The sequence below is a fragment of the Talpa europaea genome (assembly GCF_964194135.1).
Source record: "Talpa europaea genome assembly, chromosome: 7".
Taxonomy (NCBI): Eukaryota; Metazoa; Chordata; class Mammalia; order Eulipotyphla; family Talpidae; genus Talpa; species Talpa europaea.
The window spans coordinates 134929669-135066145 of NC_140074.1; the positions used below are offsets into that span (position 1 = coordinate 134929669).

The window sequence follows — 136477 nt, forward strand, 5'->3', positions numbered from 1 at the left end:
TAAAAAACAAACCAAAAAAATAAAAAAAACAGAAAAAAAAAAAAAAAAACCACCCCAACACACAGCTGCCCCGTCCAGCCCAATACCTGACACAGAAAACTTTGTGTTGGTTTAGTTTTCCCCAAAAAAGAACAGTTCCAGGTAATTCCATTGCTGCTACATTCCTGTAAGTTCTCACTGGTGGTGGCAGAGTGGGAGCAGCTGGGGGGGGGCAGGGCCCCGGCCTCTGGGTGACTTCCTGGCTGCACCCCCAAACCCCCAGCTGTCGTGGGAGGGCCCTGCAAGGCCTGGGGAGGGGGCGCTGGGGCCTGGGTGCTCTGCTCTGGCCAAAGTCCAGGCCCCGAGAGGCACCTGTGACAGCCCACGGCCACCAGGCCTGCTCGCCCGGGACTGGAAGGCCTGGGCCTCCGCCCCCCACCCACGCCGGGTGAGTGGCTGGCCGTGGGCCCTCCCAGAACCCCTCGGCTCTGGCCCGGATTGGCTGAGTGTGTGGCTTCTCGTGTGCCAGGCCCTATCCATGGGACAGGGTACGTTTAAGGCAAATCTCCTCGCCAGAGGTGGTCAGGAGGCACAAAGAAGAATCCCCCGTCTGCTCTGTGATGACCCGGACCGGGGTCCAGGATGGCTGTCTCCTCCCCCCACTGCCCACACCCCCAGGCGGCGGGAGGTGTAACCAGGGGGAGAGAAAGAACAGGGGGCCTGCCTTATCACCCCCTTCCAAAATGCCACTTCCCCCTTAAAACGGGGGATGGGCCCTGGGCTCCCCGGCACCAAATGGACTCTGGGACCCCAAATTCCTGGTGGCCGTCCCAAAGGGGGGGCCTCGCCCCTCGTCCCTTCCAGCACCAGGGGAGGAGCAGGGAGCGGCCATCTCCCCGCAGCCCTGGGCCCCTGGGGTCCACCCTTCCCCAGCCCCAGCTGCGTTTTAAACCAGATCAAAGAGCAAACAGGTTCGGCTGGGAAGTCGGAGATCCCCGATCCCAGATCCCATCCCTGGCAGTTCTCCGTGTCCAGCACTCCCGCCCTGGCCCCGGCTGGGCGCAGGGGGGCGTCGAGGAAGCAGAGCGGAGAATCCGCCAGTCTTTGCTCGGTCCCCCGCGCGCGCCGGAGCGGGGGGCGGCTCCCGGGGCGCTCCGCCTTCCCCCAAACGCATTCCAGGTCCCCGGGCCCCATTCCGCGGGGGGCGCAGGGCCGGAGGGAGGCGCCTGTCCGCGGCTCCCCCGCCGCAGGGCTCTCCCCGTGGCTCTTGTGCTGCGCCTTGTGCCTCGAGGGCAGGAGAGCCGGGCCCTCCCCGCCCGGCCCGGCCTCAGAGCGGGGCGTCGTACTGGTCCAGGAACTCCCGGATGGGCCCGGGCAGCTGGGTGACCTTCCCGTAGGAGTCCAGGTGGCCGTTGACCGTCTTCCGACAGAGATGCTGGAGGGTGGCCACGTTGGAGGAGAGCGGCCGGCTCAGGACCAGGGGGATCTTCTCGCCCCCCGAGTAGATGTAATAGGCCCTCCGGGGCGCGCCGCCCGGGGGCGGCTGCTCGGGCACCTCGGAGGCGGGTTCGGCGGGGGGCGCGGGGCAGGGGGGCGCGCCGGGGGGCGGCATGTAGTGATGCACCAGCTTGAGCACGCAGTCGAAGCGGGGCACGGGCTGCGTGCTCCGGGGGTCGCTCTGCAGCGAGAAGCTGCCCCCCTCGCACTGGATGCGCAGGTTCTTGGTCCCCGACTGGGTCTTGACGCTGAGCGTGAAGAAGTGGCGCTGGTCCGAGCTGTCGCGGATGAGGAAGGTGCCGGCCGGCTCGGCGCTGAGCAGCAGGTTGGCCTCGCCGCCGGTCACCGCGCTCCAGTAGAAGCCGCTCTCCTGCAGCTTGCGCACCGCGTTCACCACCAGCTGGTACTCGCTCTTGGAGCTGAAGGTCTTGAGGCGCAGGCTGGTGTCCAGAGGGCGGCTCATCCCGGCGGCGGGAAACTTGCTGTGGGTGACCATGGCGCACGGAGCCAGCGCGGGTCTGCGCGGCGGCGGCTGCAGCTGCTCGGCGGCCTCCGCTCGGCGGCCGCTACCGCATCCCGGGGGGCTGCGGAGAGGAAGGCGCGCGCCGCGTGAGTGCCCGGGGCCCTCCAGCGCGCCCGGCCCGCCCGCCCGCCCGGCTGTGCCCTCCGCCCCGAGGCCCGAGCCCCGGCGCGCGCCCCGACCCGACCCGAGCCCCCGGCGCGCCCGCGCGCCCTCGCCCCCGCCGGCGGTGGCCCCGGACGGCCCCGCTCCCGCGCGCCCGGGCGGCGCCGAGGGGGAAAGTCGGGCGCGGAAGTTGGGTCCCCCGAGCGCGGCCGGGCCGGGGCGCGGGAGGAGGGACCCCGGACGCGCCGGGCGCCGCGCAATCCGGCGGCCCCGAGCGCGGGGACAGAGAGCGAAACCCGAGGCGCGGGGCGGGGAGGGACGGGAGGGACGGGAGGGACGGGAGGGCCCCCGCCCGGGCATTCCGGGAACCCGGGATCTCGGCGCCCATCCGCTCCGCCCGGCCGCGTCCCTGCCCTGCCGGGAATGGCCCGGGAAGGGGAGGGGAAACCGGGAAGGGCTCCCGGGACCAGCGCCCCCCCGCGCTCGCTCCGCCTTCCTACCTGGTCCCCAGCCGGAGTCCCCGGCCTCGGGCTGCGCCGCCCACGGTGCCCGGGCCGGCGGCGGCCGCGCTGCGCGCCGGGGCGGGCGGCGGCGGGTCCACAAAGGGGCCTGGGCGGCCCCGCGGCGCGGGCTCGGCCGAGCGCGCCTGCCCTGCCCTGCGCGCCGGGTGCCCGGCGGGGCCGGGAGGCGGCGGGACGCGCCGGCGGGGAGCGCGGGCCGGAGTCGGGCGGGCGCGGGAGCCGGAGTCGGAGCCGCCGCGGAGGCCGGGCTCGCGGGTATATACGCGGCCGCCGCGCCCCGCGCCCCGCCCCCCTGTTCCTGGAACTGCGCGCCGGCCTTTCTTGTAATGTTTAGTCACGACTCGCCGGCGAGGGCCGCGCAGGCGGGAGGGGCGCGGGGCGGGCCGAGGGCCGGGCCGGCGGCCCCGCCGCGCGCGCAGACAAAGCGCGATCCGGGCGGCCCGGGCCGCGGCGGGCGCGGCGCCAGGCTCGGCGGCGCGTTCCTGGCAGCGGCCCCTCCCCCGGCGCTCCGCCCCCGGCTTCTCATTCACACTTTCCCCCGCCCTTCTAGGAAGGCGGCCGGCCGGCCGGGGCGGGGGCGCCCTCCCGGCGCGCGGCGCTTCCAGGAGGCCGCGCGGAGAGGCTCCCGGCGCCCCGGCCTGCTCGCGGGGACGCCCCCTGCCCCCCCGGGCCGGCGGGAGGTGCGGGTCGCGGCCCCAGGAGGCCCGGGCCCGCGGGAGGGAGCTGGGGATACCCCAGGAGCCGGGCCCGAAACCGGGGTCGGAGCCGGGGAGGGGAGGGGAGGCGCGACCGTCCCCTGTGGGCGCGCTGGGGGCAAGGCGGGAGCCCCGGGGTGGCGGGGACCCGCCGCGTGGCGGGCCTCAGCCCCCCGCCCGCCGCCGGGCTCTCTGCGGGCGCGGGGCCGCCCCCCGCCTGCGGACACACCGCGCCCCGGGCCCCCGCCGCGTGCGCCCGCGGTGCGCTCAGGTGCCCGGCCCGGAGACGCGCCCCGGGGCGCCGGCGGCTCCGCCCCGCGCCCGGCCCGCTAGAGGGCGCCCGGGGTGTCCGAGCGCCGGGACTCGAGCGGCTCCCCGGTCCCGGCGTGGGACCCCGAGGATTCGGGGGTGCCGGCCCGGGAGCCCGCGTTCAGGCTGGAGCTCGATCTGGCAACGGAAGCCCAGCAGGGAGGGCGCTCCGGAGAGCCGCGGTCGGCCGTCCAGCACCTCTCCGCATGGCCCAGCTCAGCCGGGAAGGGCTACCTTACACCTGAATGCGGGGGGCCGACCCCCCCTCTTGAGACAGCAGTTCATTGGGGTGAAGACTGGACTTTCGTGTAGCCACGTGGTCCGGCCTGCCAGGGCCGGCCCTAGGAGGGGTGGCAAGTTCTGCAAACTCTCCCCCAAGCTGGCAGGGAGGTCCCCGAGCCCCCAGGGAGCCTGCTGGCGCGCACAGGCCCCCACAGGGGCTGCACCCCGCAAACTCTGCTTCTGGTCAGCAGAGAGGGCCTGAGCCTCCCATCAGCCCTTGGCCCTCCCACTGCCACCGATGTCTCAAGGACTGAGGCGTGGGCAGGACACCCAAGCTCTCCGGGACTCGGGTTGACCATCTGTAAGCCAGGACTAATGACCCTTCCCATCAGGGATCTGAGATTAAAAAAAAAAAGATTCTGCTCGTAAAAGTGTGATGTAATTTGGGCCAATTCTCCCTTCGGATTCTTCTAGGCAAGCAAGAGCAAGGAGGAAGCCTGCTAGTCACTTCTGCAGAAGGGGAAATTGAGTTATTCAACACATTTCGCAAATGTTGGGCTCCACAGAGCCGGCCGTGTGCCGGGCGCCCGACGCAGGGTGATGAGCACCCCCGGGGCCTTGCGCGCAAGATGCTCCAGAGCAAGGACGGGGAGCCTCCTCTGGTGACCAGGAGCTCATGCTTCCCCTCGCCCATTGATTATTAGGAGAGTGCACCGCCACCGTGCGCGTCTGCGCTGAGCCCGAGGAGGACAAGGAAGACTCCCAAGGAATCGCCCTCGAGTTAATGGATGAGAAAGTGCTTTGTAAATTACAGTGCTCTGACACAGGGAGGCTCATCCAGCCATTCCGCAGCCTCGCTGAGTGCCTGCTTCTGCCAGGCACTGGGCAAAGTGCTGGGAAGACACGAGTTGCCGGGAGAATCCTGAGGGAAGACAGGAGAGGCAAGAGACCTGGGGCGACCCTCCCCAGCCCCCCAGGGGATCAACTGGGTGGTCGTGACACCCATGTGAGCGCGGGCTCTGTGCCTGGCCGGCAGCAAAGGCTGCGTGGACAGCAGAAGCTTAGTGTGAGCCCAAGAGTGCACAGAGGGCGTGAAGAGCGGAGAAGAGGGCAGGGGCGCAGGGGCACCCTGAGAGCGGCCACCCCTGCCGGGAAGGGGGCTGGGCTTCTGCATCTGGCCCAGGAGGCTGAGCTGCTGTCCGGACTCTACCACCCAGTAGCCCCGGGGCCTTGGGCACCCGACATCCCTAGCTGTGACCAGACCTCGTCTGGTCGTCGTGGGGAACGGATGAGCAAATGCATGCACAATGCGTGGAATGGCGGCTTCTATGCTCAGTGCAGGTCAGCATTATTTTGGAAGCACTAGGGGGCCTTTGGGGAGAGAGAGGCCTGGAGAGCTGAGCTACTGCAGTTTGGGCTGCTGGGTGAGGACAGGGGCAGGAGGGGCTCTGTTCTGGAGAACGGTGTACCTGCTAGAGGAGACGCATTCCCAAAACTGCTCGTCCTCAAACGGTGGCGAAGGCCGCTGACTTTCCCTTCAGCTTTCTACGATCTCCAGGGGGTTCCCATTGCCTTTGGGATGACTCAAACACCCCGTGTGTGTCTGAGACGCTGCTCCCTCTCAGCTTCATCAGCCGCCTCTGGGCTGCTGGCATCTTGTGCTTCAGCTCCAGGGAGCCCCAGGGTATCCAACAGCTCCCACCCCCCCCAACACCCCCCACCCCGTGTTTGCATAGTTGGTGAGTCCACCTTCCACATCTTGGGCTAATTTTGACTTTTCCTTAAAACGAGGCAAAGACTCGGTCTTAACTTCTCGGGCCGCTTTGCCCCGTTGACAACACGCTCTGCCCACGTGCCCAGTGAGAAACTTGCAGGAACCGTGTTGGATTCACTTGAAATGTGTTGCATGGAAAAGTGCTCAGTGGATTGTGTGCATCATTCTAGGCCCCCCCCCCCGCCCCAGGCTGTGTTCTTCTAGAGCTGCCTTGGTTTCTTCCTGCAGGGCTGGGGGGCCCGTTGAGAAGGGAGGACACGGAGCCCATGCAGGCCCTGGTGGACATTACCGGGCTTGCTGACAAAGGGAGGGAGGACTCAAACTTTGCTGGAAAAGCAGGGGAAGAGATGCCAGGCCAACACCGGGCACAATTCCAGAATGCCCACACCAGGGCAGACCTAAGGCACTGCCCTTCCTTACCTTCCCTCGCTGCTGGGGGCTCGAGGGGGGACGCATTCTCTAGGTCTGGCTCTTCTGTCCACCCTGCTGTCTTTCCGGTTAAGACTCTAGGAGATTCCCACTTTTTCCTAATCTCTCCCTTTGCAGAATTTCTATGAAGTCAGAATCCCATTTCCAGGCAAAGGTGCTTGGTCATAAAGATAATAAGATATTCATTCATGGCGGAGGGGAAGTCCGCAGTGGTTTCAGCTGCCTGTGGGCTCCACTTACTCATGGTTTGTGACAGATGACAAGTTCTTTTTCCCCAAAACCTCACAAATGGGAACCCTGGCGCCCAAGGGTGGTCGCGGGGTGCATGGCGCGGCTTGGGGAGCCCAGACCCCTGTGGCACAGACGGCCTCCTTGCCCGCTAGCTCCGGGGCGGGTGTTAAGGGCACCATTGTTCCGAGGCTGTGCTGGCAGCCACAAGGGCAAGGGGAGGGGTCTCAGCCCACAGAGTTGCTAAGCACAGAGCCCAACCTCCAGCCCCCCACCTTCCCGAGCGGTGGGCTTTCCCGGGCGCTGGGGGTCCCGCACGGCTTATCCCACCCACATTGCGCGTCTCCTCCCTGCCAGGGTGCAGAGGTGAGGTGGGAGGGGGCTTACTCCTTCCCTCCGCAGGGCCAGAGTCCTGGTGAGTGGTGACCCTCCCCGCCAAGCCCCTGTTCTGAGGATTCTGAGAAGATGCCAGGACCCGCCTCTCCGCTGACCTCTTGGGAGCCCTGCCCCTGCTGCCCGGTGTGGCAGCCCAGACCAAAGTCACCTTAGTTCCTCTCAGCCAAGCCCCTGCCCACCCGAGCTGGTGGGGGTGCAGGGGTGAGGTGGGGGGGCCTTGCAGGAGGCAAAGCTGTGGCTGAGATGACCTTCCAGAAAAGGGGGAAAGGTGCAGGGGCACAAACCAGTGTGACCCAGAGCCCTGCTCTTTCCTGCAGCCGACAGTCCTAGGGGCGGGCCGGGGAGGCCGGGACAATGGCCTGTGGCCGGGAAGCAGTGGCATTCCAGCCTCGGCCTTTGTTCCTGCCGGGAGGGGCCCCAGCGCTAATGAAAAGGTTTGTGGCTCGGATGTCGGAGCGTGGTGGAGGATTCTTTCAAGCCTGACATTCCAGGCCCTGCGGCCTCTGGCATTTCCCAGAAAAAGAGCAGAGGGGAGGGGAGACAAAACCCTTCACCCACCCACCCACCCTGCCTTCCCAGATTCCTGCCTCTGGGGATTGGGCCGGCCTGAGCCCGACCCTGCCCTGGGGGCCCATTCCTCCATCCACAGAGGGGGCTGGGCTGGGCGAGTGGGTTTGGCACTGGGGGGCAGGGTATGAAGTGTGTGGGGTGCAGGGGCTGTGGCGAGGAGAGGGAGGGGGCTTCCCACCGTCTCTAAGAGGAATCCACATCTGTTCCAAGTTCTGACTTGGAGGCCAGGGAAGCAGGGAGAGTTGGCTCCCAGCCAGCTCACCCCCTGACCCCAAACCAGCAAACCCTGCTCTGTCCCGGCTGGGATGGGAAGTCTCTGCCCTAAAGTGGTGGCCGCTGTGCCCAGCCTGCGCCTGCGCTCGGCACGGACTCCAGGGTACCCTGACGGTTCTGGGAAGCCAGGCCATGGTGAACCATCTGGGCTGCGAAGCAAATGAGGCCTGGCCCGGTGCCTGGAGCTAAAGTGGCAATGCTCAGGGGACTCAGAGCCGCAAGGGGGTGAGGAGCAAGGCCAGCTCCTGGGAGACCTGGGCCCCAGACACACTCCAAGACCCAAGGCCTTGGGGGGGCCGGGTGGACACAAAGGGCCAGATTGATTCATTGCAGGATCTAGCAGCCGGGGGGCCTGGCTCACGGGCTCCTGGGTCAGCGGCTGCTCAGCCCCTTTCTCGGTGCCCGGAGGTCTGGGCCGCACAGGGCCTGCATGAAGACCTCGGGAGTCCCCGTGCAGGTGAGACACCATCCGGCAGATGCCAGGCTCCCCAAACCCCACATATTGGCAGGCGCCGATTCTTTGGCAAGTTCAAAGGAAAACAGCTCCCAAGGTCCAAACCAGCGCCCAGGGCAGAGAGGGGGTTGGGAAGGAGTGGGAGGTGGGGGCTCCATGGGGGCAGAGGTGGGATTCCAAGGTGTGGTTCTGAGCGGCTCCCCCCTGCCAACCCCCACTCCTGCCCCTACCTGTCCTCCTCACTCCGCCTCCTACAGGGACCACAAGGAGTTCCACAATTTCATCAGCCCCTATAATTGTAAACAAAATGCTGTTGCAGGCCAAGTTTCTGGGATAGGTGAACTCACCCCAAGTCACCCCTTGCTCCTGAAACAGCTTTTACAAAGCCATTTGTTCATTCACACCTTTAAGCCATTGTCAGGGAGCACCTGCCACGTGTCTGAGATGGGGGCAGTGGCTGCAGTCAACGGGGCTGGAGCCCCTGAGCGTGGGTTCTTTCTGGAAGGACAAGCTTCTCTCACATTTGATGTCATCTGTCCACTTCGACAGCGCTAAGTACTATGAAAGAGAAGTCCTGGGAGGGGGCATGTTATGGGGAGACCTGATCTATTGTGGGGTGTCTGAGTGGATTCCTTGTGGAAGCGACGCCACAGCCCGATGGGAAGCTGCGGTCACCAGCCCCGGCTCTCAGCTCGTGGGCGCTGCTGTGGGTGGGTGCCCGTCCGCCCTCCTGCTTCCAAGCTGAACCTGAGATGCCACCAGCTAAGAAGAGAATATTCTGCCGGCTCCAGGATGGGAGCAGGGGCAGGCGTGCCCTCAGCTTCTGCAGAGCATGAACCTCGGAGACTGGGAGCACGCGACCCAGCCCACCGTCCGGCCCCGGGAAGGCACGAGCCGCCAAGCGCGGGCTTCCAGTACTGCCCCCGTGGCCCTGGCACGTATTTTTATGAGTGCAAAGAAGATGCAAAGGGGAGCGTCCGGACCCACCCACGGCCACCACAGGAGCCCTGGTGTGGGATGCAAACTTTTTTTTTGAGACCATGATAAAAATATGGAAATTTCACATTCACGTCTGAATTTACGGGTTCCCTTGGAAAAACTGAATGATTTGGCAGCAGGCACCCCGCATTCTGGCAGGTCCCCCTCGCCCTCCGATGCCACAGGGGTTCTCCAGCTCAGCAATAACCTCCCCCACCCCCTAGCGCCTCCCCCGCCCACTCCCTGCTTGGAACTGCAGGCTTTAGGGCAGCACCCCCATCTGGCCTCTGGCCTCCTACTAGGCTAGTGGGCAAGAAGGGCGATTGACTTGGGGGGTTTGAATTTCTTTGCTAAATTCCAGGAGACCAGAAGTAGACGGAGCCTGGCTAAGCTGTCCGGAGCGCCGGCTACCGCCTGCTCAGCCTGGCCTGACTTGGCCTCATCTCCGCCAAGACTTGTCCTAAGTGGCCTCGATGCCAGCCTGGGGCACATGCAGCCTCTCTGGGGGAAGCAGGGGAGGCTTGGGTAGGACGGGCTCCTGCCAGGGAGCCCCCAGTGGAGCCCTGGGAACCCAGGCTTCCCCGGGACAGAACCGGGCACAGCCACCAAGGTCCCCCACCGCCGGGCTGCAGGATCATGGCAGGCAGGCAGGCAGCTCCCCGCCAGGGTGGCGCTGGCCGCCCGCCACACCACAAGAGGCTGAGATTCCCCTGAAACCCAGAGCTGCATTTATCTCTCACCGGAGACAGAGAAACAAACCAGCCTCCTCTGCCCAGGAGGCATTTCCAGAAATTTGGGCTCTGGCTTCTTGTTGACGAAATGCCAGATGATCCCGGCCTCTTTGTGGTGAGGGAGCCATTGAGCAATAGGTGTTTTGTTCTGTGGATGACAAGATTTTCGACATTGAAAAGTTGAGAGGATAAACACAAGAACCTTGACCGGCTCCCACCCCGAGCTGCGAGCCTGCTGACTCCGGTGCTTGGCAAATTTGTTCTTCCCGCCTTCCAAGCCACTCAGCCCCGCAAAGACCTCCTCGCTCCTGTCTTTGGGGCCACCTGGGCCCGGCAGGGCCCGGGCTCAGAAAGCTGCTTTAAGCAGAGGCCACAGCCTCTCCTGCCCCTGGGGCTGTTAGTGCACATAGGGGCTTTGTTTTTTATCTTCACATTTGATATACTAAATGCAACAGCAAAGACACCTTCAGTGCATTATCAGTGTCAACAGTTTATCTTTTGTCTTTCATTTATATCTGAGATTAAATAGCACCTTTCTGGACAATTCTGGTTGAACAACCCGCCAGGCAGGGCATCTCACCATAAGGCTCTTTCTTCTGACCACCACCCCCTGCACTCTCTTTGATGCTCCTCCCCCCGCCCCTTAACTTCTGACAACTCACTTCAGACCCCTGTTCTGCAGTGGGTGGGGTAGAAACCTTAGGCCAGGGAAGGTTGGGGTTAGGTCTGAGTTTGGGGGCATGGGTATCAGAGTAATAGGTTAGGGGGCAGGGGAAGAACAAACCCCGGGAGAGGATGAAGGCAGGGGAGGCTAGAGGCCAGAGGGAGACGGAGGGCTCCACTAAGCCAGCCGGAAAGGTAGGCCTGAGCTGCCAGGTGTCCAGGCTGATGTGTGGCTGCAGATCAGTAAACTCCCAGGAGGCCTGGCCACTGCCTGGCTCCACCCGTGAGCAGGAGCACAGTCTGGGGCCAGCCTGTGCCTGAGGCTGGGCGCTTGGCACCTTGTGCCAGGGGCACATTTGTGAAACCCCTGCCAGGTCCTGCTGGGGTGGGGGCCAGGGAGACAAAACAATAACAACGAGGCAATAAGACTGGATGACAGTAAGGGGAAGAAGACATTTCCAAGGGAAGGACAAAGCCGGGGAAAATGAGAGGCGGGGAGACAGCCGCCAGCAGAGAACAGCTAACGCCAGCGTGGGGAGCCTGAGGGCCTGGCAGAGGCCAGGCTGGGGAGGCCCTGCAGCGACCCAGCGGAAGAGTGAAGGCAGAGCAGGTGGTGGTCCCAAGGCTGGTTCCTCCGTCCTCAGCACCTAGGCCACGCTCCCTAGAGAGCAGGAAGACGCTCTTGGGAAGCAGCTGATCGGCCCCTAAGTGGCATTGACTAGGAGTGTCTCCTTGCTGAAGGCAGGAGAGGGGCCAGCCAGCCCCTTCTCTGGAATTTGCTAGCAGCCCGGGGACCCTGCCCCAAGCCACGTGGGTAAGGAGGGCCCTTGTCCTGCATGGCATGATGGTGGCTTTAGGGCGTGAATCACAGACAGTGCAGCCTGGCCCCTGGCTCAGGATTTCCTGGTGTTTCCTGCCTGGGCCAGCAGCCTGCTGTCGGGGGCACTGGCCCACCGCTCCCTGACGTCAACTGCCCTTCCAGTGAATGGATTTCCTTTTCCTTTTGGGAAGATATGGTATCTGTCATCAGTCCCACCGACCCTGTCAGCCTAAGCCTGGCACCTCCTGTTTGGGAAGGACCGGGGGAGACTAACAAGTGGTGGGGGCAGGGAGGGAACTCAGGGTGGGCTTCTGAGCTGCCAGGTCTCTGGGGACTGAGGCCTTCTTGTCCAGGACCAGCAGGTGAGAATGGAGTAGCCCCAGCAGCAGTGGTCGCGTCCACCCGAATGCCCACCCTCCAGACTAATTGGGGTGCTCCCAGGGGGATGTGGGTACCTACGTTTTTCTTCTTCCTCACTCACTACTCCAGATGAGACCTCCTGGCAGAAAGTGTTTGTGTTGTCATGATGTAAGCGCAACCCTTCAAAAATTACTCAATCTCTGAAAACCATTATTTAAAATTTTTGCAACCTCTTAACGCACGTGTCCTGGGGCAAAGTCGTGGTTGCCTCACTCTGCTCGTAGCTCTGACGGTTTCAAACTAGCCATGAAGGCCAGAGGCTCTGGGTGTGTGGTTCCGAAGGGGCCCGGCCATGGCCTGCTATGTATACTTATCACGCTATCAATTTCAACATGTGTCCCTACAATTTATTTTAGATGAGACATGTCCAGTGGGGTGGGACGCCGGTTGTTTTCCCCCTTGATACTTCACACAGCAAAGCAGCACATGCAAAATGAAGTGGCCAGAAGAGATGACCAGGATGCTCCCCAGGTCCACGGGGCACTTGGGGCTCAGCAGGACAGCGTGGCCATTCAGCAGCTACTGCCCTGCACCCCACCCCCTCCGGGGCCAGCCCTGTGCAAAAGTGGAACCTCGCATGGATGGTCTCATTCTAGTTACTGGAAGTTAGGAAATGTGATGATTCACCACTTCTGACTTAGAAGCACTGAATCAAATTTCGCCTGTATTTGTCAAGTTGTCGAAGCTTAAAGAAAAATTCAAAATTCATCTGAAATCCTCACTGGTTGTAAACACGTGGGACAATCGTCGAAGAGCGCCAAGTAACCCATGTTAACACTCGTGTGTGCTTACTCTGCCTGTGCACACGCTCTCTCTGCAATTTTTAACAACAGGAGATAAACTCTGTCCCCTCTGTGGGAATGTGGACTTTACACTGAATGGCATTAAACATCCCCCCAGAACATCACTTTTTTAATGGATCGTGTCCTCCCCCCGGGTGATGTGCCCTTGCTCGCTTGCCCGGCTCCCCCGCGGCGGAGTGTTTCCACACTTCTGCTGTCCCGGCACCGGGGGATGAGCCGGGTTTCTGGAAGGGCGTGTGTCACGACTTCCTCGGGATTATTCAGCGGCCGCGAACCGGGCGGTTTTGCGTCCAGCGTGTCCGCTTCCTCCCACCCTCACAACACCCCGGGGCCTGCGGGCCTGATGCCCTCCTGGGTGTCCGGCCTCAGTCCCCGGCGGGGCGCTGGGCTTGCAGGTTACGGGGTGCGGGTTTGGGGCACGGGCTACGGAGGCGGGGGACAGTGGGACCCCTCCCCTGCCGCTCAGGACGTTGCAAAATTTCCTTTTTAAACTGGCCACAAGCCGCGGAGGGCCACGTTCCCAGGGCGTGCGGCAGCCTGGGTATTTGGGGGTGCGGGGCTGCGCGGCGACGGGGGGGGGGGCTGCGCGGTGACGGGGGTCCGCTCGGTCGGCGGGGTTCCTCCGAGCCGGGGCCCGCCAGGGCTCCCCCACGCCTCGGGGGGCTCCCCCACGCCTCGGGGGGCGCCCGCGCCGCCGAGTCCGCTGCGGGGGCGGGAGAGCCCGGCCCCCCACGAGGCTCCCCGCCACGCCCCCGGCCCCCCGCGCCGCCGCGAGCCGGGCCGGGGGTCCCCGCCACCCGGGCGTGCGCGCGCCCCCGCGGACCCCGAGGCCGCGGCCGGGCGCCCCGAGCGTGCGCGCCGCCGTGTCCGCGCGCCGCCGTGTCAATAAAGTTCTCGCGCGCCGCCGTCCGTGTCCGCGCGCCGCCGTGTCAATAAAGTTCTCGCGCGCCGCCGTCCGTGTCCGCGCGCCGCCGTGTCAATAAAGTTCTCGCGCGCCGGAAGCGGAAGCGGCGAGTCTCCATGGCGGCGGCGGCGGCGGCGGCGGGGCCGGTGTTCTGGCGGCGGCTGCTGGGCCTCCTGCCGGGCCGCCCCGGCCTGGCCGCGCTCCTGGGGCGCCTGTCCGACCGCCTGGGCAGGAACCGGGACCGCCGGCGCAGGAGGTGAGCGAGCGGCCCCCGCGCCCGGCCCGCCCGGCCCGCCCGGCCCGCTGCCCCGGGGCCGGCCGGCCGCGCCGGCGGGGGGCGGCGGCGTGAGTGCGGGCCGGGCGCGAGGGCCGGGCCGCCGGGGGCCCGGGCGCCGTCCGCGTGCGGGGGGCCCCGCGTGCTCCCGGGCAGCGGGGCGCGAGGCCGCCGGGACTCAGCCCCGGGGGGCGCGCCGGCCCCCCGCGCCCGGGGCTGTGAGGCAACCCCGAGGCCGTCCCGCCTCAGCCCCCCTCAGCCGGGAGGAGGCGGCGCTCGAACCCCCCGCCGGCTCCCCGGAGGGGCCGGGCTGAGAAGCGCTGAAGTGGGTTGTGCAAGCGGCGGCGGCGGCCTCAGAGTAAACACTGGCCGGGCGCTCGCCGGCCAAGAGGCCGCTGCTGGCGCGGGTGTTAACATGAAGGGCTTTCTCAAGAGCTTTCTTTCTAAAGAAGGAAACTTTGGCTGGTTTTCGTGGTAGTGGCTTCAGGCGCAGCTCTGGATGGCGGCGGCCTGCGGTGCGTTGGCCTTCATCCTAGGTGTCATCCTAGGTGTCATCCTAGGTGTCATTCGCGCGCCCGGGTGAGCTGCCCTCGCGGCCCTCCTGCGGCATCTGGCCGAGGTGCCGAGTCCAGCGGAGGGAGGAGCCGCTTCAGGTCGCGTCAGGGTGGGAGATTTGCAGCCCGTGTTCAAGTGTGTTTAGGGGAACTTTGAAGTGCTAGAATGAGGGCAGGACGGAACTCCTGGAAGCCTGCTGATCAGAAGAGCTCAGTTTCACAGGGGAGGGCGGGAGGGCGGGGAAGCACGGCCTCTCCACTTGCTGTAATCGGTGCTCAACAGAGACCAGCTCCGGCCCGCGGTGGCCTGGGAAGTCAGGTGACTTCTGCATCCTGGCGTCAGAGCCCTGAGAAATTCGGTTAAAAGTTTCAAAAAAATGTTCTCAGAGATGAGATGTTTAGGTGGATTCGTCATTTCCCTTGATGTGTTTAAACAGCACGAAAAACACTTCCTTATTAATCATTGTTTAGCAGTAGAATTAATTACTGAAGGATGTTGAGGCAATCTGCACAAATCCTCAAACAAAAACATCTCTCGGGTGCTTTGGGAGCCGGGGCAGCGGGCACCGCAGCAGTGGGGGTGGGCTAGATGGACTTCGCAGTGTGCGTGCTGTGAAGAGGGTCAGCGAGGCTCGCGCTCTTTCTCTCTTTCAAGATTTGTGTATTTATGCATACAAGAGCTGGGGTGCAGGACAGAGGTGGGGGCAGGGGGGGGTGAGAGGACTCACCAGAGACAGAGTGGGGAGCAGAACAGGCGGATCTACTGAAATCCACTGCTGAGGGGAGCAGCGGGGAGACAGGTGAGGTCTGCTGTGTCCTGTGGGTTGAACCCGTGCTGCAGAGGCCGCGGACAGCTTCATAGTGCTGAGGCTCGACCGCTTTTGCTACCAGGGAGGCCCCATGGCTCCTTACTTCGTCATTAGGCTGAGAGAGTTGTTTTCTCTGAGTCAACCGTTAAGTCAGAAACTCAGGTAAATCGGACACAGACATCAGACGTTTGTGTTTTGTCGTCCTTGGAAATAATGTGTCTGCTGGGACCCAGGAGGAGAGTGTGGGCCGCCTCTGTTACCGAACGCCAGCCTCAGTTTCCCTCAGCCGATAAAGGAAACAGAGTTTGAGGAAAAGGAAAGTGGTTTAATTGTCGACGCACGAGGAGGGCCGCAGGCTCATGTCTGAAAGGCAGCCGTCCTGCTCTTGGGCAGAGGGCAGGGTGTTTATACAAAAGGGAAGAAAGTGGAGATGGGCGAGGGTCTCCCCAGGGGAGCGGGAGGGGTCGGCACCAAGACCCACGCGGGCGCCAGCTGGTTTCTCTTCATAGCTGGTGTTTAGCTTTCTCTTCCTTGGAATGCAGGATGCTCCTCTGGGAGACGGGCTGTAAAGATAAACCTGTCAAACAAGGGGGAAATTGCAGCCTGTCAGGAAAGAGGGGAAAGACACATTTGTCAATGCCTCTCTAAGAGACCGGTCATTCGTAACTCACCTGCACCCGGCAGGTGGGTTTCTGGCCCTTGCCTTGCCTTACTGGGCTCGCAGTCATTCTTTGGCCTTCAGGTCGCTCTTGGCTGCTGACTGCTCACGTCCGTCTCTTCTCCATTGTTCAGTCTCCCAAGGCCTCCTTCCCTTAATGATGTGGTTTCTTGTAACTCGGATCATTGATTCATTGATAACAGTGCTGTGTAGTCATGAACTTAAATTAGTGTGCCTCTGGCTTGCCGCTGACTCACCTGATGGAGTGGTGGGGAGTCCACATGCCTAGCTCAGGCAGCGGTGGGAGGGGACCATTCTTTTCCTGCAGTGGTTTCCTTTTAGGTGTAGAAACAGCCATAGTGGGCCTCCCTGGTGGCGCAAAGGGTTAAGCGTCAGCACACTGAAGCAATCCGCACCTACTGCAGCACGAGTTCGATCCCCGGCTACCCACAGGGCGCAGCAGACCTCTCCTGTCTCCCCGCCGCTCCCCTCAGCAGTGGGTTTCAGTCAGTCCGCCTGTTCTGCTCCCCACTCTGTCTCTGGTGAGTCCTCTCACCCCCCACACCTCTGCCCTGCACCCCAGCTCTTGTGTGCATAAATAAATAAATCTTTTTTTAAAAAAAGAACCGTAGTGACAGAGAACGCCATCCAGCATCTAAATGGTGATCTAGAAATACTGCTGCTTGCTGTCCTGCGGCGTCTGCCTCCTCTCCATGGGCTGCTGGCTCTTTCTCTAATCAACGTGCATGTGTGGGGCACGTTGTGCTGTGCTTGGTGCCCAGGAAGAGACACGCCCTCACCTTCATGAAGCTCAGACCCATAAACCAGCAGTTCTAGTGAAGTAAGGTAGGGGCCTAGGCAGCACCGTGGGGCACCCCTGGAGGTCACACCAGGCTTCCTGGGGGTGGTGATCTGGGGCCTGTGCTTTGGAGGGGGGTGTAGGAGTCAGCTAGGTGCAGAAGGGGGCCGGTGGCCTAAAAGCACGGCTGAGGGTTGTAGGCCGAGGACTGTAGGCGGCAGCAGAAGGCGGTTCTGAGGTCCCCCAGGCACTCAAGCCCTTGCTGGAGCTGGCTGGGGGAGGGGGAGGGAGGAGCTAGGGGCAAGCTAGTCTTCCAGCCGGAGACCCAGGGAGCCAGGCCTTGCGATTCCACATACAGTGTCTTGGGCTCTGGTCTCGGCTTGAACTGGTGGTGCTGATATGACGTCAGGGATAGTGGGGTGGGTAGGGGATGGTTGGAGGAGAGTTTGTTCTGATGGGGGTTGCTGGGGGGTGGTGATGCGCCTGCTGTGGCTGACCTCTTGGGCTGTGGCACACACGTCACTAGAGCAGGAGTAAGCAGGGGGATGATGGTGGGGGAGTCGGGCCTGTGCGTGGGAGTCAGCGGGCCGGTGGAGAGCTGAGCAGCGGTGGATGGGCGGCGCCCCCAGGTGCAGGGAGTGGACCTGTCTGGGCCGGGGCCTGGCCGCGGTGTCCCAGTCTTCAGCTTGGGGCGTGTCAGGAAATGCTTTTTCTCTGTCCCCGTTTTTGTTTTAATTATTTTCAGTTTGTGCTGATGTGCATTAAAGTCTTTGTTTCGGAAATTCAAGTCCCGTTTCCTCTGTTCGAGGTGCGTGAGGATGTGTGTTGGAGGGGGTGGGAGTCCTGCTTCCCTGCGTTAACTAGGGGCACACACGTAGGAGTTAGTTCCCCTCCCCTTGCAGAGTGCGTCGATGCCCTCCTGTCAACCGGCAGGGGCTTCTACCAAAGCCCGCGGTGACTTTGAACTCCGTGCTGGGACCCGGGTCCTGGACCCAGGAGAGCGCAGCCGAGCCCTGTCTGGGTCTCTGGAGCAGCTGGTGGGAAGTGGAGACCTTGGACCCGAGCCCAGTTCCCCGCGTGCCTCAGAACCAAGGTCGCGGGGGACGACAGCGGCGGGCTGTGTGGACTCTGGCCTCCCCAAGTCAGGATCGCCCCAGGCCCCGCACGTCGCTGCGGGCTAGGCGGCCGGTCAGCCGGTGGGTGGGTTGTGTGCTGTCCCCTGGCAGAGCCGGCCCGGCTTAGCCGGCTCATGGTGACGCCTCTTGGCAACGTGTGATTCCAAGTGTCCGCGTTGATTCCGGCTGCTGGGCGTCGGGCTGGGGCCTCTGGATCGCAGGACGGGGAGTGGTGCTCGGGCCTGGAGGTGCCGGTGGAGCCTGTGGGTCCTTCTGTCTTTTTGGGCTCTGGTCCTTCCACGCTGCTGCCGTCCTCCAGCTGGCATGAGGCGAGCCCCCTGGCCAGCGGGGCGGGGTGGGGAGCGGGCCGGGGCCGAGGGCTGCAGCCACCTCCGGGAACTGATGCTCGTCCATCCCCCCCGGAGCTCCGCTCCCCGTTAGTCAGGGCGCGCCCCGCAGCTGCAGGAAACGCGGCCCCTGCGAGTCGCCGCGAGTCCTTCCCAGGAAGTGTTGTGACTGTTCCTCAGCTTCACGTTTTTACGCTGAAATGCGCGTGGGGGCGGCGCCGAAGGGGTTTTCTTGCACCATAGTTCTGAAAACCATGCAGCGGGCGAGCGCAGTTTCTTCTAAAACCTTCTGCCGTCATTCTGCACACGTTGGTGGGCTCCAGGCCACAGCGCGTGTCCCGCGAATCTCACTGCCCGGTTCCAGGAGCCCCGGGACCCTGCGCCCCGGCTCCGGGCCTGCGGGGCGGGAGGCCCCCCGTGCACCCCGCGGGGCTCGCGGTCAGGCCCGGGCCTGGCGGGTTGTGGGTGCTGGAGGCGCCCTCAGCATTGCTGGATCCCTCCTTGGGAGCCCTCGGTGACGAGTGTCACAAGTGCCGGCAGCCCTGTGTCCCGTGAGCGGGCGGGGAGGGGGAGGGCCGCGGAGGTGCCCGCCTCTGCTGCCTCCCCCCCGGGCCGGGGCCCCCCAGCCCCGTGTGGGCAGCGGGCAGGGGAGCACAGCTTCATAGTGGCAGGTGGATGGCATCTGCCCCCCATACATACCCCCTTGTCCTGTGTTCCTGCTGCCTTTTAAGTCTGCGCCGCCGTAGCCTCTCGCAGCCGCCTGCTCGCCGGGTCTCTGAGCCCCGTTCCCGCGCTCAGGCTGGCCTGGCTGGCTCCTGCCCACCGGCCACTGGTCCCCGCCCAGGGTGCAGGAGCTCGGGGACCAGCACGGCAGAGCCCGCTCTCCTCAGTCACACGTGCGGTCCCCTTAGAGACGGTGGGAAGACGCTCCCCTCCCCTGCCCGCTGCACCCCACTCCACACTCACTGCTCGTCCGGTCACCCCGCTCTCTGTGGCGGGACGGGCCCCCGGGCGGGCGTCCTCCATGTTCATGCCCAGCCCACTCCCCGGTACAGGGAGTTGGCTGCTGGCTCCGCGGGGGAGCCAGCCCAAGTTGGGGGTGTGGGGGTGGCTGGGGGTGCCCCTCCCACTTGCCTCTGGAGTCGCCGGCTGAGGACGGCCACTTGTCGCGGCCCCTGCCAGCGGCGAGGTCTGCCCCCAGGGGCTGTGCTTGCTGGGGTCCCGGGTGCCCTGCTCTGGCCTGAGTCTCCCCTCCACCTTCCCGACGGGGCCGGAGGCGGCCGCCATGGCCTGCGCCCCTAGCTCGAGATGGCGCTGACCCGGAGCCCAGGGCCGAGGGGGGTTTAGTTTCCTGGGCGGTGGGGACCCCCCCACCGCCTGCCTCCACGGGTCTGGGGCCTGCTTGCCAGCCGGCGCGTGCATCTCAGGGGCCCTCCCGGAGGAGGTGGAGGAGGAGGAGGGCAGCTGCGTGCAGGGGTCACCCCGGGGCTGGGCACAGGCCGCTGCTGGCCCGGGGAGAGAGCTTTCCGGGAGGAGTCCCAGGCCTTTGGGGTGGGAAGCGGGAACTCCCTCCCCTGGGGTTCCGCCTGCAGGGAGAGGGGAAGAATGGCGCCCTGAGCAGGCTCCCCGGAAGCACGGCGGGAGCCCCCCGTGTGAGGTCACGCGTGGCCAGCCGTGCTGTCGCGTGGGGCCGCGTGGGGCGCTTGTTCCCAGGCCCCACAGAGACGCGGCCGCCTGGGGCTCGGGCTCCTTCCCCAGGATCCCCGAGACCTAACTGGCTCCCTGGCGCCTTCCCCTCCGACAGAGGCAGCCCTGTCAGGACACAGACGGAGCAGGGAGCCGGCGTAAAAGCCCGCGCCAAGTCTTGGAACGATCCCCGGCGGACTGTTCCCAGGGAGAGCTGCCCGGCGGGGATGGGGCCCTCCCGGGAGCGCGGGGTGACGGGGGCCCCGCACCCGAGACCGCCCTGGGCTTCGTGGGTGCTTCTGCTTTTGGCATCTTCACCCCTCCCTGCTGGACCCCCGCCCCCCTTGGCCTGAGTCCTGCCCGGGTTGGAGACGGAACGGGCGGGCCAGGCCACCCCTGTTCCCAGAGGCGCGTGCTCTGCCTCTGCCCTCGTCACCGCGCCCGGCCCCCTCTCGGGTGCTGTTCTCCGCGGCTGTGGGGCGCCGCCGGGGCACCTGGACCGGGCCTGGCTCTTCCTGTTCCCTCCGCGGCGCGTCGTAGGTGCCCACGCCGTGGCGGGGATGGAGGCCTGGCGGGCTTGCCCTCTGCTGGGCGCCGTGTGCCAGGGAGGCGTTTCCTCACGCGCCTTCCGGGAGCTGACGTGAGCCTCGGCCTGTCGGCGGCGCGGGGGGGCCCGGTTCTTTCTCCTGAGGCCTGGGGGAGAGCTGGGGGTGGAGAGCTGGGAGCGGAGAGAGCTCGCCGCTGCGTGCTCGGGCTGCCACCTCACCCCGGCCGCGCCTGGTCGCGAGCAGCCGGCTTCAGGCCCCCGTGGGGCTGCGGCTTGACGGGCTTCGTGTGACTCCCCGGCCGCGCCACGCAGCGGCATCCCTGTCCTCCGGGAGGCCGGCGTGAGCGCAGCAGGCGTGCGCCTCCGGCTGGGGGGCGAGGCGGCACCCTCTCCTTTCCACACGGGGCCTCCCGTCAGCCGCAGCTGGGGACCCGGAAGTCACAGGAACGCCGCCCACGGGTGCCGGGGAGGGAGACCCCACCTCGGGTGGCCGGCAGCTTCCCACCTACCCTGGGGCGCCCGAGGCGAGTCCCTGACCTTCCAGGACCCAGAGCCGGTCCCTCCGCCCTTGACTCGGGTCGGGGTCGTGCTGCCCGCGGGCTTGCCGGGAAGCGCAGCCGCGGGCCGCCTGGCGCGGGAGCACGTGTCGTGGGCCAGCTGATGAGGTCATCTTCCTGGCTGTGGCCCTCAGGCCCTGGGGTGTCTAAGTGCCCTCCCCAGAGTCCCGATCAGGCGGTGCTAGTCTGTCATGCACTGAAGAGGGGTTCCTGCTGCTCTTTGCTGGAGTTGGGGGTGCGGTTGCTGGGCCGCCGTGGGTGGCTGTGTGGAGTGACCTGAGGAGGTGTCCAGTGGCGCAGGGGTGGGCCTGGTCACACCAGCACCTCCTGGTGCTGATGCGGTTCCCTGCTTCGGCTTTACTCTCTGTATCACAGCATTAGAGAACGTTTTATTTTTCTGGAAACTTCCCTGTATATCTCATCAGGCACATTGTGATGGTCATGAGACTTACACGCGGCTTGCCCTCTTCCTAACACTCTTAGGTGGCTGTCGGCGGGCGCTGTTGGGGTGCAGCACCTGGCACGGCAGCAGTGATGGTGAGTGGCTGCAGCTGCTCCCCACATAATGTTTGGAACAGATCCAGGGTCAGGGTCACCGCAGGCCTTAGCATGTCTCACGTTGCTCAGCTAGTAGTGCTGAGGGAAAACCCGTCTGCAGGGTTTGACTTGGACTTACTGAAAATGGTCTTGAATCTGAAATTGGCCCCCCCGAAACCCTCCTGTTCCCCAGGAGCTGAGAGAGCCCTCTGAGGGAATGTTGAGAACCATAACCCTGTGTGTCTTTGTGTCTCTGACCAGGTCACCATGGCTGCTGTTGGCGCCCCTGCTGTCCCCCACGGTCCCCCAGGTCACCTCCCCACCTTGCTGCCTGTGCCCCGAGGGCATGCACCGGTTCCAGTGGATCCGAAACCTGGTTCCGGAGTTTGGGGTGTCCAGTTCGCACGTGAGGGTGCTTTCTTCTCCTGCAGAGTTTTTTGAGCTCATGAAGGTAAGTCATGTCAAACGGGGAGGAGCGGGTGTTAGGGTTAGAGGGTTGAAGGCATAGGACTGGGCAAGTCCTGGGCAGAGGTGCCTGCTGTTCTGGAAGCTTTGATGACTGTTCCCCTCACCCCCGCCGCTATGGCTGGTGCACTGTCAGGAGCTGCATGCTGTCGTCACCAGGGCAGAACGGCAGGGACGCGGCGGGTACTAGATTTTCTTCTTCTTTTTTTTTTTTTTAAAGATTTATTTATTATTTATGCATACAGGAGTTTGGGTATAGGCCAGAGATGCGGGGGGTGAGAGGATTCACCAGAGACAGAGTGGGGAGCAGAGCAGGCAGATCCACTGAAATCCACTGCTGAGGGGAGCTGTGGGGAGACAGGAGAGGTCTGCTGTGCCATGGGGGTTGCTTCCTGGCCGGCCAGGGATCGAACTCGTGCTGCAGAGGCTGCGGACAGCTTCATAGGTGACATCTTAACCCTTGCGTCACCAGGGAGGCCCTAGATTTTTTTTTTTTTTTTTTGTGGGACCCTCGCTGGTGGCCAGGGATCGAGCTGGTGCTGCAGCACTCAACCACTGCGCCACCAGGGGAGGCCCCTAGATTTTCTTTTTGAGGCAGGTTGACGCTGTGGTGTTGAAGATGTGGTTGCTTGGAAGGAGGTCAGGGAGGGCATGCCCTGCTGAGGATGTCCAGAAGGATGGAGCTTGCTCTGGTCAGGGCATGTCGGCTCCCTGCCTGGGCACCGCTCCAGAACACGCGAGAGTCGTCTTGGTAGACGTCACACCGAGGAAGGGCAGACCCCGCGGCCACGGGGTGGCGAGAGCACTCCCCACCGCAGGGGCCCGGGCAGCGGGTTCTCGGCCTCATAGTCCTGAGGCACATCCTCCAAGCAGAGACGTGTTGGGGCTGCAGTTTTCAACATGTGGCCCAGGTGTTGGCCAGGTGTTCGTGCCGGGTCTGGTTGCTCCAGGCCAGCTGCTAATTGGGGTGAAGTCATTCGGTGCTAACTAACCTTTATTAGCACCAACTCCCTGGGTTCACGTGAGGGCGGCAGAGCTGGGGGGGCCGGGCTGCGCAGTGGTGGCTTCTCTGCTGCGGCTCTCCTGACTGGGGTTTGCACCTCTGCTCTGTGGGTCCATGCTCGGCCTAAGCTCTGGCTGGCGCGTTCCAGATGCGATCCTGGAGCGTGGGACTGTGTGTGCCCCTCACTCCCACGTCCCGCGCCGCTGTCTGGCCCCCGTGTCCTTGTCTGGGGGTTATTGACGCTCCCGCCGGGTGCTCTCCGCCTGGCGCACACGGTGTTGGGAGGAGGCTGAGTGTGTGCAGGCTTCCCAGCTGTGCAGACCCCCCCCCCCCACCAGGGCGGCTCTTGGAAGGCCAGGGAGAAGCCCCGCCCCCTCTCCGTCTCTCCTGAGCCTACCCTGGGAGGTTTGCGAGTCCCGCCGAAGGGCTGTGTTCTCCCTGAGGAGGGCCACGCTGGCTTCTGCCTCGTGCCCGGGCTGCCGTGTGCTGAGGCCACACCAGGGGCGGTGGACAGTCCCCGCCCCCTCAGCAAGCCCCTTCGCTGCTTGCTTTTGTTTCTTCACAGTCCCCTGCCCCACGAGCATCTACCGTGGTCAGTCATGACAAGGCAGGAAAGAGCCCGGGAAATTCCTCTGTTTCTTTCTCGCTTAGAAGCCTCTCCCCAGTGGTGTGGCATGTCCAGGAGTCTGTCGTGCGTGCCTCCCTCTCCCTGTGTCCTGCTAGAACTTCACCTTCTCTCTGCCCTGGCCCCTCCCCTGGGTGGGCCGCTTAGGCGGACCTGCAGAAGGGGTCAGCGGCCAGGGTTGGAGAGGCCCGGGGAGGCATCATCTGCCGCGTGTCCCCAGCCTGCCTGTCTGCATTCAGCAGCAGCCCCGCTGAGAGTGAGACTCACGCCGCCCACCCCGCCCACCCCGCCCCCTCTCTGCCGTCAGGGACAGCCTTGGCAGCGGGGCTGTGTTCTGGAGCCCTGCATCTGCACACGTCAGGGTGCCTTCTGCTCCCGGGGTGCGCGCGGCGGCCTTCAGGCACTGCATGTGGCCCACACTTGCTCCTCAGCTGCTCTGTCGGGCCCTGTGGTCTGGCAGCCCCAGGTTTGCTTTTATTTTAGGCTGAGTATCTCGGAACCGTGGGTCCTTATTCGTAGGTTACTGTGCACCTTTTGGGCCTTAATTATGAATTGGTGGAGATGTAGGAGTGCCTTGTACCTAATTTGTTGGTGAACTGGAACATGATTGTGAATTTTGAATTGTTTCCTCTTTCAGGGCCAGATAAGAGTAGCCAAGAGGCGGGTTGTGATGGCCTCCCTCTACCTGGGGACAGGTCCTTTGGAACAAGAACTGGTAAGGTTTGTCTGAACGACAGCTGGGAACAACCCCCCACCCCCACCCTACTGCCCCCTCCCCACGCTCAGTGCCCTGGAGCCGCCTGGGGGGTCTGCCTGTCAGACAGTGAGAGGCACAGCTCAGAGGGCCGGCGAGACCAGGGGGGACAGTGCAGGGAGGTCTTATCCTGGCCTCGACCTTGCTGGGCCTCGGCTTTGCCTCTGTGCCGGTCTAGGCTTGGGCACATGGCCAGGGTGGTGTCTCCGCGGCCTATGAGCTGAAGATGGTTTTGCATTTTCAAATGATTGGGAAAAACCGGAAGAACATATATGACACATAACGAGCATGGAAGATTCAGATCCATGCGTGCACAGCTTCGCTGGCCAGTGCGCTCGCTCACGTCTTATCTGCGGCTGCGTCTCACCCTGGTGGGGCAGTGATGGCAGAGACCATCACCCGCAAGGCCCCACACAAGCATGGCCTGTCTCTGGACGGATAAGGTTTTCTGACCTGGAGTTGGGCCGGGCTGAGGGCTGGTGCCCGATGCCAGGTTGGCAGGCAGCCTTGCTCCAGCCGAACTGGCTGTCACGCCATGCTTGTCACAGTGAGCCAGCAGGGTAGGGAGGGGCAGCAAGGCCAGGTTGTATCTGGTGGAGGCAGAGTCTGCAGCTGAGCTGCACTGAGTCTGTGCATGAGACCCCTGAGGGGCTCTCTGCTCTGAGCTAGGGAGACGCCTGTGGCCCGGGGAAAGTGTTGCTTCTCGGTTCTTCCTTGTTTACACATGCGCAGGGGGTTGGCATGAGAGGCGGGGAAGGTGGTCCCCATGACATGCCCTCACTGCGAGCACGGTGCTCTTGGCTCTTCCTGCCCAGACGCTGGCCGACAGCAGCTGTGTCTTGGGCTCACACACTCCCCTGCGTTTGCAGTGCTCTGCGTGCGGGGGCTGCCGGCGGGGCCAGTGAGGCTCAGCTGTGGAGGTGCCTGTGGGCGCTGGTGTCTGGCGAGGTCCAGGTTGAGCTGTGGCCTCCCCCCGGCTGGTGACCTCGTGCCCTGGGCCTGAGCACCAAGGGCCCATGTGTGCAGAGATTGGTGCATTGGCTGACAAGGCGACCCCCCCCCCTTTTTTTTTTTAGTACGTAATGAACTTTTTGGAACTTAACTTCTGTTCTTTTGGCGTTTTCTTGAAAGGTGGATTGCCTGGAAAGCACTCTGGAAAAGTCACTCCAAGCCAAATTCCCTTCAGACCTCAAGGTCTCCATTCTCTTGGACTTCACGCGGGGCTCAAGAGGTAGGTCAGAGCCCCTCACCCCACCCCCGAGCTTCGGCATAACTCTCGGTCCCCCACCCTCTCAGCCCGGGCAAGACCCAGGCCCCTCGACAGCCCAAGTTGGGCCTCCTCCTGCAACAAGTGACTGAGGGTGGAGTGAAAACAACTGAGGCCAGAAGGAGAGCATGTCCACTCCCGCGTCTGCCCTGCGTCTCAAGGGCCTGCTCTGGGGTTCAGCTGCGTCATGGGCACCCACCTCCCCACGCTGCCCCACTCCAGTGGTGCATGGTGACCTCTGGCAGCCCCAGGCTGGTCTTGCCATGGCACCTTGTCCATTGAAGAGTGTTGCTTTCCTGCTCTTTAGAGCGCCCCGCCCCGGGCATGTGCCAGGCAGGACTCCCATGTGCTCATCATCCCAGCGCAGGCCTGTGCACTCTGACGCTGCAGTGAGGGCCGAGGGGGGGGGGGCGTCATCCCCTGGAGTTGAACTGCTGAGGGGGTGAGGGAGCAGTACCCCAGGAGGAGGGGGAATGGGTGCCGGTGGCAAAAGCAGCGGTGTCTCCTGCCCAGACCGCCCAGCTCCGCAGCCGGTGTCTGGAGTGGGGCTGCGCCGAGTGCCTTGCAGAAATGGCAGCCGGGGCCCGGCCTGGGTGGACGGGCCCCGCAGGGAGCAGCCTGGGTGCTTTTGCCGGCGTGACTCACCATGCTTTCTGCTCGCCCCGCGCCCAGGGAGGAAGAACTCCCGCACGATGCTGCTCCCGCTCCTGCGGCGGTTCCCGGAGCGGGTCCGCGTCTCCCTCTTCCACACGCCCCACCTCCGGGGGCTTCTCCGCCTCCTGATCCCCGAGCGCTTCAACGAGACCATCGGCCTCCAGCACATCAAAGTGTACCTCTTTGACAACAGCGTCATCTTGAGCGGGTGGGTGTCCTGCGCTCCCTGCCTGGGCTGGGGCCGGGCTGCCCGTCCGTCTCCTTACCTGAGCCGCCCTGCTCCGGCCTGCCTTTGCTCCGGTGGCTTCGCTCCCCCACATCTGTGGCGCGCGTGTGCTGCGGAAGCTGGAAGCCCTCAAAGGGTGGTACAAGTAGCGAGGGTTTGCTGAACACCTGCTGTGTGCTGCCACCCTGCGCGCGCTCTCGTTTGGTTCTCACAGTGACCCGTGCGGCGGCTTCCTCGCCTGAGACCCGAGAGGCAGAGACCGAGAGAGAGAAGGGCTTTGTCCGGGCCCCTTTGGTTCTCCCCCCAGGCCTGGTGACTGTCCGGGCCATCGTTGGCCTCGTGAGCGTCAGCGAGGCTGTCCACTCTCTGAGGGGCAGGGCTCTGCTGCTCACCGTCCATGTCCCCCGGTGCCACTCTGGCCCATCCCTGGGGACTGTCATGCCCGGGGTGGTTTGTAAGTTGGCCGTTGCTCTGGCTCCTGCTCCATCGTGGTCCTGTCCTGCTCCTTCTGTGTGGCCCACGCCCCGCCACGGCCCTGCTGCCGCGCTCGGCCTGAGTCCCCTGCTTCTTTCCCTGCAGTGCGAACCTGAGCGACTCCTACTTCACCAACCGCCAGGACCGCTACGTGTTCTTGCAGGACTGCCCGGAGATCGCCGACTTCTTCACGGAGCTGGTGGACGCGGTGGGGGACGTGTCCCTGCAGCTGCAGGGGGACGACACGGTGCAGGTGGTGGAGGGCATGGTGCATCCTTACAAAGGTACGGCCCCGGGCCCTGCTGCCCTCGAGCCTGTGGGCGGTGGGGTGAGGGCCCCGAGAGCACACCGCGGCTGGCCTTGCAGGCTTGGCAGTCACCGGTGGCAGAGCTGGCTCTGCTCTTGTTTCTGAAGCCAGACAGGCCTGACTTGTCGGACTGCTGTCAGCTCTTCGGGCAGGTGGGGGGCGGGCTTTGGTCTCAGTGCTAAGGGTGGGTCTGGGACCGGCCCTCACATCCAGGAGGCCACTTGCTGACTGGCTGTGCTTGATGGGGTCCCGGCTCGTACTCCCTCCCCCTCAGCCTAAGGCTCTGTGGCTCCCAGCCCCTTGAGGTCTGTGGCCTCCCGCCTGGAAAACGAAATGGGAGAGCCCTCAGCCCTCGGCTCTGCTCGCTGGAAACAGGCAACTCCTGGCAGCTGGTATTCTGGGGGCACTTGCATTCCTGGGATGCCTGTGGCTGTGGCCTTTAGGAAGGGCTGCTGCTGAATCTGCAACAGTGTGAGCATGTGGGGGCAGGGGCAAACCCGCGTTCTCTGAGGAGAGGCTCCGAGGTGTGTGACCTGACGGAGCATCTGAGGAGTGCGCCCATGGGAGCGTGGACCCTGGGCCGGGGTGCTGAGGGCACCAGGGGCGCACAGCCAGGGTGCAGACTGTGCCCGCCCTGCCCGCCGCCAGCCCGCCCACTCCCTGGTTACTGGTGTAATTTGGATTCCATCAAGATATTTGTGGATGTCTCTGCCCGGGCCTGCAGAGAGGGGAGAGAACCTGAGCGGGCAGGGGTGAGGACCACCCAGCCCGTGCAGATGGGGGCACCCGCCATCCAGAACACCCTCCTTCTCCTGCACCACCTTCTTCAGAGGCGCTGGAGTCCCTGAGCCGGACCCCAGCACAGGCCACCCCTTCTCGACCTGTAGCCAGCCCAGCCCCCGCAGGTGCAAGGGCCCTCCCGCTCGGATGCCGCGGGCCTGTCATCCTCCCGTTTCCCTTCCGGCCTCTCAGCCCGGCCAGCGCAGTTCCAGAAAACCAGCTTGTGACGGTGTTGATGCTCTCTGTTATTTTGTTGTTTTTCTGCCCTTAAACTATGTTTTTGGTTTTATTGTAGCCCCCCCACTTCTTGAGTTGGGTACTTGGTTCATTAATTCTTAGTCCTTCCTAATCAAATAACCGCATTCCCAGCCATTTCCTTACTTGTCTGAGCTGCCACCTGCTACCAGTCTTGTGCAAATAGGAAAGACCCTGGACCTGTTCTCTGGGTCCTGCCCACCCCCACTTGCGGGGCCGGTGGTTGCTGCATTGCCTGCAGCCCTGTGCCCCGCTGGTGCCTGCACGTGTCTTCATGGGATGGATGTGCTTTGCAGTGTAAGATGCATACCATGTGCCAGACCCCTCCTGCCCCCAGCCCAGGTCCCCAGCCCAGCATTGCCCCAGAGGTGCCCACGGCCCTCACTTCTGTCCCCCTCAGTCCATGTGGCCTGTTTTTTTTTTTTTTTTTTTAAAGGTTGGGTTTTGTTTCTTTTCTTTTTTTTTAAGATTTTTTTATTTATTCATACAAGCACTGGGTACAGTCAGAAGCGCGGGAGGGCGAGAGAATTCACCAGAGTCAGAGCGGAGAGCAGAGCATGCAGGAAGTACACTGCTGAGGGGAGCAGCGGGCGGCAGGAGAGGTCTGCGCACCATGTGGGACCCTCACCCGGTGGCCGGGGATCGAACTGGCGCTGCAGAGGCTGTGGGCAGCTTCACAACCCAGCGCTCAACCGCTGTACCACTGGGGAGGCCCTCATGTGGCCTGTTTTTGACCTTTGTATATAGAATTGGTCAAGGCCGGTTCCCGTCCCCCGAACTCCTTGTGGACAGGGCCCCTTGTGACATTTCTACCCGAGAGCAGCCTTGCGCCAGCCTGCTGCCCTGTGCCCAGTAAATGGCCAGCGGTGGCCTCGATCTTGTCTGCCACGTGTGTGTCCCCTGGGCCACGCCTCTTTCCTTTACTCCTCCCCCCGTCTCCCTCCAGGTGACCGGGCTGCGTATTGCAAGGCGGCCAACAAGAGGGTGATGGACGTGATCAACTCGGCCAGGGCCCGCCAGCAGATGCTGCATGCCCAGACCTTCCACAGCGACTCCCTTTTGGCCCAGGAAGATGCAGCTGCTGCCGGTGATCGGAGGCCAGCCCCGGACACCTGGATTTACCCTCTGATCCAGATGAAGCCCTTTGACATCCAGATTGACGAGATCGTCACCGAGACCCTGCTGACAGAGGCCGAGCGAGGGGCCAAGGTCTACCTCACCACCGGCTACTTCAACCTGACCCAGGCCTACATGGACCTGGTCTTGGGCACGCGGGCTGAGTACCAGATCCTGCTGGCCTCCCCGGAGGTGAATGGCTTCTTCGGGGCCAAGGGGGTGGCGGGCGCCATCCCGGCAGCCTACGTGCACATCGAGCAGCAGTTCTACGGCGAGGTGTGCAGCCTGGGGCAGCAGGAGCGCGTGCAGCTGCGGGAGTACTGGCGGAGGGGCTGGACCTTTCATGCCAAAGGTACGTGGCTGGCCGGGCTGCCCAGCGTGGGGTGGCGGGAGACAGGCGGGAAGGTACCCCGTTCTCCTGGCAGGCTGTTAGCTCCCTGGTGCCCCACACCTGCCTGTGTTGCCCCATTCAGTTGCCCCCCAGGCACATCGCATCTACCCTGTTGGTGTCATCCTGGTGGTGCAGAATCTCCCTTTTGTGCACCCAAACCCATGTGGATGCGAAGTGTTGTGCTGTTCTCAGAAAACAAGAACATGATTTCTCTCCTCAGTCGATGGAGCACCCGGGGTTTGGGCTCCCTGTGCGTTGCGTGTGGCCCTGCCTCTCCCTGGGACAGTGGACACACCAAGGTCATGTACCTGGAGTGGACCGCCCAGCTGCTGTCTTCCCTGCCCCCAGACCTCCACTTTATTAGCTGAGGAAATCGAAGCCGTGCACCAGGACCCCTAAGGTCCTCTTGCTGCTGGAGCAGCCTGCAGGTGGCAAAACCCCAGGTGCATGACCCTGATGTGCGCAGGCGGGTTTAGGAGCTGGTATGTCACTGCAGGGTGATCCCCGTGCTCCGTGCTGTGGGAGTGCTCTGCCTCTAGCATGTGACTGCCTTTCTGGCATCCGAGGGAACGAGGTGCAGAGGCCCTGGCCACCCATCCAGCACGTGGCTCTGTGAAGTCGGGTGGTGCTGGTCCTGGGCCCTCAGAAAGAGCTGATACTCCGGCTCCTCCTCTGTGGTGCTGAGACTAGGTCAGCTTTGGGCCCTCAGCTTGAACTGTTTCTGAAGCTGGTTTTTTCATTTGGGGAGATGTTGCAAGAAATGCCAAAGCCCACGCCATCCTAGACCCCCCAAGTCCAGGGCTCTGGGGGTTGAACCTGATGTGGCTTCCTGAGACATCCTGATGCCCTAAGAGCCAGTTATGGCTCAGAAGGGGGATGCTTCTGGCTTCTTGGGTGGCGTCCACTTGCTGCTGGGCAGGCCATGGGCCTGCTTGGGCAGGTGCTTTGTTTGGCGCGGGAGGCTAGCTGCCCGCGCTCTTCCATGGAGGGAGGGAGGCTGGTGGTCCGTGTCCCAGTCAGGTGGCGGCAGCGGGGGGCATGGGAAATATGTGGGACTGGCCCTGGCCCTTCTGGGAGCAGCAAGAGGGGCTGGGCAGTGGGGGACGCCTTGAGCCACGAAGGGGACCTGCACCCAGCTGAGTGTATAACTGGCGCAGAGCCACATGGGGAGTCCGCTGGCCCCAGGGCTTCGGTGACAGGCCCCAGCTCAGCACCCCCCCTCCCCCCCCCCCCCCCGCGGCCACTTCCCTGAAGCTGTGTGGATCGGCGTGGTGACTCCCTGGTTACCGTTGAAACAGAAGCACCAACAGGCTTTTCCAGTGAGTCCCGCCTTTTCCCGGATGGGCCTCTCCCACCTCGCTGCTCCGCCCGCCTGGCTGCCCGATGGGGTGGGGCCCTGGCCTGGAGTCCCAGGGCTTGAGCCTGTGAGGGCCGGGCGGGGGCGGGGTGCTTGTCAGGGGCCTCTGGTAAAGCTGGCACAGGTAACTCTGGGAGTTGGGAGCTGGGGTCCCTCCCAGTAAGTGTCTGTGACCCTTGGGGGTATTGGTGAGCCCCCTGTCCAGGTCATCTTTCGGTGGTCCCTGCCCCCAAGCCACTGAGGGGAGACGGCTTGCGCGGGATGAGCAGGCCGCCCGGGTGGAGGCAGGCAGGGGCGGCGTGGTGGGTGCGGGGACGTGGTCTGTGCACCCTCCGCCGACCCCACTGGTAAAGCTGCCTGTCTGCTCTTGTGTGTCTGCTTGTGTGCTCCAGAAAATTCTTGCCAGCGGCTCTAGAGCCAGTAATGGATTCCTTTCTCCCCCCACACGCTGGTCAGGCCTGGGCTGGTCTGACTTCTGCTCCCAGTAGCCCTCAGGTGAGCAGGGCGAGCCGGGATGCTGTTCCCGCCTGCACGGTGTTCCCTGCCAGCCCCACACAGCCTTGGCATCAGCAGCGGGCGGCACTGCGGGCTGACTGTGAGGGGCGTGCTGCTGGCCCCGTGAGTGGGTGATGTGAGAAAGCCCCGTGGGGTCCCTGTGTCAGTGGGGACAGCAGCCTCCTCTCGGAAGTGAGTGCCCGAGTCGTCAGGGCCAGCACCTTGCAGTTCAGCCATGACAGGAAGTCCAAGGTGCATTCCTGCCGTTTCTGCCTCAGGAGCGTTGCTGGGATGTCAGGCAGCAGCCCAGAAGCCTGCAGAGCTTGTGTGCGCTGGCTGTTCGCCGAAGCAGGGCTCTCTGCAGCGTGCTGGTTTCCAGCAGCCTTGGCTGCAGGTCACGTTTTAATCAGCAGAGCTTCTGTGAGGCATGTTTCGAAGGCATGTTCTACCTTTTTTTTTTTTTTTTTTAAAGATTTATTTATTTATTTTTACAAGCACTGGGCACAGTCAGAAGTGCGGGAGGGTGAGAGAATTCACCAGAGCCAGAGCGGGGAGCAGAGCAGGCAGAAGGACCGAAGGACACTGCTGAGGGGAGCAGCGGGCGGCAGGAGAGGTCTGCGTGCCATGCAGGGCCCTCGCCGGCGGTCGGGGATCGAACCAGCGCTGCAGAGGCTGCGGGCAGCTTCGCAGCCCAGCGCTCAACCGCTGCGCCACCAGGGGAGGCCCTAGAGACTTATTTTGTAATAAGATTTTTCTGTTTCGTTTTCACTTGGATTTTTATAAAGGATGCCCGATCAGAGCTCTGTGGACACCCCCATCAGGTGGCTTGTGTGGGGATGACCAGACATGGGGCCTGGAAGCCTGGTTCTCAGGCCAATTTTACCTGTAGCTCACGCCGGGCGGCGGGGGGTGCTTCTGTGTGAAATGGGGCAGTGGCACTGGGTCACCTCAGGAGGACAGTGACATGGCTGGGCAGTTCATGCGCCCAGGGGGTGGACACTGCACCAGAGGGTGGTGCTGGCCCCGTGGGCAGAAGTCTTGGAGCATGGGCAAGGCTTCTCTGGCCTGGTCTCCTGCCGCTCGGCCGCCGCTGTCCCTGGGGCCCCTGAAGGCCCACACTGAAGCTACAGGTCTCACCTGCGCCCTCTCGGCCTCAAGGGGGCTGGTGGGTCTGCAGGCTGGTGGGGCCTTATGTTGGATGGCAGCCAGCGGGCGACCCCCAGGTCCCAGCTTGTGCATTTCCTGCTGCCTGGCCCTCTCCCTGCCTGGTCTGGAGGCAGGAAGGGCCCTGAGGAGGGCTGCACCAGAGGGCGGGCTCCTGGTGCTTTCCTCGCCTGCACCTGGCATGTGGCCGTTTTGTTACTTTTTGTAACACAGTTTGTGGCCGTGATTCATATCTTTAAAAGGCTTATTTCTTTATATATATTTTGAGCAGCATCAGCTTCACAGCAGCACTGAGAGGAAGGCACGAGACTTCCCATCTGCCCTGCCCCCACATGCATATCTCCCCACAGTGGCCCCCCAGCAAGGTGGAGCTTGTAGCAGATGAGGGCTGCCGCACCCCCATACCTGGGGCTCGTGCTGGCTCGGCAGTCTGGATTTCACGTGGCCCCACGATGTAGTTTCAGGTAGCGTTTCATGGCCCTGGGAACCCTCTGTGTTCCGTCTCCTCCCATGTCCTGGCAGCCACTGACGGTTTTGCTGTTTCTAGCTTTGCCTTTCGGCATTTTCCAGAATGGCCAGCACTGCCGGGTGTCCCTCGTGTAGGGTGCCACCGTTTGTGTATCACCTGCTTAGTGAGGGCACTGTGGTGGCTTCTGGGGAGTCTATTCCTTTTTTTTTTTTTTTTTAATAGAGGCACGTTTTATTTATTTGTTTGTTTGTTTGTTTATTTATTTATACAAGCACTGGGTACAGTCAGAAGCGCGGGAGGGTGAGAGGATTCACCAGAGCCAGAGCGGGGAGCAGAGCAGGCAGAAGGACCGAAGGACACTGCTGAGGGGAGCAGCGGGCGGCAGGAGAGGTCTGCGCGCCATGCGGGACCCTCCTCTGGTGGCCGGGGAGCTGCCGGGGATTGAACCGGCGCCGCAGAGGCCGCGGGCAGCTTCGCAACCCAGCGCTCAACCGCTGTGCCACCGGCGAGGCCCTCTTTTTTTTTTTTTAAGATTTATTTCTTTATGCATACAAGAGCTGGGGTACAGGCCAGAGATGTTGGGGGCATGATGAGAAGATTCACCAGAGACAGAGTGGGGAGCAGAACATGCAGATCTACTGAAATACACTGCTAAGGGGAGCAGCAGGCAAGTCAGGAGAGGTCTGCTGTGCCCTGTGGGTAGCTCCCTGGCCGGGGATTGAACTCGTGCTGCAGAGGCTGCGGATGGCTTCATAGGTTGTGTCTTAACACCTTGCGTCACCAGGGAGGCCCGGATTCTACTCTTAAAACCTGGTCCTGGGCCTTCCTGGTGGCACAAGGGGTTAAGCACCGCACTGTGAAGCAATCCGCGGCCTCTGCAGCACGAGTTTGATCCCTGTCAGCCAGGGAGATACCCACATGGCGCAGCAGACCTCTCCTACCTTGCCCGCTGCACCCTCAGCAGTGTGTTTCAGTCAGTCTACCTGTTCTGCTCCCCACTCTGTCTCTGGTGAATCCTCTCACCCCCCACATCTCTGCCTGTACCCCAGCTCTTGTACGCATAAATAAACAAATATTAAAACAAAACAAAACAAAACCTGATCCTGCTTGGGGTGCGGGGGGGGGGGGGGTCAGGGCCGGGAGCTGAGGGCTTCGTTGGCAGCTGACAGTGCTGTGTCTGCTGTGGCCTGTAGCCTGCATTGAGGCAGCAGCATCAGGACCTGCGTGAGTGCAAAGCGCGTCCCACCCTGGGGGGCGAGGTCTGGGGGCCATGCTCCTCCTTGTGGCCTTACTGCGGGGAGCACGGAGCTTGCAGCTGTGGGCCGGCCAGGCTCCCCTGACAGCCCTCTGGCAGGGGACACAGGTATGCCTCAGGCAGCTTTCTGGGAGGGGCTTGAGGTCGCTGGCTGGGCCTCCCCTGGGTGGAACATGCTACTCACTGCTCACTGCAGAACGTGTGTGGCAAGGGCGGGGCCAAGCCTTCGGATTAAGTGATTTCTGGCTCTTGCTGACAGGAATCTGTTAATGATTGTGTGAATTGTCACTATTCTTACTGCCTTCCCAGTAGGCTGCTTGGCATAGCACCCAAAGGTGAACTTCGTCTGCGAGTGGGCAGCCCCACCCTGTGTACCTGGCACACACATGGGGTGGCTCTCCCTGGGAACCTGGCAGGTGCGCTCTGGTGCCGGTGCCCTGCACCGCTGTCAGAAGTGTCTCCACCTGAGGACAGGGCCTGGTGTCTTCTGTCCCCTCTGTTTCTACAGGGGCCCAGAACCCTCTGGAATTCATGACAAAGCATTGTGGGTGAGAATGAGGACGGCCGCATAACTCTGAAAGTTTCTTTGAGAGACTTTCAAAGAAGGTCTGCACCCGAGATGTTCTACTTCTGTGGCCCCGCAGAGCTTTTTTTTTTTACGCTTTATTTGAATCCCCTTGTTAGAATGGGCATTGCCACACATTTTATTCAAATAAACACTCGCCGTGCCTGCTTGCACCTGGCACTGTTCAGGGCACTGGGACAGATGGCGCAGGCCAAGACATTCTGCCTCTCTGCCCACCCCAGCGCGTGGTTTCGTGGGGATAGATAATGAGTAGGCGGCCTTATTCAGTGCAAAGGGCTGTGGAGAAGACCAAAGCAGGGGACCCAGCTGATCGTGTTGTTAGAGGGGGGCCAGGGAGGACCCTTGAAGAGGTGGATTCAAGCAGGGGCTGGTGAAAGGTGGACCGTACCAGGCTCCCAGGCCTGCACCGCCTGTGTGGACCGAGCTGACAAGGGTGCTGGTGGGAGGTGGGAAGACGGTCAGGGCCGTGCAAAGGCTCAGATGCCTTGGGGGGGCCGCTGTGTGGGGCCTTCGGGGTCACTCGGCCCGCCCTTCAGAAGGTCATGAGCACGAACTGGCCGGAAGCAGGCAGGCGCCTTTCCAGAGGCGGCCCTGAGCCTGGAATGGGCTCTCATCTGGGGACCCAGAATGCAGCTGTCTTGTGTCCTCGGCATGCTCACTGGGCGAGTGTGCCCGCTCCTGCCCGCAGCTGCCCATTGCTGTCCCTTCCTGGGCTGCCACTCCCACCGCCCGTCTCCTGGCCCGGTGGTTCCTGGAAAGGCAGGGGTGCTGGACCCAAAGGTCAAGGCTGAGGCGAGGAGTCGGCCTGATAGCAGGTTTATGGTGCCGGGCTGGGAAGTGACGTTTCCCGGCAGGGAGCCTGCGGCCTGTCCGCCTGTGAGCTCGTCCTGGCACTGATGAGGGCCCCTCGCTCTCCCCTCCCCACGGGAACATCCCCAGCTGAGCTCAGACTGGTCGATGGCTGAGAGCCCCGAACCGTGACTGGGGCTGCCACTCCAGTGGCCTGGCCCCTGGCACGCACTGCCTGCAGCCTTGGGGGCTCCCGCTCTGGGGGCGGTGTCCCCACTGGCACACTCTCTCTTCAGAGGGAGGTTGCTGGGCAAATGAGGCTGTCAGGGAAGTGAGCAGGTGCCTCACGCCTGCCTCAAGTGCTGCCGCCAATGCTTGCCGGAAGCCCAACCTGGGCCAGACGGGAAGGTGGCTGCCGGGGGATGGGGGGGCAGGGGAGAAAGATGAGACCTGAAATAGGTGTGTCTCGCATGCCCTAGGGTGGGGCCGGGGACACTGCTCCTCGGGAGGGTGCCGCGAAGCGTTAGGCTTGCACGAGGCTGGAGACCAGGCATCGGCTGGCCCGCAGGATGGCAGCATTTCCCTTGGTGGCATCTAGGGAAGCTGGGCCTAAGCCAGGCTCCTTTGGGGTCAGGAGTGAAGGTGGCTGGAGCGGCAGCGCCTGGGGGACGGCCCCGGGCTGGCCCCTGACCGCCACGGTGCTCAGGAAGGACCAGGCCCTTCCAGTCTTCCTCGCCCGACCCCTGAGGTGGACAGTCAGGGTGATGTCCCCCCGGGAGTGGTGGGGATCATGCCACGCCTCGTCTCGCCTGCCCACTCTCTGAGTGCGCTTGGGGGCACCGACGGAGTTAGAACCTGTGGGGGGCGCCGAGGTGCTTGCCTTTCTGCCTCGCAGCTGGTGGCGTGTCCCTCCCGGCTGCCGGCGTGTGGGGTGATGGGCAGGGGCCGAAACCAGGGGCGGTGTGGACAGAGCCAGTGACCGCAGGAGACGGCCCCGGCTGTTTTGCTCCCTCGGCGGGGAGAAGAGAGTGCAGGGCAGCGAAGGGGGCCGGCCTCCTCCCACCCTGGAGAAGGTGGGGTACAGGGCTACCTGCGGGCTGCGGCCCAGCGGGGTGGTGCATCTGATGGAATCATGTGCCCAGGCAAGCTGGAGCTCTGAGGTGGCCCCTGCGGGGGGGCGGGGGGGGCAGGACATTACAGGAACAGGCCACAGCGCCGTCATCGCTTACCCAAGATGTTCTTGGAAGTGTCCTTGCTCTGAGTGAGAATTAGGAAACGGCCTGCTATTTTCGGAGCTGGTGCGCGTTGCGTGTTGTTGATTGGCGTGTGCTGGCCGTGTGCTGTCTGCCGGCCCTCCGCAAGGGGCAGCTTGGCCGGGGGGCCCGGGGGCGGCGGGCGTGGGGCGGGCCCGAGCCAGGAGCCCCGCGCAGGCCAGCTGCTTGTGACGGGCACGTCGGGCCGGGTGTTCTGGGCTGAGCTGGGGGCCAGGGAGGGCAGCGCGAGGGCAGACCCGAGCCCGGCTCCGGGAGGAGGAAGGAAGTGTCGGGCAGCTGTCCTTGGGAGGCGAGGCTTGGGGAGAAGTAGCTCCGAGGGGGCTGGGCTGTGAAAGCCGGCGGGCCGTGGAGCCTGGGGAGGGCCCTGAATGGGGGACGGAATGCGTGCATGCGTGTGTGCGCGTGCGTGTGTGAAGCGAGGCTCTCCTGTTCAGGGGACATTTCCGGCCCTGGGAGGACCCGCGCCCTTCACTGCGGTGGGCCGAGGGGCAGAGACGGCAGTTCCCCGGCGGGCCGAGGCCGGGCCCGCCCCCATGGCTGCTCAGGCTGTCCTGCCTTTCCGTGACTGTCGTGCCCGCTGGCTCTTTCTGCGAAAAGGGGAGCGGTATTCTCTGGGGGAGAGGAGCTCACGGGGCCCCTCGTGGCCTTCTCCGTGGGCTCTTGGCCGCCCCGAGGCCCCTGCGCAGCCCGCACGGCGTCGGCGGCCAGAGGGAGAGTGCCGAGCCCAGGCAGGCCCGCCTGCGCATCTCGAGGTGGACGTGGAGGGCGAGTGTGTGTGCCCGTGCTGCTGTCTCCTGTGGGCAGCGCAGCCCGCCGCCTAGTGCAGAGGGCGCTGCTCCCACTGCTGCGGCCACACGGCCATTGCCCTTCCCCCGGGGCTCGTGGGAGGACCGTGTAGCCTCTGGCCAGTGCCGACGTCCAGCCTGTCAGCCCAGACGTGTCTGTGGCAGCTCAGGGAGCCGGGGGTCCCTTAGCCTGGGTGGGGGGGGTGAGAACAGAACCTGGGCAGGGCATCCCTGGGCTTCTGTGGAACCCCAGGCCCCTCCAGCTGCATCTGCCCCAGACCCAGGGATGCCGGGAGGCTGGGATCATGGGGGTGGGGGTGCTGGCGCTCCAGGATGCAGCCCTGGCTCTGCCCTGGTGCGCCGTGGCCTCTCCTGGAGGGCGCCCCTCGCCCTTGGTGGGCTGCCCTTCTCTAGGGTGACTGTGGCACGGGCGCCTCCACAGACACTGCGCTCACCTCCTGTCTGCACGTTTCCTTTTCCCTGCAGGCCTCTGGCTGTACCTGGCAGGGAGCAGCCTGCCCTGTCTCACGCTGATTGGCTCTCCTAATTTTGGGTACAGGTCGGTTCACCGGGACCTGGAGGCCCAGATCGCCATAGTGACGGAGAGCCGGGCCCTGCAGCAGCAGCTTCACCAGGTGGGTTGGGCGCGCAGGGTCTTGTGGGGTGAGGGGGTGTGGCTGGATCTCAGCCTGGCCCCTGTCTCCAGGCCTCCCGAGGACCGTCTCCTGCCGTCCTCTCCCGCTGGGGGAAGGAGTGGACCCCTGCCGGTCTGCCCTGGCCGGATAGCTGGTCTCGTGAGGACCCCGGCGGGACCCTTTCAAAGCAGCGTCTCTGCTGCTGCGGCCCCTGTCCAGTGCGGCCCTTCCTCCCCGCTGGGCGGCTGCTGGACACAAGTCACACATCCGGGCCTCTCATTCCCCAGTGCCATGTGAGCGCAGCGGTGGTTCCCAACCTCCCCTGGGAGTGTGGCCTAGCTCTGGTGGGGTCAGGGGTCGGGACCTGCGCCCTATAGTGAAAGGCGTGGGGCCGGACCTTTCCTGGGGTGGCACAGGGTGGGGAGCAGAGGCAGAAAGGGTCCTGGAAGCCAGGTCTAGGGTGGGGAGACGCCGAGTCCCGGTGTGGGGAGAGTTCTGGGGCGCCCGTCTGTCGGGGCTGCTCATCCCGGCCCCAGTCTCTGCCTTTTGCCCACGTGTTCAGTCACATTGCTGGACTCGCCACGGAGTCTGTCTTCTCTTACGAAGTACCCCCCGCGGCGTGGCCTGCTTTGTGATTGAGGGGACGGTGACGGTGGTCCAGGGTGCGCCCAGCCAGGCGCTCTGTGCTGGCAGAGCCCGGGTGGGCGGTCCGGCCACTGCTCGAGCAGGTCCTCTGCTGGCAGGGGCCTGGCAGGCGGCTCCGCTGGGCTGGGCACGTGGCGGGCCTTGGCGTTTCTCTGCTGTTCTCCGCTCAGAGTTGTTCCTGACAGCGCGAACAGGCAGGCCCTCTTCCTGAGAGAAGTGGACCTAACCGGCTGTGGCATGGCATCAGGCGCAGGCGGCTCCTTGGAAGAGGCCTTCCGGGGTGTCTGTGGGGCTGTGCTTGGCCATGCATGTCGGGGGGTGCCCTTCTCCCCCACGGGGCCTTGCCTCACACTGCTGGCCGGCTCGGCGCTCCCATTGGCTCTGAAGCCCTGCTGTGCCCAGAGAGGTGGGGTGACGAGAACCCAGTGGGCGGGGGACCCAGTGCTGGCCTCGCTCCCCTCCCATAATGGTGGTTTTGGCTCTGAAGTTGAGAGCAGCAGGGCCTGGGGCGGTGCCTTCACGGCACATCTTGGTCTTTGGTTGCCTTGCGGCGGTGCCGCTGGCTCGGGATGCAGCCTTGCGTCCGTGTGCTCCAGGCTTTGGGCCCCTGACTCGCTGCCTTCACAGCCCAGCTTCTGAGGAGGGCGCCAGCCTCCCCAGCTGCAGGGCACAGATGATGCCCCCGAAGGTGGGCCCTCAGGCGCCCCAGCGGTGGACTTTGTTCAGCCTTCATCCTCCAGTGTGTGGGAAATGCTGTTGCGAAATTGCTGAGGCCTTTGTTGATGGACGAGGAAACTGCCTTGCCCCCTGGATCTGGGAATCTAGGCGGTGATGAGTGGGGCCGGGTGCCGGGAAGGCCTTGCAACCAGGGGCAAGAGGAAGTGGTGGCGGTCATGCCCTGGGTGGCCAGCGGGAACCCCAGCCGCGCGCAGGTTTCTTGCTGGAGTGGCTTCCAGTGAAGGCCTGGGGAGGCCCCGCAGCTGAGGGCCTGGGAGGGTCAGCTGGCCTTGGAGCGGGGGGTGCAGTGGGGCCGCTGTCTCGGTTGCAGAGAAAGGCCTGCCCCTGTGAGCGGGGAGTTGTTAGGTGGCCGTGGCCTGGAGCCAGGGCAAGGGTTCTGTGGATCTGGGCTGATGTGGGCAGCTAGTCCCCCAGGCCTGTGTCTAGGACCCCGGTGCTGGCTGCTCTCCCCACTTCCCGAGTAAGGGTCTGAACCCACATCCTGCATCTTGAGAAGAGCTGGCAGTTGCGGTCAGAGTTGCTTTCCCAAATGACATGCTTGGCATATTTTCTTTTTCTTCCCAAACCTGAATCCCAGGGTCTTTTGATCGTGGGATGAGGTGGGGGGCAGTCCATGCTGCCGCAGCCCTTCCACCTCCGGAGGCGCATCGATGTCTGGCCTTGGAAATGCAAAAAAACGCGCTTCTAGATGATTCCACCTCTATACGCGTCCCCTGGGGCTGTGGCACCCTCCGGGAGGCCTGAGCCTCCATCCCGGGACTGCCCACCACACAGCCTTGCCACAGCCCTGAAAGTCCCTAAAACCCCACGGCTGGGCCCCTGCTCCCAGAGGCCGCCTCTGGGGTCCCCGGGGCGCAGGGAGGGCCTGGGCCTATCCCACCGGCGCAGGGAGTGGGGAGATACTGTTATCACGATCCGAAGCCCCTCCCTCCACTTAGCGCGCACAATAAAAGCAGCAAGCTTCCTGGTTCTGTTCAGGGAGCGTGGTTCACCACCGTGACCCCAGAAAGGACTCCCTGCAGCGGCCCCTCCCTCAGCTGACTTCCTACTCTCCCGCGGCGGGGCTGTGAGGAAACCTAAGTGTTTCTGGTAATTTAATTGAAATCTTGGCTGCGTGTTCATCTGAAAACATGAAGCAGGAGCTGGGTCTGTGGAGACTTCGGCAAAGCAGCCCCGGGAGACCGGAGCTGGCTGCTTGGCCAGGCACCCCCAGCAGGCGCAGCTGGGGCCGAGGACCGGGGTCCGGGACACAGCCCTGTCGGCACGTTTCTTAAAAGAGAAGCGGGTTTGTCCTCGCAGAGCTCCTCCCACGGCCCAGGACGTGCGTCGGCAGCGCGCACCTGGAAGCAGCCCGCGGGGGCAGTGGCGGGAGTGAGACGTGGGCATCGCCGGAACTGCCCCGGCCCTGCCTGCCCCTTCCCGCGTGCCTGTGGCCGGGCCCCGTGGGTCTCAGGCTGGCCCCATGTCGCTGCCCACCCGCTTCTCTTGCCCGCCGGGCTCTGCCCTGTCCCTGTGGTCAGGTCGGGTTCTGCTCTCACGTGGGGCCTTGTGGCGAGGCCGCCTGTCACCTGGCCGCGCACTTCGGGCTGTCGTGGCTCCCGGTTGCTGCTGCAGGCGTGGCCGAGGAAGAGGCCGGCGCGCAGCTCAACGCCTCAGCGCGTGGCTGTTTGTTTGGTGTGACCCCGGCAAGTGGAGCTTCGAAAGGCTCGCCTTTGCCACGCTGCCCTCGAGAGAGACTGTTTGATCCTTCTGTCCCGTGGTGCGTGGGGCCGCTGTTGCCTAGGCCTTCTCCCGCCCAGGGCGGTGACGTCGTACATGTGTTTCCTCGGAAAAGCCTCCTGTTGCAAGAATTGACTTCTCGGCGCCTTCGCCAGCCGCGTTTAAACTTTGCCCGTCCCACGCGCTGCTCCCCCGCCCGAGCATAGGTGCAGGGCGGGGCGTGTCTGGGGAGGGCACAGCCGGGCCAGGGAAGGCCTCCTAGCAGGTCCCTGGTGCTGGAGAGGACCCCGACCCCTGTCTTCCTCTTCCTCAGGAGCAAGAGCAGCTCTACCTGAGGTCAGGTGTGGTGTCCGCCACCACCTTCGAGCAGCCGAGTCGGCAGGTGAAACTGTGGGTGAAGATGGTGACCCCGCTGATCAAGAACTTCTTCTAGCAGACAGGTGCTGACCCCGCAGCCCCGCCTCACAGGCAGGGGCCATTCGCCCTCCTTGGGGGGTGACGGGCACCAGGTCCAAAACCATGCCCAGCAGCCGTTCCCCTCCCGGCAGACACTGCTTCTCCCCGGTCCCAGCGCCTCTGAGGGCGCCCTGCTTGTCCCTGGGCAGACCCAGGGGCTGAGGGCAGAGAGGTGGGCGCTGCCCCGCCGTCCTCAAGCTCAGTGGTTCCAAGGCAGCTGGGGGCGGGACGACGATACCGGACGCTTTCAGGCCTGGCTGGCGCCCTGACCAGCTGCAGCCTCCAGGAGGGGCTTGCTGTGGAGCAGACCTTGCGGCTGCTGCCTGTCCCCCGTCCTTGTGCCCCGCGCTCAGAGACGTGTGTTCTCCATGCGGCGGCTGGTAACGCAGGCTGGGCCCTGCAGTCAGCGCAGAGGCTGGGCCCACGGCGGCGGCAGGTCAGCCTGACCCAGTCCCCCGGCTGTCCCCACCCGTGGAGGTGGGTCCCTCCCGAGTTGCCCTTGGGATCCAGATCCCTCGAAACCCTGACCTCGCCCCCGGATGGCCCCGGATGGGCTCTGTTTCCCAGGACGCGGGAATGTGTCTGGCTGCCCCGGGTGGGTGGCGGGAATGGTTGGGCCTGTGGCATCTGGGGAAGGGAGAGTGGAGTTGACCAGCATGGAGGGGTGAAGGGAAGGGGGTGCTCGCTGCCCACTGTCCTCTGGATCCCGGTCCACAGATCTGTCAGACAAGTTATTTCATCATTCAGCTTTTCATTATTTTAGTTAATCTTAATTTTATTCCAATAATGTATAAATAGAGTAAAACTATACTAACAAGCAAAGAATTATCTGCTTCCTGCCCCTTAGCAGTGGTCTCGCCAGGCGGGCTCACGGCCCGTGTTCCTGTGTGTGCCGCTGCCCCCGAAGAGTCAGACACGCAGAGCTGCCCGTCGCCCAGCGGCCTCCCTCCTAAAACACTCGCAGAGACGCCTCAGTGTCGCCAGCCTCCCAGAGGCCGTTACGGTTCCAGGCACCTTACACTCACCCTTTTTACTTTTATTGTCATTCTGGATGTTTCTGGGACTTCAGGCCGTGTCAGGTCGTGCTTTGTGACCGACCGGGTGCCTGGTCGGTGAGGTCTCTGAATCTGTGGGTGCCTCGTTGCCCTTCGCAGTGTGGCCTTCCACAGTGGGTGTCCTGAGAGCACGCGCTCGCGTGTCCGCAGAGGGCCGGCGCCCATCCGCCTGCTCTGAGGCGCTTGAGCCTTGCACAGACACGGCCGGGCAGGGCGGCCGACGGAGGGGCAGACTGGGGCCTCCCGAAGGCAGAGCGGCAGCTCCCACCAGCCCTTCGTGGGTCCCGGGTCTCACGGCCAGTCACCGCGGCCTCGCGCCCGCCTTCCACCAGGCACATCTGCACCCGGCCTGCGGCTCTGCGGGCTCCGCGGGGGCGGGAGTCTGTCAGGCTGTGGCCGCGCCGTCCTGGGGCCCGGCACGTCAGTTAACACTGCCCGCCTGCAAACTAGTCATTAAGTTGTCCTGTGGGACAATTAGATCAGAGAAGCCAGAAGAATGTGCCAGGGCACCGGGTTTCTGTTTGGAGAGAGGCTTTCGGTAAACAGAGCTGCATTCCTGCAGGTCCCGCGGGGCCCGTGCACACGGGCGGTGGCTCGAGCAGGCCGCGGCCTGGCCCGCGCGCCCCGATGCTCGTCGGGGCAGGTGCTGCCCCCGCTGCTCTGACCCCCTCCGTGGCGCCCCGGCCTCCCGTCAGTCAGGGGCTGGACCTGGGGGTGCCCCCGCCTCCCAGCGTTCCGGCCGCAGAGCAGCGAGTCCGTGCTGTTTCCCCGTCGCCGCAGGGCGGCCTGGGGGGACTCATCTCTTGGAAAGCTGGGAGGTGCTTTTGTCGGCTGCCCTCAAGATGTCCATGTGGAATCAGTGACTGTTTCATTTCAGACTCCGCAGGCCACGCTGGACAGCCTCCGATGGGCCGTCCGCCCCGACGCGCTCGCTGCGGAGGCCGGGAGCCTCCTGTCCTCCAGGAGCGGCTGCGGCCCGCGGCGCGGACTCCAGGGCTGCAGTGACCCCTCGTGGCCAGCAGGGCGCTTGCCCTGCGGTTGGGCTCCTTGGCCAGAAGCCTGCCCTCCTCGCTGCCGCCCCACCGCGGGCCGGCCGGGTGGCCAGGAGGGAGGATTTGAGGGACGTTTTTCCTTTTCCCTCTTCCCAACCCAGCAGCCCGGGATGGCTGCCCTGAAATTAGGGCTCCGGGCCCTCCTTTTCACAGGTTTGCGTGACTCCTCCTGAGGAGGTTTCCAGGAAAGCTCGGGACTAGGTTGCGCATAGGACGAGGCTGCGTCTCCTCTCTTCTTCAGCCTGAAAGTATCAAGGGTGCCAGCCTTGGGCTCCCCTGGGGTCCCCTGGCCCTGCAAACTGCCCATGTTCCAGTCACAGAGAGGGTCCCCTCTCCTCCCGCCTCCACTCTGCCACGCCAGCCAACACGGCTGTGGCATCAGGCGGGCCCCGGCCGGCCGTCGCTGACGCCGTCCTGCTCGTGCACGGGGCGCCCCGGGCCGAGGTCTCAGCCAGGTCTGTCCTGGGGTGGCCCCCGCCACCGCCTGCGTGGGCTGTGGCTTCCTGGGCCGCCTTCCTCGCAGGCCGGGAGGGTAGTTGACCTCGGCCCCCCTCCCTGGACAGGTTCAGAGACCTGAGACAGCAGACCAGGCACTTGCCCACGGGCCGAGGAGGAGCCCGCTGGTTGGCAGCAGGGTCGCTGGGCGACCTCCCCCTGCTGCTGGTGGGTGCTGGGCTCTGCAGCTTCCGCGCCTGGGTGGCTCTCCCAGGCCCCCAGGGGGACTTAGCCCCGGGAACAGACCCCTCGAGCGCAGGGATGAGAACACCTGGTGTGGCGGGGGGGCTCGGAGGACACGGTGCCTCACTGTCCTGGCAACCTGCGGCCTCCAACACCCTCGTTCGAGGAAGCCCCCGGGTCCTTGTTCTCTGTGTCTGTTCCCCAAGTGGGGGTGAGGGGAAACCTCGCCACGGGACACAGCATCTCTGGAATAGGCTGTGTGTTCTTCAGAATTCTGGGGTGGGCGGAGGGAAAGGTTTTCTCGTCGGGGAGCGAAGGGAGCAGTGCTTTAGGGGACCGAGTGGCGGTGGTGGCGGCCTGCTGCCCATTGGCCTGCCCCTCTGCGTGCTGGGTGTGGGAAAATGAACCCAGCCACCCTCTGGGAAGCCAGGATTTTGGGGGGGCTTTTGGTTGCTGGGATGCTTGCCCTCGCTGCTGGGAAACGGGGTCTCACCTGCTGCCTTCCCAAAGCAAAGCAGACAGACAATGGGGCGACTTCATTGTTTTTATCCAGCCACACCCACCCCACCCCCACCCCCCGCGCCCAGGTGCTTCTGCTTTTGCTTATGAAGCGCCGGACGAGTTAGCGGAGCACGAGGTGGACGCGTCCTGCAGGAACGGGTAGTGGCCACGAGACGGTCCCTCTGGGCGCGGGGGCCGGCCGTGGGCGGCTAGACCTGGAGGAGCAGGGCCACGGCGGCCAGGATCCACTTGGCGGCCTTCTCTTTGGTCTTCAGGTTAAAGGTCCAGACGTAGGTGGGGCCGCGGATGCGCGTCTTGTACACGGGGCACTCATAGATGTTCTTGGTGTCCATGCGGTCCACAGGAATGGCCTTGATGAAGATGACGGGCATGACCGGCGTCAGCTCCTTCAGCCGCGCTTCACTGATGACCCCGGTCTGCGTGTCCCAGCGAGCGCCTGCGGAGACACGGCTGAGGCGGGGCCCGGGCGCTGCTGGGTCCTGTCTGGGGCAGCTGGGGGCCCCTCCGGGAGCCGGGCCCCACCCATCGCACAGACACGGCTGGGCTGCGCCCCAGCATCCAGGCAGGGGCAGGGCGGCCCGGCTCGGGGGAAGGCTGGACGCGGCGCTGGAGACGGGCCCGCCGGGCGACAGCCGCGTGACCCCAGGGAGCGGCCCGGCTCCGGCCGTCTGCTCCCCGCGCCCGTCCCTGCGCACGCGCTGTGCCGCGCTGTGGCCTGTCTGCTGCCGTTTCCGCTCCCTGTTGAATGATGTTTCTACTCCTGTCTGGTTCCGGAATAAACGGGGAGAACGGCCGCTGCCGTGCTTGTCTGCTGCTGTGGGAACTGGGGAGCCTTGCTGCCGGCGGGGGGCGGCCCCGGCGGGGAGGACGCAGGTGAGCACGCCTGTGCCCGGGCGGGAGGTGGGGGGCACTAGCGCAGGGGCCCCCACACTCGCAACCCCATCTGCAAGACGCACTCCTGTCCCGGCCCTGCTGCGGGCGTGAAGACGCTGTGCCTGTGCCTGTGCCTGTGCCTGTGCCTGTGCCTGTGCCTGTGCCTGTGCCTGGGCGGGGCGGCCCGTCGTCCCCCCCCCCACCTCCTGACTGAGCCCCTTCAGCCCTCCCTCGGGGCGCCCCTGCCCCCAGCCCCCGGGGCTGGCACACACAGCGCCCAGTCAGAGCCAGCGCCCCCGGCCAGAAGGCCCGCGTGTGGGAGCCCTGCGTGCGCGCGCTCCTTGCCTTCCATGAAGAGCCCGTACACGTAGGAGCCCTCTCGGGGGGGTGCGGTCATGTCCTCCCGGTTCTTCTTGGTCACTTCCACAGACAGACACATCTTGTCCAGGGGCCACTCGTTCTTCCTGGCCGTGGACTGCATGATGGCGGTGAGGAAGGACTGGGGGTTGAAGAAGCCGGCCAGCCACACGGTGGTGGGCAGGGCGAAGTCTGTCGTCCAGGCCTCCAGCTCCTGGAAGGCACGAGGGCGGCTGGGGGAGGACAGGCCGGGCCGGCAGAGGCCTCGGCGCGGGGGCCGCTCCCTTTGCCAGCCCTGGCTGCGGGCTCAGGGCAGGTCTGTGGGGTCTTTGCCCTCGCCCCGCGGGGTGCTGGCCTCACCCTGATGCGGAGCAGCAGGTCAGCGTACCAGGCCGCCAGCCCCATCATGGAGGGATAGGCCCGGGCCTCCCACGTGCTGGGCACGGTGTCGTAGAACAGAGCCGCAGACAGGTCCTCCATGTCGGTGGTGATGGTCAGCTCCCCCTACGGGACACGCACGGCCGTGCTGCTCGCCCGCACAGAGGGCCGCGGCCACGCCAGCCTCAGTGGGCCGGTGGACAGGCTCCGGGCCGGGGGGTGCTGCGGCCTCACCTTCAGCCCCAGGCTCAGCTCCTTCAGCGAGCGGCGCATCTCGCTGGTGAGGATGTTCATCCTCTCGCACTCCTGGAAGGCCACGACCACGAAGGGCGTCTTCTCGGCGGCCTTCGCCATGATCTCGGCCATGTTGAAGGCCTCCGGGATCTTGTCCAGGATCTCGTCCAGCACGGCCTTCACCTGGGATCGGTCCCCGGAGCCCCCGTCACTGCACGCCACCCCCGTCCTGCCTCCCCCCGGGCCACCGCTTGGACCCGGGGGCAGAGGGAGGTGGCGCTGCCCGAGAAACGGGCTCTCGGGTGCAGCCGTGAGGGGCCATCAGGTCACCTGGCCTGGTGTCTGTGACCTCCCCGTATGCACGGGCTCCCTCCATGGGCACGGTCCCCAGGACCGTCCCCCACACAACTGTCCGTCAGGCAAGGGAAGGCCTTGGGGCGCAGCAGCAGCGAGGGCCTTCCGGGCAGGAACGCGCCTCTCCTGGGAGCCAGACTGGAGACAGCGGGGTGCCAGCATCCGGTCCTCCCCCGCCGACACCCTGCCCCTTCCTGCTACCCAGGGCCCTATCTGCCCCATGATCACGAGCTTCCCTAGAAGCTCATGGGGTGCATCTGCGCCACCCCGGGAGCCGCATCCGCTCCTGGGAGTCTGGCTGCTGCCCCCTGTGCTGGTGGGCGGCGTGCGCCGCAGCCCGCGGCCAAGTGACCGTTGGCGGTGCAGGGGGAGGCCGGCCGAGCCTGCTCCTGTCCCGCAGCCGCCCCTGCTTCTCCAGCCCCTGAGGGCCTGTCAGGGGCCTGGGCGCCCTCGGGGTCTCTGGGCCCCAGGCTGGGTGGTGCCGCCCTCCCGGGATCAGGCGCCGAGGACCTGCCTTCTCCTCCCGGGAGACGCCCGTGCCGGCGCCCGAGTCGGACTCCTTGGGCTGCATCTCCAGGACGGTGCGGAAGAGCTTCTCCGAGGTCACTGTAAGGAAGCCGATCTCGGCATTGGGGTGCAGCCCATACAGGTAGGGACTCTCGGGCGGCAGGTTCTCGTTGATGTATTCGTGGTAACCCTGAAAGCAGGCGGGTGGGCTGCCGTGGGGCACGCCGTCCTCACCAGGATGTTCTGCCCATGTCCTGCCCTTGGTACAAACCCCTCTGCTTCCCTGCTCTGTTGGGGACGCCCCCCAGCTCCACGCCGGCTCCCACGCTCTCTCTCCAGGGGCTGCGTCCCCAGCTTCTTGCTCGGGCACCGACGCTCCCTGTGCCGAGGTGGGAGCAGCCACTGGCCTTGGCTGTTTTGCCCCGAGGGCTGAGCTCCCCGCGCTGCCGTGGGCCATCCCGACCAAGGGCCCTCCTCACCTTGTAGTCCAAGTTGGGGGGGATCAGGAAGCCGGGGGCCAGCAGGGTCTCCCCCTCCAGCATCTCTGCCCGGATGTACTCCCCCAGGTAGGTCCTGCAGAGCCGCCGGTCCCAGTCGTCGGTGATGTGGCCGCCGTACATGATCTCACCGAACAGGTAGCGGAGGTCATCCCAGGGCACCTGGGGGCAGGTGCAGGCGTCACCAGAGCGTCCTGCCGCTTTCTGTCACCGCACGGTCAGGCTTAGGGGGTCCACTGGGGGGTCCCTCATGTCCAGTCGCTTGCATCTTCCTCAGCCCCAGGTCTGCAGCCGTTGCCGCTGTGACGGGGCCCTGCACTGCTGACGCGGGGGCGGGGGGCAGGGGTTGGCGGCCCCTGCTGCACCCTCGCCTCCTGGACCCCCAGCTCCACCGCCCTCCCTGCCTGCTGCTCCCCTGGGCGCCGTGCTCAGCCACACGCGTCCCCTCCGCCCCGTCCACGGTCAGCCAAAGCAGCTTAGTTCTGCGTCGGCCACGAAGGCCAGCTAGAGGGTCTGCAGGGTGTTCAGGGGGGTCTTCTTTGCTCCCAGGGAGTGACCTGGGCTCAGCCCGTCCTCGCCCGCAACGCTGTCCCCGCAGCTCTAGCCCGGGCCCCGCCGGCTCCCCATGGGACGCAGTCCCCCGAGGCTGGGCTGCCCGGACGCAGGAGCAAAGACCCTCGGTGGCCACGGCGTCCACCTGCCCCCAACCCCCACCGCCCAGCGCTGGGAGGCCACCTGCCCCCTCTGAGGCCGCCTCCATGAGCAGGCTCCTCCCCGCAGCCTCCAGGCCCCACGTCACAGCGCCCAGGCCCCCGCTTGGAGGACCCCCCGAGGCGCGCCCCCCCCCCCCCCCCCCCGCTGCTGTCCAGCACAGCTGCAGCGGCAGCCACCTGTGACTGTCAGTTTTCTAGCAGCACTTAATAGCCCGGAAGGGTCACTCCGACAGACAGCTCGGAAGCCACCCGGGAGGCGTTTCACGTTCTCTCCTCGACACCAAGCTTTGAGGCGCCCGCCGTCCGCCCGGGCAGGACCCTGGGGCCGGCCTCCCGTCCCGCGTGCGCTGTGTTGTCCGAGGGGGCGGCTCACGGGCACGGCGGGCAGCTGGGAAGCCACGGGGCCTGCCCAGCCGCTCCGTGCCGGACGCGGGTGAATTAAAGTGCGCGGAGACCATCACTCGGCGGAGCGCAGGCTCAGGACCCTCACTCCTGAGGCTCAGCGTAGGCTCCCGCCCGCCCCTCCTGTCTTGAAGCGCCTTCCTCTGCGCGGTCGTCTCCGGGTGTACCACTCCGGGGGTACCACTCAGGTGTACCCGCTCCGGGTGTACCCACTCCAGGGGTACCACACCGGGTGTACCCAGCTGCTTTTCCTGCGTTTTGCTTCCTGGGGACGGTCCCTCCGGGGGCAGGGGCTCATGGAGCCAGCCCTCTGTGTCCCACAGCCGCAGGCGGCGGGTCCCGGGCGCCCCTCTGACACACACTCGGGGTGCCCAAGAAGTTGGCCTGTGTTTCGGGGCCTGACTTTTGTCTTCGTGCGAGGGAGCAGCACTGACCCCTGCTCCCCAGGTGGGATGTGGACACGACCTCACGGCAGTGGCCTGGCCAGCGGCCCGGGGGACGGCGGAGCAGGTGGCCCCCAGCGGGGCCTGCTGCCCTGGCTCCGGTGCGTGCCATGCGGCGAGTGCCCAGGAAGGGTCCGCAGAGGCCTCGGCAGCCTGTCCTCCCGCCTCCCGAGACAGCGCTGACGAAACCGCGGTGATGGAAGCCTCGTGCCCCTGCTCAGGGCCCGGACGAGGGTGATGGCTGTAAGGTAAGCTTGGGGCGCCAGTCGGACCCCCAGCCCCACCCGCCTGCGCTCAGGACACCCCCGTCCCTGGAAGGGAGCCGGCCGGAGCCTCGTGGCCGCCGCAGGGGGTGCGGGGAGCTGCCCCGCTGCTGTCGGACCGTCCTCTGAGGTCGGGTGTTTCTCCAGGTAACTAGGCAAACAAACGACATTCCAGGTGCGGGCCTGGAGGTTGGCTTCCTCCTCCGTCCCCGTCGGGCTGCGGGAGGCCAGCGCGGGGGCCCAGGGGCAAGGTGGGCCTTTGACACAGCGCCCTCAGGGGTCGGCCTCTCGGGCTGCCCATGGTGAGGGCGGTCTCGGCCCTGACCTGTGTGGCTGGTGTTAAGAGGGTGGAAGACGAGGTGCTCCCCGGGCCAGCGCCCCAGCCTCCCGGCCAGGTGCGCACCTCGCCTCCTGGCTCGACCCCAAGCTCCAGAGCTTGGCCGCACCCCAGGCCCTGAGCAGTTGCCCCGTGGGGCAGGGCAGAGCGGGGCACAGACCATGTCTGCAGCTCGGGCGCTGGGTCTCCCACTGCCATGGGGGGGGCACCCAGGAGGGGCCCCACCAGGCCCACCAGGGCAGGCCCGAGCAGCCCCCGGCCGGCGAGCGCTGCCTTTGCCCCGCACGTTCTGTGTAGAGGTGCTGGGCCTGGCTCTCCCAGGAACCAGAGTTCTCATTGCTACTGATTTTGGGGGAGAGCAAAGAGGACCCCAAGGATTACAGGGGTGCACAGACAGCCCTCTGCCTCTGCCTGGGGGTCACAGAGGAGGCTTTACATGAGGAAAATCCTGGGGAGAGCCCAGTAGGTTCTGGATGGGGTGGCCAAGTCCTTGGACATGGCCGCGTGGCCACTGTGGGGGCTGCTGGCGCCCCCTGCTGGACAGTTTCTGGAGTGCGGGCTCTTGCCCACTCTGCCTGCTCACACGCCCTGGGCCCTTGGATTTTCAGGCGGAACGGAAGGAAGCGTCCGTCTGTCCAGGGAGGGTTCTTTCCACCCCCCGTCCTGCTCTGCACACCCTGGCCGGTCCGGCTCATGCCGCCGGGTGCTGGATTTCAGGGGACATCCCTGTGCGGGTGCAGCCTGGCAGGCGCACAGAGGCCTCTGGCGCGGATGCCGTCCCGGCAGACAAGGGCCGGTGCGGGAGGTGGTGGCCGGGCCCAGGGTGCCGCTGGCCCACGCTCTTGCACAAGAGCCTCTCGTGGCGGCGCCGAGCCCCCCGCCTCCCTCACCTTGGGGTTGGCCTCCAGGTAGTTGTAGAGCACATTGATGGAGATGGTGAGGTCCCCGTTGTTAAAGGGGTACGACCTGTTCCAGCCCTGCGCCCCGAACTTGCGCCTCTCGGCCACCACGGCGTGGAAGTAGCACAGGGCGAAGAGGATGCACTTGAACTCGATCTCCTTGCTGCACATCTCCAGGGTGTCCTGCGGGGGCCGGGGCCAGGCAGATCCAGCAGAGCCCCACCGCCCGCACTGCGGGGCCGGGGGTGAGGCGGGGTTGGGAGCGGGGTAAAGCCCCCCTCGGGCCAGCTGGTGCTTGAGCCTCCCGCCCCGCAGAGGCTGGGTTGAGAACACGTCCTTGACCTTGTTTCAGAAATGCGACTTCACCGCCACCGGGTCACTGAAACTGCCCCCTGTAAAGTGGCCCCGACACGGGGCTCTCTGGGCTCCTTCCCGGGGCTGCACCCTCGCCATCGGGGGGTGTGTGGGCGGGGTGGGGCGGGCAGGTGCGCGTCAGGTCCTGGGGGCTCAGATCTGACCCCGCTCTCAGCTCCTGCGGGACCCGGGGGCGGCCGGCGGCGCTGCCCACCTGCGTGAAGAGGTCCAGGGCCTTGTGCAGGTTGGCGTGCATGCCCGTGGGCGGCTCGTTGGTGATCTTGATGGCATTTTCCAGGATGCCCTGGGGGATGATGTGGGACTCGGGGCTGGGCGCGGGCTCGGCGCTCATGAACACGCGGTAGTCCTCGTGGCTGCCGCTGCTGTACCGCTCCACCTTCTTGTCCAGCGTGCTCAGCCACCGGGCCACCAGGTGGATGTTCTGCAGCCAAGACCAGGGCTTAGCGTCGGCCCCTCAGGACAGGCCCCTGGGCGGTGTCCCGGCTGGGACAGCCCCTCCCGACAGCACCCGCGTCCACCTCTTGGGTGCTGAGCGTGTGGACGGCGTCAGCCCAGCCACCAAGGCCCCAGCCCCTGGAGTCCCTCCACCTCTGCTGGCCCCAGCCAGATGATGGTCTCAGTCCCTGCTGAGAAGTTTGGGTCAAAAACAAATGCCTGGAAGCTGAGGTCCCCACAGTGGGGCCTGGCGAGGCCCTGGGGACGGGACCAGTGCCTGCTGTGGGGTCTGGGAGTCAGGCAGGCCTGGAGGGGCCGGCAGGGCAGTCGGGGGTCTGGGAGAGGCTGGGCTTGTGCCGGGTTTCACGGAAACACGGAGACACCCCTTCCCCCAGGCGCGAGGAGGGCTTTTTGCCATTTAGGTGGGGTGCCTGGCCTGTAGCTCCCCCTGGGGAGCTGCCAGACGCCCACACGGCCCCGGGCCCGCCGCAGGCTCTCCGCACCTGCAGGATGACCCAGTGCCCTTTGCTGGCGGCCTCGTCCAGGGCGTTCTCGGCCACCACCTCCTGCCCCTGCCCCAGGGACACGTTGTGGAGCTTCCCATTGTCGATGGTGAAGTCCAGTTTTTTCCCTGTGGGAAAGGAAGACGGGGGAGTCGGGGCGCTCAGGTGATAGGGCCGAGGCTCTGGCCCCCCACAGCCTCGCTTCCTAATTCTGGCAGAGCACACGCACATTCCAGTCAGCTTTAAAAAAATTAACATCAGGGCCTCCCTGGGGGCGCAGGGGTTGAAGACACAGCACTATGAAGCCATCAGCAGCCCCTGCAGCCTGAGTCCATCCCCGGCCAGGGAGCAGCCCACGGGGCGCGGCAGACCCCTCCTGCCTCCCCGCTGCTCCCCTCCGCAGTGGATTTCAGTGGATCCGCCTGTGCTGCTCCCCACCCTGTCTCTGGGGAGTCCTCTCACCTCCCACACCTCTGGCCTGCACCCCAGCTCTTGTGTGCATAAAGAAATCTTTAAAAAAAATTGAATTTAATGACATTCGATGCAATCACCCCATCCTCGCTTGTGCCGTTGGTGCCCGGGGGCCGCTTCTCCCCGCCCCCCACCTCATCCTCTCCTGCCTCTGCGACCGCGGCCGCCTGTTCCCGCAGCCACGTGGGGCCACGTAGGGCCGAGTCGCGTTTCCGGGTGTCCGGACGCCCCCGCTGGCCACACTCACCCAGCGCCTCCACGTCCTTCAGGGGGTCCACGCCCGGGGAGAGGATGAAGAAGATGGGCGTGGAGGGGCTGCTCTCCTCGTAGGACTTGGAGAACTCCACGCTCCGGCCCTCCACGAACTTGCTGCCCATCTTCTCCTCCACGAAGTTCCTGGGGAGACGGGCGGGTGAGCCGGGCTGGGCCGGGGCGGGGCGGGAGCCGCTGCCGCTGGCAGCACCAGGCCAAAGGCCGCTCCCTGGGGACACATCCGTGCCCCGGAATCCTGGGTCCGGCGGGGCGGTGCGCGGGGGCGTCCCGGCCACAGAAGCTGGCGGGGCGGCCCCCGGCTGGTTTTCGGGGAGCTGGTTTCCCGGCCCATCCCCTCCCCGGGCCCGTGCACTGGAGGACACTGTGCCGGGCCCCAGGAGTATGGGGGCGCTGGTCACCACCAAGGCACAGCCCAGCCCCCTGAATATTATCCACCCCCGATCTGAGTTCCTTCCTTGGAAGCTGCGCCTGCGGCCCCCACTGCCCGGGAAGGTGGCCCTGCTGGCCTTGGCTCCAGGGCACGACCTGAGGCTCCTGGTGAGCGGGGTGCCTCTCTAGGCAGAGCGCCCTGGGGCCCGCGCACCCTGCAGGTGCCTTTCTCAGGTCACCCGAGCTGCACAAGCGTTGACCCAGGCGAGTCTCAGGAGCCCTCTGGGTGGCTGGGCTGGACGCCGAAGGTGCCGCTGCAGCGGGCGGGGCCCTCACCTTGGCCTAGCCCTGGACCCCGCTCCTGCCCTGGCTCCTGCCCCGCTCTCCCCGGGGTCGGCCCCCGCCCCGCACCCTTCCTGGCCCCGTTCCTCTTCACCCCAGAAAAACAGCCAAACAGACTCCCAAGGTGTCTGTGAACCCCCCGAGGTATGAGTCAGGCTTCTGCTGCCCCGACGGGGCTGCCGCCAGTGGCGGGAAATCTGCCCGGGCTGCCGGGACAAATGTGGGGCACATTTATCCCTGGCCAGGGAGCTGACACACACGGCGCAGCAGGCCTCTCCTGTCTCCCCGCTGCTCCCCTCAAGGGCTCCCCTGAGCCTGGCCCAGGTCGGCCTCCTTCCCGAGGGGCTGTCTCCCGGGGAGGCTCCTTGCGCCCAGAAGCCACAGCTGTTCCTGGGCCCTTCTGGGACCCGGTAGGCCTGGTGGGTGGGGGGGCAGGATGGCTCTCCCAGGCCTGGAGGGGTTTCTGGTCCTCCAGGGAAGTGGTTGGGGGGATGAGACCAGTTCTTTGCCAAGGAGCCGAAGCTCGAGGACAGACCCCCATACACCGGAGCCCTTGGGGCGGGCGTCCTGGGGAGCCAGCGGCTTTGTCGGTTCCCCCCGCCGGACCCCACAAGCACTCTGCCTGCGTGGCCCACCCCGTCCTCACTCAGGACATCGGGTCGGTGGCCCCGAGACCCAGACAGCCAAGGCCCAGGAGTGGAGGCTGCGCGGGGCGCAATGGCCCCTCGGTGCCGGGGAAGCAGGGCTGCTTTGGCCCGGGGCGCGGGCCTCCCCTGGGCCGGGTGCGGGTGGGCGGGCACCAGCATGGGCGGGGGCGGCCGGCGGGGGGCTCACTTGACCGCGTAGGTCATGCGGTCGGGCCGCATGCACCGGACCATGCAGAGCTTCTGCAGGGCCGTCTTGTTCTTCCACTCCTTGGGGAAAACCTCCTTCTCCGGGGCTTCCGACTCCACCAGCTTCTTCCACCGCTTGGCCGACCCCTCGATGTCGCTGTCCAGGTTTTTGAACTCGTCCATCTCCGAGAGGGCCTGGGGGGCACACAGCACCCATGACCCTGCGGAGCCCAGGCCCCAGCCCCCGGGGGGGAGGAGGGAGCCAGCTCTGGCCAAAACACAACCACAGCGGCCGCGCCCCAGCAGACCAGGGGCCGGTCCGGGTGGCGGGTCTATCTGGGGACGCGGGGCTGCTTCTCTGGGGGGTCTGGCTCCTCTCCAGGGACCACCTTCTTGGGTCATCTTGAACGGAGATGTTGAAACCCAGGGTCACGGGCCCCGCTGGTGGCCTGGGGGTCAGTCTCAGGCTCTCCATGCTGAGGCCCGAGTTCAATCCCCGGCCAGGGAGTGACCCACAGGGCACAGCAGACCTCTCCTGTCTCCCCGCTGCTCCCCTCAGCTGTGGATCTCAGTGGATCCACTTGTTCTGCTCCCCGCTCTGTCTCTGGTGAATCCTCTCACCCTCGCACCTCTGGCCTGCACCCCAGTTCTTCTGCATAAAAGGAAACGGGGTCGTTGGGGCCCTGAGTGTGGGTGTCTGGGCACCCGAGGGGTGGTCTTTCACTCTGTACTTTTTAGGGGACAAGGGTGGGGGAAAGACCCTAGACACCCCCAGCCTTTTGCCAAGTGAGGGTCCTGGGGTTGTAATTGGATGGGAAAGCGGGACAGGGCTTCCCTGTGGGCGCAGGGCATGCACCCCATTTGGGGACATGCCTGAGTGTCCCGCCTCCTGCAGGGCCCCCTGGTTTCCAGAATACCAGTGGCAGCAGCGTCTTGCCAGTGTCCCCAGCCCCAGCAGGGAGCACAGGGGACCGCGCACCCACCTTGATGCCGCCCCAGCCCTGGTGCTGCAGGAAGTCCACCGGGGACACTAGCCCCGCCTTGAAGGGGAACCGCAGCAGGAAGTCCAGCTCCATGGGGTTCAGCTCCTTTTTCGTGGACAAGACCTGCAGGAGGCAGGTGCTCAGACCTGTCCCAGAGCAGGGTTCACGCCCCGCACCCACCAGACCCACTGTCCTGCGCGGGCCAGGCAGGAGCTGGCCCCGGCAAGGTGATCCACGCACAGAGGTCCGTCCACTCCCATGTGCGGCCACCCCACGTCCAGGCCTCGCCTCCCCCGATAGCAGCCCCTGGCAGTCACGGTCAGGATCTGCCTGGACGCCCCACGGGGGGTCGCACATCAGGTAACGTGCGTGCTAGAGCCCCACTGGTCGTGCTTTCAGGGGTCACCCTGTTGTCACGCTTGGTGCTTCCTTCCTGCCTGGGGCCGAGTCCACCATGTGGACGCGCTTCAGGGGGCCCCTCCGCTGAGGACAGGGCAGCCCCCTGGGCCGTGGACGCCCCAGCGTGAGCACCTGTGGGCAGGGCGTGGGTGCCCAGGGCGGGTTTCCAGGGGCACGTGTGTGGGTCGCGGGCGCCACGTGGCTTCTGGAGGTTGGCTGACGGGTGGACTGCGGGGGTGCGGCCCACCCACCTGCCAGGGGCTGCGCAGCCGCCTGCGCCACTCCCCTCCCCGCCCCTCGGGGTCGGACTCCGTCTCTCTTTGGGGAGAGGAAGGAGGGTGTCAACCCAAAAGTTCCGTGGACATGCTGGGCCCCGCAAAGTGAAGGGGGTCCCCACAGAGCCGCACCCGGAGCCGTCTAAGGGGGCGGAGTGCGTCTCAAGCCGAGACCGGGTCGGCAGGGGAGAGACTCCGTGTGACGCAGTTGTCCAGGTTTGAGTCTGCGCCGAAAACCGGGTTCCCATGGACACCCCAGCTCTGCGTGAAGGCCTTGGCATCACCCGCACCAGCAGGTCACGGGGCTTGCCCGTGTCGTGGGACGGAGAGCGCAGGAGGGACATTCTTCCCTCGTTGCTGTGTTTCCTTAAACTCCCTTCGGCTCCAAGCGGGCTGACCAGGGCCGCTGCGGGCTGGCGCCGCGGGGCCTTTCTCTGGGCACTGCCAGCTGGAGCTGGTCGCGGCCCCCGCTCCCCAGCCAGGCCCGTCAGCCACCCAGACCTCACCCCCAGGCAGGCTCGGATCTCCGGGGTCTGGGCCGGGGCCCCACCCGCCTTCCCAGCCCCTCCCCGGTTGCGGGCCCGTTGCCGCCAGTGGGCCGGGCCCAGGTTTTACCTGAAAGGCCATCTGGGCCAGAAAGATGAGCTTGTCTCGCTCGAAGAGCCCGCGGGCCGTGTACATGTACACCGAGTAGGTGATCTCGTCCGTCAGGTTGATCACCCGCTGTTTGATCTCGTCGGCGGGCGCCGTCCGCTGGATGGCCTTCTCGAACACCACGTTGAAGGCCTGGGCAGCAGCCACAGCTCGGGGAGGCTGCCAGGGTGGACCCCCGGGTACGGGCGCGCCCCTCCTGCAGCCTGGCCCGCCGCCCTGGGGGTGTCCCGGTGCCCCCACGGCCCAGCCCCAGGCCCAGCGCACCTTGAGCGAGAACTGGTAGATGGGGTTGATCTTGTTGAGGTCGTTCAGGATGAAGTAGAGCAGGGACGCCCTCTCGGCGGCCGGCCGGTAGCTCTCTCTTGCCTCGTTGATTTTTGCTTCTGTGATTTCTGCCTCTTTCACCTGAAAACAGAGCGCAGGGGCTTGAGCGCGGCAGCGGGAGGGTGACCCGGCGAGCAGAGGTGCCCCAAGCCCTGGGCGGCCTGGGCAGTCAGCCTGGGCCCCACCTTCTCCCCAATCTCGTTGGCCGTGTGCTTGGTGGTCTCCAGGTTCTCCACCAGCGCCGTGTCTCCCAGGAAGTTCCCCGAGGCGGCAGACAGGCGGGCCAGCAGCGAGTCCTCCAGCTCCTTCAGAACGATCTTGAACTCATTTTGAGACTTGGTGAGGTTGGCCTGCAGGAGGGGCAGAAAGGAGGGTCGCGGCCTCTGGCCCCGGCTCGGCGAGCAGCTGGTGGGATGGGTCGCTGCCTCTGCAGGAGGGAGGCAAGAAGGGGAAGGCGAGGACTCGGCCGCGGCAGGAGATGGGTCTGGCTGAGCAGCTGGGGGTCCGTGGGCCCCGGGGGGCTCGGCCTCACCTTCAGCTGCTCCAGGTCTGGGCGCTCCTTGGCCACCACGGCCGCCAGGAGCTGGTCCTCGAGCCCGTCCCTGGTGACCAGGAAGTTGATGAGGGTGCACTGGGCTTGCATCTCAGGCTTGTAGTGGGGGTTGAAGTACTTGGTGTGCAGGATCAGGCGGAACTTGGGGTTGTACTCCACCTCCTTGTCCCCGATCTTGATGAACCTGCGGGCGGTGAGTGAGTGTGAGGCTCCCGGGGCCAGCGATGGCCACACACAGACGCCCTCAGAGCGCCGGAGAGGCTGCGCCCTCGGGGTCCCGGCACTTCAAAGAGACAGATGTTCCCATCTCTGCCGGGGTCTCCAAGGCTGATGGCCTGTCCTGCCCACCTGCAGCCTTGGGGGTACGGGTGCTCTTCCTGCCACGCCCCATGGCCCTCACCTCAGAGGCACTGACATCCCCACTAGAGCAGCAGCATGAACCGGGGCGCCTCTCCCTGGGGGACCGCCCTTGGCCTCTACCCTGCTGTTTCCTGTCAAGCTCACTTTTTAGGGGTCTCCAACCAGGCCCATCTCAGAGCCGGGGACACCTGCAAGCCCACTTGCCACCTCTGTGCGGCCTCTGCGTGGCCCCGACAGGGAGGGGGCTCACAGCAGCTCAGGCAGTTCCAGCCATTAAAGTTGATTTAATTTCTCCGACACTATAAAGAAACACCAGCTCGACACCTCAACCATTGAATGGACAGGCAGGACACGGCTGTCCGTGCAGCCAATACTGCCCAGTCCTCGGAAAGCGCCAGGCCCTAAAATTGCCAGGACAGCACGGACCTTGGGAACACAACGGAGGGCAGGAGGCAGCCCCTGGCCAGACCTGCCCCACCGACAGCAGCGTCCACACCGCTTAGCCACAGGTAGCAGACGGGGTTATAGGCTTGCGGGGGTGGGTGGCGGCGGGTTTCCTTGTGGGGAGATGGAAACGCTTTGAACTAGTTAGAAGTGGTGAGTGGGCTGCGGGCCCTCGACAGATCACTTTAAAAGGGTTTGTCTCAAGAAAATATAGGTAAAACACTACAAGACATACATCTCAGTAACATCTTTGAAGATTCATCACCCAAAGCAAAGAAAGTCAAGGAAAACATAAACAGCTGGGACAACATCAAACTGAAAAGCTTCTGCACAGCAAAAGAGACATTAACAAAAGCAGAGTGACACCCCACTGATGGGGAAAAATCTTTGCACCCCAGTCAATTGATAAGGGACTGATCACAAACATATACAAAGAACTCACATGACTCACCAAAAACAAAATATACAATCCAGTCAAGAAATGGGCAGAAGAACTTGAAAGACATTTCTTCAAAGAGGAAACGCAAATGGCCAACAGGCATACGGAAAAAAAGTTCAATATCCCTGATAATGACGGAAATGCAAATCAAAACCACACTGAGATACCACCTTACACCAGTGAGGATGGCACAGATCAAAAAAACAAGCAACAACAAATGCTGGCGAGGATGTGGTGAAAAAGGAGCTCCCCTGCACTGCTGGTGGGAGTGCAGACTGGTGCAACCACTGTGGAGAGCTGTGTGGAGGTTCCTCAGTGTACTGAAAATGGAGCTACCATACGACCCAGCAATTCCACTCCTGGGGATCTCCCCAAAGGACACAAAAACATTGAGTCAAAAGCGCGCCTGTGCCCCTATGTTTACTGCAGCACTAGTTACAATAGGTAAACCCTGGAAACAACCCAAATGCCCCAGAATAGATGACTGGATCAAGAAGATGTGGTCTATATACCAATGGAATATTATTCAGCAATCAAAAAAGAGAAACTCATGCCATTCGCAGCAACGTGGATGGAGCTAGAAGGGATTATGTTCAGTGAAAGAAGCCAGAAGGAAAAAGAAAAATATTGGATGGTTTCACTTAGCAGGAATATAGGGAAACCCAATAAGACATCAGTGTAAAAAAAAATAATAACGGTACAAAACACAACAAAGCAAAAGGAGACAATTATAAACCAGAGACATCCTGCAGGGGAGGAGGCGGGAGAGGGATCAGAGGGAGGGAGGGCGGAGCACAGGGGGCTGTGGTGATGGTGCGGGGGTGCCTTGGCTAAGGAAACTCTATGGGGCCTACACCTGAGGGGGCGGGGGGAGTAAATACTGTTTAAAAATGAACAACAATGTGAAAAAGAACAAAAAATAAAATAAAATAAATAAAAAAAGGGTTCGTCTCATGTTATGTGGATTTCATTTCACTTGAATTAAAAAAAAAGTGACGCAGGCTCAAGCTTTGCAAAACGCACGGAGGTGGGAAGAGGAAAGCAGAGCGGCGGAGGGTCCCACCTGCAGGGAGGGCTGCCCCCCAAGGGCGTGGCCTGCCACCCCACCCCCTTTCAGCAGCTGGGAGTTCCTTTACGTGTGTGCGTTTTGTCAAAGGCCCTCTGCCCAGGGGTAGGCAGAGGGTGTGCGGGCAGTTCACAGAGGTGGCACCGGCAATAACTCACCTTCCCTTTTTAATGGTGTTCCTGCCCAGCAGGGGGTCCAGCACAGGATCCACCGTCTCCCCGATGTTCTCGATGAGCAGGGTGTCCCCTTCAGAGATGGCCTGCTCGATGATGTCCAGGTAGCTGTGGGCACGACACGGGCACCCTTTAATGGCAGAGGCCTCGGGGTGCTGTAGGGTGCCCTAAGGGGTGGCCCAGGGGGCCGGCACTGGGGCTTCTGCCTCAGTCTCCCCTGTGGGCGTGGGGAGAGGGGGGGAGAGGCCGGGAGAGGCGGGGAGAGCTGGCCTCCAGCCCCCTGGGAAGGCGCCAGGGGGCCCTGGCCACAGACCGTGTTATGAGAACTGAACCCCACAAGCTGGGCCCCGAGGAAACGCGGGGTGGGGGTGGCCAGGTGGGGCTCAACCCAGGTCGGGGCGGGGGGCTAGGTCAGAGCCCCTCTCCGGGGCTCTGGTAACCGGGACGTTTCATTGGGGCCAAGTGTCAAAAAAAAAAATCCACCTGTGGGCCAGGGCTGGCACTCCAGGGTCAGAAAGGCGGGAGGAGCCTCTACCTGGCCGGCGGCCCCGCCCCCCCGCCATGGCCCCGCCCCCGACCCGCCCAGCCGCCCTCGCCATGCCCCGCCCCCACAATGCCCCGCCCACATCCCGTCCTAGCCCCGCCCCAAACTGCCTCGCCCGCCCCGCCCCGCCCCTCGCCCCGCCCCCACCGGCCCTAACCCCGCCCCCACTGCCCCCGCCCACCTCTTCTGCCCCAGGCGGATGGCCGTCATGGCGGAACCGTATTTGTTCTTGATCCACTTGATGCCCTGCAGCTGGGCGTCCACGATCAGCGGCCAGCGCTCGGTGCTGCACAGGATGGTGGCGTTCTCCGTGGACATGCGGTCGCTGGGCAGGCCCTGGTTGTTCCAGGTGGCCACGTCCGCGTCGTCCGTCAGCAGGCTCAAGGGGTCCAGGCCCTTGGTGATGGGGATGGGGACCTGTGGGCGGGGCGGGGGCCTTGATGCAGCGGCTCTGCGGCGAGCAGGGGACGGGCGGGCGGGGTGGGGGACAGGCCGGGGACTGCCGGAGCAGGCGGCGGTAGGCGGGGGCCAGGTGACCCTCCCCACATTGCCTGAGCGACAGACGCAGCCCCCTCACCTTTAGCTGGTTTATGTACGGGATCCAGAACTTCTCCATCAGCTCGTTGCGGTATTTCTTGGTGAAGTAGCCCACGTAGGAGACGAAGGCGGAGATCAGCAGGACGTCCCCGCACAGGGTGATGCCCTGGCTTTTGAAGTTCTCCACCGACTCGGCCCAGCGGACGTTCTCCGACGCCAGCCCTCCGACCAGCCTGGAGGGGACGGGAGGTCTTGGGGCCCTGCAGGAGCCTGCAGCTGGGCCACCGGGAGGGGAGCAGAGGGGCACCCCCAGCCTCAACCTCGCATCCTTCCTGGTCCAGCGGCTCGGCAGCGAGATGGCTTTGGGGGGATTTTGAGAACAAAAGGATTCGGGAGGCAAGACCCAGGGAAGCGGCTGGGAACGCTGAGCCCCTCTCCCCGCAGCCGCTGTTGGTGGGAGCAGAGCAGCCCACCCTCCTGCGAGGGCGCTGCCTGGACGCCTCTGGCCACAGGCTCCCACCCGACAGAGGTGAAGTTGGGTGGTGGCCACAAGACATGGGGCTTCCACAGGGAAGTGCATGCAGGTCTGAGGGTGCGCTGGCCGAGGGTGTGCTGGCCGAGGGTGCGCTGGCCGAGGGTGTGCTGGCCGAGGGTGCGCTGGCCGAGGGTGTGCTGGCCGAGGGTGTGCTGGCTGAGGGTGCGCTGGCCAACGGTGTGCTGGCCGAGGGTGCGCTGGCACGTCTGCGAAAGGCCTGCCTCAGGGTTATCCAAGCAGCCCACACAGGCCAGCAGCAAAGCCCACCTTGGTTTCTTTGCAAGTTTGGAAAGTCACTCAAAGCAGGACAGGGTGACGTCTGCCCCACTGGAGGTCACTTGGGCAGGGGACATCTTCCCGCGTCATCTGCCCCGGGGCCACGCACATCATGCAAACGTAGCAGCCCCTGAATGTGGACAGCCCGCAGCCTGCACCCCACGCCGCATGCAGCGGGAGTGGCTGGCTCCAGGGCTCAGCCCTTGGGCTCTGCTGGTAGTGGGGGGTGCAGGGCAGGGGGTGGGGCGGCCTCTACCTGTTTGCCAAGGAGATCACCCTGTTGGTGGCATCGGCCTCCTGCTGGCACCGGATCTTCTCTGCTGTGGCCTTTTCAAACGCCGAGGTCAGGTTGCTCAGGTTGGCATTGAGCTCCTGGGCAGACAAGAGGGCAGGGTCTGGGATCAAACACCAGGCACCCCAACCCCTGAAGCCCAGCCTGGCAGGAGCCACTGGAGCCTGTGGGCGGGAGGGCGGGTGGGCAGGGACTGGGCCACGCCCTCCCCCCCCACCTCTGCTGAGTGACTCGCGACAGCGGCCACGGCCCCATTCCTGGAACCTGCGGCTGAGCCACTCACAGCAATCTTGTTTTTGATGCGGGAGAGCTTGTCCTGGGCCTCGGCCAGCTCGGCATTGGCTTCCTCCAGGGCCAGCCTCTTGGGGGCCACGTCGCAGTAGACCTCGTAGAAGCGCACGATGTTGATGCACCAGGAGCACAGCCCCGCGGCGGCTGTGGACTTGGAGCGGATGAACTCAGGGTCGAACGTTGGGTTTCCCTGGTAGGGCCTGGGGAGGGACAGGGTGCTGGCCGGGCGGGCAGGAGGCCCCCAGTGACCACCTGCCCAGCCAGCGTATTGGTCTACAGTTACGGAACGAAAGGAACCCAGAGTTCTGGCCCCCGCCGTGGACTTCGGGGTGTGAGGGAGAGTGGAAAGCCGTGCTTTCAGGCCCATATTCTAGAAGGATCCAGCACGTCCCATCCTCCAGGGGGCTGGCGCTTCGTGTAGCTGCTCTCATTTAAATTCTCCAAGGCTGGGCCTCCCTGGTGGTGCAGGGGTTATGTCTCAGCACTGTCAAGCTATCTGCAGCCACTGTGGCCAGAGTCCATCTCTGGCCAGGGAGCTACCCACATGGTGCAGCAGACCTCTTCTGTCTCCCCGCTGCTCCCCTCAGCAGTGTGTTTCAGTGGATCTGCCTGTTCTGCTCCCCACTCTGTCAGGTGAATCCTTTCACTCCCCATCTCTCGTCTACACCCCAGCTCTTGTATGCACAAATAAATAAATCTTAAAAAAAGATTCTCCATGTCTCCATCACATGCAATAGGCTGGGCCTTGGAGGTCAGCACCCTGCTGGCGTGTGCCGGGGGGCCCTCTCTTCTGTGGGGGAGCACCTAGAGAGGCTGCCCATCTCCCCAGGGGGCACAGCTCACAAGGGGTGGCCCAAAGCCCCCGCCCCATTTGCTTGCCCCAGTGCCCGGCTCCCCAGTCGCCACCTGGAGGCCGAGGCTGACAGCGGCCAGGTGCAGGGATGCGGGGAAAGGCCGCAGCTGCTTTTAGACTCTCTAAAAACTCGTACTTCTAAAAAGGGCAAAAGACCTGAAACAGGCGCTTCCCCAAGGGACACCTGCAGGGGCGCCCAGGCAGGCAAGAAATGCTGGTCTCGCCACCCCCACATCAGGCAGCAGCTCACACCCGCGAGCCAGGAGTGAGAGGCTGGTAGTGGGGACGTCCAGGGCCTGGGAGGGCGGCCGCCACCTGTGGTGGGGTGCCAGCCGCCTGGCCCGGCAGAGGCAGCATGAAGGGGGCCCCGGGCCCGGCAGCACCACCACTGGGTGTCCACCAAGGGACGCGAGAGCGCGGGCCCGGCAGCTCTCTGCACCCCGTGTCCACAGCGCCCAGCCCGGCCCCAGTGCCCCTCGCATGGATGAATAACGCAGCCATGGACGGACGCTCAGCGGGATGCCCCTCCCCGTGGAAAGAAAGGGGGTGATCGTGCTCTCGGGGAGCACGGGTGGGCCGGCGCCCTGACGTAGGCCGGGAGCCAGGGCGGAGCGCGGGGAGCCAGAGAGCAGCCCGCAGCCACGGCAGGGCGAGCCTGGGCTCCGAGCACCAGCGCTGGGGCTGGGGGCTGCCAGGGGGCTGGGCCGCAGGTTGCGGTGGAGGGGGCCGAGCCCGGCACTCGCCGAGAGGTGCGCCGCCTCCCCGAGTTACACAGTCTCCCCCAGTTACACAGTCATGCGCACGGGCGGCGCATCAACGCCACTGGAAGAGCAGAGCCAGCCCCGCGAGCGCGCAGGGCCGCCCCGGGCAGGCCGAGCTTAGGCGGGGCCATCTCCCCTGTTTCTTCGCTGAGGCCGCTGGGGAGGCCCGTTTGCTCCTTGGAAGCACACCCCGGGCGGGGCTGCACCCCTGGCCGCACCCCAGAGATGCTGGGGGCCGGTGTAGGCGGGGACGCGCGCTGCAGGGGAGCAGAGCCGCCTGGCTCCGGGCCGCGGGGCGGTGGCCAGTCACGTGGCAAGATCACACGTGGCTAAAGCCGCGAAGCGCTTCCGTGGGGACTTTTCCCACAGTGTGAGGTAAAACGCCGCAGCGGGGCAAGTCCCTGCACGCGAGCGCGTCCGTCCAGCCGTGGGGGCGCTTCAGACAGAGACGGCGGAGAGCTGACGCTGGCCCGCGGCCTGGCTTGGGCGGACGGCGAAGCACCGCGGGCCTTTTCTCCAGCTTCGGGGTGCTCGTGCTTATCGGGCGCCGACCAGCGGGTGGCGGCCGGGCGAGGCTGGGGTCCCGCTGGCCCTGGCCTGGGCCTTTCTCCGCTGGGTCCAGAGACCCTGGCGTGGGCCCAGGGGCGGGAGACGGGCCGGGGGCGCACGGGGGGCTTGGGCTTATGGGGTCGAACGTGGGCACCCCACCCAGCCCAGGGGCACCGCCACCAGCGGGCTGGACGTGTGCTCGACGCTCACAGAGCCACTCGCCCGCAAGCGCTGTGCGCATGTGTGTGCATGCCACGTGAGCACACACGTGTATCCCGGGGCGCACCGCGCGTGTCGGCTGCTCTCGCAGGGATGGGCCCGGGGCCCTGTGGGTTCCCCGTTGGGCGCCCCAAAGGATCGTGTGGTGCGGGGGCTGCCCAGATGGTGGGTCCCAGCCCCGGTGCCTGCCGGCCGGGAAGCTGAGGGTCACGGGCTCCCTCGCAGCGATAGCCCGAGCACTGGGGGGCGGCCAGCGCCACCCCGACCCCAGCAGGCCCAGGGAAGGCTGAAGAAGGCTCTGCGGTGCCGCCGGCCCCGACTCACTTGAAGGCCTTGAGGCAGGCCTCGGGGATGTGCTCCTTGTCGAACTTCTTCAGGGAGTCCAGGAAGGTGTCCACTTTGCCCATCATGATCTTGGCGGCTTTCCAGCTCTTGTCCTTGGGGATCTTGCCCCCGGGCGCCGTCAGAATCATGACAGCAGCCGTGACGTTGACCACGGCGTCCGGCGGGGACCCGAAGGACTTGAGCTCTGTCAGGTTGTTCTGCGGACAGCAGGGGCGAGGCCCTGGGGGAGTCCCACCGGCCCGGAGTGCACCCCAAGGCCTCCCCGCGGCCGTCTCTCCCGTTCGCCCCTCACCTTGTTCAGCGTGTCCAGCGCTTCCTGCGCGGCCAGCAGGGCCGGCTCTGCCTTGGCCAGGTCCGTCTCGCAGGCCTTCTGCTTCTCAGCGACGTTCTGGAGGGAGGGCGGACAGGGACGGCACATGCAGGGGCTCCAGGCGGCAGGCACGAGCTCAAGGGGCGCGGCCCCAGCCGGCACCCCTCTAAATGGCAGCGCCTCTGAGCCAGCCTGTGCGGCAGCCACCACCCTCGGGCCCTGGGAGGCCCGGGACCCGCCCCAGCTGGTGATGACGCTGGCCGCGGCCCCTACCTTGTTGATGACCTCCACCTTGACCTCCTCCTCGTCGGCAATGGCTTTCTCTTTGCTGACCTTCTCGGTCTCCACGCCCACCACCTGGATCAGCTTGTCCGCGTTCTCATTCTTCTGCTTCAGGTCGGCCTCCTGGATGGCCAGCTTGGCCTTTAAGTCGTCCACCTGGGGAGGGGACATCAGGGGATGTGCAGGCCAGGCTGGGTGGCTGCCAGCCCGGGGGCACTGGGCCACGCCAAGTGGTGCTCCCTTAGGTGCATTTATTGAGCACTGGCTGTGCACACAGGTGGAAGGTGTAAGACATGTACTGTTGCTCAGAGAGTGCTGGGGGAGGCTATGGGGATGGGAGCACTTGGGGGGCGCAGGCCTGGCCTGGGGAAGGTGTGCTGAGGAGTGACAGGGCTGCCCACTTGGTTGGGACGCAGCCACCGTGTCCAGGACTGTCTGGAAGGTAATTCCCGCAAAGGGGATGGGGCCGTGGGCTCGCTCCTCCCCCGGCCTCTGTAGGGGGGAACGGCTGGGCTGGAGCGGGATCCCCCCAACAGGTCTGGCTCCTTGAGCCCCTCGGAGACAGCACCGGCGGGCAGCGCAGGCGGGAGGCCAGGACGGCACCCGGCCCCGGGCCTCACCTGAGACGCCGTGCTCTGCAGCTTCATCAGCCCGTTCTCCAGCCTCTCGATCTTGGCCACCAGCTCCAGCCTCTTCTTGCCCAGCAGGCTCTGGTAGAGCTTGATGAGCTCCAGGAAGGTCTTGGGCGTGGTGTAGTTGTAGCGCCTCTCGGTGGCGAGGTACACCTTGGACATCTCGTTGACCGTCGTGTGCACATAGGACATGAAGAGGCTGATGGAGGCCTTGACTTCTGGCTGCAAAGGCAGGTGGGGCCGTCCATCCCTGCTGCCCTGGCGGGGCCCGGGGAGGAGGCAGCTGCTGGCCGCGGTGACCCACAGGCGCCGGCGACCGTGGGAGACGCCCAGCCTCCCTCACCCTGGGTGGTTTGAGACGGCGAGGCGTGGCAGGCTTCCTGGGTGCTGCCGAGGGTGCCCACCAGGGCGCAGCAGAGCCCGGCATGGTTCCTACCTCTCTGCCTCTCACTCGCGCCAGGGGAGGCGCCGGGCTGGCAACGTGTCTGCACAGCCCAGGTCACCCAGCGAGCGGGTCCGGTGCATGTCCTCAGCCCGGCGAAGGAGGTCAGAGGTTCTTCTCCTGCCTCCTGTCCCTGGCCCGCCCAGCGTCACGGCCCCTGCCGCCCGGGCCTGCCCTGGGAGACGGGCCCTGGGCACTGGGCCCGGGAGTGGTCCTCGCCAGGCACATTCAACGCAGATTTACTTGGAAAAGCGTCCCTCCCGCCCAGGTGCCTTTGGCATCTGCTCCGGCCCTTGCGGGGCCCAGCGGAGGGACCATCCCTGCTGCCAGGAGGCCTGTCCGGGGAACTGGGAGCTGCCTCTTTGCCCTGAGCAAGAAATGGTCGCTGTGGTGCCCTCGGCAAAGGCCTGAGCCAGCACGCAGTGGCTGGCCTTTCCCCCGACAAGAAGGGGGTCCACCCATTAAAACGGGGTGGGGTGTGCCTGCAGGCTGCTCCTGATAGCACCATGTGTCACAGGGGCCAGGACGACGAGGTGTGGCTCAGCCCAGGGCTGCCCCCACTGCCCGTCACCGCCACCGCGGGCAGCGCCCCCTGTGTCCAGGCCGGCAATGAGCGGACGTGGACATCATCTCTCGGCCCCACCCCACGACAAGAGGACACTGTCAGAGCAGAGCAGCCGCCATCACCTACTTGTCTCACCCTGGACAAGGGCAGGTCGGGGGAGGCAGCAGCCTCAGGGGAGACGGCCGGGGGCCGCGTCCACTCATCACGCGGTCATGCCCCAGGTGAGGGGTCAAGCCCAAGCTTAGCCGTGTGACCACGGTGCTAACCCCAGGTGCTGCCCTGGCACAGTCTCGCAGGACCACCGACAGCAGCCTGCTTTGCCCACGGCTCACTCGTCGTGAGGCTTTGACACCAGCGTGGCTGTTCGTGGTGCCCCTGACATTTCCGCCCACGGCCAGCGTCCCCCTGCCCCGCCCTGAGCCCGCCCCAGAGTGGACCAGGGTCCCTCTCCAGACAGGCGGCCCAGCACACAGTGGGAGCCGAGGGAGCCGGGCCCCTGGGACCCACCTGGATGCCCTCCGTGTCCTCCAGGAAGCGGGCGCTGACAGACACCAGGGCGTCCTCCGGCCACTCGTGAAACCAGTCGATGGCCGTGCAGTTGACCACCGCGGGGAACTTCCGCGCCCGCACGCGCAGGACGGAGCCCACGGGGGAGAAGCACAGGATCACCTGGATGCGGGGCACGGGGTGCATGCGTGTGCGTGTGCGTGTGCATGCCTGTGTGTGCACGGGCGGCGCGGGGGGCAGGTCGGGCCTGAGCAGGCAGCCCCGTGGAGGCGGGAGCGGGTGCCCCGGCTTCCCAGGGTCGGGCAGAGCTCAGCCAAGGTCAGGCCTCACTCGGCAGCTGTGAGGGAGCGAGGTGAGCCCGGCCTGCCGGAGGTGGCCCCCAGAGGGTGGGCGAGGACGGAGCGGGCCGTGAGCCTCCCGAGAGGCAGGCGAGGCCCGAGCAGGGAGGGCCCCACCCGCCTTCCCGCCGGCAGCGCCGGCCCCACGGCACGGGAGCACCCAGGTTCCCGGCCCCACCGGTGAGGGTGGAGCTGAGGGGCAGAGAGGCTGAAGCAGACGCGGAGGCTGGGGAGGGGACCTGGGGAGGCCTGCGGGGCAGGGACGGTGAAGACCGAGCCGCGCCTCGGCCGGGGACTGCACCAGGGGCTGGGGGGCCTGAGGGAGACGCCTGAAGAGACTTGGGTGAGGCCCACAGGGACCCTGGCAGGGGCGGCCGAGGCCTTGCTTTGTGCCCTGATTTGGCTCTTTTCCGTCCAGACTTGCCCGGCCCCCCTCAGCGCCCCTTTCCGGTGGTCCCCCTTAGACGTGGGGCAGGCTCTTGGGCCCCCGCGGCCCGGCTTGGCTCGGCCGACCCTGTTTGGCCAGGCGTTCGCCCACGGGGGAGGGTGACCCCGGGTGTGCCTTTGGGCATCTGCTGCCCTTTCTCCTCCTCTCTGCACACGGTCTGTCAAAGCTCCTTCGCTCCGAGAGGACGCTTTGTCTTGATGCAGCAGGTGGCAGACCCCATTCAGAGCATGCAGGCTTGGGGGCCCGGGTAACCCTCAGTCTGCCCTCTAGCACACAGCCCCCTCCAGGCCCCAAGGGGGTGGCTCATCCCCTGACAGGCTGGGGCTCTGGCTGATCTGGAAGTGGCACCTCATGGTCATTGCCGCCTCCGCCCTCCCCGGCCCGGCTCTGCTGGAGAAGAGCAGGGGCACCCCCACCCCGCCCCTCAGCTGCCCCGCCGGGGCTGTGCACCACTCTGGGAGAAGGGGGAACATGCTTTATATCCCTTGTCAGGGTCCACATCAGTGCAGGGGCCTGGAGGGGCCCTCGGTGGGCCCAGTGGCCAGGGGCTGGCTGTCCTAGCTGGACGCCGAGCAGGAGGGAGAGAAGGAGCAGGCACAGCCAGGGCTCCGAGGAGGGTCCCCGTGAGCGGGTGCTGAGCTGAGGGGTACGTCTCTGCCTGGACTTGCCATCGGTGGGGTTGACCGTGCGCACGCTCCTGCTGGCCACGCCGCACGGCCTGAGGCCCCCGCCGTGCACCGGGGAGTCCGTGCCAGGGAAGCTGGTGGTCCCCGCGCCGAGGAGAGGTGGTCTCGGGGGCAGCCCAGCTGGCGGGACCTGCGTGGAGGTGACGCCTACCTTCAGCTGCCGGCGCACTTTCTCGATGAAGAATTTCCAGCACATCTCCCGGGAGTCGTTCAGGCCCAGAGACTTGACTTGCGGCCGCATGGAGGTCAAGATGTTCTCCATGTCGTCGTCCGTGAAGAGCCCCGGGACCTCCCCTGAGGCCAGCAGGTCGTTGATCAGCACCAGGAACTGCTCCTCGGCCACCTGCGAGTCCGTCATCAGGAACACCGACGGCACGTTCTTCACCGCCGACTTTATGTACTGGGCACTCAGGTCGAGCTGGACACAGGAGGACCCGCTTGGACCCGGGCCAGAAGGGGCAACCTGGGCAGCCACCCCCATGGCCCTGGGCACACCTGGAGGGCAGCGTCCTAGGAGCCGCGCTCAGGGGGCCCTGACCCCGACAGGAGGGCCTCAGGGTCAGGGCGTGGCTCGAGGTGGCCACGATGGTGCATGGACATGCGGGCCTCCCTGCAACGCGACCCCACCTGGGAAGGAAGACCCCCGGCGGCGTGTCTCGGGGACAGGAGACCCGGTCTTCCCAGGCTGCGGGCTTGTGGTCAGAGGCCTGGCCATGCGGAGCCTGCCCCCCAGAGGCCCAGGAGCCTGGAGTTCGAAGAGCAGCTAAAACCAAGCCCCCTTGGCTATTTTGGGCTGACCTCATGGTGGGCAGGGCCCCCCCCACCTTCCCCTGGCTTCGACATGTGGCGCAGGTGCTGGCAGGACCGTGTCCTGGAGAAAGACCCTGGACATCCAGCCCCTCCACGCGGCGGCTCCATGTGAAAGCGGGAGGAGGGAGGGCTTCCCCGGGGCCGCACCCAAGCGGTGGGAGGAGCCCGCGGCTCACCTTGAGATCTGGGATGCCGTAGCCCTTCTTGATGGTGATCTGGAAGACGTCCAGGGAACTGATGTAGGCGGCCAGGCGCGAGAGGCTCTGCTTGCCGCTGCCGCCCACCCCCACCAGCAGGGCGTTGCCGCGGGGGGACTCCAGGATGCGGTTAATCCTGCAGATGTGGGCCACCGCATCCTCAAACAGCACCTGCGGATGCCGGATGGGGGCCGTGGTGACCTGCCTCGAGCGCGGGGACTGCCCCCAACCCTCGGGCAGTGCTTTGCCAGCATGGTCAGCCCAGGCCATGACGCCCCGGCTGGGCGGGGAGGGGGACTCGGCAGCCAGCGCCTCACCAGGTTCATCACCGCGTTGACTTCGTTGTAACTGTCCAGCACCTCGACCAGCAGCTTGCTCAGGTGCGCCATGTCCGTGACCGGCAGGTACTTAGGGTCGCCGATGCCTTGGGCGAAGTGGCAGAAGATGTTTGGTTTGGCAAACAAGAGCTCTTCGCCGAGGTCCTAGGAGCGAGAGACGGGCCTCTGAGCTGGACCCCGTGGGCCCTGGCGCCTTGCCCTGGAGGCCTGGGCACTCAAGATGTTTGTCTGGGCTCCGGGGCCCAGGGGCCTGTGGCCCAGGGCCTGGCCGGCCACTGGGAGGGCTCCCCGGGTGTTCTGATCCCGTCATGGCTGCATGAACTGGCAGACCAGAGGGACTCTGTCCAGGAGGGACCCTCTTCAGGAAAGCCCGATGCACCACAGGGCCCCCGACTGAGCAGGACGTCCCGTGGACGGGGGAGCCCGCGCATCCTGGCCTCCTGAGTGAGAGCCGGCTGCCCTCCTGCAGACACCACCCTCGCGGCCAGTCCTTTGGGGACTGCCTGTCCGCACCCCTGGCCGCCCCTTTCTGGCCGGGCGGCAGGGCCGGAGGCTGCATTTACGTCCAAGAACTTCTTGGTGGAGGCTATGGTGACCCTGCGAAGCGTGTCCTGGTCCTTCTTATCGATCATCTTGTCGCCGTACACGCGCTCCGCTTCGTGCAGCCAGAGGCGGGCGAGGTCCAGCGGGGCTTTCAGGACCTCTGCCGTGGAGAACAGGAGGCCCTGTTGGGAAGTGGGTGGTCAGTGGCGCCCCCGCCGAGGGGCAAGGCAGAGGCTGCCCGGGGCCGTGAGCAGGCCGTGAGCACGTCCCCGGGACGAGCCACTGTGCTGTGGGGACAGTGCCCCTCAGGGCAGGGCAGCCACTGACCGCCAGGGCCATGCAGACCCTGGGGAGAGACATGGGGATACTCCTCATAAGAGAGGGTCAGGGCTTCACCCCTCGGGGGGTGGACGGTGGAGAAGGGACAGAGAGGCTGATGGGGGCCTAGACTTGCAAAGGCCAGAGCTGCGGTTACAGGCGTGGGCTCTGCAACAGGCCCGCCTGCGTCCAGGCCTGGCCACTCGCTGACCACGTGACCCGGGTGAGACCAACAGGTGCCTGTTGAGTGTGCTGTTTCCCGGCACTCTCTGGGCTCTGGGACACAGGACAAGACCGACCCGCCTTCCCAGAGCCTGCATTCCAGCGGGAGGCGTGACCAGTCAAATGGCCGCAGGCGTTACGGTCATGATAGACTCACAAATGACGCAAGTGGGGGCAGCCAGGGTGGGTGTGGGCAGCGGAGGGGCTCGGGGCATCTGAGCTAAAGCGGAAGTGGGAGGAACCAGATGTGACCTCGCCCACGAGAGCCTTCGACACTCCCCCACCCCCACCCCGACACACTGCTGTAAAACAAGCCTGTGGGCCTCTCGCACGAGCGGAGGGAGCCGGCGCCCAGCCGGCCAATAAACGAGAGACAATGTCATCACGTCACCACCACGGCCACCACCCCCGTCACCGCCGTCCCAGCCTCGTCATCACCGTCACCCTCACATCACTCTCCCCGCCACTAGTCATCTTCACCTTCAGCGTCACCGCCATCATCACCCCTGTCCCCAGCACCGGCGAACCACCATCGTCCTCACCGCCATCACCATCACTCTACGTCATCGTCACCATCATCACCGCCACCTTCACCGTCAACACCGTCGCCGCGGCCGTCACCGTCCACAGGTCACTTCGCTTTCTCCCCCGGGAGAGGCAGAGGGGAGCGCACCGGTGGCCCAGGGGCTGGGCCGGGAGGCGGCCTGGCACAGCTCAGACAGCCGTACCTGGAAGATATTGGAGAGGTCCCTGAGGTTGAAGACGTAATGAAACTTGATGGCCGTGGGGAGGAACGTGGCTGCCACTTTCTGATGCAGGGCTGGAGAGAGAGAAAGACACCGATTCTCAGCCTCTTCACGGCCGGGGAGTGCCAAGCTGAAAGCACGGTCGCTCGAGCAAGCGGACAGTTAAACGGTGACAACTGGAGTGAGAACTCTGCATGGCTGAGGAGGGAGGAAGCTCGCGGCTCGATGACGCGTCATCATTTCTGCGTGCTGGGTTCCCTGCCTCTGCTTCCCCTGGAGCCGCTGCATCGCACAGCAGCGCCTGCTGAAACCCAGCATCATTTAAAAAATATTGATTTAAAAGTATAAATAAAACACCTGTCGGGGGGAAACACGGCCCCATAAAGCAGGTCTTCACGCCAGGAGGGGGAGGGTGGGCGGGGCGGGCTGCTCACCCAGGGCGGAGGCCACCAGCTGGCTGCTCAGCCTCTGCACCGCCATGGGGGTCATGCGGTAGGCCAGGTGCTGGGCCAGGATGGAGCTGTAGATGGTCGTGAGGGCCTCCTGGCCCGGGAAGCTCACGGCAAACACGCAGAAGTGCCGCTGCCAGAACAAGCAGAGACCCGTCGGGCCGCCTGGACGCGCTGGGGCTCCGTCCCTGCTGCCTGACGAAGCGGGGCTAGACGGACAGCTCCCTCCTCGCGCCCCCGCAAGCTACAATCCCATTAAGGGTCCACTCTCCCTGGCTCAGCCGTCTTTCCTTTCTGCTCCCAAGAAAAATGGCTGACAGGGGCAAGAGCCTCAGCACACAGGCCTGGCTTCATCTGTGCCCACCCGCTCACGTGACCGAGAGGGGGTCTGGCCTGGGCGGCTGCAGATGTGACAGGGTGCCTGTCGAGGGTGGCTCTCAGACCAACACAATAAACTTTCAAGTAAGTGTGTCTGCACCCGGTGAGTCGCCCGGCCCCCCGACACGGCCGCCGGCTTGCTGTGTGTGTGGAATCCAGATTCCCTGGGCACCTGGATTTCACCAGCTGGACATGGCAGCTCTCCGGGGCCCGGGAGGCCTGGCCAGCTTCTCAGCATCCCCGGACCCCAGGGGCTCCTGACACTTTCTGAAGCCTGGGGAGCCCTCCAGAGGCTTGCGCCGCTGACCGATGCTTCCACCTCCCAGCCGGAGTCAGCCTCCGCCCACGGCAGCCAGCGCAGTGAGCCTGACCTCTGCTGACCTGGAGTCGGGGGTCGATGGTGAAGGACCCTGAAGTGGGGTTCATGCACGCCACATACTGACAGTTGTGGATGTCCTTGAGCGTCAGCTTCTGTCTGTCGTACCTGCGGGGAGACCAGGGTCCTGGGGGAGGCGCCCACCCTGCCTGCGAGGAGCCTCCACGGGGAACAAAACCAGCTGCACAGGTGCCTGGTCGGTCTGGCTGCCCAGCGGGCCGGGCGGAGCCCAGTGGGGCTCAGAGTGTTGTGGCAGGGACGATGCTCCCGCCCAGCCCGCCCCTGCACGCACCAGTGTCCATGGTCCATGTGCTGCCGGATGAGGGTGTGCGGGGCCACCGTCCCGTACTTGTCCACCTCGGGCATGTTCATGTCGTCGATGAAGTAGATCAGCTTCTTGGTGCCGGGAGGCCCGTAGTTCCGCCCCGATTTCTTCTCCAGCGGCTTCTCCAGCACCCCTAGAGCCGTGGCCAGGCAATGGCCGGGTCTCAGCCCCACCCTGTACCCCTGTACCCCGGCTCTGCTCTGCACCCCCACTTGGCCCCGCCTACCTGCCCCCGGCTCCTGGCCCCGCCGCCCACCCCTGCTCCTGGCCCCGCCCACCCCTGCTCCTGGCCCCGCCCACCCCTGCCCCTGGCCCCGCCCACCCCTGCTCCTGGCCCCGCCCACCCTGCTCCTGGCCCCGCCCACCCATGCTCCTGGCCCCCGCCCACCCATGCTCCTGGCCCCGCCCACCCTGCTCCTGGCCCCGCCCACCCTGCTCCTGGCCCCGCCCACCCCTGCTCCTGGCCCCACCCACACGCCCTTGCTCCTGGCCTTGCTCCACCCTGCATCTGCCGCACAGCCCTGCCCCGCCCCCGCTCCTGGCCCCGCCCCTGCCCCTGGCCCCGCCCTTCTGTGCACCTGCCGCGTGGGCCTCACCCTGCAGCATGGCCGAGGTGGTGTAGAAGTTGAAGGGCACGGCCTGCACCAGGTAGTCGTCGGTGTTGAGGTTTTCCAGCTTGTCCCCCATCAGCACCGACTTGCCCGACCCCGCGTTCCCCACCAGCATCACAGGCCACGACTTCTCCATGAGCAAGTCCATGAAGTAGCGGATGCGGATGGTCTCCGTGGTGTGCACGAGGGAGGCCTGCGGGGCGCGAGGGGGCCTGACCACGTCCCCTGCCGCGCGCTGCCTGGCTCGGGCAGTGTCCTCACCCCGCACCCACTCAGGTGCTGCCGGGGCCCTGCTCCACCCTGCACCTGCCGCCCGGCCCCGCCCCACCCCGCCCCACCCCTACCCTGCTCCTGGCCCCGCCCCACCCCACCCTTGCTCCTGGCTCTGCTCCAGAGCGTGGGAGGGGCCGAGCTGTGGTCCATGGTCAGCGGCCTCTGCTGCGGGGACGTACCTGCAGGGGGACATCAGGGTCCAGCTCGAAGGAGGGCACCTTGTCCGTCCATGGCAGGAACTTCTTGGTGTCGGGGTCTATGTAGTAGTCAAAGACCGTGCCCTGCGAGGGGAACTTGATGGTCTTGAACTCGTTGATCCACCATTTGCTGAACTCGACTCGATAATCAACAAGCTGTTAAAAAAAAAAAAAGGAAAGGAAACCGTAGCCGGGGTGGCTAAGCAGCTGCGGGATACCCCCGTGGGCTGCAGGGAGACCCGCGTGGGCGGCGGGGCCCCTTGGTGCCTGGTCACCTGGTCCTGGAACATGGCCCCGCCGAAGGCCCAGAAGCAGGCGAACACGAAGTAGAGTTCGTACAACTCCTTGGGGGAGTCGGGCGGGGCGCTCTTCTCGGTCAGCAGGCACTCCAGCAGGTACAGGATGGTCTGGATGACCGTGATCTCGGGCACCGGCGTGATCTTCTTGAACCCGACCCGCAGCTTGTCCAGGCAGGTGGGCAGGTACTTGTCGAAGAGGATCATCAGGTTGGCCTTTTCAGACTGCACCTTGCGCCTCTCGATCCAGCTGCTCACCACTCTGGGGAACATGGGGAGCACGGTGAGGTGGCCACGGCGTTGTGTCCCCTGGGTGAGCGCCGCCAGGCTGTTCCCTGAGATCCTGGGGCTCCCACCTGGCGTGGGGGATGTGGAACTATGCTCTTCCCTGGGATCCTATCCAGGGGGGTGCTAGAAGCCTAGATAACTGGGAGCCACCCTTACCAGCCCTGATGAGGCCAACATTGAGGGCAGTAGAGCAAGGGGTAGAAGAAATCAGAGGAAAGTTTCCATGAATCCTTTGGGTGGGGGTGGGAGAGAGAGGATTTGGTGCTGGGAGGGAAAGAGGAGAGAGAGGAGAGGTGATGCAACGTCTCATTACTTCTCCTTGCTCCTGGATCCAGCCATGCCTGAAGCGCGCCATGCCCAACTGAGTTGGTCATTTTTGTTTTTTGTTTTATTCAGCTAGTTTGAGTTTGAAGTTGCCATGTGCAGTGGGAAAGTCCAAATCAGTGAAGCAGGAAATCCTTGGGGAGACACGAGTTGTCTGGCAGGCACCGGCCTCTGCGCATAGAGGTGGCCGCCACAGCAGTGTGGGAAGTGGGCCCTGGAGCCCTGCTGCCTGGGCTGGAACCCACCCCCCCACTGCCAGCGGCGGCCGTAAGCAAGTTACTCCACGTGCCCGGGCCCCGGATTTCCCGTCTGCCATGGGGACGGCAGTACTCGCTCCCCTTCAGAGGACTGCCTGGGCTGCTCTGTTTTGGAGCTTGTCGCAGGGAGCCCGCCCCTCGTCAGTGCTGCCCAAGTGTCTGCTGCAAGTGTCGAGAGCATCCGGCTCTGGGGGGGTCCACGCCCGCCCACAGCCACGCCGCCGGCAGCTCCCGTCCAGCTCTGCCTCCGGCCGCACCTCCATCAGGGCAGAGGATGAGCGGAAACCCGCGGCTCGCCCAGGACAGCCGGCAAACCGTTACACTCCCACTGTCTGAACAAAACCGCGGCCCCAGCGCCCGGCAGAGCTAAGAAGCGACGTCCAGTCTTCAGCAGAGGCCGACGTGCACACCTGCCTGCAGATCGCTGCCTTCGCCTGCGGTTTTGAAGGAGTTGGCGTCCTTCGTGCCTGCGGATGTGCACCTGGCAGGGAAAGTGTGTCCTCCCGCCCCTGGTCGGGCGGCTCCTGCCTCGCTGCCTGGCTCCTCCGGCCCTGGAGCCTCACTGTGTCCTCCCCAGCCCTGCAGGGCGGGGGCTCCTCCGTTCCACCCTGTGCCCCCAGAGGCTGCTCTGCCCCGAGGGGTTGCTGCTCTCCCAGCCACTCCACTGCAAAGCCCAGGTCCCTCCTCGTCCCCAGAGAGGCTCTCACCGCCTTGGCCACTCCTCTGGGGGCCCCAAGAACTGCTCCCACCTCTACCCACACCTGCTTGCCTGCTGGTCTCTCCTCCTCCCGCTGGCCGCTCCCAAGTACCCCACCACCTCCGCTCCCCTCCCCATCTGAGGGTTCATTTCAGTCCTCTGGCTTCATCTGCGGTTCACCCCTATCCTCAGCAGCAGGCAGGGTGGTGACCCTCCAAAGGCAAGGCCCCCCCAGGACCTCAGACGTGGTGTCTGCAGGTGTAATCAAGGGACGGCCCTTGAGGTGCGCTTGCCCTGGGCGAGGGTGGCCCTGACCCACGCCTGTCCAGACAGGGCAGAGACCCTGAGGGCGAGGAAGGCGCAGGGAGGGGACTGCCAGTGGCACGGGCATGGGACGCCGGCTCCACGGCAGCACCTGGCCCGGTGGTGCCCCGGCCCGGTGGTGCCGCGGCAGGGGTCCCTGGCCCGGTGGTGCCCCGGCCGTCCAGCAGATGGCCTCGCCTCCCAAGAGGCGAAGCAGCACATGGAGCTCACCCTCCCGCCTCTGCCCCCGGGGTGTGGGCGCCCTGCCCCAGGCCTTCCATCCTGAGAGACAAGCTTTCCTTCCTCCCGCGCCAGCCGCACAAGACGCATTTCCAGAGAGGGCTGCCGCTCCTCCTCCACCACCGCCGTCCGGCTTCCGGTTTCCGCCCGAGTCAGCGCTGGGCCTCCGGCTGCAAGGCCAGCGGCAGCTGTCCTGTCCGGCCCCTGCCCGGGAGCCTCTCCCCTGTGTCCGGGAGGACATCCCTGGATCCCTCCTGCCTTTGGGTCTTTCCGCCCCGAGCCTCCTGGACTCTTCAGCTGTCTTGTCTTCCCAGCGTCTCTCCGCGCCGGCCACATCTTCCCCGAGGAGCCAGCCCCCCGGCCTGGACGCTCCGAGGCCGGACACACCGTCGGGCCAGGCCGGCTGGGTGGGGGAGCGAAGGGGCGGGTGCAGGGCCCGCTGGGGTAGGATGTTCTCTCCTGCGCCTCCTGTTGCCGGAACGGCCCGCCTGGGCCTCTGCTCCGGGCCCCTGGGCACGGCTCTGCCCGCGGCCGCCGAGCGGGAAAACGTGGCTCCGGAATCCACAGCAGGTCTCCCGGAATCCACAGCAGGTCTCCCGTTCCTCAAGGTTCCCAGCATTCCTCACCTCCCGGCCCCACCCCGTCCCCGGTGGCCCCGTCTTCTGCCGGCGGCTCGTTCACCCGGGCTCCCGGCGGTTGCTGTGAGTGCAGGCGGGTGTGCAGCGAGCGAGGCAGTGTGTGCGCGCGCCCTCCGCGTCTGTGTGCCCCTGGGGGTCCTGCGTGCCCCGGACCCGGGCCTACTCACGGATTCCACCCCAGGTCGGCGGGGTTGATGTACAGGATGCCGGCTCTGGACACGGTGGCCGGGGTGGCCGTCCGCAGGTGGCTGATCTCGAACACCAGCCTCATGGTGCGGTTCAGGGGGATCCGCTCGTTGCTGGCCAGGGTGAGGACCTAGCGAGGGGCCCGGGGTCAGGCGCCATGGCTGAAGTGCGTGCCCAAAGTCGGGGCCCCCCCACGCCCGGAGCCCGCCGCCCCTGCAGCCGCCCTCCTCGGCGTTTCTCAGCCACCCTGTGCCAGCTCCACCTCTGCCCGCCGCGGGCCCCAGGTGGACAGTGAGGAGCTGAGTGGGTGTCATGTTAGATGCCCCCTGCTGCCCCCGGGAATTCTGGGGAGTCCAGAGTCCTGCTCTCAAGCTGCGGCTGGTAACTCCAAGGACCCTCTGCCGTCGAAGCCATCACTGCCCTTTCTGTCCTGCGTGATCGGGACAGGAATGCGCTCCCTGTCTGTGCCCAAGGCGGGGCGCGGGGAGCTCCGCAGAAGGGGACCCCATAGTGGGGCCAGGGGTCTCCTGGGGGAGGTGGTTACACTGCAATTCTCTGAGCCCTCTGTCCCCCACTGCCCCCGACGGAGGTTTGGGGGTTAGGGCTAGAATCCAGCAGCCCCTCGAACCTTGTTGTCATCCATGACGGTGTTGAGAGACTCGATCCACATGGGGTCTATGTCCCCGTCCAGGACGATCCACTTGGGGCCGTCGTGGGTGAGGTTGGCCAGGTCCCGCATGATGGTGGAAAACAGGCCTGTGAGCGAGCCGGCCAGGTGAGGGGGGAGGTGAGGGGCAGGTGAGCAAGGTGGGTGTGAGCAGGCTGGTGTGAGCAGGCCCCCAGCAGACCAGGGGTGCTCTGAGGCTGGAGGGCTGACACCCCCGGGCCTGAGCCTGCCCTCTCTCCTGGAGGTGGCCACACCCCAACTTCGGGAGACAGCAGAGGCCCTCAGACAGGAGCACCCCTCTTCCTGCCCCCTGGTCTCGCCTCCGCCCGTTGGGACGCACCCCGGCTGCCCCAGTCCCGGGGAGCAGGGGGAGGCGAGCTTTCCCGTGTCCTCACTGCCTCTTGGCGCTGGCGCCATGTTCCGGTGCCCGCCCCCCGCCCCCTGCCGAGGGCCTCGGGGAGCTGGGGAGGGCTGGCATGGGGAGCCCCCGCTGGCCCCGCCCAGGTACCGTCTTTCCACTCCCTGGTCGCCGGGTTGATGATGCCAAAGAGCTCGTCGCAGGTGACGGCCTTGGGGTCCAGGTCCACGGCCACCGGCCTCCTCTTCAGGTTCTGGTAGGTCTTGTTGAGGGACTTGAGGACCTGCATGGGGGCATCACCGTGGGCTCAGCCCCGGCCCCAGCCGCGGGGGAGGCAACGTCCACACCCAGGGCCCCCGGAGCCGCAGGCGGGACCCTGCTCTGGCCTCGCCCAGGGATGGCCGCTGCAGGGGGCTCCGCAGGGGGCGGGGCTGGCCTTGGGGCCACGCCGAGGCCCCACGTAGTGTCCTGAAGACGAAGCCCCAGTGCTCACGGCACAGTCCAGGCAGGGAGGCCCCGGCTTCCCGCGGGGAGAGGCTGCAGGGACACTGGAGGAGTCTCGTGTAACACGCACGCCACGCGTGTACCTGCTCAAAAAGTGGGGTTTGTACGGGTGCTGCCCCTGCGTCTCTGGTCTTTAGAATAACCTTTACTAACAGCGCGGTCGTCTTCTGGGGGCGTCTGGCTGAACACTTGGCTGGTTCAGAATTTTCCAGAGTTACAGACGTTAGTGACGTAGCTGGCGCCTGATCTCCACCACGACCCGGGCGGGCAGGGCGGGGGCTGGCGCGGGGAGGTGGGTGACCAGGGAGAGGGCCTCATCAGTGGAAGCAGGGTCCCCAGGCTGCCCCTCGCCCCGCTCCTGCCCAGACCACAGCTTCCTTCCTGGGCACATTCTGGACCTGGGGCTTCCCGATGCACTGGGCCGGGGGAGGGGGAGGTGAGGAGCTGACACTTTAGCAGCCTCGCTGGTGAGCTGGAGCCCAGCAGAGTCCTGGGGCACACCCCCCCCAGCCCGCAGGGTCGGGGAACCCGGGCACCCGCACCTGGGACTTGCCGCTGCCCGCGTTCCCGATGATGAACACCGAGTGGCGCACTTGCAGCAGCTCCTCCAGCTGCACCACCTTGAGCACGAAGCTGTCCTCTGCCTGCAGCTTGAGCTCCAGGATGCTCTGCTTGATCACCTGGGGGCCAGCAAGGCCGCTGAGTGCGGGCACCAAGGCACGCGGCCTTTCTGGGGGGGCCTTTCCCGGGGGCTGTTCCAGGGGACCATGGCCTCGGCATGGAGGAGCCGGCCAGTCCCGTCCGCGGGGCTACTGAGAGGCAGGGGATGGTCTGCCCGAGGCCCCGCCCAGAGCCGAGACAGGGGCTGGTCAGGGCTGCCAAGGGCGCCCGGGATTCGGGGGTGCCTCAGAGCGAGGGGGCCCCCTGGGGGCCTGCCCTGGGATGGACCCGCGTCCCGGCCTCACGCACCTTTTCAAAGTTCAGGTCCCGTTTCCGCGGCACGTCCAGGGCCGGGAAGAGGTCCCCGATGAGCCCCATGAACACGGGCAGGTCGTCGGTCACGATCTTGGGGATGTTGAAGTCCCTCAGCGCCCGCATGAGCACCTGGTCCTCTGCCCGGCTGGGGTCCCCCCTCTTCAGGGAGCCGGCCACCACCAGCACAGACTTGATGGCTCGCAGGCCCCAGTCGTAATGGTCCTGTGGGCGGGCGGGGCGAGGGGAGCTGCCTCAGCAGGCCGAGGCCAGGGCACGGGGTGGGGGAGGGTGTGGCAGGGTGGCGGCGGCAGCCCCCCTCAGGCCAGGGGCCTCCCGCCTGGGCGCACACCTGCTTGGAGAGCAGCTCCTTGCACAAGGTGTAGAGCGTGATGAACTTCCTGGCCAGGAGCCGGGCTTCCAGGAAGCCCTCGGCCACCAGCATGATCTCGCAGATCAGCTCGAAGTCGGGCACCACCATGGCGCAGGGCCTGGGGACATCGGGGAGCCTGCCTGGGGCTCGGCCTCACCCCGCCATCCAGCCACTCCACCTGCCCATCTCACCTGGCCACTCACCTCCCCTGCCCCGGGGAGGGGAGCAGGAAGCCACCTGCCCCCGGCCCCCAGGACTCCTCTGTCCCCTCCAGCCCTGGGTTGGCCCCCCTCCCGCCCACACACCTGAACAAGGCCTTGAGGTTCTCGGGCAGCTCCGTGCGGCCGGCGTACCCGGGGTTCATGGTGATGAAGAGGCCCACGGTGGGGATGAGCCTTATCATCTCGCCCAGGAAATTGAAAGTTTTCTTCTTGGCTCGAATTGCATCTTGGACACATTTTACCTAAACGGTGGGCACAGGCGTCAGGTCTGCGTCAGACGTCAGCTCCCGGTCGGCCGGAACCGATGCGCCCGGGTGCCAAGGGTCCGGCCAGCACAGACGCTCCGGCCGCAGCCCTGCCTACCCGGCCTGGAACCCGCCGGGACCCCGCCCCGCCTAGGCCTCTGCGGCCGCACCCGCCCCGCCCAGCCCGCAGCTCTGTGGCCGGCCTGCCCCGGCCCCTCGCCATGGAGTGACCGAGCAGGGTCACCGCGCCGTGTCCCCAGAGGCAGGCTGTCGTCACACTCCTGGGGCTCCCTCCGGGGGCTGCACCCAGTCTGCCCCGTTACTGCTAAGCACGTCCACCTCCGGCCACCTCACACCGCCCGGCCGCGCTGGGCCAGACGCTCTTTGAGGAAGTCCCCCGGCAGGTGAGGGACGCGGCCCCTCCCCCTGGGCTCCCGCCAGGGCGCCCGCGTCCCCACCCCGCAGCCTGCGCTCCGCCCGCCCGTGCTGGGAGCCTGGAATCCCCGAAGGCTCTCGTTCGCCATCCGTGTGCCCGGGACGGGCTCTGCGCACGCTGGGGCTCCCCCACTGACTCTGGGGTGGGCGGTAACCGCTGCCGCCTCGGGGTCAACTGCCGAGTCCCCACAGGCCCTGCGCGGCGGCCTGCGCACCTGCACGGCTATCACGGACAGGACTTCCACCGAGATGCGGTTGAACTCATCGAAGCAGCCCCAGGCCCCCGTCTGGGCCAGGCCCTTGTAGATGTTGCCGCAGGACTGGAAAGGGGAGACGAAGCCTCGGAGGGAGGAAGCCACGAGGCACCAGCCCGAGCCGGACCAGGGCGGGGAGACCCGTTGGGCCCCTTCGAGGGCCCTCCTCCTTCACAGACACCGTCTCAGCGTGCAGGAGGCTGTGTGGGCTGCGTGACCGCGAGGGTCAGAGGGCAGATGCCCCCCTTCAACCTCAGGATAGGGTCTCCAGAGAGGGGGGCTCAGGTGGGGAAGCCCTGCGGGCCCAGGCGCCTGAGCTCAGTGCTCCCCTTCCCCTCAGAGGCTGCTGTGGCCTGGAGCCAGAGGGGGTCCGCTCTCCTGCGCCCCTGGGGGGAAGACGCTGTTGCACCATGTCTCTGATGACCACCTTGATGGCCCGCCCCAGCGCCTCTCCCATGCCCACCTGGCACCCCACAGTGAACCCCGAGGGAGGTGCTCGCTCTGCCTGAGTACCCAAATGCAGGGTAAGCTTGCAGCCCAACTTGGGGGGTCATTGTCAAGGGCAGGGCAGGACTTGGGGGACTGGCCCAGACCAGGGCACATGGCAGCCTTTTCCAGGCACCTCGTCTTCCAGGCACCCTGTCAGGCCCAAGAGGCAGCAGATGCCCAGAAATGCGGCAGGGATTGGTGGGGTGCAGCGGCTGGCCTGTCTACAGGGCCCGCATCATGCTGGCAGCCTGGGCTCCAGGTGTCTGCGGCCCCTGGCAGCTGGGGGTGCAGCTGCAGCCCCGGACACCCCGTCCTGCCCGGGCCGGCACTTGCCTTGTAGTCCATCTGCTCGGAGCAGTTGAAGACGTACACCATGGTGCCCAGGGCCCTGCCCAGGTCCTTGGTGGTCTCTGTCTTGCCGGTTCCGGCGGGGCCAGCGGGGGCTCCACCCATGATCAGGTGGAGGGACTGGGTCAGGGTGATGTAGCACCTGCAAGGGACGTGGCTGTCAGGTGTGCCCCGCCCTGCAAAGTGTCACAGCGTCTGCACCCCCCCCCCCCGCTGGGGCCCTGGACACGTCAGGGGTGTGTGGTTTTTGTAGTTAAATAATCTGCTCAGTCCTCCACCAGTTCACAAGGGTTCAGAACACACCCCCACTTTGCAGGCCCTCCGTCAGAGAGGTGAAGTGAGCCCCCCAAGACAGCACAGCCAGGGCAAAAACTCGGGGCCCAAGGATGCCCCCCGACCCAAATGCTGGTTCTTTCCGCCTCAGCAGCCGACATCCAGGTCTGACCATGTGAGCCTCGTGGGGAGGAGCCCCTGGAGCGAGAGCGACTCCCACCCCGGGGTGTCCAGGGCCAGACCTGTGGCCGTCACCTGTCAGTGAGTGGGGTGATGACCAGCCGCGGCGTGTTGCCAAGGTACTCGTAGGAATACTGGATCTGGGCATCACAGATGTTGGCAAAGCAGTGCCTCTTCTCTTCGTCCCAGCGGTGGCGCAGCTGGGACTGCCAGGTGAAGGCCTGGGAGCTTTCCACCTGCCGAGGTGTGGGACGTGAGGGCCAGGAGTGGCTTGCGTCCAGACTGGCCCGACTCCCAGGGATGCTGCTGGGCCTCTGCCTTCCTCCAGGGCCCATGCCAGCCCCAACACCCAATGCACAGATCACACATCTGGTGTTCAGGTGCGTCTAAGTGGGGAGGGAGCAGGTGCTGCCACCAGGAACAGAGCTGGTGTCCCGGGAAGAGGCAGCAGCAGGGCCCAGCTCCCGCCCAGCCTACATGCCTTGGCCACGATCATCTTGGCCACCACGTCCCGAGCGTGCACGTCGATGGTGCAGATGGTCATGATCTTCATCCTGTCGCCAGCGCTCAGGTTCCCGATGAGCAGGGTGATGAGTGTGTTCAGCTGGCTGATCTGTGGGAGCAAAGGCAGCTCACAGCACGCCGTGCAGCCCCAGGTGCCGGGTGGTCTCCAGGCTGTATGGGGGCCCTCCCCGCCCCGTGGCTGGGGAAGACCACATGCGCTTGTTCACAATAACGAAATACAGAAAAAGTTCTCCACGTCCTCCGGTTGGGGTGGGAAGTCCCCCATTACAATACCAGCAGGTTGATAAAAAGCGATATAGTAGAAGAAAATCTAACGCCACAGGAAGATGGTGGCTATCGGGCTTTAAGAAAAACATGGGTCTTTAAAGTTGTGTAGATTGTACATTTTGACACAGAAGTCAATGAACTGCATGCGAAAGTATCAGAAGGCTACTAAAGAGCGGCTCCAAGAGTCAGCCCAGCAGTGGGTAACAAGAATGTTGGCAGTGGTTATGTCTTGTTGGTGGGGCTTTGGGTAGATTTTCTTTCTTTTGTTTAAAAAATTATCCTTGGGTCTCCCGGGTGGCGCAGCGGTTGAGCGCTGGGTTGAGAATCTGCCCGCAGCCTCTGCAGCACTGGTTCGATCCCCGGCTGCTCCCCGGCCCCCGGAGGAGGGTCCCGCATGGCGCGCAGACCTCTCCTGCCGCCCGCTGCTCCCCTCAGCAGTGTCCTTCGGTCCTTCTGCCTGCTCTGCTCCCCGCTCTGGCTCTGGTGAATCCTCTCACCCTCCCGCGCTTCTGACTGTACCCAGTGTTTATATAAATAAATAAAAATAAATCTTTAAAAAAAATTCTCCTTTGTTTTTGAAACTTGAAACCAAAAATTCTTTTAAAAAAAAAATCTGTGGTAGCATTGGATGATTTCTAGAAAGAGAAATTCAGCTTCCATGTTTCCGAAGCAGGAACACCAGGGTTGCCACCTCCGGGCTGTTTCTGTTCTACCAAAACAGATTCCACCAGGCAGCACCCCGGGGAGCTGAGATGTTTCCCACAGACACCCGGGGCCACTCGCCTGCTTTTTGTTGTAATCTTTGATGGCGTTTTCATAGCCCTCCTCCAGCCTGGCAAACGCCAGCCCCACCTCGGTGGTCCACCAGATCTGGGTGCACGTGAGCGCCACCTGAGAACAGACGCCTCGCGTGAGCCTAGACCGCCCGTGGTTATGGGGGACACGCCTGCCCCGCGCCCCGCCCCCGCCCCCGGCCGCAGCCCAGACCTGGGCGGGGTAATCAAAGATCCACTGCTCTCGGGGTTTCTCCTCGTAGGTCACCACGGCCTCGGGGATCTCGTGGCGGAGCGTGGCACACATGCGGTCCAGCACGCGGTTCAGCCAGACTTCCACCTGCCGGCCGGAGGGGGCGTGGGCGGGGGCCCGGAGCACCTGCTTCAGAGGCCTCCACCGCAGCCGGCCGCATCACCCAGGGGAGAGACGGCCAGGCTTTCCAGAGCAGTAGCCGGACCCCACGACCGATGCGGCTGGGAGGCCCGGTGTGCCCCGCAGGGGCAGAGGGGGGATCCGGAGAGAAGACAGTGATGCCCCCCCCCACCAGGCTCTTCACTCTTCTTCCCTCTCTCCCCCGCCCTGTTCCTCTGCCCCCTCCCTCTGCTCCCCTCCCCTCCCCTTCCCTCCCCTCTTCTTCTTTTCTCAAGAGGTGCCCACACTTCCTGGTGAGGCCGAGCTGGAGAGTTGCTGGTGGCCGCCCTGCCCCCACAGCGGGGAGGAGACCCCTCTGGGCTGCGTCCTGCGGCCTCGCAGCTCACTCACCTGCCCGGACAGGTCACATTCGAGGTCAAAGTCCACGTACTCGTCCTCCTTGCTGTACATGCCCAGGCCGACCTTGAGAGGCTTCCCGCCGGCGTCGAGCTGGAACTTGAGCTTGCACAGGCTGTCGAAGAGCTTGGACAGGTGGCGGCTCACCTGGAAGGGGGCCGGGGGGGGGGCGGGTTGTGAGCGAGGGCTGGGGTGGGGGTGGCGCGGGGCTGGGGCCTGGCTGGGGCGGGTCACACGCCCTGTGCCCCCTTCTTTGGTCGGTGTTTGGCGAATACGGCAGTGAAGAGAATGGTGAAAAGCACCTCAGCCCCCGACACACAGTCGTGGGGACACACGTCTGTGCCCGCAGGTGCTGGTCCCGGTGTAGGTCCCATCCCTGCCCTCGTCCTGTTTCCGTCCTCCCAAGCTCAGGCCCCACACCACAGGCCACCCCGCGTGCCCCCCCAAACGTGCCGCAAAGTTATGATTAAAACGAGGGGGGCTCACGCCCCTCCACCCCGCTAGTTTGTCCTCCTGTTCATCAGGGGAGCCTCGACGAAGCGCTTCCTCTGGGCTCCCGGGCACCAGGCTGAGTGGGACGAGCGGGAGGGTGGCCCCCTGAGCGGGCAGGCGCCCCGGAAACCATCAGGCAAGAACGCGAAGCTCGGGGCCGGAGCCTGTTCCTTTCCGTCCCCGCGGGCCCTGGGGTCTCGGGCCTGGGCCACCGTGGAGGGACGCGGGGACATCCGGGGCCAGCCCGGAGCCGCCTGGGCGGGAGGGCAGCCCGGGCCGGCCACCCCCGAGTGCCGGCCGCTCACCTCCACGGGGTAGTTCCCGTTGGAGAGGATGTCCAGGAGGTCAGCCGAGGACACGAAGTAGAACCGCGGGAAGGCCAGCCTCTTGGTCTCCAGGTACTCCGCCAGGGCCTTCTCGCACACGGCCAGGCTGCGGGGAGAGCGGAGCCCTGGGCAGCGGCCTCTCCTGGCCGGGGCTGGTAGACAGACCCCGGGAGGCCCGGCCGCAGTCACAGCCCCAGCCCGTCAGGGTCCCTGGCTACAGGGCGCATTGTTGCCTCCGCAGCCCTTGGTAACTTGGGGAGGGGAGCAGGGGCGGCCCCCACCCCCAGGGCGGTCCTCCGGTGCAGGGAGAGTTGACGCAATCCCAGACCCCGGGCTTGGCCGTCCTGGCCAGCAGGGGGCGCCCGACTCGGTCCCTGCGCCGCCCCGGCCGGGCAGGAGACACCCACCTCTTTTTCAGGTTCTCCAGCTTCTTGTAGAGGCCGGGCTTGTTGGTGGCTTCCACCACGTTGGGCGTTTTCACTGCTTCTTCCATCAAGGCCTGGGGACCATCGGCACGCTGGGAACCCCGTCTCTCCCCGGGGTGCCCTTTCTGGAAATGCCTGGGTGGGGGCGAGGGGGCGGGGAGGGGGCGGCGTGGGAGCCCCGCACCTTGAACTCCAGGTCGATCTTGTCGAAGAGCCCGGCGTCCTTGGGCAGCTGCGTGCGGATGTCCTCGGAGCCGATGAAGATGCTTTCCAGGTGGCTCCAGGTCCTCTGCACCTCGAACCAGATGGAGATGACGGAGTCCGCCGTGGACAGCTTCTGCTGCCAGCTGGTCACCTCCTTCAGGAAGTGGGCCAGGTACTTGGACATCATCAGGTTCTGCAGCTGCACCTGGTTGTCCTCCAGTGTCTCCACCAGCAGCTCGTCGGACTTGAGCAGCGGGGTGCCCGTGCGCGGGTGTGGCTCGTGCTGGAACTCCATGGTGGACCAGGTGCTGTCCAGGGTCTTCAGCACCTGCCGGGGCGCGGGGGTCAGCGCAGGGGCCCAGCGCCCCGGACGTGGCTCTGGGACTTGCTGCTGTCCGCACCCCTATCACTCCCCGCAGCCAAGCACTGGACAGTGTCCCAGGGCGGGCGGCTGGACAGGCAGGACATGGTCTGCCCGCACCGTGACCCCAGACGGCCAGGAAAGGGGGCAGTGACAGCGCTACAACACGGTGACCCCCCAAACGAGACATTCAGGGCAGGAAGCCAGATGCAAAGGCCACCCAGTGTGGGTCCCTGGTGGGAGACATGGGGGCGCTGGGGCGGTTGGGGCCCGGGTCTCCCCCTGAGGCGCTGGGAAGGCTCTGAGGCGCTGATCTGAGTGCTGGCGCCGCCCTTGGGCTGCGGGAGGCCAGGCGGGTGAGGAGCAGCAGCAACTCAAACTCAAAACAGCTGGGTGAAGAGAGGGGTGTGACCTGCAGAGGGGCCCGGGGGCTCAGGGGGACCCACCTCAGTCCACCCCTCCCTCCCTGGCTTCTCCAGTCCAGGGCAGAGGCCCGGGGCGGGGCGGGGGGGCAGGACAAGAGGGGGCGCTCAGGTCGTGGAGCTGCGCAGCTCGCGCGGGGCCCGGCCGCAGGCGGGCAGCGGGCATTTTCAAGCAATACATTCTGGAAATGCTGTGCCGATCGCTGCCACGACCCCTGGGCCCGCATGACGAGGCTGCGGGTGCAGCCCCAGGCCCCGGCCAGTGCCCGGCCGTGGGGTACCTTCTCCATCCCCGACTCTTTCACCGCCTTGTCCACGATGTTCCGGACCTCGTCCTCGTATTTGTGCAGGTTCAGCTGCAGCAAGTCAGCCAGGGTCGTCTCCTTGGACATCACAAACTTCACCTGGGGACGCAGGCACGTTCCCTCGCGCGTGGGCCGACCCTCTGGCCTCTCCGCCCGGAAGGTGGGCACGGGCACGGGCTGGGCCCACCACCAGCTGCCCTTGACCCTGCGAGTCGGCCTGGCCTTTCCTCCCTGTTGAACAGTGCCCCCTGCCACGCCGCCGGGGCCTCAGTGCGCCCTTATGTGGACACGGGTCTTGGCTCTTGAGGGTCGTGACGTGGAGCCGTCTAGCTGGCCCAGGTGGGCCTTTATCGGGGACAGCAGGGAGACTGAGGCACGCAGAAAGTGCGTGTGCAGAGGCAGGGGCCTGTGACGTGGCCCCCAGCCTGGGGTTCGGGGGGAGGTGGGGGAGCCAGAGGGCCCTTGACAGCCCTCCTTGACAGTCCTCCTTGACAGGAGGGCGCGCAGCCCCGCTGGCTCCAGATGGCTCCAGATGTCTGAGCCCTTCGTGGTCCTTTGTGATGGCGGCTCCGGGCGGAGGGGGGGCCCAGTGTCAGTCACCGGCTGGCAGGGCCTGACCGTGGCTCCAGTAACACCACTGGCTGCTCAGAGCGCACCAGCCCCCAGCCCCAGCCACACCCCCTCAGCCTCTTCCCGGGTCATTGGACCCGAGCCCACCATGGAAGCCGCCGTCCAGCACCCCGCCAGCAGGTCTGGGGGGACCGTCCTCAGGTAGGCTACACCCCGGTCATGCCAGGTCCTGGGGCTTGGAGAGGAGGCAGCTCAGTGCCCGGGTCTCGCCCGGGACCCCAGGATGGGGCCCGAGCCTGTTGCCAGGGGTCTGGACTCAGAGGGACATTCTGCTTGTCTTTCCACTTCTCTCTGCTGGCCCAGGCCACGTCCCCAGGCTCTGGGGAGCTCTTCCAGCTCTCCCCAGGAGGCCGTGGCCTTCAGCTCCCACCATCACCCTGGAAGTCCTGCTCAATGTTCCAAGCACAACAGGCAGCTGCCGCTGTGTCTCCCCGAGAGCCGAACCAGGCCACCCCTCTGCCCCGGCCCCATGTGGGGCCTCGGAGAGCTGCTCAGCACAGCCTGGCCACTGTTAGCTGATGGTGGGGAGGGCCCCAGGGTCCCCACTATGGGACATTCCTGGAAAGTGTGGGCCTTGGGGGTGCACAGGAGATCTGGGGGGCTGTCCATCCTCCCCTACAACCGGAAGTGGCTACATTATCTATGGGGCCTGGAACAAAATGGGAAGGATGAGGGCCCTTTGTTTAAAAAGAGGATCAAGAATTTCAAGGGGCCGGGCCAGCGTCCCACGCAGCGGCCCGCCGTGCCCCGGCCTGTGTGACACCCGCCCCCACGCGCCCACCTGGGTGGCCTGCATGAGCTGCTGCCAGTGGCGGTCCCGGATGGCGGGGTTCTGCAGCTCGCTGACGGCGCGCAGGGACGTGATCATGTTTTTGACCGTGTTGTCCAGCCCCACGTAGGCGTCCCAGGTCTTCATCTCCTTGTCCAGGGAGCGCACGTCCTTGGCGAACTTCTTGCAGTCTATGTCCATCTGCTCCACGTTGATGTCCTTCCACTTGGTGGTCTTCCAGTCGTCGATGCTGGTGTTCACCTGCGGCGGAGAGCTCGCTGTCCGTGCCCGGAAGGCCCCGGAAGACACCGGGACACTGAGGCCCTCACCCGTGGGCAGCCAGGCCCAGGGAGAGTCGGGAGGGTGGGCAGGTGCCAGTCACGAAGGCACCTGCCCGGCTTGCCTGCGTCACGTGCGGTGGAAGCAAACTAAAAGGTGACCCAGACAAAGGGAGAGCCCCGAAGCCCGCGGACTGGACGACACAGCCGGGACGCAGCTCCCTCTTACCTGCAGGCTTCATGCGCCCCCAGAGAGCTGGAGACGTGACAGGCTTGTTCTAACATGGACGTAGAGGCGGGCGGCGATCTCGGGAGCGGGGAGGGAGGGGTCCCCGCTGGCCGGCCTGGCGCTGACGGGGCAGGTCAGCGGACACCGATTTTGGCTCACGCCCCCCGAGTCCTGACAGGCCACAGAGCCACAGGCGCGGGCGGAAAAGGGAAATGCACGCCCCCTCCCTTGACTCACATGGACCGAAACGGTCACAGGCTTCAACGAGAACCCAAACCGTCCAGCTCTCAGGGAAAGAAGCAGGACTAACCACCGAGCTGCGGGGGAGCCCCTGGACCTGACCCCTGGCAGGACGCACTGACGGCTGGGACGGCACCGAACTAAGGCCGTGCCTCAAACACCCACCGGGGATGGGAGTCGAGATGGGGGGCGGGGACACGCCTCTGCAGGCCCGCGGCCACCCCCTGGCCACCCCGCAGCCGGCCAGCGCACTGACCGCGTGAGGAGTCGCAACGCTCAGGCTAGAAAATGGGCGGAAGGGGCGGCCTCGTGGGAAGCCGCCCCCGCGGGAAGCCTAGGGAAGCGGGGCGGGGGGTCTCTGCCGAGGAGCCGGGGCGCTCCTGGTTCCATTTTGATCCCAACGGGGCGAGACAGGAGAGAACAAGGGGAGGCGGAGAGACCCGGGGAGCACGGGCGGCAGGAGAGGCCGTGGCCCCCCACCTCCCCCAGCAGCAGCGCAGCCCCCCGCAGTGGCTCCGCCAGGCCGGCCCCTCCGCACTCACCATGACGATCATGTCCCAGAGCTCCTTCAGCAGCCGGACCTCCTTGTGGCAGGCCTTGAGCTGCTTGTAGTCCGGGACGGTGACCTCGAACAGGCTCCCCGACTTGCACAGCGCCTCCATCACGTCCTCCATCATCGTGATGCTCTTTTGTTGCTGGGGGCGGCAGGGAGGTCCTCAGGGCAGCCCCGGCGCACGCCCACCCTCCCAGGTGAGGGGCCAAGGCCAGCAGAAGGGCAGCCAGGCCCTCCCTACCAGGCAGGGCCCCCAGCCCGCCCACGGGCAGGGTCGAGGCCAGACGTAACAGCCGTTGCACAGACGCCCGACTCCCCCCAGAGAGTCCCCGACCTCCCAGCCTCTCCCCAGTTTTCATGCGACTCGCGCCCGTGTGTAATAAGAGACCCTCCCGGGGGAGCGGTCGCTCCGAGAGGGAAATGCTGTGCTTCTGAGGGCTACGGCCTGGCTTTTGCTGGCGTCTCCAGCAGCGCACGCCCAGACCCAGGCTTGGGGGCCGGCGGGCTTTGTCTGGGATTATCCTCAGAATTAGACGCCTGCAGCGCACTTTCGGTTTAATTTTAAAAAAGGGCCTTGCACTGTGCGGCCGACCCCGGAATCTCCGTATTTCTTGTTCTGTTTCTTTATCTTGTCATGCGTTGGCCTGTGGACCCGCCGGACGAGGGCCCAGAGCGGCCTGAGATGGGGGCTTGGGAACAGGGAGCCTGTCGTGTCAGGGGGACCCCACCCCCGTGCGCGGAGAGGAGGAAGGGTCGCTGTGCTCTGGGCGCGAGGGGCTGCCCGCAGGCCAGGCATGGCCCAGAATGGCCCCCGAGGTCCTGGGGTCCAGGGGCAGCGGGCACAGGCTGGCAAGGTGGAGAATGACGTGCGGGACGGACACACGGAAGGGCAGCGTCTCCCTCTGGGGAAGGGGGCTCGGAACGCGAGCTGGTGAGAGGGCCGAGGCTCAGGGGGAGCACAGGGTGCTGGGGGTGTCTGCTGAGCTCCCGGGGGGCCGCGCATGCCACACGCCCCCGCCCCGGGAGTCTCCGTCCAGGGCCGTGTGAACTTGCTGGCTGGACACTGACCACGGGCCGAACAGCAGGGACAGAGGAGGACACGGCGAGGCTCGGCCTTGTGTGCATGGGCGGGACCCCCAGGCCAGCCCCATCGAGGTGCCTCCGGGCGCCCACGATGACAGCCCAGGGCGGACAGAGCACGGAGTCCCCAGAGCCGGCGCCCCCAGCAGACGCACCTTGTTCAGGGACTTGTAGGGGTCGGGGTCGGTGAAGGAGAAGGGGGCGTCTTGCCTGAACTTCTCTCTGAAGTCATGCTGCCTGAGCTGCGGGAGAGCGGGGTGGGGGGTCACACCTGGCCCTGCCCGGAGCCCCCCAGGAGCACCGGCCCAGCCCTGCATACCTCGAATTGCTGGCACTTCCTCCTCAGGATGCTGACCTCGTTGGCCTGCAGGGGCGCCACGTTCTGCTTCACCTGCACGGCCAGCTTCTTGGTGTTCGCCCACTGCTCTGGCAGCTCCTGCGGCAGACGAAGGCCGTGGGCTCTGCCCCGTGCCCCGTGCCCTGCCCCTTGCCCTGCCCAATGCCCTGTGCCCTCTGCCCTGCTCCGTGCCCTGCCCTGTGCCCTGTGAATCCTGAGCGCCCCCAGCCATCGGGGCGGCACCGTGGGGAGCGGTAGTCCTGCAGCTTGGCCAGGAGGCCGGTGCCTTCGCCGACTTCCACCCTAACCCGCGTGTGCATGCTGCAGGCACGTGCCCATGTGTGGACACGCACACAGCAGGCCTGTGGCCACCCACGAGAGCTCCCCGCAGCCCCGCCAGCCCCCTGGACTGTGGGGTTCTGGGCACCAGTGGGGCTGGACACAGCTGGACAGGGCCGGAGAGCCACAGAGGCGCCGGGAGGAGGCTGGGTGGGGCTTAGGCCCACTCTGGCCCCTCACACCCCAGCTCGGGGCACACACAGCCTCGCGGTGTAACGGCGGAGGCCTCCAGGCCCTGGCCTGCCTGAGGGGCCATGTCCCATACGGGGAGCGGGGCCTTGGCTCCGGGATGGGGGTTCCCAGAGCAGAACCCCGCCCTCTTGCCTGTGCTGGGGGGAGGGGCAGAGCACAAGGCCTCTCAGCGTCAAGGAAACACCAGTGAAACGGGGGCCGTCTCCCGCCCCTCTCCAGGAGCCCCGCGCCCGCCGCCTGCCGCCCGCCGCCTACCTGCAGCTTCGTGTGGATCTCCTCGGGCATCTCCTCCCCGTAGCTCCTCAGCAGCTGGATGGTTTGCTTCAGGGGCTCAAACAGGCTGTCGGTGGCCGCCTGCCTCTCCTTGACCTTCATCAGGTGCCCCATCACCTCCACCAGGCCGTCGTAGTCCCCCTCCTTGAGGGGCTTCTTCAGGCCCCCCCTGACCACTCTCATGAACACCTCCAGGTCGCTGAGGCTGCGGGCGCGTGTGGGGTCTAGGAGCTGGGCTCGCCCGGCCACCCGGCCCTCGCCCGGCCCCGCCCGGGGCAGCACTCCCCGGGGACCCCGCGCCCAGCAATCGGCTCAGCCTGACCCGCCTGTCGGGGAAAGGCGAGCGGCAGAGGCTGGGCCCCGCCCTCTCCGCGACACCCGCCCGCCTGTCTCTTCTGGCGGGTCCTTGACCCGTGGGCTCCCCCCCACAGGGTCCAGGAGGTTTCCTCGGGTGTGGGGAGGCGTGCAGGGAAGGGGCGCACCCCGCTGGCCTGGCCTCACCCGATCCCCTCCCAGGGGCCCCACGCCCACCTGTTGATGACGTGGTCGCTCAGGTGCCGCTTGAACATGAAGCTCCAGCGCCGGATGGTGTTGAGCAGCGCCTGCTTGAAGGGCCGGCAGTCGCACTGCAGCCAGCCGTTGAACACCTTGGCGTTCTCGCACCGGGACACCTCCTCGTACAGCCGCTCGTAGGAGTCGATCTGCAACGCCGGCTCTGCTCAGCGCCCGCCCGGCCCCACACCCGGGCGTCCCGGCTGCCCGCTCCGCCCGGGTCTCAGCACGGGGCCGCCGCGAGGCCAGCAGGCCGTCCAGCACCAGGAGCAGCAGCCCCGGGGGGCCCGCCCTCCTAGGGGCTCCTCCTCACCCTTTCTGGGCCCGTCTCACGTTCTCGGGGTGGGGTGCCAGCTCCTCTGACCAGCCCACCTTCAGGTGGCAAAATGTGCCCACTGGGGTCTCCCTGTCACTGGCGTGTCCCGGCCGCCCCGGGGTGAGAGGTGGGGTCCTGCGTTAGCTGCTCTGAGATGACTCAGGCTGGCCCGTCCTCAGCCTGCCTGCCCACCTGCCCCTGCTGCAGGCCCGGCCCACCTCCCGGGGCTGCCGGGGGCTGCCCGTCCTCCTGGGAACAGAGCCACACGCGCCCGTCTGCTGGGCTCCACCAGCCCGACGAGTCACAATACCGCCTTGTAAAACTGCTCGCCTGGGTTTGAAATCAAGCCCGTGGGCCCCTGGGGGGCCCTGGGAGGGGTGGGGTGTGTGGGTAAGGTCCCCACACACCTGCTGCTGGAACTGAGCCAGGGTGGGCGGCGCCTTGGGGAGGGTCTCCTCGGGCCGGGCGTCCAGGTCCTCCGGGGAGACGGCGTGGCCGTAGGCCAGAAAGTTCCTCATGAACTCCTGCATGTTGCCCAGCCACAGGTAGGAGTAGCGCTCGAAGGAGTCCTGGTACTCCTCGGCCTCCTTGATGGCGCTGATGACCAGGTTGGACACCTCCTCCCGCATCTCGATGAGGTCGGTCATGTCCTCCAGGTCCGTCTGACGGGGCGGGAGGGGCAGGCGGGTGAGCGGGGCCGGGGACGTGAGCATCCTCCGGGTGGTGTGGGTGAGACCGACCCCCAGCCCCGGAGCGCAGCACCCCTCAAGTCCGAGAGGCCTGGGCACTGGGCACGCGGGGATGCACATGGGGACCACACAGGCAGGGCCGGGCATCCCCGAGAACCAGGAACCATGGCAGCAGTCCCAGCCTTTGCGTGGGGCGCAGAAGGGAGGCTGGAAGTGGTCGCGGGCTGAGGGAGGAGCCGGGCGCTGAGGGGCTGAGAGCCCGGCCGTGCTGGCAGGATGGCCTGAGTGTCCAGTGAGGCGAACCCGCCCAGGCTGGCACAAGGCCGTGACACGCAGCCAGAGCCCCTCGAGGGGAGGGAACGTGTGTGAACCGTGTTAACTTCCTGTCTCTCGGGACGGTGGCGTCTTAAAAGCCTGGCCGGCCGGGGAAGGGCCTCTCTGGGCCCAGCCAGTTCTGAGAGAGCACAGGACAGGACGCGGACAGAGCACGCAGCCCACGTGGGAAGCAGCCGGTCCCGGGCCCCCCGTCGCCCCTTCCGGAGCTCACACACAGAGCCGCGCGCCCCTGCACCAGCCTCCAGCCGGGCCGCGGCCTCGTGCAGACCAGCAGCTTCCTCCGCCCTGCCTTCCTTTTCCGCAGGAACCCCCACATCACCTCTGGCCTGGGCGTCCCCTTCACTCTGCACCGGCCTCCTGGTGGTGCCTGGGCCTCACCCGCGGCCCGAGGGGCCTGCCGTGCTCTCGCTCCCAGGGCTTCGCTGTCACCCATCACTCCGCAGAGGAAAACCTCACGGCACAAGCGTGACTGGGACGGGGGGTGGGGGGAGGTGCAGCCTGGCGCAAGGCTCGGTCTCCAGGGCCCCGACCACTCTGCCCTGTCCCTCTCCGGGAGCAGCAGTTGCGGCCCCGGGGCCTGACGGGCGCCCGTGGGGTTCGGGGCCCAGGCGGTCTGGCTCACTGTCCTGACTGGGGCCCAAGTCCACACCGAGCCGGCGCGGCGGCAAGTCTATTCCGCCTCAGGAGCGGCCTGCTGTGTGCCTCGGCCCAGCCTGCCCAGAAACTCACACCAGCTGGGCCAGCGCCCAGCCACGCGCCGCCGCGATGGGCGGTTCAGGTGTCTCAGCCGCTGCTTCACGCTCCCCAAGCGTACCCGTACCCGGAGCTCCCACAAACACTTCCCGGGGCTGCCCTCCAGGAGCCCCCGCGGCTTTGCAGCCCCCGAGTCTGATCTGCCTCGCGCCCGGCTCTGTGGGCAGGAGGTGGGGGCATGTACTGTGAGAGGGTGCAGTGGCCCGCGGGAGGCCCCGGTCCCAAAGCCAGAGAACCACAGAGGGGGCACAGCGGGCGTGGGGGCGCAGCACTCTCTGCACCGGGCGGGGTGAAAGCCGCGGTCGAGAGGCAGCCGGGAGGCAGGAGAGGTTTCGGGAGTGCCCGACCGTCCCCAGTGGTCCGACAATGGAGAACTCCACGCTCAGCCAGGTCGGAACCAGTGTCATTTAAACGTGCAGCCCGGGCACTGCCGAGTTGTGACGGCAGCTCCCAGGCCAGGGGCAGCGTTGGCCTCCGTGGGAGGCAGGCAGGGCCGGGCCTCAGACTGACCTTATAGTTGAACCGGCCCCTGGCCAGCCGGGGAATGAGCTTGGCCGTGTTGTAGATGTCATTGATGAGGCCCTCGATGAGCACCAGGAAGCTGTGGCTCCCACCCACCTCCAGGGACGGGCTGAAGGTCAGGCCCTCCTCGTCCAACTCCATGCGGACCTCAAACAGCGGCGCCACGCTCTCCTGAAACAGCAGATGCAGGGGTCACTGCCTCAGCCGTGCAGGCCATCGGGGGCTCCTGGCTGGCAGCCTGCACCTCCCCATTTGAGCGAGCCTCCAGACGCTGCGCACGGCGCTGGCCCAGAGCTCTGGGGTGGGCAGTGGGCAGGGCCAGGCCTGGGTGGGCAGGAGCCCTCGCTGGCTGTATGGCCCTGCTCCCCGGAGGTCTAAGATGAGGCTCATCCTGGAGAGGACAGAGACGCCAACTGTCCCGGGCTGTCCTGGTCATTGCCAGGACTGGCTGAGTCAAGGACACAAGCGTGTGCAGCGCGGCGGCTGCCCACCTCCAGGTGCTGGCGCCCCGGCCGCGTTGGTGGCGGGTCCTGGCCGGGCAGGCTGGCCATCATTGTGCCCCGGAAGGACATGGCCTGGGGCCCCTCGCAGCCTCCTGTCTGCACAGACATCGCACACGGAGGCCCTGGCTGGGCCCCTGGGGGCTGCAAGGCTGCAGTGTCAGGTCAATGGTCAGGCTATGGGAGGTGGCCCTGGCGCCCCTGGATCCTCCAAGCCAGGGCCAGAGCTCCCGGGGGGCCCTGAAGCCCACACCGCAGCCACTGAGCACCCCCCAAACACAATTCCCACACCAGCTCGTGGGGTGCTGGCTTGTGGGGTGCTGGCTCGAGAGCCTGTAGTTTTCTCTGGTCCTGGAGCGGCCTCGACCTGGCGCACCCTGCAGGGGCGGTGTGCACCACCCCACCAACAGTGCTCAGCGTCTGTCTGGGTGCCAGCTGACTTCGGGGACTGCTTCCGCCCTCCAGCTGTTCTCGGGCACCTCACATGGCCCCGTCCTTGCCTGCCAGAGGCTGGGCGGGCTGGGGTCTTTGGCCCTGCACTGCAGGCAGCCTTGGGGGACGGCGGGATGAGATGGGCCACACGCCTCCCTGCCGACGTGGTTCGCGCTTCCACGTGCGCGGCAGCGGGTAGGGGAGGGTAGAGGCAGGAGCGCCCCCCGCTGCCCGGTCACCGCACGTGGTTCCGGCGGCCACTGCCCCCCTCCCCCGGCGCAGGAGGCTGACGCTGCGTCTGGGTCTGCTCAGCCGGTTATGCTGCGGTGGCTTTAAGGCGGCCGACGTCCTGAGCGCCTGGGGTGAGTGAGGGGTCCCCGATGCAGCACTGGCAGTTCTAAAACTGGGACAAGCGGGTCACCGCAGGCAGATTTTAACACGCCTGCTTTTTTGCAACACACTGGCGCGTTCTCATCAGGGAGCCGCAGGCCCAGCCGCGCGGCGCTGATGACACGGAGCCACCCCGACGGGATGGGACGCGCAGGCCGGTGGCAGCCGCTCACGGGCACCACTCACGTCTGCGACCATGTTGTTTATCAGGTAATTCAGAGACTTGCGGATGAACCCGTCAAACTCGTCCAAGACCATGTTGTCGATGTAGCTGACGTACTCCTTCCAGGACAGGCCGGCCGTGTCGGCTCGGAACAGCTCGGCGTTCTCCTGCGGGCAGAGGCGCGGCCCGTCAGGCCCAGCTGGGTCACCTGCCCGTCCGACCCGCCGACCAGGGGCGCGGCCCGAGCCCGTCCTGCTTCGCACACCACACACAGGCCCGCGGCCAGCGTGGCACAGCCTGCCGCCCCCTTCCCGCCAGGGCCGGCTCCTGAGCCTTTCCAGTTTCAGCTCAAATGTCATCTGCTCACAACGCAGCCCCCTCCAGGTCCCCCGATCCACGGCCGCTTGGGTTCCTGGCCCTCTGGCCGTCTACCGCGTGGGCCTGTCGCGGGGCAGTGCCCGCTTCATGAGAACGGGATTGTTTTTTCTTTCCTCCACTGTACCTGCAGCGCTCAGCAGTGTTCCTGGGGCACCCCAGGAGCTGGGGGTGGGTAACCTGACGGGTGGGGGTGGGTAGATGGGTGGATGGATGGTGGGTGGATGGTGGGGGGGCGGTGGGTGGACTGTGGGTGGGTGGGTGGAAGGCTGGATGAACAGACGGGTGGGCGGGTGAGTGGACGGAAGGCTGGATGATGGGCAGTTGGGAGGTTTGGTGGGTGGACGGGCGGATGGGCGGACAGGTGGGGAGCTGGGGGCTGTGAGACACGGAGCCTCACGGAGGGCACAAAGGGAAAGTGGCCGTCTGCACGGCAGGCAGCTAATGCTACGCTAACAGGGCAGAGAAGACACAGGTTGAGCCGCGGCGTGGCGCACACGGCAGTGGTCCAGGGGAACGCCGCGGGAGGGGGCGACAAGTCCAAGGGACGGCTCAGCCACGGCGCTGCTGCTTGTGGCTCGGCCCCTCGCCTGCCTCCCCTCCCCCCCCGCCCTGTGCCCCTCACCTTGCCCTGACCCAGCTCACACCCCCCGGCGCCCAGGGCCCGCACAGGTGCGTGCTGACCTGTCCTCCAGCTCTTCTAGGTAACGTTCCTGCAGGTTAACATTTTCGCTCAGTGGGCCCTTCGGCACTCTCTGGCGAAGGGGGGCGGGGGAGCTAGAAATGAGTCGGGATGGGCTTTCATCCCTTCAGGCCCTTGATGCGGAGAACAGCTGACTGTGGACCGTCCCCCGTGGGGCCCGCTGGCCTGACAGAGGGTGGCGACCTCCATTTAAGGTCACCCCAGTGATTGGTTCCGTGCACCCAGCAACCCCAAAGCGCTGCCCGAAGACACCCGGGCCCAAGGGAGACGCTTGTCTTTCTCAGGCCGGGCATGTGCTGCCTGCCAGGTGCACCTGGGAGCTGACCTGAGTCAGCTGAGCTGACCTGGGCGCGAGGGTGCGGAGGGGGGCCTGAGGCCCCACCCATGGGAAGCAGGCGGCCTCCAGTGAGCCAGGGCTGCTGCCGCTCGTGCTCCTGCAGGTGCCAGCGGGGCCCTCACGCCCGACGGTCGGCAGAAAGAGCATCTGACCTTGGGCAGCTTGTGGGGTGTCGCCCCCTCTGCCCATGTACGGGCGCTGCTCCTGATGGAGGTACCCCCCACCCCAGCCCCTCACGCCGTGGGCTGGGGTTTCTTCCTGACACTGGTGGGTGGGCCCCCTGCACACACACACACACACACACACGCACGGACACGCGCACAGGCACACACGCACGCCAGCAGGCAGGGAGGTGAGATGTGCGCAGCCCGTGGGAAGGTGTCAGCTGTCTGAGCTGAGGGTGTGCGGGGCCCCGCGCCCTGAGAATGCGGGGGCAGACACGTAACAGGCCTGGACTCCAAAGGGCACCGTTAAGCGGCTGCTGTTTCCGAGGGGCACTGCCTCGGGGTGGAGGCGGCGGGCTTCTGTCACCTCTAAAACTGCCCCCCTCCCGGGCCGGGGGCCCCAGGGCCGCGCCCTTACCGCCACCATGGCCTGGACCTTCAGGCCGGCCTCCCTGACCGCCGCGTAGCGCCGGTTGAGGTTCAGTGTCCTCCCCTCCAGGTCCAGGAGCGCCTCCTTCTTGTTGTCCTTTCTTTCAAACAAGGGGTTGGCCAGACAGTCCTGGGGGAAAAGGCCAGATGCCGCCCCGCGTTGGCCGTGCCAACACACGCTCGCCCCGACCTCCCCGAGGCCCGCTGCCCAGAGCCCGCGATGTGCGACCGCGCGCAACACCTACTCGTGCGGGACCTGCAGCCAGAGCAGCCCCCGCCTTGAGGTTTTCTTCTTTGGGGGCGCTCCTGCTGTTCTTTCGTTTTTGCTGTTTTTCCTTAAAAACTACAGGGCCTTCGCTCCTGTTTTCTGTGGAGATTTGGCTCACGGGGACGCTGCTTCTGACTGAGCGTACCAACGCGGTCTAGCAGCTCAGCCTCAGGTGATGGAAAAAAGGACAAAGTGCCTCGATTCCCGTGACTGCGCTTAGGGCCTCTAGGCCCCAGCCCCACCCTCTGCCCTTCTTGACTGTACACGCTGTGAACACGTGTTGTTTTGACCCTGTTCATCTCTTGCAGCCACGGTAAGTCATTTGCTCTTCTGTGTCTTTAGATTTAATTGCTTCCGGGGCGCGCGCAATTTTTTTTTTTTTTAAATTCTCCTCTTGGTGCTCTTGAATGAGGTTGACCTCTTGCTGGCCTGGAACGCACCCTGCAGTAGGCTTCGCAGGAAGGGCACGCACGGCGTGGCTCTAGCCCAGGCCTGTGTGAAGATGGCGAGACTGCAGGCTCGAGGTGACAGCTTCTCAAGACCGTGCTCGCGGCTTTGCGGCTGCCCAGGGCCCCGTCTTGTGAAGACTGAAGCAAAGGACGGCTTCTTTTGTCTCTTTGCAGGATTGATCTCGTGCTTGGTGGAATGATGTCGGTTATCGCCCTGTGTCCTCAGGACTGGAGACGGAGTATCTCTACATGTCTGCGCACTGGTGGCATCGTGGTCCTTTAGTTTTGATATATTGACGGAGAGAGAATGCAAACTTGACTGCTTTCAAAAAACAAGATAGAATTGCGTGGTAGACACTGCAAATTAAAGGAGAGGCATTTGAAAGCCTTTCTGGACACACTGCTGCAGATTCTGCAGATTCAGGTGCCGACGCCGGCCATGAGGAGGGGCTGAGTCGGGCTTGGAGGGACCTGCGCCCGCCATGGGCAGTGAGCCTGTTCCAGGTGGGGCCGAGTCTCAGCGCATCCTTCCTCCTCCTGTCTCGGTGCCGACCCGCAAGGAGGGGCCCTGCGCACACACTTGCCGAGCTCCACAGACAGGGACAGAACTGAATTCTGCAGAGCGGCCGCGTCTTCCTGCTTTGGGGCCATCTTGACCTTGTCCAGCCCAGACCCTCAACAGCAGGTCCCTGCTGCTGCTGGCACCTTCCACGAGCCTCTCCACGCGCCCCTGCATGCGCCCCTGCTCCCCAGGGCCCGCCCCGCAGCTCCATGCAGGGCCCCCTCTGTGCCGTGCCGGGGCTCACCTTCATGACCTGGGAAATTCCATCTACATTTTGCTTTGCTTTCTGTATCCTGTTCTGCAGGTTGTGTAGAACTTCTCGCATTTCTTGAATGTATTCAAACACACCTGCGTTTGAAGCGTAAAGGAATCTTACACAAGGAGCGGCCAGGCAGGTGAAGACCTCCCCAGGGCTGCTGGGCAGGCACAGCCGGGGAGCTGCACTCGAAGATGGCGTCTACTCCCTGGAGCAGGACGCAGGGAGCTCCTGGGGTGAAATGCTGAGGACTCCGACCTCCTGTCTGGAAGGACTTCTGGCCCAGGCAGGCGGACCCACCCAGGAATCCAGGCTCCCGTGTGCCCGGCCATCCGCCCACGGGCAAAACCCTGGAGACATCTGAGGTCTTTACAGAGCTCTCAGGGGCCTGGCTGGAGGCAGAAGGGAGAGAAGCCCATTCTTTTTTACATGGAAAAGTCCAGAAGGACCTGGGTTTCAGGTGAGTGGACAGTCCCACTTTGTAGTCAGGATGGTGGAGGCTGGCGATGGCAGAGGAGGGCTGAAACGGTGGCAAAAGGCAGGTCAGAGGGCCTCAGGGAGGGGCGAGGCTCGGAGGCGGCGCCCACCCGGAGGTGGGCTCTGGGGACTCTGGAATGGGCCAGGGGTCCTCGGCCTGGTTCCGTGCGGTGGTGGGACAAAAGGAGGCACCACTTTCCCCACTTCTGCCACATCCCCCTGCCCACTGCACCCTGTGTCCGCCCCGCACCCTCCCAGCCCGCGTGGGGAGGCCCCCAGAGCCCTGGCCTCCAGCAAGTCCAGCCTGATTCCCGTGGTAAGTGACACAAAGGGGCTCTTGGACCGGGAGAGCTGGGGGAGCTCTTCTTTAGCTTTCAACTTCACCGTGCTGGAGACTAGAAAGACCCTCCAGCCAGGGCAGAGGCGGCCCCGTCCGTGGCCAGGGCGGACCTCCAAAGCCCGGCCACAGGACGAGCGCGGCCTGAGTACCTTCGCCGTTCCAGAACAGTGTGGTCTCAGCGCTCAGTAATTTCACATCGATGGCTTCCAGCTCTGCCCTTATTAGTGGGAATTCTACGTCCAACACGGTGGTCTTTATCTGTAAAGCAAAGGCTGCAGTTTCAGGGCCTTTGCGCCCAGTGCTACCGGGGTGTGAATTGTCCCGAGGAAGGATTCTCATTACCCCGAGCCAGCCGACCCAGGGACATCAGTGTTACTTGACTGGGAAGTAAATGCACATCAAATTTCAAGGAATTTAGGCCTCCCCAGTGGCGCAGTGGTTGAGCGCTGGGTTGCGAAGCCGCCCGCGGCCTCTGCGGCGCAGGTTCGATCCCCGGCTGCTCCCCGGCCGCCGGAGGAGGGTCCCGCATGGCGCGCAGACCTCTCCTGCCGCCCGCTGCTCCCCTCAGCAGTGTCCTTCGGTCCTTCTGCCTGCTCTGCTCCCCGCTCTGGCTCTGGTGAATCCTCTCACCCTCCCGCGCTTCTGACTGTACCCAGTGCTTGTATAAACAAAACAAACAAACAAACAAAGAAATAAATAAAACATGCCTCTATTAAAAAAAAAAAATTTCAAGGAATTTCAACCTCTGAATTTCAACTTCAACTTTTCAAATAATTTCTGATCACCAGGGAAGGGCTGATGTGTATATTAACTCTTAGTGACCCGTGTTGCGGGCAGAAAGGGAAGGAAATCCTGTAAAGAAAAAGCAGGGTGTGCAAAGAGTGTGTGTATAGTCCAAAACTTTTTTTTTTTTAAAGATTTATTGATACAAGAGCTGGGGTACAGACCAGATGCGCGGGAGGGTGAGAGAATTCACCAGAGCCGGAGCGGGGAGCAGAGCAGGCAGAAGGACCGAAGTCCACTGCTGAGGGGAGCAGCGGGCGAGACAGGAGAGGTCTGCCACACCATGTGGGATTCTCACTGGCCGGCCGGGATTGAACTCGCGCTGCAGAGGCTGCGGACAGCTTCACAGCACGGCGCTCAACCCGCTGCACCACCGGGGAGGCCCTCTACAAAACTTTTTAAAGTTTATAGTCCCCAAAAGAAAATCAGAGAATACGCAAAGGTGATGGGGGATTCCTTGGACTAGGGCCTCCCCCTGGCCACAACTCTAATGTTCAAGTTCTGGTTCTGCAAAGAAACCCAGTGTCCAGGGGTGAGTTACTAGCGAGCGAGTCGGAGCTGACAGCCGTGAGGACGCCATACAGTTGACACAGCTGTTCCCGGCGCTGGGAAATGAAAGCAGTGCTCGGAGGCCTCAATTCCAAAACAGGCCGCGGGGTGGGGGGCGGGCTGTATGCAGGCTTTATGAATTCTTCCTGTAAGTAACAGGCCCCCTTTGAGGCTTGCAATGCTACGTCATCTGGCCGCAGTTGGGCTCGTCACCCCTAGACACCGCTCCTCTGGGAAGCGAGGGAGGCACACAGAATGGACACTGTGCCTCAGGCATCTAAAGGTGGTGGTTGTGACAGGGCCGTGAGCCAAGGGGTGCAGGCGCCACTGGCAGCTGAGAAAGCAGACTCTCCGGGGCCTCGAGGAGGAAGCAGCCCCACCAACACCTCGCTTTGATCAGAGGGGACAGATTTAGGGCTGCTGGCCCCAGGACTGGGAGGTCATGCTGGGGTGTTAAGCACTGGGTGTGCTGATTTGCACACAGTCCTGTGCAGGGTCCACTCCTGGCCGGGCCTGCCTGCTGTGGCTGGTGGCAGGGGGTGGCAGGGGGTGTGGACGTTTTCCAGGATCTGTGGGCAGGACTGTAAAACGGGGGTGCCCCCAGTCCATGGCTCTGGGGCCCCTTCTGATTACTAATTCAGCCCCCGAGGGTGTCCCCCGGGGTGTCCTCTTGCCAGGAGGAGGGTGCTCTGAACCAACCAAGCTCCAAATGTGTTGCTAAAGGGCCTGTCTCCCCAGGCTAATCCATGCCCGGGCCCATATTGTCCATCAGCCACTCGTGGTCACGTGTCTCCAGCCCCAGATCTGACCCAGGACAGAAGTCAAGAGAGAAAGGGGCTTCTTGGCCACAGAGCTAAGGGTGGCCCCCTGCACCTCCTGTACCCCCAGCCCCCACCCCCCCCAGGGCACCTCTCAGCTCATCCAGAGGGTGGCACATGCACCCAGACTCCTCCCCGAGGCCAGCAGGAGCTCTGCCACCCTCATGGGGCTCCCTGGGGACACAGGAAGCGTCCCCATAAACGTGGCCTGAGCCCGGGTGGCCTGGCCCCTCCGCTTGGGGATCGTGGGGCTCCGGCCGCACTGGGACGTGGCTGCGAGCTCGCTGGGGGGCCCCTCGGAAGCCCACGCAGGGCACCTCACCTCGTTGTACCAGCCCACTATGAGCTCCAGGTTGCCCACAAACTTCCGGAAGGTCTCGTTCTGGGAGAACAGGTTCTCGGCGCTGTTTGGAATCTCTTTCTGTTGCTGGAAGTTCAAGTACTTGACCTCTCTCAGGACGGCCACCAGCTGAGGCAAAAGGGAACCCCAGGAGTGCACAGGCCCCCCAGTAGATAGCACCTTAGTAACGCGGGGACGCCTGTCTGAAGGGTCCTGGGGGGCAGGGGCTGCAGGCAGCGTCAGAGCATCTCCTCCCCACCTGCCGGCCCCCCGCCAAAAGTGCTGGGGGGCCCCGTGGATGCCGGCGTGGACGCCTCACAAATCCCAGTGGTTCAGAGCTGGGGTCCGGGCGTCCCTGGCTTCTCCCGGGTCCCCCCGCCCTCCCCACTCCCCCACTTGGTCGTGGCCCCAGCAGGCCTCCCTGCCTGGCCCTCCCATCAAGGTGAATCTGCCGTCGCTTCACCGCCCGACTCGCTGTCCTTCGGCAGCTGGTCAGCCCCACCCGCCCGCCCCCAAGGTGCACAGGCCTCTCGGCGCCCCGGACAGGCGGCCTGGTCACCGTTCTGGGGCTCTGTGGGTGCCTTGGCATCTGCAGCGCTGGCTTTTGCTCTCGCTACTCAACCTGTGCTCCAGCGTGGCTGGCGGGCCCTCTCGTCGGGGTGTCCCCTCTGTGCCCCTGCTCCTGACCCAGCTCCCGCACCCCCCACCCCCTGCCCCTCCAAGGGAGGATCTAGCTGGGGCTCCAGCTCAGCCTGGCCAAAGCGCTCTGTCTGTCCTGCCCTGGTGCCCGTCCGCCCGCTGCCCCCGCCAGGCCCACCTTCCGCTACCAGCCCCAGCACTGGGGCGACCCCCTCTTCCTGGCAGCCTCTGCCCCATGATCCAGGGCGGTCGCTTCTCACACCCTCCTGCTGCCTCTCTGCTCTGCCGCCGCTGCGCCAGGCCGCCTGGGACACCTCCACCCCGGGGCGCACTTCTACCCTCTCACCCTCGGCACCCACAGGGTGTGAAAAATCAGGTCCTTAAGATCCTCTGTGATGACCTTGAGGGTCTGGGGACAAGCCCGAGGCCCGGGGCTGTGGGGCGCCCTGCACTGGTCCTCCCTCCTCTGCTGCAGCCCCTGGCCTGCCCCCTGGGCACTCCCCATGGGCTCCAGGCCTGGGGAGCAGGCGGCTCCCCACCGCAGCACACAGGCCCAGTCAGACAAAACTTTTGGGGAAGAGGAGGCTGCAGAGGTGAGGTTGCACTGGTTCCCCACCTTCCTGTGTCACTGCCCGAGCAGAGCGCAGGTGGCCCTGCTTGTCCCCCACACGCAGCCAGACCCCGGGGCTCCGCACAGGCCCACTGCCCCGGGGGTTCTGTCTGGCTTGCCCAACCTGACCACATTCCCCCAGGCTTTTCCCTTTGTGTAGCTGTACCCCTGGCACCCCCTCCAAACTACTCCCATATCAAAGCTTCCACTAAGGGGAGCAAACATCACCCCCAGTCTGCTGTAGGCAGAGGGGTCAGCCTCGGTGGCCCTGGGGCGGGCAGAGCCTCTGGGCCTCACCCCCTCCCCCCGGCCCCAGCGCAGCTCAGGCCCGGCGGGCACCCACCTCCCTGCTGAAGTTGACCCGGATGAGGCTTGTGGTGGGGTCCCGCTGGATGAGGGGCTGGCCCAGGTTGAAGCGGCAGTCCTCGTCCACCCGCGCCACCCACTGCCGGTAGATGTCCTCGCGGTAGCTCCGCAGCAGCCCCATCATCTCGTCGTGCTTCTGGTAGATCAGCTCGGCCTCCATGCTGGACATGACCCTGGGACCGGGATGAGACGGAGGGACTTTCTAATGCCCACGCCACGGCGCCAGATCTCGGGGTGCAGAGGCAGGCAGCCAGCTTTCTTTTGCTTCCCGGCCCCAAGACTGAACAGCCCAAGGGGCAGAGCCCTGCACCTGCAGCCGCCCGGCCAGACGCCACACAGCAGGCCTCGGGACTGGGCCCGAGCGGCAGGGCTGCGGCTCTCTGCCAGCCCCCCTGAGCGGCCCCGCCCAGGAATGCCCCCCAGGGAGTCACATGTCCGCACCACTTCTAAGTCGCCCCCACCCGCCAGCCAGCAGCCTCCCCCAGCAGCCCTCTCATAGTTCTCTAGAAGCTTCCTTCCCTGAGCCCGCCTGAGAGCCTGCCCAGAGCCGTGGCGGCTGACGCCCGGCTTTGGGGAGCTCTGGTTCTAATGGGGGGTGCTCTTCATTTCTGCCAGGCTGACCAGCAAGGGGGAGGTCAGCTAGGTTCTTCCTGACCACGTGGGCCAGCAGACACTAGGATGGTGGGGGGAGGTGCGGGGGTCTCTCTCGGAAGGTGCCTCGGGGGCACAGGCCTGGTCTGTGGGAAGCGCGGGGCTGCCCCCCCAGGGGGCGCCCCCAGTCCCACTCACGGGTGGTCGATGAGTTTCAGGTCCCTCAGGGGCGCCTCCAGCCTCTCCTGCAGCTCCAGGCTCCACTTGAGCTGCCCAGCCACGGGGGACATGTTTTTGTGGATGGGGGGGCTGCTGCCGTCCGCGGAGGCTGCCAGCTGGGCGTCGTACAGGACCTTGGCGCTGTCCAGCTGAGCGTCGAACAGCTCCAGCATGACGGTGTACCTGGGCGCCACCTCGGCGAGGATCAGCGGGCGCTCCAGGAGGCCCCCGCACATGTACAGGAGCTGGCGGGACAGGAGGGGTGCGCCTTCGCCCGGTGCCCGACCGCGCCGTGCCAGCACACACGGGAGCCCGGAGAGAGGGACATGAGCCCCCTCGAAACAAACGGGGACTTTAACCCCCGTGTGGACGCACGCGGGTCCCCGGGCCCTCGGCTCGTAAAGCAGCAGCACAAACCAGACCCAAGATTTGGAGAGACTTATTCCAGGCCCGGGGGGAATCAGGCTTTGGGCAAGAAAAGCAGGACAAATTGTTTAAACAGCCACGGAACTGCGTCAGCCTCCAGGCTCGTGCTGTCTCCAGGGGAGAAACACAGATGGAGGAGCAGGAGCCGGGGCACCCCTCTTAGGAGGGGCCCTGATTCTCCAGGACCCACCAGCAGGGTCACCACCTGGGGGAAGTTTGTTCAGCTCTGGAAAGGGCTGTGGGGTGGGCAGGGAGGGTCTCGGGCCTCTCGCCCTACCCGGCCCTGAGTGTCTGCTCTGGGGAGCTGGTGCCCTGGGTCCCCCTGAAGGCTGGGGGCCCTCTCCCAGCTCCCAGAGGAGGCTGGGGACAGTCCCTGCCCCTCCTCACAGGCCCTCAGCGTCTCTGCTCCCCACCCCTGCCAGGGGGCCTTGCTGGCCCTTCTGCGCAGCCCAGGCATCACATGGGGAGCGGCCTCGCGGGCTTAGCCCTCCTGCGTCTCCCTCCTGCCTCTCCCTTCTTCTCGTGTCCACGTGGTTTTTGGCTCCTGGGGAGGAAGCTCATTTTATTTTCTGCCAGGAGGAGCTCATGCAGAAAATTGTTCTAGAACTCTCCTGGCGGTGTGAGCTACTGGCAGCTTGGGGACGTGGCCCTGGGCGTCCTCACTGGCACACAGGTGGACAGAGAATAATGTTCTCAGAGAAACAGGACAGATGGGGCCGGAGACGGTCTGCAGGGCCATGTCCTTCCTGCTTTTCTTGCTAATCTACCCGGAGTAAACGTTAGAGGCTTTGCCTCCAAAGATGGATGCGGGGCCACAAGCTTGGGGAGAGGGGCCGGCATGCCTGGGAAGCCCTGGGGTCAGAAGGTGTGCAAGTCTGAGCCTCTCGCCTCCCAGGCCCTCCTCCCCCGCCTGGGCCTCTCAGCCGCTCTCTCCTCATGGGGGGGCTCAATCCACAGGGGCCACGCTGGCTTCTTACTGCCCCCCACCCAGCGGGTCACCATGGGGACAGGCGCTGATTTGGGCACCAACAACAGACCAGCGTCGTTCCAGCAGGGGCCTGGGTGCTGTCCCCTCCACTGGGCCCTTTCCAGGAGGTGAGGGCACTAAGGCCTGGCAGGCGCCGGATGGTGTCTTAATCTGGAGACCCCATCCCAGGGGAGGACCCAGAGTTTGCAGTGTCGGAATTGAGTGGAAACCACTGCTCAGGTGCCTGCCACCTCTGGGGAGCCCTGGAGCGAACGCCCGCTGCCCCCCACCCACACTCCTGGGAGTGAAAATGTCTCCCCTCAGCCCAGTGACAACTCAACGGCAGGGAAAGCACCTACTATGTGCTGAGCACTGTTCTGAGTGAGCTCAGAGCAAGTGTCTGCCATCAAGGGGGCTTATCCTCTGGCTGGGCAGACTGTGAACATGAGGTCAATGTCTGGGCGGGCCAGGGCTCAGCAAGGATGGGGAGAAGGTGCTGACGCAGCCCCTGGCAGAAGGTGGGAGGAAGCTGCTTGGGGACTGTATTAATTTGCATCCATTGGTGGCGTGCCTGGAGCGCCAGCTCAATCCAAGCCCTAACTGATGGCTGCATTTGCACATTGGCGGAGCTTCAAATTCCCCCGCATTTGCATTTTCAAAAAGAGTCTCTCAAAGGCAAAGGAAACCCTGACATTTGCATCGGAGATCTTCAGTCTCAGCAGGTCTCAGGCGGGAGGCTTCCTGGGTCCCCAGCTCAGTTCCAGGAAGCCCCACCTTGACATCCTGCAGAGGCCGGGCTGCCTTCCTGCTGCCAGGGGCCTGCAGGGCCGGGGCTGCAGCGCTGCCCGGGCCGGGCTCCTTTCCTTGCTGGCTGGCTGTGTGGCCTTGGGCAGCTCCTTGACCAGTCTGAGCCGGTAAAACGGGATGGACATCGGAAGTGGTGAGTTTAGCCACAAGCTTGGGTTCTTGTGAGAGTTAAACGAGATGAATAGGAGGGCTCAGCCAGAGCTTGGGACCTGCGGTCCTGGAGTCATGCCCGCATGTCCCTGAGGGCACCGCAGAAGCTGCTGTGGAACCAGAGGCCTGCAAAGGCTCACAGCCCCCCGAGTCTGCATACAGTCAGGACAGCCGGGCCTGTGAAGAGGAGCCACACCCCCACGCCTCTCTCCCGGTGGAGACAGGAGACAGGTTCAGATACTAACAAAGAACAAGACAGCAGCAGCTCCCACAAGGACTAACCTCTGCCCGTGTCACAGTCCCGTGGACAGCAGACCAGGCCGGCCTGGCAGCTCCGGCCATCAGGCGCCTGGGGCTCCGCACAGCTTGGTCGTGCCATTCTCCACAAGTGCAGCTACCTTATAGTCTAAGATGGCTGCTGCAGCTCCCGCCACTCCATCCACATCCCGGCAAGAGGGAAGAGCAGGGGTGCTCCTTGCTCTTTTTAAGGGCACCCCAAGACTGGAGCCCACTAATTTCAGTCACACCACTGGCTAGATTCTGGGGCCAAGTCTAGCTGCAGAGGAGGCTGGAAGGGAATCTTTGGCCTGACCCTGGGTGCACGCCAACGCGACAGGTGGAGATTGGGGCAGTCACCATCTCTGCTACCTGAGACGCTGTCAGGCGCCTAAAACAAAAGGGAGGCTCTGAAGAGCCCCCAGAGAGAACAGGGCAGGCACTTGTAAGAAGTGACCATCGCAGCCGGGGGTGACCGGCAGCGGCCCTTCTCAGTGTCACCAGGAAAAGGCTGTCAGCCAGGCGTGCCCGACGAAATTTCCAGGATCTGGGATAAAACCAAGATATTTGGGGGGAAACCAAAACTGAGAGTTTAACCCTAACAGACCTTCACAAAAGGGACTTGTTGGGCGTTGCTTGGGAAGACCGTGACCTTGGACAGTATGTCTGACCCACAGGAGATGGTGGGCAAAGAAATGGCTGGAGAACAGAGACGGCGGCATCCAGAAGGCCGTGGCCACAACGAGAAAGGGGGCGAGAAAGGACGCGGAAGGCCGGCCTGCGAGCGGGGACGGCGGTTGCCAGGTGGCCACTGGCCTGGATGGGGCTGACAGCGCCCCGGCTCTGTTACGTGGGCGCCATGGAAGGTCGAGGAGAAGAGAGCAGATGCTAGCGAGCCCGTCTCGCCGCCGAGGAACTGGAGGAGAGGAAGGAACAGCGGCGTGGGGGGGTCTCACAACCAGAAAACAAGCAGGAAAATGAAAAACGGAAAAAGCAGAGCGAACAGAGTGAACTGCTCACTGTGGTGTGTTTGCAAGCACCGGACGATGCAGGTCACCACGGGCAAGAAGTGCCGTCGCCTGGAAGCTCGCCCCGAGGCACAACCACGGTCGCTAATGTGGGGCTTTTCAAGTCCCTCCCCTGCGTGCAAACACTTCACTCGTAGCACCTCTCCCTGGGGGCGCGCCCACGAGGGCACTCACTTCCTACCCTGACGCTAAGATCTGGCAGAAACCCCAGATGCTTCAGATGCTTCTCTGGGCACTGGTGGCCCACGCGCTCCTAGGCCAGGAGGAGGCCAGGCTTGTGGGGCCCCGGTCTTCACCTCCAGGCCAGCCCTCTCGCCACGCGGGCACCTCGGTGCTGCGGTCACAGGCGCGGTCAGCCGGCCCGGCCTCCCTACCTTGGAGTTGGACTCGATGGACTTGCAGTCGTCGAAGCCCTGGCAGAAGATGGTGGCGAGCCTCCGGTCCAGGTCTTGGATTTTGGTCTCAAAATCAGCATAATCATCATCAAAGCTCTGAAGGCGAAGAATGTCAGCCTCCTGTCATCTGCGCGGCCAGGAGCTGACGCTCACGCCCAGCCCGGAGGCATCTGCGCCTCCCTGCCCCGAGCACCTGCCCTTGACCGGGCCCAGGCCCCGACTCCGACTCACCGAATCTTCGGGGTCCAGGGGGTCGTACTTGCATTCGGCAAACACCCTCACCAGCTCAAAGACCTCCTCGTAGATCTGCGCCACCTGGCTGCCCAGGATGTTGCCCTTCACGCCCCCAAGCTCAATCTTCTCCAGCTTCAGAAACTCGATGGCTGTTTTGTAAAGATCCTGGTGGAGGAAAACCCACGGCGCTCCGCTCACCCTGGTAACCCAGCCTCTCCAGTGCTGACTCACCCTGACGCCCCGGAGAGGAGCAGCAGTTAGAAACGGTTTGAACCGGTTTGATCCAGTCAGAACTGTCCAGTTTTAACTAAAATGATTTGGTCAGAACTGGTTTGAACTAGCTTTCCAGTCAGAACTAATTTGAACTGGTTTTATATGGTCAGAACCGATTTGAACCGGCTTTATCCAGTCAGAACCAGTTTGAGCCACTTCTATTTTGACAGAGCTGGTTTGCACTGATTTCAGCCAGTCAGAACTTGTTTGGAATGGTTTCAGAAGCGGTTGGAAACAATTTTATCCAGTCAGAATAGGTTTGGGCCTCTCTGAATTGGTTTTATCCTGTCAAAACCAGTTTCAGCCACTGGAAACTAACTTTAGGTCAGAACTGATTTGAACCAGTTTCATCCGGTCAGTACTGGCTCCAACCAGTCAGAACTGGGTTGAACCAGTTTCATCTGGCTATAGCTGGTTTGAACTGGTCTAAATGTCTTGAACTGGTCAGAAACAGTTTGAACCGATTTGAACTGATCAGAACCGGTTTGAACCAGTTTCATTTGGTCAGAACAGTTTGAACAAGTTTGATTCCGCCAGAACCAGCCACAACAGGTTTTCTACCGGGATGATCTGGTCAGAACTGCTTTGAACCAGCTCTCTAGTCAGAACCAGTTTGAATGGTTTTGAACTGGCTTTATCCAGTCAGAATTGGTTTCAACTGATTGGATCCAGTAAGAACCGGTTTGAACTGGAGGCCTGACTGAATGCCAGGATCTAGTCCTGCCATGACTAGGTGCAAGAGCTGCCTGCCTGGCAGAGGTCAAAGACAGGAACAGAAGGAAAACTAGTGTGGGTGGTGGAGAGACGGCCTTGAAGGAATCTTGTTTTAATCCCAAGCACAGCGGGCAGCCGAGCTGAAGCTGCCTGGGCGCGGCCTACGCTGTCCCTCTGAGACCATCTCAGGGAAGGCTGAGAAGGAGGCGCAGGTGTCCTGCGGCAAGATCTAGATGAAGCAAATGCCACTTGTACCTCAATGGTCTGGACGCGGCGGAAGAAGGAATTCATTCTGGAAAATGCAAGCGAAGAAGGGAATTCCCAGGGCATCGGCTCCTTGTCCTGCTGTGGAGAGAGGACGGCTGAGCTGGCCTGAGCACCCCCACCTCCGCAGGTGTGGGGGGCAGCCCCGGCCGGCCCACCCTGAGCGCACCTTGAAGAAGAGCTTCATGTTGGCGCAGCAGAAGTTGTAGGTCTGGTAGAGCCTCTGCAGGACTCTCACAGACAGTGAGATGCCGCTGAGCACCTCCTCGATCTCCCCCTGCAGGCCCTTCAGCACCTCCTCCGGGCTCAGGAACGATCGGGTCTGGGGTGCAGGGAAGGCGACACCGTTCCCACCGGCCACGGGCTGCCTGGCCCTCGGGGGCCTCCACCGGCACTGACCCGGGTTCCCGTCCCAGCCTCCCCCCACCACGGGGACTCATGGGGACCAGGCCCTGCCCCCCTGCTCAACCGTCTCCTGGCCAGGGGTGAACTAGGGGCCCTCCGGGGCTGCGTCTCAGCCCTGCTTCGGGCCCAGCAGCCTAGGCCTTCAAGCCAGGGCCGCAACCCCAAGTCATGTGCTCGTGGAAAGGAAGCAGAGGGGACTCTGCTGGGCGTGGGCCAGACGGGCCCCCTTGCCTTGGGGTGCCGGCCCTGGCTCTTCCTCTTCTCCCTCCCAACCTGGGGTGTGGCCGGGTCTGGGGAACACACTCAAGAGCCCTGTACCAGCACCTTTGCCACAGGCTAAGCTGCGGGAGGGACACGGGTGGGATGGTCAGAGCAGAAATGACGGGGGCGGGGGGGCGGGTTGGCGCAGGGCCTGGCAGGGGCTGGCGGGGGCAGACAGGGCCGCAGCCCGGGCACTACCATCTCGATGAGCTGGTTGAAGAACTCCTGCAGGATCACAATGATCCGGGAGGGCGAGTTGTAGTGCTCGGAGGTGGCCCAGATGAAGCAGATGGTGTACAGCACCTTGGTGATGTAGGTCGGCAGCTGGGGAGATTCCCCGCGGGCGCTTGGTCAGATGCCGCCTGGCGCCTGGGCCTGGCGTCGGGAGGGCCCCCAGGACACGGAGCAGGTGCCCAGGTGCATGCACTGACCACCGCCCAGAGACCCGCAGCCGCTCAGGCCCCCGGCCCCAGGGACCCCTCTCCCGTGCTCACCGCCATGAAGTCCACCTGGTCCATCTCCTCCAGCAGGATGCGCAGCGGCTTCAGGTACAGCACGATGTCGTTAGCCTCCTTCAGGCCTGCACGGAGAGGCGCCTGGTACACGCGTAGGCCCAGGCCGGCCCCCCGCACTCCGCTCTGCGCGTCAGCCCCTCAAGAGGCAGGTCTTGCTAGAAAGGTGGGGCTGGGGAGGTGGGCGCTCCCGGGGTGCACGGGGCCCCCTCGGCATCCTCGGGGCTCACCTTCGGTGATGTTCGTGTACACGCTCTGCAGGGCCGGCCAGTAGCAGCTTTTGGCTTTTTCCAGGATCTCGACGATTTTGTTCACTCTGGGCCTGTTCAGCTGCGGGGAGGGGAGCATCAGCCCTCCTGGAGGAACCAGGGCCGCGGGTCGGGCCGCACGGGAGCTTGGAACCCCCGAGCTGAGCCCCAGGGGCAGGGGTCACCTGCTCGTGGATGCACTTGAGATTGGTCAGCCGGGCCTCCCAGAACTCAAACTCCACTTGGGGCAGGGGGTTCAGCCCGTCCAGCAGGGCCTGGGCCGAGTCTTTGCTCAGCACGTCCCTGATCTGGTGGGACCAGTCGATGACGATGGTCTCGATGGCATGCAGGAGCGTGTTGTCCAGGGTCGAGATCCTGTGGAAGGCCGAGCATGATGGACCCGGCGTGCGGCCTGCGGGCTCTGTGCCTGGAGGGACCGCCCCGCCCTGCGGCCCTCAGCCAGCCCGCCCGCTGCCAACAGCTTGGGGTACCTTGGGTTCCTTTTGGCCGCCCGGGGGATGGAGAACCCCCCATGGCACCCAGCTGTGAGGGACCCTGAGCTGACCACGGGGGTGTGAGTGATGTGAGCACCCCCAAGAAAGAGGAGCAGGACCAGCTCTGGGGTGGGGTCCAAGCTGAGATGGCTCCTCCCTGCAATTCTTGTGAGGGTCACATGGGACCCATGTTAGGGGCTTAGTGAATGGCAGAGCCTGTGCAATGAGCCCCCCAAACCCCAAAAGCAGCCCCTCTGTGTGAGTAGATAGAAGTCACACTAACAGCCCCACAGCCTTGGGCAGGTGCAAGGGACCCTCAGGTCCCCCACTTCCCAGACCTCTGTTTAGAGCTGCAGACCCCCGAGGACCAGTGAACCACCTCCCAGGCCCTCACTGCCCCTCTGTGCCACGTGCTGTGTATGACAGTGTCACCTGTGATGCTGTGGTATGGCTGGTCCGGTACACGTGTTGACAGGAGTGGGGAGGCTGCAGGGCTGGAAACGGGGGGCTCTGGTGGCCCATCCTGGCCTGCCCAGCAGTGCCACTGCCCAGCAGTGCCACAGTGCTGGCTGTGGCTGCCTACCTGTTCATGGACTCCAGCGGGCCATCCAGGCTCTCCAGGTGCTCTGGGATGGGCAGCAGCGTCTTCCCCTTGATCTTGCCCCCCATCACAAACATCTCGTTCTTCAGCTTGTGCACCTGCTTCACGATGTCTTCCGACACCACCCGGGGCCACCCGACCATGTTTTCACTTTGGTTTAGCAGCGAGTACAGCACCTAGGAGGAAATGACCCCCTGGATCTGCCCGTGCCTTATGCTCGGGGACCCTGGAGAGGGCGGTGCCCTTGTGCCAGAGGCTGCAGAGCCACGGCCTGCTCCAGGCCTCCGCAGAGCAGTGATGGCAACCCAGCTCTGGGTCACTGCCTTGGGGAGCCAGCCCCACAATGGGGACAGCCCTGACCACACGTGCTCTGCTGGGCAAGGGTCCCGTGCTCCTGGGGTGCTGTTGGGGCTGAGCTGTGTCCCCCACCCCCACATCTCCCAGTTCTGCCCCCCGCCCCTCAGGATGGGACTGTATTTGGAGACAGGGCCTTTCCAGCAGTGACTAAGATAAATGAGGTCACAGGTTGGCCCCCATCTGACGTGGCTGGTGTTCTGGGGAGAAGGTTGCATTGGCACACCAAGGAGCGAGGCCCTGGAGGAGCCACACCGCCCCCAAGACTGTGGGGCTGCTTCTAGCACCCAAATAGGACAAGGCAGCTGCTCTGCCCTCCAGCTCCTCGTCTCCAGGCCTGGGGAGCAGCCCCTGGGCTTTGTGTTGGCACAACCTGGGGTGAGAGCCCCCTGCACAGGTGAGGCGGTGAGGACTGGAAGGTCAAGTCTGACAGCTCAGGTGGGCAGCACCTGCCGTACCTGCCCGAGGCTGGCGCGGAGGAAACAGCAGCCCTCGTCCTTTCATTCTTGAGCCCAAAGGCTCGCAAGCGGGAAGCCCCTCACTCGCCCATGAATGGGCCGCAACTTCCTGGGAACAGGCCGGGGCCTCCAACCAGTTGGGCCCCGCTGGCCTGCAGGTGCACAGCACCCCCGGGCGGCCAGCCCTTCCAACCCCGGGGGGCTGGAGCGGGGCTGGGGGGAGGGGGTTCCTTTGCTGGCAGGACTCGAGGCCATGCCCCGCAGGCCGTGCCCCGCGCCCCGCCTCCAGCCCCGCTGCGCACCCGCACCCCGCGCCCACCTCCTCCACGATGGCGATCAGCTGCTCCACGGGCGCGGGCCCGATGTCCCCGTAGATGAGCAGGTCCTTGTAGTTGTTCTTGGTGACGTTGCTGAGCTTTTTCTTGAAGAAGTAGACGCCCTTGGACTTGAGCGTGGCGGGGAAGCCCAGGCAGGGGACCACGGCGCCCGAGTGGTGCAGCGTCAGCACCAGCACCCTGGCCTCGTGCTTGTCGAAGAACTCGGTGAGCAGCGCCACGTTCTCCTCGGCGCCCAGCATCTTGCTCCACTTGTCGGGCTTGAACTTCAGCAGGAGGGTGGCCACCCCCTCCAGGTACTCGGCCCTGACGTCCTGCGCGAGCGCCATGCCGACCTCCCGCAGCGGGCACCGGTCAGCGAGCGCGCGCAGCCCCTTGCCACCTGCCGCAGGCCGTGCGGGGTCCCTGTTCTGAGGGAGGAAGGAAGGGTCCTTCGCCCTATGCTGTTTGTTGCTGGGGGCGGAGGAGGAGAGGCGGGGGATGGGGGAGCCGGGGGGAGGTGTCCGTCCCCCCTCCACTCCCCCTCCCGGTCAGGCCCCGTCTGTCCTGCTGCAGCGCTGCCCTGTCCCCCAGAGGTGGCCCCGTGGCTCCCGGCCAGACGACAGCGCCTGCCCTTGTCATCAGAGAGCAAACAGCCGCGGAGGCCCTGCTGGGAGTGAGAGGCCACAGCAGGTCAGGTGGGGGACGGCGGCGGTGGACAGACATGGGGCGGCAGGACCTGGCTGGGCCCGGAAAGAGGCGGCATCGGATGGGTGGAGCTCACCATGTCTCCCTGGCCTGAGGCCTCCTTAGCGTCCCCCAATTTTTGCCCTGCTTCAGCCTCCCCCCGCCACCAGGTGCCCCAGCAATCCAAGCTCAGACTCCCCGCGGCCTCTGCTGGGGAGAAGGTGCGTGTCCCCTCCGGGGCCTCCCCTGGCTGACAGGCAAGCCGAGGCTGGGCTCCGTCGCCGCCGGAGGTGGGGTGCCCCTGCCTGGGGAGCCGGGGCCGTGGGTCTTTGGGGTGTCGCGGCCCAGAAGCTACGATTCCTCGGGCCCAGCTCCTCGGCGCTGAAGCGCCCGCGTGGACGCACCAAGATGGAGTGAGCAGCACCAGCGGGCCCTGGCGGCCCTGACCTGGGAGGGTCCAAGCCCGCGGAGCAGCGCTAGGAGCCGGCGCGGGTTCTGGGGTTTGTTCCCGCCTCCGCCATGATGCGGGCAGATTTGTACCATGTGCCGCAGGCCCTGGGGGTCGGGAGCAGATGGGGAGCCCCCATCTGCCAACAAAGGGGGCTCACTGGCGCCCCTGAAGGTAGGAAGAGCAGGTCGGCGTCTAGCCGCACCCACGGCTGCTGCACCCTCCAGGGCTGGGCCCCACGAGTGCCCCTGCCCCACAGGCTCCCTGGGGCGGCCGGCACCGCCCTCGTCCTACCAGGAGGCACGCGGAGCCCCGTGTCTACGGGCGCCTCACTCTGTTCCCCAAGCTGGTGAAGCTCCTGGGGCGTGGGAGCACCCTCTGGGGACTGACTGTGGATTTGGATCCTTCCGAGAATGGTCTGGGGGGAACCGTGCTGTTTGCCCGTGGGTCTCCGGCCCAATTCCCGTCTGGACATTGTGCGGGTGAGGACCAGGAGGTCCCGGTTGACGGTGTTGTCCCTGTGATGCCTCTGGGGAGGGGCCCACTGGGGCCTTGACAGGAGGAAGCTGGGGTGGGGGCTCCCGGGAGAAGCTTGGTCTGGAGCAGCTGGTGTGGGGACATCTGGGAGACGGAGTCGGGAGGGGCCGACTGTGGGCAGACCCCTGACCGGCCGGGCACCGGGTGCAGAGCACCCTGCGGGCTGGTGACGCTGGAACCGAGCCCGCATCTCCTCCCTGCCGTTCCTGTTCCAGTGGGTGATGGGCTGCTGCCTGCAAGGCTGCCCTCAGCTCCGCCCCAGCACCCCCACGCGGTGAAGCCACTGACCAGCTCACGCAAATGGCTCCTCCATCAGACGAGCTGACCGCAGCTCCTTCCCAGGCCAGTAAGGAAATGGCTCCCTTCCCTTGAAGGGGTCCAACTGCCATAGAATGCCCACCTCCCTGGGACTTCTAGAACCTTCTCCTCCGGACCTGCGTGGACAGTCGCCGCACCACATACCTGCACCCTCCTCTGCCTCGGACGCAGCGTTGTAAGGGTGGAGCGGTCTCGGCCTTGCCCTGGAGTCCCCAGCCGGGTTCACGTCCTCTGATCACCGCGCGCAGGGTCCAGACGGCTTGTCTTATTCAGGGCTTGCCTGTTCCCTTTCTCAGCCTCGCTTGCCTTCTTCTGGACATGCTCCCCCCCGCCCCCCCCGCTGGCTTGGTGATTAGACACCCCCGTCTTTATTCTGGACGCCCTTGCCTGCTCCCCGCCCTGCCGGGACGGCCTGCACTCTGGGCCAGAGCCAGGACGCGGCCCCTCGCAGCGGCCCCTGGACAGTGAGAGGAATGGCCGTTGCCGTGGGCCCCCGTGCAGGTGGAGCTGGCACTGTCTCCCTCCCGCTCCCTGAGGCCACGGAACCGCACCCAGCTTCCTCCCGGCTTCTGCTCCCGGGCCCGCTGCCACCCCCAACAGCCCAGGGAGGGTCCACTGCCCACACCCACCCTGCCTTGGGCACACCCTCCAGAGCGTCTTCCAAAGCGCACAGTCAAATCAACATTCAGCCCAGCAGCAGCTCCTGCTCGAGCAGGGTAGACCCCGAGGCCTGTCACTCGGCCCCGACTCCTCTCCCCTCCCTCCCCAGCCGACCAGACCCCCACCCCACCCCACCTCACCCTGGGCTCTGGCCTCCGGGCCAAGACACCTGCTCCCAAGGCCTTCCTGCCTGGCCTGGCATCCTGCAAACATGCTTGCACACACATGCATATACACGCGCACACGCATCACTCACGGTGTGTGTGCACACTCACACACAGGCATGCATGCACACACAGCCACACATGCACGCACATTCATGCTCCCGTGGGCATGCATGCACACTCACACTCACAAGCATATGTCTGCCGGGCCCTAGCCCAGCCCTGGGCCTCAGCCCGCCCCCCACCCCCACCCCGCCGTGAGCGTCCCTGCGGGCGGCTCCCTCCTGGGCAACACGAGTGCAAGCGGGTGGTCCTGCCCTCTGCCCCTGGCCCTTCACAGCTGCAACTGGCCACTTGTCATGCTCCTGGCAGCACGGCAGGCTCTGGCCACCATCCTGAAGGCACAGCGACCCCGAGGCCCTGCACAAAGGCCTGACGTCTCCCGGCCCCGCGGGCCCCTTGCTTGCCAGTGTGCCCCCTCCTTGAGGCCCGGCCTCTTCTGAGTCTCCAGCTCCAGGCCGAGGTTTGAGCTGATGCCACTTCACCCCGTTTTTCGTCCCCGAGTCTCTGTGACTCTGACACAAAGGGTCCGAGGTGGGTCGTGAAACCAGGGGTTGGGGACCCCCAGCCAAGCACTCCTGACGAGGCCCTGCTGACCCGGAAGCGGGCCTGTGAGTGACAAGCAGAGAAGGGCACTGCTTGCCTTCTGGGGACCCCCGGGTGCCACCTGGGCTAAGGTGGACACGGGCCAGTCTTCTAGGTGCCACTGGGCGCCTTTGGACATGGACACTCCGTCCACATGGCCTCGGGCTGCCGGTCCTTGTGGGGGCAAAGCTCCTGACTGGGCAGAGTGTTGGGGGGAACACTCAGCCGCCAGCTGGGGTCACCAGCCGAGGCTCAAAACTCACTCATTTCCTTGGCCTCTGGCAGCCCGGGGGACCGGCTCCTCCTCCTCCGCCCAAGGCCCCAGGCACTTCCTCCCGATGAATTAACTTGGAACTTGTGTAGGACAATTTCCCCGGCTGGGGACGCTTGCGACAGGGGCAGGCCATCTGGGGCTGGCTCCCCCCCACGCCCCTGTCTACTTTGTTCCGGCAGAGGGGACCGAGGACAGGCAGCCTTTGTCCTCCTGCCCAGGCTGTCCTCGCCCTGGGCGCTGGGTGGAAGGAGGCCAGAGCCCGCCCACCAGCCTGGCCCAGCAGGCCACTGCCCCTCGCGAAGGGGGCGGCGCTGCCAGAGAGCCGGCTCGGGTCACGGCAAGGGCAGGCACTTGCAGCCTGGGACCTTTCTGGTCTGGGGTCTGCACAGAGGACCCGGGGGCGAGGCCCCCAGGTGGCCCCCATGGAAATGAGAGGATTGCAAGTCGCTCAGATTAGCGAACAAGGTGGGTCAGTGGAAGGACTTTTTTTTTTAATGTTTATTGAGGTACATTGATTTACGACCTGTCCTAAGGGAACAGGCCCCCACCACACTCACCACCAAGACACCAGTCATCTCCCAGCGGAGTCCACCAAGCCCTCTCCCCTGAGCTCCCCACTCCCCACCTGCCCCTCTCGTAGCCTCCGTCCTACAGCCAGATTGCTAGGGCTTGGGTTGATCTTGTTTTGTCAACTCCTTTGCTTCGTGTCTTTGTGTTCCGTACGTGAGTGAATCACCCTATATTTGTCTCTTTCTGCTTATGTTGCTTGGCGGAACTCTCCGGTCCAATCCACGTTGTGGCAGGTGGCAAACCCACCCTTTTGATGGCTGAGTAGTATTCCACCGTGAGTACCCACCACACCTTCTATCCATTCACCCCTGCTTGGCCACGTGGGTGCTTTCCCTGTTGGGCTACTATAAATGGTGCTGTGGTGAATACAGGAGGCCTGTAACCCTCTGAGTTAATGATTTTGTTCTTGTGGTAGAGACCTAGGCGTGGAATCGTTGAGTCATATTGATCCAGGTCAGCAAGGGGCACTAAAACTGGCCAAGGATAGTGCCCAAATAGTTGACCGGTCACTGTCTGAGTTCTTCTCCCACAGGCACACTTGCAAGACCACTCAGGTTCAGAGGACAACAACAATGGGATTCACCGGAGCTGTGTCTGGGGAAGTCCTGAACGCAAAGGCTCCAAGATGGCGCCTTCCCGCCAAGGAGGATGCAGAGCCGTCTCCTGGATGCAAAGGCTCCAAGATGGCGTCTTCCCGCCACTGAGGGCTGGAGCAGGAGGCAGCCAGACTACAGGCCGGGGTCCAGCTGTGAGAGAGCAGGAGACACAGCAAAAGCCGCACCCGGCGCTGCAGACACGACCCAGCGCAGCCCCCGACGGGACACTCAGAGCAGCGGCCCAGCGGCTGCACCCCCCGACCAGCGTCCACGCTCGCAGCTCGGCGAGGCCGCTCCGGTGTCCCCGTCCCCGCCACCGCCCGTCCCGCTGTGCAGCAGCCAGACCCGGAGCAGCTTCAGCCGCTCGGCCACCTGCAAAGCCCCAAACTTTTCCTCTCTGAGGTTGGCTGCTGGAAGCCTCTCCTCGTCCTGCGGAGGCCCCGGCGGCCTCTGGGAGATGGGCCCATGGGGCAGGAACGGCCCCCCCAGAATCGCTGAAGATACGAAAACGCTAAAATCCCAAATGCTGAATGGGGGGCTGGGGGGTGTTGCTTCTGCCGTCCCTTGTATTTCCTACCAGTGTCTCCCCCACCTGCACTTTGTCCTTGTTTCTCCTGGGGCTCTCCATGCTCACCTGCTCCCCCTCAGGGCTGCACCTGCAACGGCCTTGGCTTCAGCCCCGAGTTAGGTTCAGTCGCTGCACCTGCCTTTTCCAGTGTCCCTGTCGGCCTGGGGGCATCTCGGCAGCTCCAGGAGCAGCTCCTGTTGCGTCTCCTGCTGTAGTTCTGAGCTGGATCCGGCCTGTGGTCTGGCTGCCTCGTGCTCCCGGGCTCTCAGTGGCGGGAAGACGCCAACTTGGGAGGGTGGCCTTAGTTCAGGAGAGAGCTCTGCGTCCTCCTTGGCGGGAAGACGCCATCTGAGATGTGGTTTGTTTAGGACTTGAAAACACCGGACACGGCATCGGGTGAGGTAAACGGCCATTTGTGTCCTCAGTGACACCTTTTTTTTTTTTCCTGGTTTGTTAAATAAATTCTGTTACTGCTGTTCACTGAACCTGAGTGATCTTGTATTTGTGCAAATGTGTGAAGAGCTCAGTGATGGGTTAACTATTTGGGCACTGTGCTTGGCTCCTTTTAGTGCCCCTAGCTGGCCGGTATGGAAAACAGCAGTTGGGACCTCCCTGGTGGCGCAGGGGTTAAGTCTCAGCGCTATCAAGCTATCGCCAGCCCCTGAGAGTCTGATCCCCGGCCAGGGAGCCGACCCACATGGCGCGGCAGACCTCTTCGGTCTCACCCGCTGCCTCCGCAGCAGTGTTTCAGTCAATCTGCCTGTTCTGTTCCCCGCTCTGTCTCTGGTGAATCCTCTTGCCCCCCGCACCTGCACCCCAGCTCTTGCATGCATAAATGAATAAAAATAAATCTTTTAAAAGAACAACAGTGGTAAGTAAAGACAATAAGACAGAGGCTGCCCCCCCACAACAGCACCAAGCAGCCCGCACACCCCGTGATCACCTCCACCGCAGTGAAGCTGGGCCCCCCGCCCCAGCAAAGGGCCTCTGCAGGGGGCCTGTGCAGTTTTGTTTGCAAAATTAATGTGCCCTGGAGGTAACAAGTCAGAAAGAATCTGGAGACCTCTGGAAATGCGATTTCCTGCCTGTGACCCATTCATCAGGTCCGCCTGGGACTCTCCCGCAGGACATTCGCTCCATGGCCGCATCTGTACCCCCCAGACTCCCCGAGCAGGGGGGAGCATAAAGGCACCCTCCCTGGCCCTCCTCCCTCTGTGTGCAGAGAGAGGGAGGGTCACCCCTGAGCATTTCCCTTCGCCCGCCTCCGTCCCTCAAGGCTTCTTCGGAAATAAGGAACAAGGGACCTCAGAGTCCTTTTGTTTAAAGAACTAATAATTGAGGGCAATATTTGCCCTGTAGGGAAGCAAAATGTGCCATCCCACAATGTCTCTTTGGCATGTGGATTATTTTCGACTGATTTCTCTTTTTGAAAGAAGCAGCAGACTCTGAAGTGTTCCTTCAGCGGCCCCTTCACGGCCCAGAGACTTTGGGGCTGGCAGAGCGTCTCCAGGTGGGGGGGGGCAGCGGCCAGCAGGGCCCCAGCCCTCTCGTGGGGTCCCTTTGTCTCTGGGGGGCAACACCGTTAACACACGCTCTCCCTCCCTCCCCTGCGAACTGTCCCCCTCCCTTGCGGTCCCAGGTCCCTCCCCGACTTCTTAACTCGGGGCGGCCCGTGAGCCTGCATGTGCCCGACTCGCCCTGCTCTCGTCCGAGAGCCCCCCACGTGCAAATCAGTGTTCTTCCCCCGCTGGCCTGTCTATGCCGCATAATTACCAGACCAGCCCCAGACCTGGTGGGGGGCTGCGCGCCTCCCCACCCAGTGAGGGTCTGCCCCAGCCCAGGGGTTTCCAGGAAAAGCAGGGTAGCCTGCCGAGCCGCCGCCGCGCCCTGAGCTGGAGCCAGCTGTGCCTCCTGGAGGAGGAGAGAAGCACTAGCTGGTTGCGCCCGGCCAGCACGCAGACGGGCAGGCTCTGGGCGGGCCGGGCGGGGCGGGCTGACTTCGGGGCCACCATTTTGTGCTCTGTGGAAATGGCTTTGGAATTGCATTTGCCAGCTCCCCAAATGCACGGGGCAGCCCCTCGAGGGGCACCTTCGATGGTTTTAAGGCCTTCAGGCCCCACAACCTCCGACTCCCAGGTGGTCCCCTGAGCGGACCACCAGGGAACTGCTGGAAAGGAGGTTCTCCACCCTCCCCCAGCCCCCCGGCCCCCCAGCGCAGCTCCGTGTCTTCCCATCCCGGGTGACTGCAGGCTCAGTTGGAAGGGAGGCCGGGGCGGGGCGTGTATGCACGTGTGTGCACCTGTGTGTGCACACCTGCTAGATATTATTTAAAGTCACAGGAAAACGGAATGTGAGAAGTCTGCCCAAGCCATCCAAGACAGACCCAGCTCCGGGGGGGGTTTAATAAATGTTACTACCTGGATCTTTGAATAAACCTGGAACATGAATAAAGTATTATGCATTTTTATTAGTATAATATACAAATACATAAAATTAATAACTTAATAAATATACAGGTCTTTGAATAAACCTGGAAAGACAAATCCATTATAATACGTGATGGAAAGGGATCTTTTTATTATGATTAAAAGACTTTATTTTGTTGAGTGGCAAGAACACGGGGCTTCCACGTTACCTGTTGATACCGAAATGGCAGGTGTTCAGGCCTGGTCTCCCGGCCAGGAACGGACCCCAGGCTGTGGGGGCAGCGCTGAGCCCCGGCCACTGACCCCCACGGGCTGGGGTCTCACGAAGCCGCAGCAGGAACTTTGCAGGCGCTCAGGCACGCAAGCGAGAAGAGGCAGGTTTGTTTAGAGAAAGAAAAAGTTTATTGAGGAGAAAAGGAACAGAAATAAAGCGGGACCCCCAGGCCAGTAGAACCAGGCCAAGGAGGGGCGAGGGAGCAAAGTGGAGTGTCTCAGGGAACACGGACCTGCTTTCCTGATTGTTCTGAGGCCCCACCCGTCTCTGTGATTGGTTAGTTCTCAGTGGTCTCACTCACTGCCTAAATGTCTCTGTGCCCAGAACTAAGCCTGTGTCCCAGCCCTCACCTTAGCATACTTTTTTTTTAAATTGATTTATTTATGCACACAAGAGCTGGGGTGCAGGCCAGAGGTGCAGGGATGAGAGGATTCCCCAGAGGCAAGAGTGGGGAGCAGAACAGGCAGACTGACTGAAACCCACTGCTGAGGGGAGCAGCGGGGAGACAGGCGAGGTCTGCTGCGCCGTGTGGGTAGCTCCCTGGCCGGGATGGAGCTCGTGCTGCAGAGACTGCCGCTAGCTTCATAGCGCTGAGACTTAACCCCTGCGCCCCCAGGGAGGCCCCAGCATACTTCTCTTTATCATCCTTGATCCAAATGTCCTGCTGCCCCTAGTCCTGGGGTGTGGGACTAGTCCCCGTTGGAATTTGTTGCCCTTATCGCTGGGGCCCTCCTTACTCCTCCGGCTTCCCCTATTCTATCCTGACCCGGAGGGCCCTCCGCGCGCCCTGTGACTGTCACCCGCAGCGCCTCCTGTTACACTTGCATGCACGTGAGACGTTCCTTACCACCCACGGCCACACTGACCCACTAGCGCTGGGAACCCCGGCCCCTGGTGCCAGCAGGGTCCCTCCGATGGGTGCACTGTCGTGGGTTTGGACACGCACGAGGACACGGGTCCCCCACTACGGTGTCATGCGGAGCAGGGTCCCCGTCCTAAAAACCTCCCGTCTGCCAGTCGCCCGCCCCCAGCCCCAACACCTCCTCCTCCTGGAGCTGCTCTTTGCCTTTTCTAAGCCCTCACGCCGTCAGGACCACAGGGCCGGGCCGGCGAGTCGCGCTGTCTCCCCGCGGTGCCCTTCATTCCAGCCGCCCCCCCCCCCCGGCCCCCGCCCAGGCTCTCCGCGGTCTGACAAAGCTCCTGCCTCTCTGGCCTGAACAATGGTCCGCTGTCCGCTGTGCCGGCCTGTGCGTCCACCCGCCGACTGGCAGCTTCACCGCGGTTCGTCTCCGAGCTCGGCTGAGCCCAAGGACACGCGCCGTTGGAAGGGCGCGCCGGGTCCCTGGGTCGGCGCCGAGAAACACGATGGCAGAGTCCCGCGGCGAGGGTGCCCAGCTGCACAGGAAGCCGCCAAACCATCTTCCTGAGGGACTGTCCACGCTGCCCCCCAACAAGGGGCCCCTGCCGCCCCCGGCCTCGGCAGCAGCTGGTGTCCCTCCCGGGCCGCGCGGCTGCTGGTGTCACCGACACGCGGCTCTAGTGACACGCGGGGTGGGCTCGGGGGCCTCTGGGCCTCCTACGAGAGGCGTCTGTCCAGCTCTCTGCCCAGTTTTAGTTGGGAAAAGAAATCTTTTAAAACACGATACTTTTCTAAAAAGCCACAGTCACGAGTGGTGTGACTCGCTTACACGAGATGTCCAGGACGGGCAGCTCCACAGAGGCAGCGCGCAGGGTGCTGCGGGGAGGGACAGGCCCTGGCGCAGCGGGGACTGGGCTTCCTTCGGCTGTGACGAACTGTTCTGGAACCAGACGGAAGAAATACCCCCAGGTCGGGATCTCACAGTGTCTCCTGCCTGGCCTGCGTCAAACCTTCCTTCAAGTTCCCGGGGGCCCCAGGGCCCCCAAACTTCTGTAGAGCTAGGCAGTAAAGACTTCCAGCTTTGGGCGCCAGCCGTCCCTCTGGCAACTGGTCACTCTGCCACGGGGCCTGTTCCCAAAAAGACCTGCAAATGCAGGCTGAGGGCAGGCCTGTCCCTGAGCCTATTTCCTGAGGCCAGAGAGCTGTGGAGGCTGAAGCCGGGAACTAAAGGAAGGTCCTTGTTAGCGTTTGCAAAGCCCAGGGTGGGCCCTTGGCCTCAAAGGGGCAGAGGCCGCTTGCCCAGGGGCTTTGCTCCGCCTACCGACATCTGCGGGTTCACCAACAACTGGTATTTACCCCCAGAAGTCCTTCCTGGAGGTTACAAACTTCTCGTTTTGCTTTTTGCCAGGACTATTGAAGTGCAAGAAACCTACAACTCCTGTCTCAGAGCCCTGCGTTGGCCAGGGGGGCCGGGGCGCCTAGCCTCGGATCTGTTATGGGAACCCAGCCCTCCGGAGCCAAAGCCGAAGCCAGACGCTTGGGGAATCGGAAGCAGGTCTTCGGGCTTCACTCTGTGGCCCCAGGGGTCTGAACCACCTGTCAGCGGGGCCTCCTTGCCCGCCAGCCCCGCAGCTCCCCGCTGGCTCAGCCAGGCCGGGGAGACGCCCCCCCAGAGAGCAGCAGGAGCACTCGGGCCTGTTCCACGGCCCCCAGTTGGGTGCTGGGCAGATGCCCCGCCCCATCTGACCCCCAGGTGGGTGCGCGCTGGCCGGAGGGCCCAGTGCAGGGAGCAGCGCTACCCAGGGCCCAGCGTTGCTGGAAGACTCCAGTCTTCCAGCCGTGCCTCGGGACGCCCTGGACTGGGGTGGCGGCACCGCAGCCCAGCAGAGGGGCCTGAACAGAGACCTTAGATACTCCCCCCATCCCGCCCAGGCCCTACTGCGGGCTGGAGGCTGCCCTGCTCTGACCGTCTTCCCCACAGCGCCAGGGGAGGTGGCCGGAGACAGCTGGTCCGCTGCATCAGCGGTCAGAGGCGGCCTAGGAGCAGGGGGCAGCCCGCAGCCCGCGTGGGCCCGGCTCTCCTGGGGACACCCGCCCCGGCAGCTGCGGGTGCAGGCCCTGGGCAGGGAGGGGACCGCGGGCACCTCTGCTCCCCCTGCCCCGGCTCGGAGGGGCGCCTGGCCCGGGCAGGTGCGGGCCCCAAACGCCAACAGACTCCGATGTTTCCCCGGGAGAGAGCGGGCTACCGCCGGGGCCTGTGAGAGAGGAGCGCCCGGCAGACGGTCTACTGAGTTAGCTTGAGTTAAATTTAGTTTTCCTGTTGCCACGCAGGCTGGAGGCCCTGTCAGAGAACGGCTGAGCCTTGTGAAAATAGAATCCGCTCGGCACAGCGCGATGGAGACGGCCCTGGAGACCGTCAGGCCCGCCCACCGCGGCCCCACGAACAGCTCGAGCTGAGCCCGACTCGGGCCAGGACAGCAGCCTGGGTGGGGGGCACGGCCGTGCTCCCGCCCCCACGGGACACTCCCGCTGCATCAGAAATAAACCGGAGCTGGCTGAAGACCCAGCCCAGCCCAGCCCAGCCTGGCAGGATGGTCCAGGAGAGCGAGCCCCGTGTCCCCGAGGGTGCGGCAGCTCCCCTCCACCCGGCCCCAGATCCGGCCTCCGGCCGAGAATGGAAATTCTGAAGGATGGTTCCCCCAGTGGGGCCTCCTGGGCGTGCTGTCTGTCCATCCAGTGGGTGTGTGGGACGGACAGACACACAGCTGGCCCTGGACAATTATAACCACACCCCGCGCCACCTGCTGTCAAGGGGGACTTGGGTTTTTCTTTTGAAACAGTCGTTGTGACCCGTCAGCGGTAGATTCGTTGCTTAAGAATTTTTTTAAATTAAAAATTAATTTTCTGGGCCTCCCTGGTGGCCTAGGGGTGAAGTCTCAGCCAGGGAGTGACCCACAGGGCGCAGCAGACCTCTCCTGTCTCCCCGCTGCTCCCCTCAGCTGTGGGTTTCAATCTGCCTGTTGTCTGTGGTGATCCTCTCACCCCCCCAGCTCTGGCCTGTACCCCAGTTCTTCTACAAAATAAATAAAAAATAATAAAATTAATTAAGTAAAAATTACCTTTTCTATAAAGCCATACAGTCACATCACCTGATGCGCAAATATTTTTTTAACTGATTGGGGGGCCTCCCCCGGCGGCGCAGCGGTTGGGCGCTGGGCTGTGAGGCTGCCCGCAGTCTCTGCAGTGCCGGTTCGATCCCCGGCCGCTGGCGAGGGTCCCACAAAAAAAAAATTAAAAAAAAATAAATAACTGATTGGGAAAATGTCACATTATTTTGCCTTTTTTTTTTTTTTTTTAAAGATTTATTTATTTATTTATACAAGCACTGGGTACAGTCAGAAGCGCGGGAGGGTGAGAGGATTCACCAGAGCCAGAGCGGGGAGCAGAGCAGGCAGAAGGACCGAAGGACACTGCTGAGGGGAGCAGCGGGCGGCAGGAGAGGTCTGCGCGCCATGTGGGACCCTCCTCCGGTGGCCGGGGAGCAGCCGGGGATCGAACTGGTGCTGCAGAGGCTTTGCAACCCAGCGCTCAACCGCTGCGCCACCAGGGGAGGCCCTATTTTGCCTTTTTTTAAAAAAAGATTTATTTATGCACACAAGAGCTGGGTCACAGGCCAGAGATGCGGTGGGGGGAGGGGGTGAGAGGATTCACCAGAGACAGAGCCGGGAACAGAACAGGCAGACTGACCGAAGTCCACTGCTGAGGGGAGCGGCGGGGAGACAGGAGAGGTCTGCTGCCCATGTGGGTTGCTCCCCGGCCCGCTGGGGATCGAACTCCTGCTGCAGAGGCTGCGGATTGCTCCGTAGTACGGTGCTTAACCCCTTGTGCCACCAGGGAGGCCCCTATTTTGCCTTTATATTCTTCTGTATCTACCCATCCATCCTCCTCCACCCAACCACCCATCCATGCATCTTCTGTCATCGCTCACTTTCCTGTCTTGCCCCTCACCACCCCAACACTGCCCCTTCTCCCTCCCCTGCCCTCTTGGGGGGGGGTGGGGTTCCTCACCCCAGGGGCAGCCTCCCCGGGGCCTCCTCAACCATCCAATGAGAAGGCAGAACAAGGCCACCTTAAAGCTTCTTGTTCCAGGTCTAGGGACTCCCCGTCAGGTCCTCTCAGGCAACTGTGGTGGGAGCAGCAACCCCCGGGGCCTCCCAGCGCCCTCCCACCAGGCCATGCGGGGGGCCCTCTCCTTCCTGGTCCTGGGCCACCCGGCAGATGGTGTGATCACTCAGCACTGGAGGCTCCGTGGGGAGCCGCCGACGCCCCCACCCCTGCCCCAGCGCCCTGGCGAGCCTGGAGAGGAAGCGCCACAGGCCAAGGGGAGAAAGCGCCCGCGCTCGGCAGCCACTACAAACAGGCGGTGCGTGGACCACACTGGACGGCGCTCAGCGGGAGTCGCTTCCTCCTCCCCCGAGTCTCGTGGTTCTGTGACCCTCTCCGCGTGGCCTTGTCCACTCGAGATGTCCCAGAGGACTGACGGCAGGACGGGCGGAGCATCCCAGAGCCTGCGGGCTGGAGGAGCACCCCGGGACCCGGCCCGTGCAGTCAGGGGTGGTCAGCCTGCAGGGAGGGCCGCGGGGGGCACATTGCCCCCAGCAGGGGCTCAGGGCCACCCCTGGCGGTGTCTTCCCACTGTGCCTTTTTTTTTTTTTTTTTAAAGATTTATTTTACTTATTTATACAAGCACTGGGTACAGTCAGAAGCACGGGAGGGTGAGAGAATTCACCAGAGCCAGAGCGGGGAGCAGAGCAGGCAGAAGGACCGAAGTACACTGCTGAGGGGAGCAGCGGGCGGCAGGAGAGGTCTGCGCGCCATGTGGGACCCTCCTCCGGTGGCCGGGGAGCAGCCGGGGATCGAACTGGCGCCGCAGAGGCAGCGGGCAGCTTCGCAACCCAGCGTTCAACCGCTGCGCCACCGGGGAGGCCCCCCACTGTGCCTTTTATAGTAGCAAACAGTCCCTGCTCTTGCCGGAGCACAGATGCGGTTGTGACAGCGGCTCTTCATTTCTAAACAAGGGCAATCTGGCTTTCTCCCTTTTCAAACAGACGAGGCTGGATGGCTGCGCTTGCAAGCATGTTGCCTTCGGCTGTTTTCCTGCCGTCGTTGGCTTCCTGGCAGGGGACGTGCCCCATCGCTGTACTCTCCCCAGCTGCTGTGGGACAGTGGGTGGCGGGCAGGGCCAGTGCAGGGTGCTACCTTGACCTGTTCGCGTCTCAGGCCCACTCTCAGGACCGCCACTTCGGACCCCGCGTGAACTGTGACCTTTGGTTCATCCAGGGAAGCAGCTCACGTGGCAGCCAGCTCGTCAGTGTGGCCGCTGGCAGCCCCAGGTCAGCTCAACGCCATTGCCAAGGCCCTGCTCCCTCGCCTGTTTGTGCCTGGAGGCCAGGAAGGCCGCTCTGGGTGCACCTGTGGGGGGGCATGTGGGATGCACGTGGTGTCTCATTATGAGGGATGGACAGAACTCGCTTCCACGTGTCCCTGCTCTGGCCTGAACACACAGCTGCTGTCGGGGTGTCCACTGCACCCGGCAATGGAACGAGCGGGAGGACGCGGCCAGCAGGCCGGGCTGCAGGACCACCGAAACACCCCCCACACCCTGCATGCAGGGGGAATCCCAGCCCTATTTGCTCAGGCCACTGCTGTTGGGGTTCTGTTCCCCACAACCCAAAGCATTCCTGAGCGAGAATCACGGCCATGGATGACACAGATTCTGCCTTCCCTGACGCTCTGATCCGACCACGGCGAGGCAGCCGCCAGAGCAGGCAGGGCAGGCCGTGCCGGCAGCTGCCAGAGGGTGGAGGGTCAGAACAACCAAGAGGGGCCCTGGTCCCTGCCCACACCCCTGCCCAGCAGAGCGCGATCCCAGGCCCTGGGGAGCACACATCACTAGACTGTGCAGGGAGCACAGCTGGACGGGTCACACCTACAGCCATTCTCCGGTGAATCATTCCAGCGATTTCTGAAGGAACGTCCCATAAATGGCCACGTGGATCGAGTGCGCAGACAGCGCCTGGGACAGCATCCAGTTCCATTGCTGCTCCTGGGCGGTTTGGGCACTTCCCAGACCTGCGGCCCCATCCGCACATTTTAAAGCAGACTAAGTGTTTGTAATGCTATGATGAAGAAGTGATGTCTGAGGAGAGAAGAGCCAAAAACATCTCCACACTGAGGACTAATAAAGGGAAGTTTGACTCACTGGCTATTAATAGCTCCTTCAGAAACAACTGCAACGAGAAGAGTCTTCTTGGCACGGGAAAAGACGCAACTCCCAAAATATATGGGACTTGAACACGTGATAAAGGGGTCTCAGTTTGATGGGAAAAGAGCGATTTACTTGTTGTAGCACGTTGGCAGTATCGATCACCTCCTGGAGTAAAACAAACTTAGATCCCTTTGTCATAACATAAACAAAAATTATCTTTAAATGCATTGAAAATCCAAAGATTGAAAGATAAAATTAAATATTCAAAGAAAATTTAGGGGACCATTTATTTTGGAGCAAAGGCAACCTCCTCAGTAAGTTGAGAAGCCCAAACCAACATTGGAAAAATAGGCATATTTGACTCTACAAAATTAAAAGTTTTGAAAACATAATAAAAGTAAAATCAGAAGACAAATATTAGACTTAGAAAAATAGCTGTTATACAAACAAGCAATTCACAGAGGAGGAAATTCAGTCACTGCAGAGAAGTGTGTATCACCCAAGACAGAGGGGTGTGAGCAAAACTGCCACCTGGTACCACTGTCTGCTTTTTGCAGCTCTAGGTATTGCAAATACTTTCTCCCGGGCTGTAGTTTGATGAAGTCTGATTTATTCTTTTTATTAACTTTATTTTATGGCTAGTGTTTTCTGTGTCCCCTCTAAGAAATCTTTGTTACGCCAAAGGTCATGAAGATGTTCCTCTGTGCTTTCTCTTTGAAGCTGTGTAGTTTGGGGCTAGGTCTGATTCATCTCAAAATCATTTCTGTGTATGTTATGGGTAGAAGTGGAGGCTCGTTGGTTTCCATTTGTTTATCCAGCACTTGCTGTTAGTGGAAAGTCTTTTCCCTTTTCAATTGCCTCGGTGCTTTTTTAAATATCAGCAGATTATATATTCATCAAAGCTGCTTTAAAGTTCTTGTCTGCTAATTTCAACATTAGGTCATTTGGGGTCTGTTTCTACTTGCTAACTTTTTTCTTGAGTCACATTTTTCTGCTTTTTTGTATGTCTAATTATTTTTGATTATAGGTCAGAGCGTATGGAAATACATTGTAGGCGATCTGGATTAGGTTGTCTTCCTTTAAAGAGTGCTGAGACTTGTTCTGGCAGGTAGTTATTAGCAAATCCTTTTGGTCCTATCCCACTTACTCTGTTCTTTGTTCAGACCTGGCCTACATCTATTTTGGTTTGAACAGGACATTTCTCCTGAGGTCTGGGCCCTCACCTGGAGGTCAAGGTAACATGTAGACACAGCCTTGCAGCAGGCAATCTCTGCTAGGGTTCAAGGTCTCTCCCTGCACCTCACAGCCCTGCCCTCAGACCAGGTGCTATAGGCTGAGTGTGTCCCCCTCAAGATGCATGCACTGAAACATATTCTTCCAGGGTGAAGGAATTTGGAGATGTGGTTTTGGGAGGTGACTGGGCTATGAGGGTGAACCCTCCACGAAGTCGCCATGAGAGGGACTAGTACCCTAATCGAAAAGACCCCAGAGTGCTCCCTCCTCCCTCCTGCCACGTGAGGACATGCTGGAAGAACCAGGGAGGGGCCCTCGGTAGACTTGCACCAGTCTTGCACGAGCACCTGGCCCTCGACCTCCGAGCACCAGAACTATGAGGTGTCTGTCGTCTCTGAGCCACCCAGTCTGTGGCATGCTGTAGTGGCCTGAGCGGGCTGAGATGCGAGGACCTGAGAATAATCCCTGCGCAGCTGCCGCTCCTCTGGGACCCTCGTGCCAATGGTGCGGGCACCTGTGCCCCATGGGATGCTCAGGGAGCTCCAAGAGCACCACTCTGCCTGGGCCCCTAAGATTAACAGTAAAGCACCAAGTCAGAAAGCAACTGCGGCAGCTTCAGTGCATGTCTCCGCTCTCGAGAGCCACAGGCAGGCAGCCCGTGCTGCCCGATGAAGACGACGCTTCTTGCCTCTGCCCAGTTCCGTCCAGCAGAACGCCAGTCCTGCACCAGTCTCCTGTGGCTCCAGCCCCGAGGCCCTGGTGCAGTGCGAAGAGCAAGTCCTGGGATCGGTGGGCCAGGACACCCGCCCTTCCTCCCCCGGACATTCCTCCCTCTGCGTTTCCCCCTGCATCACCCTCCACTTCAGCTTCTCCTTTTTCTCTCCTTCCGCTGCCCAACCAGTTCCTGTATTCAGGGCTATGCACATTCGCCCCCGGAACCCACAGGACAAACCAGGCGTGGGGAAGCTGCAGGGTTCACAGGACCCCAAGAGCCTCTGGAAAGGCTGCCAGGACTCCTGCCCGCGGGCTCGGCCCAACGAGCTGGGCAGAGCAGAGCGGTCCTGAACCCAGATTTTCACCAAAGGGGAGAGCACTGGGTCCCCTCTTGTTCTCTGCCCCTCGGTGCCCATAAGGCAAGCCGGGGCCCTCAAGAAGGCCGAAGAGCTGCACGGTGGCCAGACAGACGCGGGAGAAGCCGCACAGAACTTCCAGAAGGGCCTCAGGGCGGGTCCGGGCCAGAAGCCATCCGCTCCGGGCGGGCGCCTGAGAGGCCCCTTTCCTCCCACCTGCTTATTTCCTGGGCACCAAATGGGTGAGCTCCCATGGGCTTTGCCTGACTGAGACAAACCACCGTGACGCAGAGACCCGGCGTGAGTGCGCGAGACGGCAGGTACAGCGAGCGGGACTTTCCGCAGCCGGGAGGTTCGGGGTGCTGGCAGGGGCGGCGAGGCAGGAGCCGGGGTGGGGCGGGGTGGGGCTGGGCTGGCCTCTCAGAGACCAGCAGAAGTCACCCGGGAGGGAGGGGCCCTGCGGGGGGCGGAGGGGGGGTGGTGGTGTCGGAGAAAACCTGCAGGAGCCGGAGGCCGCGGAGCAGGACCTGGAATGGGGCATGAAAGAGCCGAGACTGGGCGTCAGGCAGGCGCGAATCCGAAGCATGGCCGCCTTTGGAGCTGGCTGGGGTGGGGGTGAGGGTGGCGGGGGCTGGGCTTTGCGCAGGCGGCCTGGGGGGCGGGCAGAGCTGACCCCGGCCAGGGCACGCGGGCACGCGGGCGAGGCTCCGTGCTCTGGGCGGCAGGAAGGGGTGGCGGTGGGCTGCTCCGACAGCGGTGAGGCCGCAGGTCAGCTGTGCGCGGGGGGGTGGGCTTGCGGCCAGCACCTGCTCGGCGGCGGGGCCTGTGGCTAGAGATGGGGCTGCAGCTGTTGGACTCTGTCCCGGCGCTGAGCCACGTGAGCCTCCTGGCTCTCCGTTCCCACGTGTCGCCCCCTCGGGTGAGGCGTGTGCCGACGGGCGTGTGCTCACCCACCGGCACGCAGGGCCGTGTGCTCTCGCTCACGTCTCCCGGCTCTGTCCACTGCCAGGGCCCTGCAGCGACCTGCACCTGGGTCCGAGCTGGGTCTCTGAGAGGGGCCAGGGCCCCTCCAGGAAAGGGCTGACTGGAGCTGGGCAGGCGGCGCCAGCTGACCCCCCGAGCTCGTGCATGTGCGTGTGCATACATGTGATGTGTGTCACAGGACATGGAGCAGAGCGAGGCCCCCAGTCTGACTGGGTCGGCTCAGCTGGTGCGCCTGAGAACAGCGTTGTGTTCCAGAACACCGGGAACAGCACCCACAGGTCCATCCATGGCGCGTGTGTCGGAGCCCAAGGGCCAGCGCTGGGGCGGCAGCAGTGGCAGGGGAGAGGCCAGCGCAGGAACCCGGCCTGGGCCTCAGGGACACAACTGTCAACGTGGAGACACTGGGCCGAGCAGCGATGGGGAGGCCAGGCTGGTCGCAGTCTGGAGACAGGTCAGCAGCCCCCCCAGGACAAGCCTGCCGGGCACCCGCTGACAGGCCCACCACACACGGGACACCAGACGGCAGCAAGGGGGGGGGCCTCCGAGACGGCACCGTGGCGGC

The 136477-nt window shown here is 64.5% G+C and overlaps 3 protein-coding genes across 3 annotated transcripts; 1 reads left to right on the plus strand and 2 right to left on the minus strand.

Annotated features, from left to right (window-relative positions):
- Positions 1–1188: 1188 nt before the first annotated feature.
- Positions 1189–1972, minus strand: SOCS3 (suppressor of cytokine signaling 3; the record flags this gene model as incomplete). Its single annotated transcript, XM_084236230.1, has 1 exon — positions 1189–1972. The coding sequence occupies one exon, from the start codon at positions 1970–1972 to the stop codon at positions 1307–1309; it is 666 nt and encodes a 221-aa protein (XP_084092356.1). The 3' UTR covers positions 1189–1306.
- An 11435-nt stretch (positions 1973–13407) lies between these two features.
- PGS1 (phosphatidylglycerophosphate synthase 1) lies at positions 13408–45945 on the plus strand (the record flags this gene model as incomplete). Its single annotated transcript, XM_084237750.1, has 10 exons — positions 13408–13547; positions 21436–21625; positions 23905–23982; positions 25153–25252; positions 25961–26150; positions 26748–26926; positions 28931–29452; positions 38152–38300; positions 41716–41842; positions 45509–45945. The coding sequence occupies 9 exons, from the start codon at positions 13408–13410 to the stop codon at positions 41833–41835; spliced, it is 1668 nt and encodes a 555-aa protein (XP_084093876.1). The 3' UTR covers positions 41836–41842; positions 45509–45945.
- Positions 45354–117684, minus strand: DNAH17 (dynein axonemal heavy chain 17; the record flags this gene model as incomplete). The annotated part of the gene is made up of 80 exons (XM_084237749.1): positions 45354–45601; positions 46384–46609; positions 46756–46899; positions 47008–47190; positions 47876–48058; positions 48348–48527; positions 51414–51605; positions 51991–52218; positions 52736–52863; positions 53454–53602; positions 55025–55218; positions 56007–56129; positions 57296–57466; positions 57599–57739; positions 57844–58008; positions 58191–58395; positions 60679–60801; positions 61419–61654; positions 61815–62007; positions 62842–62957; positions 63161–63368; positions 65875–66092; positions 66188–66283; positions 66479–66643; positions 67108–67341; positions 68634–68795; positions 70257–70523; positions 71092–71283; positions 71430–71594; positions 72014–72175; positions 73262–73353; positions 73714–73861; positions 74488–74590; positions 74775–74940; positions 75404–75611; positions 75871–76044; positions 76164–76446; positions 79099–79247; positions 79746–79873; positions 80293–80425; positions 81189–81326; positions 81616–81843; positions 81971–82109; positions 82297–82454; positions 83108–83212; positions 83969–84125; positions 84512–84672; positions 84918–85049; positions 86012–86119; positions 86216–86341; positions 86765–86917; positions 87568–87694; positions 87996–88087; positions 88198–88545; positions 89282–89404; positions 90717–90965; positions 91994–92146; positions 93240–93326; positions 93404–93520; positions 94208–94430; positions 94757–94926; positions 95501–95755; positions 97382–97564; positions 98902–99045; positions 100876–101016; positions 102410–102513; positions 103388–103496; positions 105711–105857; positions 107321–107516; positions 108133–108398; positions 112182–112298; positions 112434–112601; positions 113679–113765; positions 113857–114009; positions 114552–114677; positions 114848–114933; positions 115096–115195; positions 115299–115488; positions 116191–116384; positions 117340–117684. 80 exons carry the CDS (start codon positions 117682–117684, stop codon positions 45354–45356), a joined length of 13386 nt encoding a protein of 4461 aa, XP_084093875.1.
- Between the last annotated feature and the right edge of the window lie 18793 nt (positions 117685–136477).